At 38.3% G+C, this 144,179-nt stretch overlaps 4 protein-coding genes and 1 long non-coding RNA gene across 8 annotated transcripts; 1 reads left to right on the forward strand and 4 right to left on the reverse strand.

Annotated features, from left to right (window-relative positions):
- Nucleotides 1-4,137: 4,137 nt before the first annotated feature.
- LOC111580675 (tRNA-dihydrouridine(20a/20b) synthase [NAD(P)+]-like) lies at nucleotides 4,138-60,658 on the reverse strand. 4 transcript variants are annotated; one of them, XM_055012088.1, is made up of 13 exons: nucleotides 60,336-60,658; nucleotides 60,106-60,227; nucleotides 58,771-58,888; nucleotides 58,348-58,470; nucleotides 57,768-57,998; nucleotides 56,418-56,422; nucleotides 54,485-54,581; nucleotides 54,212-54,312; nucleotides 53,725-53,872; nucleotides 53,502-53,637; nucleotides 52,745-52,847; nucleotides 52,453-52,553; nucleotides 4,138-4,938 (listed from the first exon to the last, which is right to left on the reverse strand). In XM_055012088.1, exons 1-13 carry the CDS (start codon nucleotides 60,425-60,427, stop codon nucleotides 4,867-4,869), a joined length of 1,449 nt encoding a protein of 482 aa, XP_054868063.1. In that variant the 5' UTR covers nucleotides 60,428-60,658; the 3' UTR covers nucleotides 4,138-4,866. The 4 variants fall into 4 exon arrangements, with proteins under 4 accessions (XP_054868063.1, XP_054868062.1, XP_023144289.1 ...); XM_055012087.1 differs by lacking the exons at nucleotides 56,418-56,422; nucleotides 57,768-57,998; nucleotides 58,348-58,470; ... (1 more) ...; nucleotides 60,106-60,227; nucleotides 60,336-60,658 and adding an exon at nucleotides 55,891-56,020 and having other exon boundaries at nucleotides 54,485-54,617; XM_023288521.3 differs by lacking the exons at nucleotides 4,138-4,938; nucleotides 56,418-56,422; nucleotides 57,768-57,998; ... (2 more) ...; nucleotides 60,106-60,227; nucleotides 60,336-60,658 and adding exons at nucleotides 50,772-52,032; nucleotides 55,891-56,020 and having other exon boundaries at nucleotides 54,485-54,617.
- Nucleotides 13,807-47,571, forward strand: LOC111580672 (solute carrier organic anion transporter family member 1C1-like). The gene is made up of 15 exons (XM_023288519.3): nucleotides 13,807-14,215; nucleotides 18,705-18,877; nucleotides 25,977-26,118; nucleotides 29,339-29,471; nucleotides 29,814-29,935; nucleotides 30,018-30,164; nucleotides 31,992-32,090; nucleotides 34,238-34,486; nucleotides 36,424-36,588; nucleotides 37,427-37,622; nucleotides 40,084-40,249; nucleotides 41,280-41,452; nucleotides 44,816-44,880; nucleotides 45,094-45,211; nucleotides 46,752-47,571. The coding sequence occupies exons 2-15, from the start codon at nucleotides 18,782-18,784 to the stop codon at nucleotides 46,987-46,989; spliced, it is 2,109 nt and encodes a 702-aa protein (XP_023144287.1). The 5' UTR covers nucleotides 13,807-14,215; nucleotides 18,705-18,781; the 3' UTR covers nucleotides 46,990-47,571.
- A 586-nt stretch (nucleotides 60,659-61,244) lies between the features above and the next one.
- On the reverse strand, nucleotides 61,245-64,747 carry rflnb (refilin B). The gene is made up of 3 exons (XM_023288522.3): nucleotides 64,098-64,747; nucleotides 63,596-63,690; nucleotides 61,245-63,502 (listed from the first exon to the last, which is right to left on the reverse strand). The coding sequence occupies exons 1-3, from the start codon at nucleotides 64,293-64,295 to the stop codon at nucleotides 63,184-63,186; spliced, it is 612 nt and encodes a 203-aa protein (XP_023144290.1). The 5' UTR covers nucleotides 64,296-64,747; the 3' UTR covers nucleotides 61,245-63,183.
- A 134-nt stretch (nucleotides 64,748-64,881) lies between these two features.
- On the reverse strand, nucleotides 64,882-93,318 carry vps53 (VPS53 subunit of GARP complex). The gene is made up of 22 exons (XM_023288520.3): nucleotides 93,165-93,318; nucleotides 92,653-92,733; nucleotides 89,954-90,003; nucleotides 89,800-89,866; nucleotides 84,182-84,268; nucleotides 83,543-83,658; nucleotides 82,734-82,853; nucleotides 79,104-79,182; nucleotides 78,866-79,009; nucleotides 78,593-78,735; nucleotides 78,014-78,155; nucleotides 77,044-77,142; nucleotides 76,802-76,896; nucleotides 75,492-75,734; nucleotides 72,966-73,113; nucleotides 72,603-72,685; nucleotides 72,419-72,497; nucleotides 71,954-72,102; nucleotides 71,786-71,855; nucleotides 71,538-71,675; nucleotides 66,831-66,935; nucleotides 64,882-66,131 (listed from the first exon to the last, which is right to left on the reverse strand). The coding sequence occupies exons 1-22, from the start codon at nucleotides 93,249-93,251 to the stop codon at nucleotides 65,961-65,963; spliced, it is 2,496 nt and encodes an 831-aa protein (XP_023144288.1). The 5' UTR covers nucleotides 93,252-93,318; the 3' UTR covers nucleotides 64,882-65,960.
- An 11,789-nt stretch (nucleotides 93,319-105,107) lies between these two features.
- Nucleotides 105,108-113,080, reverse strand: LOC129349258 (uncharacterized). The gene is made up of 3 exons (XR_008602189.1): nucleotides 112,370-113,080; nucleotides 111,581-111,739; nucleotides 105,108-105,977 (listed from the first exon to the last, which is right to left on the reverse strand). It is a non-coding gene; the product is annotated as an uncharacterized LOC129349258 (long non-coding RNA).
- Between the last annotated feature and the right edge of the window lie 31,099 nt (nucleotides 113,081-144,179).

Raw genomic sequence — 144,179 nt, forward strand, 5'->3', positions numbered from 1 at the left:
TTTACATTATTTCATCATATGGCACGTTTTTACAACATGTTTGAAAAATCGCATTTTTTTTTCGACATAGTATAGTAAGGCGTTTTTTTGGCGCCAAAATTCATGATGATTTTTTTTTCAAAGAAAACCTTTCTGGAGTGTTTTTCACGGCCTCCTTTACATTATTTCATCATATGGCACGTTTTTACAACATGTTTGAAAAATCGCATTTTTTTTCGACATAGTATAGTAAGGCGTTTTTTTTGCGCCAAAATTCATGATGATTTTTTTTTCAAAGAAAACCTTTCTGGAGTGTTTTTCACGGCCTCCTTTACATTATTTCATCATATGGCACGTTTTTACAACATGTTTGAAAAATCGCATTTTTTTTCGACATAGTATAGTAAGGCGTTTTTTTTGCGCCAAAATTCATGATGATTTTTTTTTCAAAGAAAACCTTTCTGGAGTGTTTTTCACGGCCTCCTTTACATTATTTCATCATATGGCACGTTTTTACAACATGTTTGAAAAATGCCATTTTTTTTCGACATAGTATAGTAAGGCGTTTTTTTTGCGCCAAAATTCATGATGATTTTTTTTTCAAAGAAAACCTTTCTGGAGTGTTTTTCACGCCCTCCTTTACATTATTTCATCATATGGCACGTTTTTACAACATGTTTGAAAAATGGCATTTTTTTTCGACATAGTATAGTAAGGCGTTTTTTTTGCGCCAAAATTCATGATGATTTTTTTTTCAAAGAAAACCTTTCTGGAGTGTTTTTCACGGCCTCCTTTACATTATTTCATCATATGGCACGTTTTTACAACATGTTTGAAAAATCGCATTTTTTTTCGACATAGTATAGTAAGGCGTTTTTTTTGCGCCAAAATTCATGATGATTTTTTTTTCAAAGAAAACCTTTCTGGAGTGTTTTTCACGGCCTCCTTTACATTATTTCATCATATGGCACGTTTTTACAACATGTTTGAAAAATCGCATTTTTTTTCGACATAGTATAGTAAGGCGTTTTTTTTGCGCCAAAATTCATGATGATTTTTTTTTCAAAGAAAACCTTTCTGGAGTGTTTTTCACGGCCTCCTTTACATTATTTCATCATATGGCACGTTTTTACAACATGTTTGAAAAATCGCATTTTTTTTTCGACATAGTATAGTAAGGCGTTTTTTTTGCGCCAAAATTCATGATGATTTTTTTTTCAAAGAAAACCTTTCTGGAGTGTTTTTCACGGCCTCCTTTACATTATTTCATCATATGGCACGTTTTTACAACATGTTTGAAAAATCGCATTTTTTTTCGACATAGTATAGTAAGGCGTTTTTTTTGCGCCAAAATTCATGATGATTTTTTTTTCAAAGAAAACCTTTCTGGAGTGTTTTTCACGGCCTCCTTTACATTATTTCATCATATGGCACGTTTTTACAACATGTTTGAAAAATCGCATTTTTTTTTCGACATAGTATAGTAAGGCGTTTTTTTTGCGCCAAAATTCATGATGATTTTTTTTTCCAAGAAAACCTTTCTGGAGTGTTTTTCATGGCCTCCTTTACATTATTTCATCATATGGCACGTTTTTACAACATGTTTGAAAAATGGCATTTTTTTTCGACATAGTATAGTAAGGCGTTTTTTTTGCGCCAAAATTCATGATGATTTTTTTTTCAAAGAAAACCTTTCTGGAGTGTTTTTCACGGCCTCCTTTACATTATTTCATCATATGGCACGTTTTTACAACATGTTGAAAAATCGCATTTTTTTTTCGACATAGTATAGTAAGGCGTTTTTTTTGGCGCCAAAATTCATGATGATTTTTTTTTCAAAGAAAACCTTTCTGGAGTGTTTTTCACGGCCTCCTTTACATTATTTCATCATATGGCACGTTTTTACAACATGTTTGAAAAATCGCATTTTTTTTCGACATAGTATAGTAAGGCGTTTTTTTTGCGCCAAAATTCATGATGATTTTTTTTTCAAAGAAAACCTTTCTGGAGTGTTTTTCACGGCCTCCTTTACATTATTTCATCATATGGCACGTTTTTACAACATGTTTGAAAAATCGCATTTTTTTTCGACATAGTATAGTAAGGCGTTTTTTTTGGCGCCAAAATTCATGATGATTTTTTTTTCAAAGAAAACCTTTCTGGAGTGTTTTTCACGGCCTCCTTTACATTATTTCATCATATGGCACGTTTTTACAACATGTTTGAAAAATCGCATTTTTTTTCGACATAGTATAGTAAGGCGTTTTTTTTGCGCCAAAATTCATGATGATTTTTTTTTCAAAGAAAACCTTTCTGGAGTGTTTTTCACGGCCTCCTTTACATTATTTCATCATATGGCACGTTTTTACAACATGTTTGAAAAATCGCATTTTTTTTCGACATAGTATAGTAAGGCGTTTTTTTTGCGCCAAAATTCATGATGATTTTTTTTTCAAAGAAAACCTTTCTGGAGTGTTTTTCACGGCCTCCTTTACATTATTTCATCATATGGCACGTTTTTACAACATGTTTGAAAAATCGCATTTTTTTTCGACATAGTATAGTAAGGCGTTTTTTTTGCGCCAAAATTCATGATGATTTTTTTTTCAAAGAAAACCTTTCTGGAGTGTTTTTCACGGCCTCCTTTACATTATTTCATCATATGGCACGTTTTTACAACATGTTTGAAAAATCGCATTTTTTTTCGACATAGTATAGTAAGGCGTTTTTTTGCGCCAAAATTCATGATGATTTTTTTTTCAAAGAAAACCTTTCTGGAGTGTTTTTCACGCCTCCTTTACATTATTTCATCATATGGCACGTTTTTACAACATGTTGAAAAATGACATTTTTTTTTCGACATAGTATAGTAAGGCGTTTTTTTTGCGCCAAAATTCATGATGAATTTTTTTTTCAAAGAAAACCTTTCTGGAGTGTTTTTCACGGCCTCCTTTACATTATTTCATCATATGGCACGTTTTTACAACATGTTTGAAAAATCGCATTTTTTTTTCGACATAGTATAGTAAGGCGTTTTTTTTGGCGCCAAAATTCATGATGATTTTTTTTTCAAAGAAAACCTTTCTGGAGTGTTTTTCATGGCCTCCTTTACATTATTTCATCATATGGCACGTTTTTACAACTTGTTTGAAAAATGGCATTTTTTTTCGACATAGTATAGTAAGGCGTTTTTTTTGGCGCCAAAATTCATGATGATTTTTTTTTCAAAGAAAACCTTTCTGGAGTGTTTTTCACGGCCTCCTTTACATTATTTCATCATACGGCACATTTTTACAACATGTTGAAAAATCGCATTTTTTTTTCGACATAGTATAGTAAGGCGTTTTTTTGGCGCCAAAATTCATGATGATTTCTTTTTTTCCAAGAAAACCTTTCTGGGGTGTTTTTCATGGCCTCCTTTACATTATTTCATCATATGGCACGTTTTTACAACTTGTTTGAAAAATGGCATTTTTTTTTCGACATAATATAGTAAGGCGTTTTTTTGGCACCAAAATTCATGATGATTTTTTTTCCCCAGAAAACCTTTCTGGAGTGTTTTTCATGGCCTCCTTTACATTATTTCATCATATGGCACGTTTTTACAACTTGTTTGAAAAATGGCATTTTTTTTCGACATAGTATACTATGGCGTTTTTTTGGCACCAAAATTCATGATGATTTTTTTTTCAAAGAAGACCTTTCTGGAGTGTTTTTCACGGCCTCCTTTACATTATTTCATCATACGGCAGTATAGCATGTCACTTAAAAAAACGTCATAGTATAGCACGACGCTCAAAAAACGTCATAGTATAGCATGTGGCTTTAAAAATGTCATAGAATAGCATGTCGCTCTTAAAACGTCATAGTATAGCCTTTCGTCCAAAAAACGTCATAGAACACGACGGGAGACACGCTAGAGAAGTTTGTTGAAGGATTATAGCATTTTGAGACCGAAGAAAGGCCTTGTTCTGTTTTCAGCTGAGAAATTTTTGTACTTGCGGATGTAAAAAGCTAAAACAAAAATAAACGACGAGTCTTACGAGACCTATGGACTGTGAACTTTCCTGAAACCAAGGACGTTAGTCCACAAAATGTTCTTATGTCCCGGCTGTTTGAAGTAGGTGAAGAGCAACACAAAAACAGTCCAAATGCTGGTTTCCAGAGGGTTAGACGAGTATTTATTTGAAAGAGCAAGTTTACAACAACATGTGAGAGGGTTAAAAGCAATTCAATTCAATTCAATTCAATTTTATTTATATAGCGCCAATTACAGTCAAATTGTCTCGAGACGCTTTACAGAACCCATATGCCTGACCCCCAGAGCAAGCCAAAAGGCGACAGTGGCAAGGAAAACACCCTTTTAACAGGGAAAAAAACCTCGAGCAGAACCCGGCTCTAATGTGGGGGGACCCATCTGCCTGCTGGCCGGGCGGGTTGAGAGGGACAGAAGAAGTAGAGAGGTAGAGATAGAGGGGTAGAGGTATATATATTAAAGCAAATGGTTGTTAGTAAAACAAAAATAAATAAACAGAACTAAGAGTGAACTTCACGTTGACATTGATGGACATTCCAACCAGGAACAAAGTAAAAGATAATCAAGAGAAAAAAATCCTCTTCCTGTTCACCTCTTAAAACCCAAAAACACACCACAGTAGCACCCTAAACTAAAACTACCAATGGGTTCCCTGTTTTACTTTCTGAACAATTCAAAGGTCCCTCTCTATCTCCACACATCCACCAACCACTGGAACACATCTCCAAAGTTCTGCAGGGCCAGCTCAGCTTCCCCTCAGAAGAAGTGCCGCCACCTGCCAGATGAAGGAGCCTTTTGAGAGGCAGCTGGCATCGTGATTGGACTGTACTTTGGTCTGTTCCAATCCAGCTTCAGCTCCAGAGACGGCAGGCGGGACGAGTCAACGGAGGCCGGGTGGACGAAGGCATGCAGCTGAGTACAATCTAGAAAACAACAGAGGAGGAGTGCAGCAGCTCAGAGCCAGAACACAGTAGCATCGCATGTCTCTTAGAAAATATCATAGTATAGCCTTTGGTATGAAAAAACGCCATCGTATACATCGTATATTGTACATATAACAAGTCAAAGCAAAGAGACATACATTGTAGAATTGTAGTAATTGTGGGCTGACTGATTTACTGATTATCAGTATTTTATTTTTTTACTGATTTACGGTAATAAATACATTTAAAAATGGTGCTACTTTGGCTCTGAACCTTTATCTACCTGTGGTCGCTCTGTCTTCTGGAGTGATTTGATTGGTTATACGTCACGAATAAAACTCCTTTAACTTAACATCTGAAAACAAAACAAAAACGTATCACAAAGTTTTCTGTTAGAGTTTGTGTTCTTCTAAGTTTAACTCCAAGATTTTAAATACTTTCTTTTACTGCAAATGAATATCTACTCCAAATGTCTCAGTAATAATCATTATCAGCCTTAAAAACCCACAAAACACCCCTCTATACTCGACCACACTTAGTACAGTCCGGTTCCCCCTTCCATAAACCTGCTTGGAATCTTCCACTTCCTGTTTGTCAAAGTGGCCTTCTACCTGGACAGGTTTTGTTGGAGCTCATGCAACAAACATTTTGGGTAACTGCACTTTAATATGGATGGATGACACTGAATTAGAGTCTGTTTTAATGAGACTGAGTTAAGATGTGTGGCTCTGTCATTAAATAGTAAATTATTTCTCAGAATTCACACAGAAAAGTCTGAAATGTTTGCTAGGTTAGCGTCCCACATGTTCTTTGGCTCAGTTAAAGCCAACACTCTCCAACTTCTGGATCTCTTGAGTTGCTTGTTGTTAAAATATCTTGCTATAGGGGCTGAAGCTCAGAAAGTCTGAGATGTTTGTTCAAAATAAGCTCATTCTCAAGTCTTATCTGAACTGTCCTCTTTTGTTTGAACTTTCCCTAAACTTAGGAGTTAATGACAGAGCAGCACATCCAGACTCAGTCTCATTTATGTAGAGATTAAACTTCAGTGTCATTCATTGATGTTAAAGTGCAGTTTTTCAAATGTTTGTTGCACATGCTCCCGACCAAACCAGTCCAGGTGGAAGACGATGTGAAGAGAAAGCTCCAGAGGATGAATATCACACATTTACATTGGAAATAAATGTCCTTTAATTAGACATTGTCATGCAAAAGTTGGATTTCCCTTCAATGATGTTCAAATCTTTGTTTAGTGTTTTGTTGATGTCGGTTTCTAAATGTTTTTTGACACTGCTCCAAAGATTAAAACCTTTTATGGCTCACAAGCTGCAACAATTCACACATTATCAACTATCTTGCTGACTAAACTAAGATAAAAAGTGAAAAACTGCCTGATTCCTGCATCATGAAAGTAAATCCTTTTGGTTTTTTATGACAGTAAACTGAATATATTTGGGTTTGACATTTTATAAACCAAAACAAATGAATTACTGGAGAAAACGACAGATTAATGGACAAAGTAAGTGTGTTTTCTAACATATATGGCTGAATTACTCCAACATTACAAGATACATACAATTTAAATTCTATTTTATTTATATAACACCAGTTACAGGTCAAATTGTCTGAAGACACTTTATTTTTATATGTTTTTGTCATACTTAAAACATGATAAAGTAAGATATTTAAAGCTCTTGACTAACCCAATTTATTATTTGGATTATATAGATTAATCGACAATTAAAATAACTTTCTCCACTAAAACTAATAAACATGAGGTCAAATAGAAGGAACAGTTTTAAATACTGCAGTCCCATGATGACAAGAACAAAGTTTGTCAACAAAAACTAAATCTGCTTGTGGATTCCATTAAAGTCCTAATAAATGATAATAAAGTGTGATACTAAAGGTTTGTGGTGCTAAAAATGTCCAAGTAAAGATATGAAGTTGAACATGTGGATGGAGGTTGATTAAAGTTGACCTCCCTTCATTTCTCTGGAGCGACTCCATGGATTTTATGGATGGTGGTTAAAGACCTGGTCTTCTAGTGGTCTTCCTTCTAGTCGCTGTAAAAAGTCAGTCCATCCTGGCCGACTTCAACACCTCTTCATGACAACTTGTTCTGCCTCCAACCTGGTGGAAACTCCAGAAACTCGGGAAAACCCATGGAGACTCGAAGAACTCGTGGAGACTCGAAAAACTCGTCGGGCGGGGGAAGGTGTGGTGGGCGGTGGGGGAGTAGAGGGGGGAGGCCGCCACCCACCTCCCCGCCTACTCTCCGCCCTGACTCCACCCAGGCTCCGCCTTGGCTCCACCCATGTGGTCACTTCAGAAACTACGATGTCAAAGGGACGACGAATTTATTTCTTTTCATCTGATCTGTAGCTCAGTGAGTTAAGGATTTGCCTATGGAGCTGCAGGTCGCTGGTTCAAGACCAGACACTTCTTAAATTTTCTCAAAATTCTGACAAAGACAAAGAAAGAAAAAGGCCGGTGGTGGGTCTTGAACCTGCGACCCTCCAGTCCGCAGTCTCTCTTCTTATCCCCCTGAGCTACTCGCTCAGATACTAATTTGTCCTTTTTTTGCGCATTTATCATCTATTTTTCGCCATTTTCGAGTTTTTTTTTAACTCAGGTCTTGACTCGACCGTTTTTCTCAGGAGGTTGGGCTTCAGCCTTTGTGCTGGAGGGTTGACCCCTTAGTTCCAAGACTTTCCAAAGCCTCCACACCTCCCGAGTCCTCAGGACCTGAGCTTTCACACAGTCTGAGGGCTGAAATTTTCTAAGTCCCACAGTAGTTCTCTGTTAGATTTAACTTTCAGACAGCCCAAGGACTGATATCTTCTAAGTTCCTGAGTAGATCTCTGTTAGTTTGAACCTTTCCACAGTCTGAGGACTGATATCTTCTAAGTTGTTGAGTAGTTCTCTGTTAGTTCGAACCTTTCCACAGTCTGAGGACTGAAATCTTAAAAGTTCTTGAGTAGTTCTCTGTTAGTTTGAACCTTTTGACAGTCTGAGGACTGAAATTTTAAAAGTTTCTCAGTATTTCTCTGTTAGTTTGAACTTTCTGGTTAACAGAAGCCTTAAAACGTGTGACCATGAGTCTTGATTTCACATTTAGACCATCCATCTGAGTTCTTCTCAGACCTTCACCTGTGGGTTTTTTAGAAATCCTCAACAAACTTTGATTCTCTTCACTGAAGAGTAAAGTTTGTGGAGATCAGAAGGTAACATTAGTTTGATAAATGCCTTCAACTACTAGTAGACTTTATCTGGAAAGCAGTTTTCTGAAATGAGTTCTTAGTAAATCTATCCACAATCAAACCAAGAACATAGAAAGAGGAAATGTTTGAAGAAACAACTTGATGTTTTCGTTTCAGACTAGAAAACGCTTGAAGACCTTTATCAGTTTTTGCTCTTTTTGATCGTTTTATTGTCTCTTCTATTTAATTTGATCTTCTAAAGTCTAACTGGTGTCTTTTCAAATGTTTTGTCTTTAGTTTGATTCTTCTTAAACGTTTAGTTTTGCTCTTTTCTCACCTTTTATTCTTTTCTAATGTCTGATTTGATTTCCAAATGTTTTGTCTTTTTAATGTTTAATTGTTTTTTCAAATGTTTTATCGACTTCTTTGGGGTTTTCTTCCCAATATTTAATGTTTCGATTAAAATCTTTAAGGTTTTTCTTTTTAAATGTTTTACCACCTTCTAATGTTAAATTTTCTTTTTAAATGCTTCATTGTATTTTCTGTTTAATTCCTATTTGAAGTTTTATTGTCTTTAAGACGTAATTTTCTAATTAAACATTTCATTAAAAAATTAAATGTTTTGTCTTTTTAAAGGTTTAATAATCTAATTAAATGTTTTGCATTTTTTTAAATGTTTAATATTCTTCGTGTTTCATTGTATTTTTTAAATGTTTAATTGTCTTAAATATTTTATCTGTACTTTTTAATATTTGTATTTTAAAAATTTTGTTTAATTTCATAATGACATGTATTGTATCTTTTTGAATTATCTAATTCAATATTTTGTCTGTTTAATATAGTTAAACATTAAATACAATTAAATTCTATTAAACAGATATAGCAATATAGTTAAACATTAAATACAATTAAATTCTATTAAACAGACAAAATATTGAATTAGATAATTCAACAAGATACATGTCATTATGAAATTAAACAAAATTTTTAAAATACAAATATTAAAAAGTACAGATAAAATATTTAAGACAATTAAACATTTAAAAAATACAATGAAACACGACGAATATTAAACATTTTAAAAAATGCAAAACATTTAATTAGATTATTAAACCTTTAAAAAGACAAAACATTTAATTAAAAAATTAAATGTTTAATTAGAAAATTACATCTTAAATTTCTTAAATCTTTTTAAAAGTTTTATTGTATTATTATTTTTTCTTTAATTGCTTTTTGTTATGTAGTTTATTTCTTTAATCTTCTTTTTCTGTCAAGATTTTAACCCCAACCTTAACAATGAAATAAACCCTTAAATCACAATGAAAATACTTCTGTTGTCACAATCATGAGTTAGTCAATTATTCAGTTTATCAATTCAACTTTATTTGTTTAGCACCTTTTACACAGATGACAAAACTAAACAAGCAAAGAGAAAAAAAAACTATGCTAAAACTATGATTAAAACTCAAAAACATTAAAAAAAAAAAAAAAAGATTTAACATGGTAATAAAATATGTTGTGTCCAGGGGATGGAGGGAGTTTATTGAAGTCTTCTTGGGCTCACATGGTAAATCATTTAAAATATAAACTTGATATTCAGTCTAAGGAAACTGCAGAGCGACAGAAGAACCAACAATATCTCCTGTTTTCTCCTTTAATGAGTCGACTCTTCTTGTGCTTTCAGACCAAAGAACTACAGACTCTTCACAACCTGCTCAAACTCTTGGTACAGGACCTCACCACACGGGTCAAGAAGGTTTCCATCTCATTTCTACTCTGAAGCTCAGCTTCTCCTGCTCAAACTGCTGACAAATGTTTCTGCTGCTCTAAAGTCTGGTCTCCAGAACTTCCCAAAAACTCTCAAAGTCTCTTCTGCTGCAGGTTGCTTTGTAGAACTGTTCCCGAAAACCTCACTAAACCACATGGAGGGGCCTCAAGATAGTCGTCCAAATGAAACCATACAAAAACCAAACTAGCACAACCCAAAGGCTAAAGTCTCCTGCACCCTACCAGAGAACCTCTGAGAACAGAGAATCAGGACAGGAACTCTTACCTTCTGGACAACCAACGTTGGTTCTCAAACAAGTATACAGAATGTGTCTGACCAAACACCTCTAGAGACTCACTACAGCCAAGATAAAGACACAACTCAGCTGCACCAAATCCACTAATCACTGCTAAAGAACCACATTTACCAAGATAACTATCCAGTACAAAGCCCTAAAACACACCAAGAAACACATTAAAGACGATTTTACTGCTGGAAGCTGCAAGCCAACGCCTAAAGAACAAACTAAAGCCAAACCCGATTCAGTGGTGAAGAGAAGCAGAGGAAATGTTTGTCTGCAGCTAAATAAAGCAGGAAGACACTGAGCTGCTCAGGTGTTCCTGATAACACCAAGCAGCCACCTGGACAACCAATAGGAACACAGCTTACTGGAATTCCAGAGGGCTGGGTTAGCTTTTACTTCCAGAAAAATAAACGCCTCATATTTGCTATTTATTAAAAAAATCACTAAAAGCAAGACTTCCACCAAGTTTGTTAGTTTGTTGGTATTTATCAGTGGAGCAGCAGCACATTTTCCACAGACAGTTTTACTGTTGTTGTCAGTAATCAACTTTAATTTCACACTAAAACAGACTCTGAGAGTTTTAAATGACATCAGCTTCATTAATTTGTTGAAAATTGTCTCAGTTGTTGTGATGTTGCTGCTGATTCATTAAAACCAGATGATCCGTGTTGACACGTAATGTTTAATTTTCTTTTTAAATGCTTCATTGTATTTTCTGTTTAATTCCTATTTAAAGCTTTATTGTCTTTAAGATTTAATTTTCTAATTAAACATTTCATTTAAAAATTAAATGTTTTGTCTTTTTAAAGGTTTAATAATCTAATTAAATGTTTTGTATTTTTTTAAATGTTTAATATTCTTCTTGTTTAATTGTATTTTTCGACAGTATACTATGGCGTTTTTTTTGCGCCAAAATTCATGATGTTTTTTTTCAAAGAAAACCTTTCTGGAGTGTTTTTCACAGCCTCCTTTACATTATTTCATCATATGGCATGTTTTTACATGTTGAAAAATCACATTTTTTTTCGACATAGCATACTATAGCATTTTTTTGCGCCAAAAATCACATTTTGGATGACATGCTAAACTATGATGTTTTTGTGATAGTTTGGACGACATACTAAACTATGACGTTTTTATCACATTTTGGATGACATACTAAACTATGACATTTTTGTGATATTTTGGACCACATACTAAACTATGATGTTTTTGTCACATTTTGGACGACATACTAAACTATGACGTTTTTGTGATATTTTGGAAGACATACTAAACTATGACATTTTTGTCACATTTCGGACGACATACTAAACTATGACATTTTTGTCACATTTTGGACGACATACTAAACTATGACGTTTTTGTGATATTTTGGACGACATACTAAACTATGACGTTTTTGTGATATTTTGGACGACATACTAAACTATGACGTTTTGGTCACATTTTGGACGACATACTAAACTATGACGTTTTTGTCATGTTTTGGACGACATACTAAACTATGACATTTTTGTGATATTTTGGACCACATACTAAACTATGATGTTTTGGTCACATTTTGGAAGACATACTAAACTATGACATTTTGGTCACATTTTGGACGACATACTAAACTACTGGAAAAGGACTCAGAGAGCGCAGTACTCCGCCAAGGCTGCTCAGTTGACGTATCATTTCCGACTGATGAACTCTTTAATAAAAAATGACCTTGTGCTGAGCACAGGCATGTGTTATGCATGTGCATGTTATGTATGGATACCGAATTGCATGTAAATCACTCTTATAAAGGTCTGTTGATGAATTCATCAATTTTGGCAAGCCTTTGTTTTGCTAGTGTTAAAATAACCATTCCCTCCATGCTTTTATTTGGAAGTCATCAATAAACACAGAGAAGCTGAAACCCACGTTCCTATATGGGACAGGCACAGCTGACGAGCTAATGACGCTATGAGCCGCACAACAGTGTGATTAAGAGCATTGAGGTTTCATTTAAGACGCTTGGATGAGTTCACGGAAATGTCTCTGCAGCCTGAGAGAGCTAATCTTCATGGGTCAGTGAACAAGTCAACTATCATATCTGACCAAGAGGAGAGAAGTCCAGAAACTGCAAAAAACTCAGAATACTCAGTAGAGTCGACTACCTGTTGCACTGCAATCGTTAGATGTCGTCTACCCTCCAAGTTAAAGGGCCTAAATTTATTTTTCAGAGCCAAGACTCAAAGACATGAGAGTGTGTCTGTGTTTTTGTAGTATGCATAATTACACAATAGTGAGTGCCAGTGCTAACGTGCAATGTGGCATAACAGGTGCTGTAAGAGTGGAAATATGCTGCCTGTCACCTTCTGTTTTTACATCAGTCTGTCTTCCCGCATGTGAAAGGTTAGGATTTGCACTGTTGTCAAGTATTATGATCTGTTCACCTCAAAACGGGAGAGTCAAGGCACAGCTGAGCGTCACAACATGATGCAGAATCTGGAATATACTGACAGGTTTAAGCAAACAGATGGAGAGGGGAAAAAACAGTTATGGTTTTCCATTTGGACGGAAAACTTTACAAATGGTGAATATTTAAAGTCGTGTTTGTACTGAAAATGGTAACTGATGTAAGTAACACCTGTCATTTGTCATGACTCTGCTTTTTTGTTTGTTTGTTTGTTTGTTTGATTGGTGGAAAATGGAAGCAAACTGAGCCATAACGCACATAGCTTTACTCCCACAAGTCCCAAAAAGCAGCTTGGTTAAATAAATATCTGAATCCGAAAGTACCTTGATCCACCGCAACTACTGTAACAAGTGAAATCAATGTAAAAGTAAGAACAAACCCCCTTCCACAATCTGATGTTTTCCAAGAATTTAAAGGCATAATCTCATTATATGCCTTTTCTAAAACTGAACTGGGTGGATGTTTTATAACAGAAAATAAGAAGTAAACAGGACCCCCACCCCCACCCCCCCCCACCCCACCCCACCCCACACACACCACCCCACACACACCACCCCACACACACACACACACACACACACACACACACACACACACACACACACACACACACACACACACACACAGAGCTAATATTCTCTTAGTTATCCAAATCATAACGCGGCTCATTACAGTATGCTGAGCATGACTCAGAGACAAAGGAGGGGATTCCACAGCAGAGGCAATTTTGTAAACCAAATCAAAGATGAGAGCACAGCTATGACACAAATACCTCTTTCAATGTCAAATTTCTGTCTGTTTTGATGTGATTAATCTTATTTTACTCTGGGAGCTATGACTTACATTATGCTTCATTTGATCCTGGAAGCACTTGGCAACTTTGTTTCAATGAATGCTGCGCTAATAAAGATGGTACTATTAGTATGCTTTCGAATAACTGTGTTGGTGGCTGATATATAACATCATATCCTGTTACAGCTTGTTGACGAAGCCACGACACGGTAAATGCTGCGTGATTCCAATAAAGCTCAGTTGAATTGTGCTGAAATTGAGGAGGAGGAGGGAAAGGCGAACGGGAGAGAAAGAAATGGAGAGAGAGAGAGAAAGAGAGGGGAGGAGAAAGAGGGGGAGAGAGAGAGGGGGAGGCAGGGAGACAGAAAGGAAGAGAGGATCTGCAGATTCACACACCCTCCCTTCTGTGAGAGCACGTTGTACCGAAAGTCTGTCCGAGAAGAAGGGAGGCTGCGGGGTCATTGCCGGAGCGCATCTAACGCGCCGCATCTCCAAGCCGCGACGCACGGAGCCGCCGAGGACATGTGTCACAAGACCAGAAATCCCTCTTTGATCCGGACCAGTCTGCCTGAGAGTAAGCGTGCAGCCGACTGGAAATGAACTCACGTCGGTCTCACAGCCTTCACGATAAACGCTTCTCCTCGTTTCCAATCCACATGAGAAGTTTGGCCGGAGCTGGCTGAAGGGAGGCTGCCTGCGCTTCCGATTGGCTGTTAAATCTCTGTAGCTCGAGCAACTTGACGACTGTTTGGCAGGACACTGAGGTAAAGTGGCTTCATCCTTCCTCCCCTTAACGTTCGTGTTGTAGGACATCCGAGCTGGATGAGACAAAGTGTTCAGGAGCGTCTGGCTTCGAAATGGCAACAGCATTTTTTTTTTCCTCCTTTGGTCTGACTGCAGCATTACGTCGTCACAATCTGACCTTGTCGGATCTATTTACATCCCAGTGATCACAAATAACACCTAATGAATACCTGCGTTCAACTAAGAAATATCTAATCAAACATTTTAAATCTTTAAACAAAATTTTAATCCAGTTTTTCTCAGCAAAAAATGTAGACTTATCTATAGTGTTGAGGTGAAAACTTGTCAAGTACTTATGTATTGAGCAGCAATAGTGAATTGTAAACTGACTATAGGATGTAAAAGAGATTTTTTTTCCTCTCTACAAGGCACCTGCAGTGGCTGCAGGGCATCCTGCATGAGGAGAGCATCGGCAGCATCCTAAGTTTCAACCTCACAGGGGTGTTTCCTGCATGTCAGGTTCTTGAAAAATGATTCTTTGATGGAGATTTCTTGACCTGCTTCATAAAGATGTCCCCCACTGTGCACAATGCACAGTTAGTGAACAAAAGGATAAAATGCAAGATTTAATTAGCTGTATTGTAGCAAAAGTGCTTATTTATGCCCGGCAGGTCAATACTATTAATATTCTAAACAAAAGCAGTAACAGTATACATATAAAGAAACAGACATTTGCTTAAGCCGTTGTTGAAAAAGTCTTTAAGGTTTCTATATGTTGAACTCCCCCTTATTGCAAGTGGTCGGCTACTCCAGTATTGATCTCCCTGTACAGACGGTACAGTTTGTCCAAATGTCCTATACGGAACCTCACAATCCCCTCTAGTGGCTCATGAGTCACGATTCCTTCATTCTCAGCTCAATGTACTAACAGATGCTGGAATGATTAACCTCTTACACCACTGCACCTCATCATCTTATTAAGTCGTCCAAACAGTTATGAAGGGGTCATTAAAGCTGGCGTCAGGAAGGTCTGACTGATCATTAGAGTGGTGAGGTGATTGAAACAAACCTTCTCCTCACCCCAAGCAGAAAACTTCAGCTAAATATAGTCATTTTTGATCGTCAGTCAAAGGCCACGTCCCTGTTTAGTGGTTGGTGTCAGCATGTGTTTGTGTTTGACCTTGTTGGTTAGATTTGATTACAAGTAGACGGGCTTTAACTAGTTAAGCCTGGTTAGATGCTTTTCTGTTTCCACCAATATTTATCACTGGAAAGTGAAGGAAATATTCCCTGGTCAGAGTGAGTACCTTGACCTTTGAGTAGCTTGTGGAAATTTGGTTTTGATTTTAAATGAAAAAACAATGAATGTTTTTCTTGAGACAAGCTAGTATATTAATCTAGTTAGTTTTTGCTGGGCATACATGTGTCTGTGTTGACTGATAATTTTGTGCAGCTTCATGGACAGCTGTAGAGTTGGTGTTGCCTGTGGCTTCTAAAGTACTTTCTTTTTACGGCTCTGCTTTAAAAAACTGTGATCCTAGGTAAATCAATTGGTAATGCTGACATCATGACTGTGTAATCATAGCTTCCTCTTTTTAGGATGCTGCTTTTTTAGCAGCTTGCTAAAGATTCAATAGAGAGTGATTATCACCCCCAGGGTGTCACGGAACAGAAACCTATGGGGACATACTGTACGGAGATGGAACGTAGAGAACATAAGAGAACACAAATGCCATTTAATGTATGTTAAATAATAAGCAAGACAAATAAGAGAAGGACGGGACAGTCACTGCTTGTGGCAGGTGAGCTAACAAATTTTTTTTTTCTTTTCAAGCTTATGTTGTTTTAATGTTGTTTTTGTTTATGGAAATATCTATTATGATCTGAGGACTGTGGGCATCGGTTTATTTTGGGTCCACTGCCTCACATCGAGTGAAATAAACTGTTATATTTGTTACAGAACATTAGGCCAGAAAAATCTATTGTAAAAAGAAAGACCATTAAAACAATGTATATCATCTGTGTGAAACGGTCTGGACTTGGGAACAATAAGGATGTATTAGGTACAAACTAGCTTCAGAACTTGAGCGCTGCTGCACTTCTAAGCTCTGAAGCTGGTTATTGGACTTTAGAGTTTAGTTTATTATCAACATACAGATTCACATTCATATATTGTCTCAGCTGAATATTCCAGTATCTAATTTGAATGTATAGTAACCTGTTTAACTTGACTGTCTAGAAGGTGAAATTCTCCACTTCCATACCTGCCTGGCTTGTTGTATGAGACATGACATAGTCACAGATTAGTGACAGATGAAATGCTGCTTTACACAGTACTGTGTTGACTACAGCACTAAAAAGTGGCGCTTTGGTGGTACATAAGAAGAAATTGCCCGAGCGTCTGCGTTTTTGTTTTTCCAAACCTGTTGCTTCTGTGGAATTCTGCTTTATAGTGGTCTACTTAAAGCTGCTGTTGGTCTAATTCTCTGAAAGTAGGGCAAAGCTGTTGCAATTCGCCTGCTGCTTTAGCCTGTTCTGCTCCTAAAGACAGAGCAATCATTCAGGGGAACATGTAAACGTGTAGCACCGGTGGCAGCCTTGCTGACACAAATGGTGGCGGTATTGTGTTCTTCCCTGCATAGCAATCACCAACTCGGTCCCCTGGAGCAATTACATCAGTCCTTCACATGACTACTGAAATGGACTGAATGGACTGCAGTACGTGAAATAAGCAGGACAAATTAGAGAATTTAGAGAGAAGGAATCAATAAACAGGGAGAGAAAAGGGTCAGAATAGAAGAATAGAAGGAATTTGTGGAGGGGGATGGAAAGAGGGGTAGTTCAGCTCCATTTATCCTTTTCATCTCCATTTAGACACAATAGATTTGGATAAATTAATACCTATTTTCCATAATATATAAGTCACTGTTGTTTAGGCTTTCATGTTTGCTCATAGTTGTTAATGTTTCTTTGAAATACCTCATTTTTTAATACACTATTCCATTCCTGCTGTGTTCAAGCACATCATCCACAATCTAAAAAATCTGTCTTGCAGCCAACAGTGATTTACTGCACAGTGACTTGTTTACACCAAATTTCTAATACATAAAACTCAAACACATCTGACAAACGATATTAATTTAAAAATAATTTAGAAAACACTAAATAGCTTTTACAGTGAGGCAATTGCTACCACAAACTGCAGATTTTCAATCAGCCTTTGAGACAAATGAGGCAAATAATAACTAAGTAAGTCAGATCATAAAACACTGAGGTGTCTTTCTGTTTAGATGAACTGCAAGAATAGAAATGGAAAAGTCCTTCTACGTTCAACAGGAGCTACAAAATCAGTAAATGTTTAGAATATGGGTGTTTTACATGATGCCCCTTTTCATTGTTTGATGTGCACAGTTGATGTTGATGATGTAGCTCTATTCAGGGCAACACAATCGTGTTTTGACCTGGCTTTAAGGCACTGCATGGATCCTGCACTGGGTGGTTCAGGAAGGTCCTGCTATAAATGCGTGTTTAAACAGACTGGCACAACATGGTACATCTAAAGTGGGTCATAGGCTAAAAGTACATGTACATCATCCTGCCATTGTTTTCACATTTTCCCACAATACTGCCCCCAGTATAAGCAATTCATCCTCCTTCTCGTATGCATATATTCCTTTACATTCAATATTTATACATAGCATACACATGTCCAATAGTTAATTCCATTCTTTAGTCAAAAAATAGATGTGGGATGGTGGTGGAGGCTGCAAAAAAATCTGTAAAAGACAAACCCATCTCAGTTAAACATCACCATGTTGGATCTGGTGCTTTTCTTATACCTCAGTAGGGGTCTCCGGGGTAATAAAAAAGCACCAGAGTCTTGCATTCCTCTGCCTTCATTAGCACATGTTGTAGATAACTTGACAGCACAGTGAATGTGAGCAGCAGTGCCGTGACACAGTATATATTATTAATTTTAGTGTTTTCACATAACAACAAAATTCAAACATATTTTCACTGTGTTCAAGTGGCCTCGAAAGCAATTGAAGTTCACCTTATAGGAAATCAAATGTCCCCTGAATTGGTATATATATATATGATTACAGTCCACTGAGGCTCTTAAGCTTAAGATTATGGTTTTAACACACTTCACAGCCCGGGTTTATGCCTCACTGAATCTGGTCACATGATACCAGTTACTGCCTGAACAATACAGGAAGGTATGTATTTTGATATGTGGGAATGTTTAGCTCAGACTATTTGATATTGTGGCTTAAAATAGTTAACTGGAAACAAAAAACCTTTTGTTCTGAGAAAATGCACACGTCACCTCTGTTATTACAGTATTGAAGTTTTATCGGGACATAAGTTTTAAGATTTTTAGATCAAAATACAGAGATCAGTGTTTATTTGTGTGTCAGTCACCTCTTTGACGGTTGCTGTAGACATGTTTGTGTTTGTGTGCTGAGGATGGGAAGTGGGTCACATGCTTGAATTATCCATTTGCAGGGTTGCATGCCTCAGTGCCAAGAAATTGCATTACGTGGGAGACTTCTGCTAAGGAGACGCAACGACATTTGTGGAGGATGGAGGAAAGAGGCGAGCGAGGACGCACACAGGAGAACGGACGCAGTGATGGCTCGGCCAGAGAACCCCGATCCTCCGCCTGCACCAGTCTGAAGGTACACAAACAAGCATGTCTCGTGTCTTTATGAATGCTAGGATTAAGGTGCACCTCTTGGAGATGCAGTATGTTTGTATTATGTGTGTGTGCATGTGCGTGTTGGAGTCACATGCTCTTTTAGAGTACACAGTGCCTATAAACAGTGCTCACCCACCTTGCAAGATTCCCCTTTCTATTGCTTTCCAGCATGAAATTATGGTCAAGATAACTAGTTTTATTGTTTGTTTGTTTAGACCAGAACTTACAAAAGACGTCTTTCATGTCAAAGTGAAAACTGATTTCTACAAAGTATTGTCAATTAATTAAAAATATCAAATGTAATATGTTGTTTAAAGTGAGTCGCCTAATTCAACAGGTGCATCCAGGTGGTGCTAGATGTCACACAATTAGTGAAATGGAGATAATCAGAGTGCACTTAAAATGTCTCAAGTCACTGTAGTATAAAGACACCTGTATCTGGAAGGTCCAGTCACTGGTGAAGCCTTACTCCTGGTTATAGTTACACCATGAAGACAAAACAACACTCCAAACAACTCCCTGAAAAAATTCTTCAAAAGCAGGTGGACCCAAGAAACTTTTTTAAATCATGAATGTCCCTCAGAGCGCAGTTAAAGCCCATTAGTAAGAAATTGAAGGAATGTGGCATATATCTACAAATAATAATAAGTCAAATGTAATAATAGTGATTGCACGACTATTCATCCTCTTCAGGTCAGTATTTATTAGGTGCACCTTTGGTGACAGTTATAGCGTTGTGCCTGTGTGAATAGCACTCAATCAGCCTGGCACATCTAGACAATATAATTTTAGGTAAAAGTACTCTAACTCTGTTGTTCTGCACAGGGATCATCACTAAACAGCCATTTTCAAGTCCAGCAACTCATTCTTAATTGGATTGAGGTCTGAGATCTGAATCGCCTCTGCTTTTGATGGACAGAGTGCTATTTCAGTCAGTAAGAAAAGCGTGTGTTGTATGTTCCTGTTCCCCACCCTCGTCGTCTCCCATCCCTCTACCTCTATCCCTCTATCTCTACCTCTCTACCTCTTCTGTCCCTCTCAACCCGCCCGGCCAGCAGGCAGATGGGTCCCCCCACATAAAGAGCCGGGTTCTGCTCAAGGTTTCTTCCTTGTTAAAAGGGTGTTTTCCTTGCCACTGTCGCCTTAGGGCTGCTCTGGGGGTTTAGGCATATGGGTTCTGTAAAGCGTCTCGAGACAATTTGACCTGTAATTGGCGCTATATAAATAGAATAGGATAGAATAGAATTGAATTGAATTGAATCGGCCACTCCACAACATTCACCTTGTTGTCTTGAAACCATTTCTGTGTAGATTTCACTGTATCCTTTGTCTCAATGTCTTGCTGGAAAACAAGTCTTCTCCCAAGTCACAGCTCTCTTGCAGACAACATCAGATTGTTTGTCTGGATTTCCCTTTACTTTGCTGCATTCATTTTACCCTCTACCTTTACAAGCTTTCCAGGGCTGCTGCTGAGAAGCATCCCCACATTATGATGCTGCCACCCCCAGGGTTCATGGTGGAGATGTTGGGTTTCTGATGAAGTGCGGTGTTTGGTGTCTGCCAAACAAAGAATGTAGTCTGATGGCCAAAAAGCTCCATTTTGATCTCATCAGACCAAATAATCTTCCAGTTGACTTCAGAGCCTCCCACGTGCCTTCGGGCAGACTCTAGTCAAGATTTAATGTGAGCCTTTTTTAACAATGGCTTTCTCTTTGCCACTGTCCCATAAAGCTTTGACTGGTGAAGAACAGACAACAGTTACATGCTATGTTTCCCATCTCTGCAGCTGAAGCTTATAACTCTATCAAAGGAGTCATAGGTGTCTTGGTGGCCTCCCTCAGTAGTTTCTATCTGGTACAGTCACTCAGTTTTTGAGGACGGCCTGCTCCGTGTAGATTCACACATGTGCCATATTCCTTCTATTTCTTAATGATTGATTTAACTGTATTCAAAAAGATATTTATTTACTTGAAAATTTTCTTCAAACCATCCTCTGACTTATGCTTTGCAATAACTTTTTCAGGGAGTTGCTTGGAATGTCCTTTCTTATTCACGGTGTAGTTATAGCCAGGAGTACTAAATACAAGAGTACTTCACCCATGACCGAGCCTTTCTGTTACAGGTGTCTTTATACCACAGTCACAATTACCTACACAATGTTAGGCAGCAGGTTTCAATATTCTGACTGACTGGTGTATCATTTATAAGAAAATCTTTCTGTTCAGGATCCAACACCTCAAAATTAAATTAAATTAATCATTTGAATACTTCAGGCTAAAAAACAGAAGTCTGATTTCTTTGTGTTGCTGAAAGTAAAAATCACATAATGACCCTCAAATCAAGCACACCAAGGCTTTTTACTTTAGCAACCACCTGTTTTTACAGTAATGCTACACTTGTGTTCGGTTGCCATAGTGAAAATGTCATGAGGGTTATCGACATTTCTTTCTGAAGCAAGATTGATGAAAATAATGCAGGACATGATGTGAATATCACATTGTTAAAAATAGACCATCTCAGGCTTATTTGTCTTTTCAGTCTCTCGCCTCAAACAACCGTTTCAAAAAAAAAAAAAAAAAAAGGGAAAAATAACACAATGTCCGATTGGTTGAAAGTATGACTTCTGCTACCAACATGAAAGTTAATACAGGCCTAAATGAGATCAGACACTCTCTTGTTGCTTTTTCCCTACATGAAAGTGTTGTGAGACAATGGTGTTCAAGCAGCTTATCATAATACAGACTGCAGTGTCAGGACGGACTTATTTCTTCTCAGAATTGTTTGGGTCCGGCTGGGTGGAGCATGGCACAGCCCGTTTCCACTCTAATCTGCTGCTCCGTGTTACTCTGCTTTTTGTTAATTCCACCAATAAGATGAGAACTTTGGTGCCACAATGTCTCCGTGTTCCTTCATTTCTCGTTCATATTCTTTGCTTCAAACGCCATCTCAGAACCCCATAAACCCCATAAACCCTTTAGAATAATGACATGTAACATGTATAATTCATTATTTTCTACTTTGACCCACTGCTCTCACAAACAATTGAAAATCGTGTGTGTGGGTCAGATGCCTGTGTTAGTCTAAGCGTATTAGGTGGGTGACATCAAATGAGCTGAGAACAAAAGGGGGTCGCAGGCCACGAGGAGGCTTTGTCTAGATTTTCACACAGTTTTGTTGTGAATCTCTTTCTAGTCATTTTTACTCACAATGGGGCTACTGATTATTTGGCATTTGATAGAACACGAATTAAAAGGATAAAACAGGATAAAAATGGCACAATGGATGCCATTGTTGCAAAATCCCAAAACAAGTAGCATGTTATTCAGAAAAGTTAGTGCTTTTCTTCAGTTGCTTGTACAGATGATTCACTCAGTGAGGAAAAAAAGAGTCACTGATGACGCTACTTTTACAGTAATGTCTTTATTGCGCTTTATTCTTCAAGCCATAGCCTCCACTATCACTGTTCTCTGTAACAGTGGTTAAACAAGGTTTATTAAGGTGAACTCTTATTAGGAGCTTTGATAGATTATGTATTGGGTTTGCTGCTGACATGATTCTAACCTGGACATATTTACAGGGTAAATGTTACCTTGGCATAGTTTTGCAGCTTGAGATTCTTCTGACAATGTGGAATGTAAATAAATGGTTGTTTTTTTTCAATATTTTTTTTACTCTAGATAATCTGAAATGGTTACAGTTATAGTCTATGCTAGTTAAAGGCTGTTTTTTGTGCAACAATAATTTGAACAAATAATGATTTGGACCTCAGCCAGTTAACTTTGTCACCGGTAATGTGGATGTCATGTTTTTCACTCTCATTCCTAGACTGCAAATAACTTACAAAAAAATATAAATTATAGTAGTGTAATGGGCTGGAGTGCATCAGCCATCTAAATCAGATTTCCAATTATTATTTCCTGTAGCCCTCTTAACCCCAAGCATTCTCTGTGCATTTTCTGCTCCTGTCATATTATTGCTCACTATACGCTTATTTTTCACTGCAATATGAAGCCCTGCACCAAAAATCTTTTGAGCAGCTCAACAAAATTATAATGTCATTATTTATAAAAAGGAAAAAGAAGTAAAGTTGAATTTCTTTCTTATCACTTGTTTTACAAAAAACATCCAGGTGTCTACAGGTTTTACCAATACTGGAAAAAAAATGAGAACACTACATACTATTGCTAATTAACTGCTTAGATATTTAATTTATTTTCATACTCCTATTTGCTGTTCAGCATCAGCACATTTCAATTAAGTAGTCCTTGAATTTTTGTCACATAACTTCTGGTTGAAGCTGAGTTACTAATGGCTGTTTGCCTCAGTTTTGCTGAGGTTGGTGACAGAATCTGGTTAAAACAACTTGTTTATTTTAGGCAATTTTTTCAAACGATATATGTGGAATAAAGGCATTTTGTTGAAATGTCATGATTTTAACCTTGGATTTGAATTTTCAACATGAAGGGTACATCACAGATGAATCCTTTAAGTGACTTTTCATTTTTAAAATTTTTTATTTTTTTTTTACAGTCTCTGGCTCTGATAAATACAACATAACTTTCAAAGCAGCAGGTTTTTAGGTTTAGAGGGTTAAAAGCAGTGTGGTGCTGTAGTGTCATGCATAAGAAACATAAAGTCCAAAAATAAACAATTTTTTAAAGCATATGCCTTCAAGAGACACCGTTACTCACTCTGGTGAAAAGAAATCATTTTAAGGTGCAACTGAACAGAACTGAATAGCTGAACTGACTCCAGCAGAATTCATCAACTTGTGTGAGTTAAGTTTCACTGCCTCACTGAATAAAATGAATCAAATAAACAATTAGTTTGCCTGTCTCTTTGAATTTGACTCCATTTTGATTGATTAACAAAGTGAGTGAGGATGGGCTGGAAATATTTTTTTGGGAAACAAATGTGTGCACATGCTTGCTTGTAATTCAGGCGATGCACATGTGATGAGTTACTGTTGTTAATGCCCTGCAGCCAGCCCTGGTGGGCAGCATGATCTCAGCAGAGATATGTTTGGATTGATCTCTCATTCACTCTTAACAGTAACACAAACTCCTTATTATCTTACATGCTGTTGAATATGCTAAAGAGACTTCCCTTCAGACTTACTGTTTCCCTCTTTAACTTTGCTAATGTGATTTTACCTGACAAAGACAATAGAATAGTAGAGTCAGCTGTTTCCAATTCAACTAGCACTAAATGACCAAAAGGTCAAACTGTGTGCTGATTATTTGCACTTTCTATCTGATTTGGGTGGTCTGTAGGCTGTATGTTGGTATGTATAGTTGTATAGTAATCACAGACATTGTTTTATCTATGCTGATCACATGTCTGTAAGCTGTAAGGGTGATGGGCTGCAGTACAAGAACCCTGACTGAAGCCACAAACCATTACTTATTTAAAAGCACTCAGAGAGACAGACAGAGATTACAGATACTTACAGGAGGGCTGCATTCTTCTTCTGTCTAAACTCTGCTCTAAGAAATCATTGTAGTGAAACCACGGTCAATTTTCATTTTTTAAAGGAAAAAAATGGTCCAAAAGGGACAGAATCCTTTTTTTGTCCCTTGTGCATGAACAGCTTTTATGTAATTTGCAATTCTTTTGAAAGATATTTACATCTTTTAAGTTTCCCCCTGTTCCTAGAAGAGGCTGGAGAATTTAAAAATGTTGGGGGTGGGGGGGCTTTATTTAATAAAAGCCAATATACTATTTACCAGGTCATTGTGTAATTGATCTCCATTTGTCTCATTGATGTCTAGCTGCAGTTTGTTAGCTAACGTAACTGAGTAATTGGAGTTAGCATGTCCTGATTCTTATGCTGTTACTGCATTCCAGGGCTGTTGTGGTGGCTCCTGTGTGTCTGTAAGAATTATCGGAGCACCTTGCTCCATAAACAGGCATTATATAAGTAGTTTACCTAACATTATGACTTTCATTCATGCATATTTGTGCATAATATACACTCCCCTCCAAAAGTATTGGAACAGTGAGGCCAACATCATTCAACTTTTCTTACCTGGAAAAATCTCTTTGTGTCATATTCATCATTTGATATCAAACCCAGATGTTTTCAGTCTACAGCAAAAATAAAGGAATTGGCCTCACTGTTCCAATACTTTTGGAGGGAAATGTATGCATGTCTTTGTGCTTTCTCTGAAATATTTTGTAAAAGGAAATAAATTGATCCTGGACACCATTGTTTGACGACACAGATAACTATGTGTGGTGTACACATACCATCATTTTAACCACTTCAAGAAACAAAAAACAATAATAAAAGAGTTGTTTATATTATGTTACATTATTTGTATTATTATGTGATCTGACACAATGCAATTATCAAATTGCAAAAGTTGCAGTTTGGGTTATATTTAATGCAGTGTATCTATACCTTCATACTGCTCTGTAAAGGTTCGACTGTATTCAGTGTTACCTGAATAATTACATTGTTTCCCAGAATGATTGGGCACTGCCTTTTTGTCTTTTTCTAGCTTGTGTTTATTCACACTCAATCTCTTTTGGATTTGGTCTTGGAGCTGCTTAGCCTACATGATCTTGATTACAGTACCAGTCCTACCTGTGTGAGAATTGCTGATCTGGAGCCAGTTACCGTCAGATTATTGCACAACTTCTTTGTTACTTGTGAGAAACTTACATGTCACCATGTGCCGTCCTGTATGATATTAATGTTCTGTTTGCCAATGACACTCAAATGTTATTGTCTCATTGTTGTTGAGTTCATGCTCTCTGACACTCCACACTCCTTCCCTCATCTGAACCACATTCATTTCTGTGATGCTGGCACTTGCTAATTAGTGAATGTTGGATGAGTTCACATAGATTAATGATGGACGTCCATGTATTATAGCTGTAGCTGCACAGCAGTACCATATAAGTGCTTTTTTTCCCTCAGTGGACAAAAAAAATGAACATCACATAATCAAGTAGATTACCAAAAGGAATAATTAGGTTAAAACACCACATTTGCTCCTTTTGAAGTTTTGTGCTTCTGTGCATATCGGTATAAAATCCTTTCTCTTTCCCTTTTCTCATTTCCTTTCCTCCAGATGTTTCTGGTGGCTTTGTCCTTTGCCTATTTTGCAAAGGCTCTGTCAGGGAGCTACATGAAGAGCACAATAACTCAGCTGGAGAGGCGCTTTGACATCCCCAGTTACCTAATAGGTGTCATTGACGGGAGCTTCGAGATAGGTGAGTCGGCCTGCCAATCACTGCTCTTATGTTGTTGTTCTGTTTGCAGCCTGTGTGTCATGGGCTCCCCTCCCTTCTCTCTTTCTGTCTTTGGGGCAAAAACATGAATGGGGCATCGAGATATTCAAGCTGCAGATAAAGGATTCATCTGGCTTCCGAGAAGAGGAAAGAGGGGTGTGTTTGTGTGTGTGTGTGTGTGTGTGTGTGTGTGTGTGTGTGTGTGTGTGTGTGTGTTTGTGCGCGTGGTGAGTCATAATGTTGAGCAAGGACACAAAGACACAAGCCCTGAGCTTCCTTTGAGCTGTGCACAATCAGACCCCATGAATTTGTAAAATTTGGTTATGCAATAGCTTCTCTATATTATCAATTTAACATCTGCTTTCTTCCAGTAGTATATACGGAGATTAGCTGGCATTTACTAATTAAGCGCAGGTTCTGGTTGCCGGTGTTTTTGCTCACTGTCCTGGTTGGTTTGTGTTATTATGCAGCCCTTGTAAGTGGCCCTCTGGGATAAATAAAGTTTTTTCCTGATTCTGATTTACTAGCTTTTATCTAACATGTGAATCAATAACAATCAAACTGACCCTTCAGGCAATACCAGAATAAGTGTGTTGTGTAAGTGCAACACATTCTATCGAACTCTGTGTTGATATTTAATGACAAATTCACTTTTTTTTCCTCCTAACTTCACTAGAAATATAGCTGAACTTAGGGACACAGAATTGTTTCAATACAAAATAAAAAACAAAACACAATGAAAAAACAGAAAAAATGGCAAGACTGGGATTTTAGTTTTATCAGCTCATTCAGAGTTTTGTCTGTGCATAATTACCAAGTCAAAGGTAACTACAAATTGCAGCTCAAAAACTAAAGATATGTGCCTTTTATCGATTCACTTTTTTTTATGTTTTGTTTTGGTGAACTTACTCAGTGGAGAGAGCTTCAAGCTATGAGTAGATTCTGTAACACTTTAATTTGTCTGGTGTTTTGGATCTCTGTCATCATTTGATCTGTTAAATTGGTTACCTTCAGTCATAATAAGAAATGTTCTGAATTGTTTTGGCACACACCATACTGAGTCCAAGTGGTTCCTCTCTTTGTTTGTGCTACTGTTTATGAGTGTGATCTGCTGCTACCCTGTAGGGCTTAATGATTCGTCCAACTGGCTGAAATTTATGAATAAACTGTCTTTAAAGAAAAATTCAATTAACATTACAAAGTAAAGTCAGTGTCTAAGTGTTGGTAGATGGTACTGCATATGTGTAAACAGTTGTATTAAGCATTTCAGAGTTCCAAGTAGAGAAATCTGATTAAGTCTGAGAATGAAAAAAATCCATGGAGTTCATTGGGTTGAATTATTTCGCCAAGACACAGTAAATTTGTAAAAATGTGCAGCTGTTTAGTATATTCTTCTTGCAGCACTACTGTACATATACTACAGCCACAGTATGTACTGTATGTAATCTATGGTTCCTCTGCACAGCAGGGAGTTTTTGATGCCATTTTGCAAAATGTGTTCCTGATTGTCCCCTGACCATTTTCTAGGACAGTTATATAAGTCTACTCCATTCAACTTAAACGTCTCCTGTGCGTTATAAATCATACATAGCTTTCAAAATGAGATCAGACCCAAAGAAACACGAGTCTTACAGGATAAAAGTCAACATCTACTGTAAGCCGTTCTACTTTTGTTCTTGTGCTGTCAGACAGGGAGTTTGGATCCACTGTGACACAATAGTTAAGAATATTTTACATTTTCCTTCAGTAACATCATGAGTTGTGTGTGTGACCTGCTGGTAGTGTATCTGCCACATGGAAAAGGTGACGATGACACCTGAGGTGCAGCCAAAGCTGAATACCTTGATTCTCTCTACCTCCATCTCTCCATCTCTTGTGAAAGCTGCTTCATTCATGTGGCCTTGGCAACAAGCCTTTTCTATAGGACTGTTGCTAGGGTAACATAGAGGCAGAGCAGGGCAGCGTGAAGAGGAAAGAAAAAAGGAAGAGGAAAGTGCAAGAAACAAGAGAGGAGAAACAGAATGGAAGAGAAGACAAAAGGGGGAGAAATTAAGAATAATGACAAGAAAAGAGTGTAGAGAGTGACACTGACAGATGCTGATCTTTATAGAGGTCACGTCTTGCAAGATAAAACCAGAAGACTGGCCTTGTGTATACTGTGCAAGACTTATTCTTTGCGTGTGATTTGCACATAGTGTATATCAAAATTTTTTTAAAAAGTGAAAGAAACAAAACCGAAGTTATTTCAAAAGCATAATGTATTAAAATTAGCTTAAAGGAAGCACACAGCCCCTGTACTAGCAGTCACTAGCACTGTCATTACCTTGTAGAATACTGCATCAAATATATGGACTTCCAAGATTTTACTGAAGCCATACATAAAGGTTACAAACACACATTTACCAATAATTACTGACATTTCTCTCTGTTTGTCGCACACACTCCCATTCATGGGATGACAGGTGTATGGCTGCTTAATGTCATCCCATCAAAAGAACCTGTACAATAGTAAAAGGTCAGATAGCATGACTTATCTTTCTAGGCCAACGTTCCACCTCATTTAAAGCAGAGTTTCCATGTGTCACTAATGACAGATGAAATGAATTAAAGAGGTGCTGGTAGAGGAATTCCACCTGGCATTGTTTCATTTTTACATTACCTACCACGTGCTGAAGATAGTAATAGTCAAGGAAAAGCACCTGTTCTTCTTTTCAAACTATGAACATTGACAACAGTGTGCAGTAGCTGTCAGTTTTATCTTTTCAAAATTGAATGCATATGTCATTCTACAGTGGCACACAATAATAATGGGAATGCTATTATAATATGTATCTGCAGAATATAATAAATATTTTGCTGGCTAAGGTATATAGGGATCCTAAAGGATTTGTTTTCACTTGTCCATTGCAATTCTGTGCCCTGTTCAGGTACAAAAGGTAAAATTGAAGCTCCTACTTTTCATATTTCACAACAAGCAAATCCACCTTTAATCTACTGGCATGATTTAAAACAAAACTGTCAGAAAAAAAAAAATACTTGGCCAGCATGCAGAACCAGGGCTCAATCAGGCTCTGCACAAGAAAGCTGTGAAAATCAAATGTGACGGCTCAACTGGCTATTTGCTCTACCTCCGGCATTTGTTCATTGTAGTATAGTTCAGTGGCTTTCTAAGTCAATGGTATTTCTGGCTCCATCCTCCCAGGTAACCTGTTGGTGATAGCTTTCGTCAGTTACTTTGGGGCGAAGCTCCACAGGCCAAAGATCATTGCGGTGGGTTGTATATTGATGTCCATTGGCACCTTTATCATCGCTCTGCCTCACTTCATCATCGGACGGTGAGTAAAAAGAGCCAAAGGGGTGTTTGTTGTTTGGCTTTAGCCATGGAATCAATCTCAGATGTTAAAATATTTACTGCATAATTACACTGAAAAACTTGATGTCAAATAAAGAGTTCATGTTTTCCATATTTTGTGTATACAGGGTGAAAATATGACTCCTTTCTGCCATTCATTTCTTGTATATACTGTATTACTTCACCTCTTATACTTGAACGCACAGTTAGTGGCCCATTACTTTCATAAAAGCTCCTTCCAGCACAGTGTGAAGCCTATAACTAAGTGAAATGAGGATTTTCTCTCTGTCCCTCAGGGTTTGAACTATTTGTATTTTATGCGCAGCTATGAATACGAAACCTCGGTGCGTTGGGTAGTGAACTCAACCCTTAACCCGTCCCCATGTCCGGTGGGTTCACCAGCAGACCAGACACAAGCTGGTAAACTCCCTCAAGTGCCAGCCACAGGTGAGTGTCAACACACATAAAAAACACTAGTGTAAACAAGTAAAGGTGTCCGACTAGACTCTTTCTGCATCTTTCCCTCCAGGTTGTGAAAGTGAGTCCAACCTGTCTATGTGGATCTACGTGCTCCTGGGAAATGTCTTGCGGGGGATTGGAGAAACACCGGTTCAACCTCTGGGGATCTCGTATATCGATGATTTTGCTACTGAGGAGAATGCTGCACTATATGTTGGTAAGAAAACATCACCCAGTGGTTGATACAGATCCAAAAACTTTATGACTTTATCATTAATATTCTATGGATATGGCCAAGAAAATGACTGTCAAAAGTAGATTTCACAGTAGTTGTAGGAAAAGCACATTTTTTGTGTATTTTGTATGTTTTAAATGTTTATCTTTTTCCATAGGCTTTATTTTATTTATTAAAACATTAATGATTCTTATATGCAAGTTTGCTTGACACGCTTAATAATAATATCATGGTCTAAGGGCAGGCCAGGGAAATTTACAGCTATTAAAAATGCCAAGCAGCAATTACTCTCTGAATATCCTATAATAGCGGTTTCTATGTCAACCACGGAAGCATGTGCGTCAGATGTTGAAACCCAGCGATCAGACCAGAACACTGTGTAGTTTCATAAAGCCACAGTTTGGTTTGCTTTGGTATCATGACATGGCACTGAGCCAGGGCCAGCAGGCAGCTCAGCCAACTCGTGGCTCTCGCCATTGATGAATCCAGACCAGAGCGCAGATCAGTACTGTATTAAAGAGACCATATTATACTTTTTTGGGTTTTTCTCTTTCCTCTTGTATTGTATAGCTTTTCTGTGCATCTAACAGTTCTGAAAATTTTTAAAGTACAAAGCCCACACCAAAGGGAGTTATTCCCCCCATAGAAAACACAGCTCCTTGCCTGCCTGAAATGCCATGTTTGAAGTCCAGGCTTTTCTTCTGTTACTTAATTGCATCACCAAGTAATATTTGTATAACGCCTGCCTAGTTGTTGGTTTGCTTTAACAAAGAACAAGCAGCATCCTTGCAGTCTGCTGCAACTTCCTCGCTAGAGCCACTTCTGCTAGGGGTAGATCTCCACCATCTGGGGTTACAGTACAGAACCAATGTTTGCTTGCCTTTTCAAGTCATCTGACCAATCAGAAGATGAGTTTTTTTGGGAGGGAGCCCCTAAAGAGACAGGGCCTAACACAGAGTGCTTCAGATAGAGGTGAGAAGAGGTGCTGCAAGTGCTGTCTTTTGTGAGCATTAAAACATTTAAAAATATTCTAGTGACTCTACAAGTAAGATTACAAACCTCTAAATGTGCATAATACGGGCTCTTTAAAGTCCACAGCAGATGTCACAATACTAAATACCACAGAACAACTGAATTCCATCATGGACACAACTTGGACAATATCTTCTATTCATCATCGTAATCAGCGTCCTCATCCAACTTAATCATTTCATAAACTGAAGGACCATGTAGCTCCATCTTTTCATCCTTTTTATGCCATGAAATGAACACTGACAACGAGGCTGTTGACGGTGATTATGTACTAACAAAAATGAGTTTCATGTTATGTGAAGCAGAAACATCTCTCACATGCTTTGAAGTCCCAAAACATCTGTGGTGGCAAATCCCCAATTTTCAGCATTCTCCAAACTAAACAGTCAAATGATTGTGCTTTTTAGGGTAGCTTAAAATTTATTTTAAAAAAAAATAACCATTTGGCATGCTCACATGTAACAGTGAACACAGACATCTTCAGTTGCTCAGAGTAACGCCTTGCTTACATGAAGCTCTGCCATGTGGTGTTTTTCTCAAGCATGAGCAAGGCCATAAATCTTTGTGTGAAAAGAACATTCTTACTCAGTAAGCCTTTTCCAAACAAATTAGGGTTTAAAATAAGCTTTGTATGTTTGTAATGCATGTACCAATATGTACGTAACATCTATCAAACAACATCTGTGTAGGGCTTTGTACGGTCTACTGCGTCTCAGTAGAGTTGCAAAAGTGCTAACCAGTTTGTGTGTCTCTCTGGTTTTGTTTACCAAATCCTAGGCTGTGTGCAGACCATTTCAGTGGTTGGTCCTGTGTTTGGTTACCTGTTAGGCTCCCTTTGTGCCAAAATCTACGTGGACATTGGATTTGTAAAAATGGGTGAGTTTAAACACAAGTGGATTTCTATGTATTGCAGGACAAGGCCATCAGGTACATTTACAAACTGTCTGGATACATTTGTTATCATTAACCCCCTCACTCATTTGGTCATGCATAAACTTACAACATATGGCAACCTATCCATCTTCAAAAGTTAATATACAGTTGCTCCATGGAATAACAACTTGCCCACAATATATTGGAAATACACATTCATTTGTACATTAAGGGTTTCCATATTTATTTTTGGTCAGATTCAACCTTGAGGAATTTTAGTCATCATTTAATTTGTATAGTGCAGCAGTAGTGCAACCATGGCAACTGATAGGAGATAATAAATATGTAGTTATTTGTGACCCTTAGGTAACAACTGAGCCATCAGTAAGAGGGTCTTGACTCAGACAACGATATACAATGATTTTTCCGAGCACAACATTTCAATACCAAAACTCTAAAGTGAGCATTTTTTTTGCAGAAGACATTTATCTGGGCTGAATATGGTTTTAGGTTGTAGGGGCCAGGTGCACAACATTATGTGTACATTCACGACTAAACTGTGTGTACAGCCCAGAAAGACAGACCTGCTTCTGTAAAATGAATCTAAGCCAAATATGTCTGACTTCCAATTTCACAGTTAAATTGTTGCATAAATGGAACCTTTCAGTGAGAAGAAAGGATAGAAGTGCAGTTTAACCAAATATCCAGCAGCAGAACAGTTGCCTTTATGTACAACTTTGACATGTGACATGTGACTACCAATTTATCACACATATTTGTAAATCCTCACTGTAGTGATCGCTCAAACATCATTAGTAAACATCACAAAGATGATCAATCAGTGCCTTAAAGTGCAGAGATCATGTTTCACAAACAAGTCTCAAAAATTGAGCCTGTGATTGGACAAAATGTTGTGTAGATTTCAGGAATTAAAACACAATCAAGGAAATTGGCTAACTGCAAAATGAAACTAAACAAGGCTGACGTTAGGATAAGTTTCCCATTTCACATTTAATCTCTGTTTCACCTGCAGCTTTCCTAGAAAACTATATATACACCTGGTATGAAGTGTGCACAGATTGTGCACAGTCTCACCATACATTATTCTTTTAGACTAAACATGAGTAAATGTGTGTAAAATGGCACATGAACAGTTTTTCTGCATATGCATCATTTATACATCTGGTCCCAGGCATTGTGCAAGTTGAATACAACAGAGCCATTGTTCATGCTATTAGTAATACCTGGACTCTTCCTGCCGTTACTGGTCAACATGTCTGCTTTTCATTCATAAAACTGAGGCAGGATGTTATCAGATGCAGAACCGGATTGCAGTCAGAGTGTGCACAATTCAAGACTCAGAGCAGGTGTGCAGCATTAGCATCAATTAGCTAATTAATGAGACCAGTGGAGATAGAAGAAGGACAAAGGCCTCTGACAGACACCAATCAAATAGAGTGCAATAGGAAGAATTTGATGAAAAAAGACAGGTAAAGGTTGCATGACAAATCACAGAGGAGAGAGAAAACAACATAAAAATGACAGAACAGTGATGGCAAAGAAGGTGACCAGAAATAGGAAAAGAGGAAACAAATGTCCTTCTGCACTTGATTTCAGTTCATGCTCAGTCTAGGAAAGAACTTGAGTTTGTTTGTTTTTAATATTTTTTATACCAAATGTAGTTCTCTCCTTCTGTTCATAATAATAGACAAATCTATCAGTATGCTTGAAGGGCCATTTAATAAAACCAAAGGAATAAACGAGAAAACTATTACAAAAATTCTTGGAAAAACCTATCTTGATTAAGAATACCTACTAGCGTAAATGATCAGCTTTGGAGGAACAGGTGGAACAGATGAGTTTCTACTACAAAGCTCGTTCACATGACAAGGGTGAGACTTAGAATTCAGAGAGTGAGGCACAGCCAAGACTGACTACACTGTTTTTTGGTCTGTTCTGCTCATCTGTTGTGCCTTCATGACAAGATGTATATGTGCTTTAGAAAGCCTGTTGACTAAAATATTCAAAACCAGCATGTATATCTCACTATTAAACTATTCAGCTAAACCATGCAGCATGCGTTAGACATTAGGCTACTAATATTAGCATCATTACTTACTGTACCTTTCGCCCTCTGTACCCCAACATAGAAACCATCACCATTACCCCAGCAGACGCCCGCTGGGTGGGGGCCTGGTGGCTGGGCTACCTCATAGCTGGGGTCATCACTCTGCTCTCTGCAATCCCGTTCTGGTTCCTGCCCCGCTCTATACCCATATCCGGGCCCCGGGTCCCAGAGAAGTGCACGCCAGAGCAGACGAGTTTCATTAAAGAGTCTCCGCTCCTGAAGCACAAGTACCCAGCAGACGATCACACTAGTTTTATAGAGATGGCCAAAGGTAAGGATGGATAGATTTTCAACTTCAGTCGCTGAACTAATCTGTGTGATTTCATTGAGAAACTTCACCAAAACTAAGCTTCAAATTGTGATATTTTATCAAAATCACTTTATTCTACTTGTCTTATTAAAAAAATTGCCAAAATAAACTGTTTGCACCAAGCAGAGTCTGTGAAAAGCAAACAATTGAATGCTTCTCGACACATCCTGGAAACTATGAAATACCCAGCTGCACAAAAATTTGACAAAACTTTGGGATCTTTTCAGCTGAACTGCAGGCAGTGTTTACACAGAGCAGATAGGAGACATATGGAAACCAATTAAAAATGTAAATGGAAAAAAAATTATCTTTAGTATGTAGAGCACACTTTTCATAGTACTAGATAAACCTCTTTACTTTTAGAAAATGGTTGGTTCCAGGTTTGCTCAATTTTTGTAAAATAAATTATTTTTCATGATTTATGGAATTATGGTGGTCTGATACTGAAGAGGAGACTTTTTTTTTAGTTTTCTCTACTTCTAGCCCTGGTTGTGTTGTTTTTATAGAGGTGTAGAACTTTCAGTTGCAGTGAAAAATGAGCCCAGAGTGACTAAAATTGTGACAAGAACAAAACACACCCATAAACTGCTTCAGGTTCAGAGGGTTAAATAAGGACAGGACATCCAGATACGAGAGGCTAATCCGTTACGACAGGTACAGACGCTAAATGATTCATGATCTTGATTTTAAATTGTTCGAGGGTTACTGAGGAATTAATTTAACTTTGTAAAGAGTTCCAGGTGGTTGACTCATGAAAACTAAAAGCAGATCTACCAAACTCAGAACAGAGCTGAGTTACATGGAGTGAAAGGCTGTCATTAGACACAGCATGATATAGGCTGGAGAACTAGCTCAGTATAGAATTAAGGGCCTTATAGATAAACAACAACATATGGCTGTCACATCTTTCAGATAGAGAAGATTACCAAACTCCTTCATACAACAAGCAATGCTGAGTGCTATGAACAGAAATAAACTGAAGGGCAGAATGATCAACAACATCTAAGCGCTTTAGAGTGGAGGCAGAGGCGGGCCTATAAATCACCATAATCCAAAACAGAGAGGAAAACAACTTCAACTCTTTGTCCTATAAAACACAGGACAGTTAGTCCTATTTCTGTACAAACAAAAAATGTTGCTTTTCTTAAATATTGCTGGACTGAGTACTTAATAATTTTAAACCCTTACATGTAGAAATGAAGAGGCTATAGAATGAAATGCAACAACACATGGATGGCTAGATTTTTTTTTTTTTAAATAGACCACAACAATAATTCTGTCTTGCTATAATAGTATTGAAATTTTACACATCAGATCTTTAAAACAGAGACTTTCTTTTTGATCAGTGCGACTGTTGGAACTTCAGTCTTTTGACATGGTTCACATTTTAACAACTAAAAGGTGTCCTGTGCAATTTCCTTGGAACAAACCATTTTTTCGCCAAAATGCACTGTGAATATGTTGTAAAACATGTTTAAGTTGAAGGTTTGATTTTTAAATCAACATTTTAAATCATGAATTGTTCATATCCCTTATATCGCTGCCTTTATTTGTGAATTGAAATGTTTGTTAATGTGTTACAAACATGTGTGCATGTGCAAAACAAACAACGGTGGTTTGAGATAAAATATCGCTTCACAGCATTTCCAGTAAGCAAAACTTTACAGCCTATCTTTAAAATAAAAGTAACTACTATTGGGATAGTTTGTGTTAATCCTTGAGGGCACCGAGGTCGGTGTCAAACATCCAACCACACAGTGGCTGGAATTTTTCACAATAAGGTGATTTATTCCCACTATTCCATATAGACAGAAATGCAAGCTTTAATGCAAAGTAGTAATTAGGAATCATTATAGTCAGCAGTCTCTCTTACTGTTACTATTTCTGTCCCTCCACAGACTTTTTCCCAACCCTGCGAACTCTGCTGGCACACCCGGTGTACCTGATTTACCTGTGTGTGACAATCATCCAGCTGAACTCCCTCATTGGCATGGTCACCTACAAGCCTAAGTACATTGAGCAACACTTCAGGCAGTCTGCATCAAAGGCCAACTTCCTGATGGGTATGGGACATGATTCATGAATATTGCACTGTGTTATATAAATTATTCGCATATTACAGCTGGGAAAATCATCACAAAACAGAATCGGGGAAGGCTTTTCTGCTTGGTTCATGTTTTATAGTAAAAAGATCTCTTGGATGTGCCTACTTTGCTCGAATTAACTCTAACTGTATGTACATAACATCACACTGTAATGTTTACTCATTTGGAGTGTTTATAACTACAGTTTTATAGGGTTTCCTTTGCATTCAGCATTCCCCCCTTTGTTTTTGCATTTGTTGAGTGAAACAGATACAGACCTACAGAAAGAAGATGTTACAGAAAGGAAAACTGGGTTAGCTATGTTCTCATTCAACCCACTCACTGCCACAGCCATAGAGACAGAAGCTTTGTGAATGTTCTGCTCTGCACATGAAGTAAAATATCTAATGAAGTTTGTAGCATAAAATGAAAATATCTAGGTTCATGTAGTCACATCTAGGGAAATGGTTGTGCTGACCAGACTGGCTGCATATGAAAGAGAATGCAACAATAGGGACCAGAGCTAAGCACATTGGTATAGATAAAAGAATATGTCTTCATACTGATGTTAAATGAAGGTAATTTTTAAAAAAAAATGTCTAAAGCAGTGCTGTTGTTTGATCATGGCAACTTGGAACTTGTTTAGTCTTATTTTTCCTCTGAAAGTCTTTCAGTAGTTAACTTCAATGCAGTATTAACAACCATGAAGACGATTTCGAGCTCTGATACAATATGAGAGTGTATTGTTCAACTTTGATCATGCTGTTCAAGCAATATGAGTAAATTCTGATCATGTATTTTGTTCCCTTTATTTCAGGTGTGATCAATATCCCTGCTGTGGCACTGGGGATGTTCTCAGGAGGTCTGCTGATGAAGAGGTTGAAACTGAACATCATGGGAGCTGCCAGGTTTGCCTTTGGCACCTCTTTAATTGGTTACATCCTGTCACTGTTCTTCTTCGCAATGAGCTGCGAGAACGCCAAGGTGGCCGGGGTGACGCTTTCGTACAACAGGTGAGTCACAAAGGATGGTGTGTTTGGGGACCACACGCCACGTAGATCACTGTCTGTTGTCTTGAATGCAGATATTTCTTATTCTGAATCCACCAAACCCAGTACAGTTGGTAATCTACCAGCCAAACGAGTATGCTATGCTATGCTGTTAGTGCACGTCATGAGGTTATACTTGGATAAATTCAAGTACATGTGGTTCGGAGATAACAACAAATTGCATTTTTTACAACATGAATCAAGCCCAGAATTGAGAGGCCTTGATGTGTAGCAGTAAACTGAGATAGATCTAAGGTATGTAACTAATATCAAAGTTTGAGGATTTTATAATTTTAAAAAGTATAACAAAGGCCGTACATTTAGATTCTTGGTAAACCAGAACATGGTATTCTTGAAAGCTTAAGGCAGCTGTTCTTCTCTTTTTGGTACCAAGAGACTTCTTAAAGTTCTGACTAATGACGAGTCTCAGATTTATATTGTCAACCCCAACTCACATGGCTAATGGTCTATTAACAACCCATGACTTACATGCTTCAAGGTGTGAATGGCTGTGCAACTGCTAGTCAGGGATGACTTAAGATGTTAATGGTGGTGAAATTTTTTGGAGAGACATCGAGAGCGCATTACAACCACCTGATAATTGGTGTCAAAGACCCCCTCCATTGTTTAGAGATGGCTGTTCTAGGTTAACAGAGATGGCTTTCTTCAGTCGTCTCTCAAATCATGCGTCCAAAATCAGTGTCCTCAAATGATTATCCCTCATCTTCGAGATGCAGGTGAACTGTTGAGTCTTGTTCTGTGGGGCTGGTTTCCCCCATGTTGACTCATGTGTTGTGGATCTGTTGTTTAGTCTAAGCTATATATAGGTCTGTGCACTACTTGCTGCATTTTAGTGCATTTACAGTGTTAGAATGTCAGCTTGTGCATGGATGTTTTATCCTGAGGGTGAACCAGTATTTCAGTGTTTCTGGATCTGAACTGCACTCCTATGTTTTGTTTGGAGAAAATTCTTCTAAATTACCCAGATACACCAGCTGTTTATGGATCTTGGATGGGTAATAGACCATTAGCCATGTGAGTTGAGGGTGACAGTGTAGATCTGGGTCTCCCCATTAATCAGTTAGGATTGAAGAAGCCCCTTGATTGAGATTTGAAACATCTTCAAGAGCCAAAATGAAATGTCCACTTGCTTTTTACTGAAGCTCTTAGGATTAACATGATCTGGATTACTGAGAAACTACATGGACCATTTCTGACAAAAGTCAATTCAAGAGTGAGAAAAGTGAGTTCGTAGACTTTTCTCCAGGCAGAACTGGGACCAAATGGGTTTACATTTCTATGGTTACTGAACATGAAAGAACAGCATGAGAAATGCCAACAAAACAAGCCAGAACATGCAGGCTGGTGCTACACATAGTCCACAACAGGTAGGTCATCACAACTGATACAGAAAAAAATATTACAGACCAGCAAAAAAAAAAAAATTGTTCTTTGGGTGTGCCCAGTGCACCGCAGTCTTAAAACTGAGCAGCAGCAGATGCTGAAGTGACGCTGCAGACGAAGAAATTAAGAGCGTTTCCCAGTCTGCTAATTAACACGTGAATGTGCTGAAGCTTGCACACACATTCAAAATCCAACACCACATGTAGAAAATAAAATGTTCAGTTTTAGTGAGTGAACACTGTCCTGGCACCAACATTTTCTAAAAAATAAAATCCTGTCAAATACAATCAGAGTTTTCCTGCATCGCTTCTTCAGAGCAGTTATATTTGATATTCTAACAATAGTGTATCAAATGACTGTAGCAACACATTCACAGAGAACAAGCGCCTGCATCTGCAGTTCCCCTCTGCTTTATGAAGCTTGACAGTGCATTTCAGCTCATTGTATAGCTGTCTGGCCTGTAAATGTGCAATTCTGGTTCCCTCTTGCCACTCTTATAGCGCCGCTTTCAGATGGTGTTAGTACAGTTAGCAACTAGCTGAGGAACATTAACAGGTGCAGAGCCACACACTTCCACAAGGAGTTAGTAAAGACCAAAAAGTGGCCAAAAAGAGAGTGACTTAAATTTCCCTGCTGTTCAAGAACACGGCTCCAGATTAATGATGCTGTTTGCGCCCAAAAAAGTCCCAAACAATCAGTTACGGCAGGTTTAACTTGTTAAAAATAGTAATATAAACATTAAAAGAGCACATTACCTCTAAAGGTTAATTGTCTTTGTTGTCCACCAAATGGCTTAAAATATATGAAGTATCTACTGTTTATGCCTCATCAGTGTAAAATAATCTTGTCCCTAAAGAATTAGATGCACGCTAAGGATTTAAAGTTAATACTAATTTTGTAATGAGGGATGTTGCTAATTTATATTTTAAAAAAATCAAATTTTAGTTAATATCAATATATAATGGCAGTAAGGAATATGGATCTCTCAGATGCACTTCTTCGTCTGCTCTCTTTCCTCCAGCTTGGATGCAATATCTTATGATAAACACTCAGTGTTCACAGCCTGCAACTCAGACTGTTTTTGTTCATCGAGCGACTGGGACCCCGTCTGCGGAGAGAATGGCATCACATATGTTTCTCCTTGTCTTGCTGGCTGCACCACCTCTGTCGGCTCAGGGAAAAACACGGTGCGTTGACAAAGGACTCAACCTATACAAAATACTACACATAGGAATTAAATGGAAACTATAGCGGTACAGACCTCAGTAGTGCGTTGGCTGCGGCAGAACTTAAAACAGTTTCGCTTGCCAAGTATATATAGCGCAGCTTTGGCCGGCTCTGAGAAATAACACATGACTACAGCTGAGCTTATGTTAAACATATGCTTAGTTTGAACCGCACACTGTTGTTACCTTGTAGGTCTGTGGTTGGTTGGTTTACTGCAAGGTCCATGGCTCATCTCTGAGAAGAGACGATACAGAGCCACCTGCACAAGTCTGTGCAGTCATTTATACTGTGTTGTGAGAGGGAATTAAGTTTCTACCACTTTTGCAGTCGAAGCATAACAATCCCTCTGTCTTTGTTGGAATTTTTGTAACATGCAATGAATGCTTTAGCTCAGTTAACCTTGCTACACCTTCTAAGCGGTTTAAGCTCGTGTTATTTTGTAAATGTATGTCAGTGGCATTCTTGTCGGACTTAGCTTAGAAAAAAGTGCTTTTTGTGTCACTTCATCATGACTCTCTAAAATGTTGGAAATATCTCAGATTTAGGCAGTAAATCGGAGGTCTGGGACCAGACTGGGTGGGGCTTTACTGTACATGATTGGTCTCTATTTTTGAAATCATTATCGCTGATGGAAACCCATAGCAGATCCTGCAACAATAGATTCATTAGATTTTAGTGGTACTCTCTTGCCACAATTTTTGTAGAATTATAAGGAAGGAATATAAAGGTAATGTAGTGCCAATAAGTCAGAAAGTTGCTTGTTAGTGCTTTATAAAAGAGCAAAAAAAATCACCAACAATTGCTAAATCTTTCGGTACCTTTCTGACTGACTGAAAACAAAGCTAATAAACACTACAAACTACTGCACCACACATTTCCACTTGTATATTCGTAAATAGTCTGTATTATTGTGTATATACATATATATGTGTGTGTGTCTATGTCCTGCTATACGTGGTCATGTGTGTGCGACTATGCATATCTCTCCAGGTCTTCTCTAACTGTAGCTGTGTCGGTGTGGCCGGTAACTTTACGGCCAGTACAGGTCAATGCCCTCAAAAGGACGACTGTGACAGGATGTTCCCGTACTTCTTGGCTCTCTCTGTCATCACCTCCTTTATCATCTCTCTTGGGGGGACACCAGGCTACATGCTTCTCATCAGGTTAGATTTAAGCTTAAAGTAACTAAATTGCCATTGCTTCCACAGATATAAAGGGTCATTTTAGCAGTCATGTCCTGATGCCCATTATATCAGTATAGCACAGCTTTTTGGTGGGAAATATAGCGTATTTGAAAAACAAACAAACTTGAAAGTAGATGAAAGCAGGCAGCAGCAATAGTGTGAAATAATTGCTGTTTTAATGTTTTTTGTTCTGTATGGCAGACTAACTCATTAAAATGCTATATAGGCGACTTTATCATCATGACATTTGTAGTTTAATCCTCTAAACCCCAAACAGTTTCTGGGCATTTTCTGCTCACATTTTTAATAACTGGACTCATTTTTTACTGTAATATGAAGTCCTACTGCTCTATGTAAACAGCACAATCATGGCTAGAAGTCAAAATGCTTTTTGTGCAGTATAACAAAGTTACAATGCCATAAATCACAACAAAAGGCGTAAAATACAAAAATAGATTTTTTTTCATTATTAATTGTACAAAAACTTGTAAAAAAAAATGCAATCAACAAGTGCAACACTTTATCAAGTGGCCACAGGTGTTAATAGCATTGGAAAATGGTAACTCTACAAACTATATATATTTTACTACAGTCATTTTAAATCTGTTTTTATACTTGTCTCCTTATTTGTCCTCTGTAAACAAAGTTGGCAGTTCAGCACAGTTCAGCTGAAAAGTCCCTGAGTTTTTGTCACATGACTGTTCCCAACTGACACATTAATAGCTTCACAGTTGTGCCAAGAAGCAAAGAAATCTTTGTTTTGTTTTTACAGAATCTGGTTACAACCAGTGGTTTGTATTTGAATAAGTTCTAAATGAGACATGTAGAATTAAATTATTTTAATGTAATACTAGTTTTCAGTTCGGGTTTAGATAGTTTTCCAGATGGAATGGCACATCATTTTCTTTCTTTTCTTTTTTTTTATTGCAGCTTTTGAGCTCTGATAAATTATGTTTTATTTGATTTTATTTAATTTCTTTTTTTTAAAGATAGACACACAGAGCACTGTCTTTTAGCCATTTATAGACGACTTGGCAATATTTCCGTACTTGTATTTGCCTTTGTCTGTGATCCATGTACAAACAGTGTCTTTGTCAAAAAAAAAAAAAAAAAAAACTGTTGAAAAATAGCTTGTTGGGATGGTCAGTTGAGGATCATGGAAATTCTCAAAGACAAATCTCTGATGTGTTGCCCAGAAATGAGTTTAAGAAGACTGTTGAGAGCAAAGTGAAAAAGAGCTGCTGCTGCTACCTTGTCGACCCGGCTGGTCTTGCAGTGGGAGCACATCTCCTGACAGTAATTGACAACTACCTTATGTTTGTGAGAACACTGGTAATTACCTGTGATAACAGGTAGTTTCCACAAAGCACATCTTGCTGAGCTAAACAAAACCTGAAATTCAACGTGCTTAGTGTCAGGTATTTTACAGATCTGTTCTTTAGAACTATATGATGACTTTTAGTTAAGTTATAAAGTCTGTGAGAAGCTGCCATGGAATGATAACTTTGCTGAAACTGAATCAGTGAGTTTCAACCCCAAATATCAACGAATGATGTTTGGGGTTGAAATAGTGAACTCATCCTTCATTCACTTCTGATGATTATTAGCTCTTCTCATACAAAAGAAGTAGGTCATGACACTCTGCTGCATCCCTCCCACTCATTTTTCTCAAAGGAGACCGTGAGGCACTTCTGTATGCTGCTGTCCCTGCACTGGTGATGGGTAGTGAAATAAAGTGTCAAATTAGTATGACAGGGATACGGCTTCCTGAGTGCAGTCTGTGGGTGCTCAGGCTTCACAAGTCCTGACACTTCTGCAATCAGCAAAAGTAATGGAGGAACATTTTGGCTTGCTGACAAGAGACTGGCTGTTCTGTGTTCTGATTCAATTTAAAACAATTTTTAGAAATTATTGTCATTCGGGGCATTAAGTTCTCAGTAGGAACAGTCAGACTGAAAGGTAATAGTATAAATCTAATAATCCTTGTGACTGTAGTCTGAAGCACCTCTGTGTGGCTAATCATCTGAATTAACTCCAGGCATTTCATCTTGGATTCAGTCTTTTCTGACAGCTGGATTAGAATTAGAATTAGAATTAGAGTTAAAATGGCTTTATTGTCATCATACATGGCATGACAAAACTATAAATAGCTTCCACTGGACGGTGCACAACAAGAAATAAGTAATAAAATATCAACATTAAATAATAAAATCAAATGTACATATATAACAGAACAATATTAAAAATGACAACATCTGCAAAGGAGGCCAGATATATACAATATGGGAGGTAAATGAAATGGAATAAGAACCAGGATTCATTTGATAACACAGAGGATCTTTCTGCAACCTGCTATATTTAAGTTTTCTACGTAGCCGCTAGGTACTGATGAGCCTGTGAACTGAAACACAACCAACCTGACTCATGTACACACAAAATTATTGTGTGTACATGAGTCAGCTTGTACACATAATCATAATTATGTTGTGAAGGAAAAATGACACAATCTAGTTAATAAAATACAGGCATTTTAGGGTTTTACTGTAGGTATTGCATTGGTATATATGCAGTAGGGGCTGCATGGTGCTTCTGTGGTTAGCACTGTTGCCTAAGTCAGCTGGGATAGACTCCAGCCCCCCCATGGCCCTACAGAGGATTAAATGGTGTATACATAATGGATGGATGGATGGATATATACAGTATACATGTGGCCCTGCCCAAAATCATGTACAGAGTACTAGTTATAGAATATTCTGAACCACAGCAGCCTCTGCTGGCTGTTTTTGCACTTTACATCGGTACTGTTGCATTTTTTGTCCTCTGTTTTGCTCTCTCTCTATCTCCATACATATTCAGATACCGTTGTTTTTCAATCAAAAAGACTGAATAAAGAGAATCTTTTACATCTACTCACAGCATGTGAACCCAAAGACACACACATACAAGATCTCCTAAGGCCATGTCAGCTGACCTTGTTGGAATGTTACGGCCTGGCAGCAGTGGAACTACTCTGTGTACTGTGTTCTCTTTGTTTTACTGTACTGTTCATTTAATGCCTTTTCTTCATCTCTCTGTTGATTTACTGATTGATGTAATTCTGAGATGGTTATAGCTGGCTTTAGGAGATAATAGCATGCCCCATAAAACATTTCTTTATCTTCTGGGGCATCAATTGTTTACAGTTTGTGTGTACAATGGTGTCTCTTTGTCTATGGAGCAAGAAAACAACTTGGTTTACTGAACTTGAACATGTTCTGTTCTGTGCTTTGGACATAGCTGACATTGTCTAACCTTTTCCTGATGATACTCCCTGAAAAATGTCTGCAATTTCTCTCCATGCAGGTGCATTAAGCCCCAGCTGAAATCTTTGGCCCTGGGTTTTCATGCTTTGGCAACACGCACCCTTGGTAAGTCCCCTTCTAAGCCCATCCTGTACTTGGCATGTCCTAGTCACTTAGTGTTAAGGTAAAATTGCAATGTTTTTTTTCTAAAATGCATCTTTGCCAAACTGTCAGTGCTTGAGCCAGGTGTTCATTCTGACTGCTCTGAGCAGTGCTGCCAGAAGTTGTAGTGTGTCAGTTCTAGGAGATGAGACTGTGAAAATGACTGTGTTCTTGCAGCAGGGATCCCTGCACCCATCTACTTTGGAGCAATCATAGACACCACATGTCTCAAATGGGGTCAGAAGAGGTGTGGAGGTATAGGAGCCTGTAGAATCTACAACACCACTGCCTACAGGTAGTACTCACATGCAGTAATATTCAGTCTGCTATATCTTTCAACTGTTATTAGTCATAACATTCAGAGTTTGATGCATCTGTCGTTGTTAGTCGTCATAACATTTAGTTAATATTGCATTCTTGGAATGGTGTACTTAAGATTTTTTAACCTTTTATGTGGTCGCTTTATATTTCTACACGCAAAACCTGAAACAAATATGAAGCAGAATTCCTTAATGTTGATATACGTTTGACATTTTTGTCTAAATCTGTTAAATATGAAAGCAATGCAAAGAATCCATATTTTATAAAAACTACTCATCAAGCTGCAAATTATCACTTTGTTTTTCAAATGTTACATATAGGCCTATACTATGTCATGTTTGCAACAATGATACACAGTATTTAAATTCAAAGTTTGGTCCAGTAAGTTTCAATATATACTGCACAGGTTCCCGTCCGTGTGGGCGGCAGCAGTGGTTGTAAAATAGCAGTTAAGGCAGCTATAAAAACACCTACTGCCCAAATGCCATAATTTCCTCAAATCACAGGACACATAACCCTGTAAAATCTGAACACACATTTGACACAAACATATTTTTAGATTCAGACTTTGTGAGAATGTTACAGAACTACAAATGGGATCAATCTATGTCAATTCAGGCAGAATTCATTAGATATGTTGCTGCACTGACTCAGATTTTATTCAGTCTTCATACATGTGTTCTCTTGAATGTGTTTTTTGAGATAGAAGACAATCCACTTCTCTCCAATTAAGCTGTGTATTTTCTAATATCAGTGTCCCAAAAGAATCTTGTACAAGGACCTTTTCTGTGTGAAACAGCCTCCCAGAAAAGGGTAAAATCAAAAGTGAACACAACATTTTATTCAGTCTAGTATTGTGTGATAGGTCATAGATATAAACATCTAATTCAAATATTGAAATGTGATTGGCTAAAGGTGGGGATAAACCGTGCTTTAGACTTAGTTCTCCCATTAGTTGGTGCACAGATATGTCCATATGTCTTGGCACATAATTTATCCAATCCCCTGGAGCTGCGCCCTGTAAGAAGAGCCCTCCTGCAAACTTCTTCCCGCTTTCTACTAGTTAGTATTATTCCATTGTTAGCTGAGATGTGATGCAGCCATTATCTTTGGTCGACATTTCACTAAGTTAGAGGAAGGTACAAAGTCATACGTGGTAACTATGGCAAGCCATTGTTACAGTTTTCTGCTCTTTCGACATGTCAAAACATTTTTATCGAACTAAATTTTGTCTTCCTAATAGCAAATAAGTGAAGATTATTTCTGAAGCAATGGAGTGAAATAACAGACTGAATCAGTAGCTAATAGGGCATACTTCAACAGTGCTACTTTGCTGAAATATGAGCAAATATTTTCCATAAAAATGGGACTTTTTAATTACTGTTTAACAGTCCACAATTTACTACTGAAGCATGTTTAGCCATATTCTGAATGCAGCAACAATTGCAGTATCCACCAGTGAAAATAAGTCAAATTTTCATCAAATCATTTATTTCTACTTCCTTGCTCCTCAGGATAGCATATCTGGGCCTGACTCTGAGCCTGCGGACTATCTCGTTTATTATATGCATCCCAGGCTTCATCCTGCTCAGTCGACAGCTGAAGAAGGAGGAAAGAAGCGGCATCCACGGAGCCCTGACTAACGGCGGAACGGAACTGGAGGCACTCAGGAAGGAAGAGTTTGTGATTTCTAACTCTGAGCAAACACAACATACGTCAGACAACAGCACAGACAGACAGACACGGCTGTGACGGATCCGGCAGAACTGACCCCCTCTTGTCTCTTTCACTCATACATATACAGCCACAGTATGTACAGAGTGATACTGCACACGCACACACACTCACATGAATGAGATTTGCAGGGAATCACATGTATCTAATCATCTCATCTAAAGCATAGAAATTTTATATTTGTACTACTGGACCTGTGAAGGCTTTGCGAATTTAACACAAATTTGATATAACTGAAATAGTTCTTGAATGTACATGCTGTTGTTTTTTTTTTTCCTTTTCCTTAAGAAAACCGTACTGATATTTTTCAGTTTCAACGCTGGCACAAGAGATCAGACAGGAAATGTGACTCGTACAGACTACTGCAAAACTATTTCTGAACACCAGCATTAATTAAGCTGCCTCTTAAGTTTTTCTTCCTGACGCCAGTGTTACTGAACAGAAGAGGTAAAGTGGCCTTAGAAACCAGAGCAGAGGCACAACACACACACGCACGCACGCACGCACGCACGCACGCACGCACGCACGCACGCACGCACGCACGCACGCACGCACGCACGCACGCACACACACACACACACACACACACACACACACACACACACACACAAATAATAAAGAAGGGCCTTCAAAAAATGAGAGGGGATACTTTTTCTGAATTTTAAATAAAATATACACAGGTTAATGTAGAAATACGTGCTTGGACGTGTATTTCAGCCACTTAAACAAGACTTTGCAGTTGTCGATTTGACGCATGTGCCTCATTCCCTCAACAGTTACCTCTAAATGTGTGTGTCATCTGTCTTGCTGATAGTAGAAAGCAATTTTGTTACATTTTGAACGGAGGTATTTGAGTACTATTTAATACTACCTACAGGTCTTTATACTCATTTAGCAACACAGGTTTCATTTCTGACTGTCTAAAACTTTTTTGCCTTTTACTTAAAACCCACAGTTAGGTTTCATTGTAATGCAGTTTGTGTTGTGCGCTTTCTGGATGTGAACTTGTTCCTTTGGTATTCAAATTCGCTAAAAATGGAAATTGTGTTTTGTTTGTTTAGTGGAGGCAGTTCTGGTTTTAATATCAATGACGACTACAAGGAGTCAATCGTATTTACTTTCAGCAAACAGCGGCCAAATCAGTCCCTAGTTTTACATAAAATAATTGGGGGAAAAAATATTGTATTGAGAGCACACAGCACAGTAAACGTGTTTAAACACTGAAAATTAGTATTTATTTAAAATTGCCCAAAATGATCTCTGTTGGGCTTATATGGCTCCATAGAGAGACTAACCATTGTTGTGCCTTGGCTGAGGCATTGTTTATACCGTTGCAACACTTATAAATGACATAGTGTTTATTGTCCTAGTCTTTGGGCAGAATCCCTCTACTGTGTGTAAAGTGTTACCACTCTGTATTTGGTGCCGATGTGTCAAAGCTCTGCTTCCTCTTCTCCAGCCATTGATATATATGTGTCACTGGTTCGTGTTTTTACCCTGTATCGTTTTTTTTGTGCATATTTTTGTATGTGAAAGAAGTCAGCTGTGCCATATTCCAGAAACATCAAGGTCTCCGCTCAGGTTTTTCCTATCGGTTTTGTTCTCATAAAACTCAAAATCCCTTTTTGTGAAACCAGACAATAATCTCTCAAAATAACATCAATCAACAAGTAACTGTAATACAGAAATAGGTGTATATTTTCTTAGACTTTTTAACTTTAAGACCAATTTTTGGGTCTTTCAAAATGAGAAATGAAAAACAAGCTGGATATTTTCAGCACGTCTGAGAGCAAACTGTCAAATATTCGGAAGAACTGACAGAATTGGAGCTGTGTTCTGGGAATAGGTTAAGTTTGAATAGCAGAGTGAGAGTAAATGGACTTCTAGTCATGTTTTAAAACACTCTCAATACCTCACAAGGTTTTGCTTTTTTTTTTTTTTTTGAATGCACCCAAATTGATGGCCAAAGTACTGATATCAAATATCAAAATAATTGCTCCATCACAACATTCTTCTTTAGTACAATAGTATTTGGATTGCTGCTGTCGCACAATACTGGTGCTTAACCACCACTCACATTCAGTGTTTACAGAGACTGTAAACCTGTTGAAAGTAAATACCGGACAACCTCTCTCAGTACCAATCTGTAATATCATACAGAGATCATTTAGAATGTGTTTGATTTGAAATTAGTTCCTCAGATCTTTTCATTATCTCAGCCCATGATAGAGTATGACTTAATCACTACTTCCACCTTTTGTCTTTTGTCACTGCAGTCCTTTGATTAAGTCATCAACAGAGAATAGGACAAAAAATACCCCATGCTTGGCAATGATTATAGAAGTACATTGAGAAATATTAATGATGCACTCACCTCAGAAATTATGACAGTCTCCCTTACATATCACTAAATTAGCTGCTTTTAATAAACAGTATCTGTATCCATGTCCTGGTATTACTGGTAACCAAAGTGTGGATTAAAACCAAACGTAGTGGTATTGCCCAACCTTAACAGCAGCTTTACGTGTTCATGTCTGAGTGTGAGCACCTTTTTAAAGTAATGTGTAGCCTTTGCTATAATAATAATAGTAGCACTTTTGAGTCCTTAATGAAAATAAAAATGCTCACAATGTAGCACATGTATTGTTCATCTGCGGTAGGATATGGATGTCTCAACACAGAGGACGTAAGCAGCTTCTTCTGACAGTGCTGAAGCTGCCCTCTGGTTTCATAATTAAGGGGAACTTAAATAACAGTATTAAACTACTGATTCTCAGTTGTTTTATTGTTGTGAAATGGTGTTAGATGGCCTTAATGTTATTTAACACTGCATCAGACAATATTCTCTAGATTAAAGGAATTTGGATTTAAACTTTCACAAACATGAAACTGTGGTCTAAACTCTTAAACTATTATAGCACTAATTTGGGAAAGTCCAAGTATAGTTTGTGTTGCTCAGCTTTTACGGGCATAATAAATAGGGAGATTTTTAAGACAGATCTAGATTGTTTCTGTCTTTATGGAGATATTAAACTTTTTTTTTTTCAGTAAAGGTTGTCCTAAACCTGAAAGCAGGTCATAAATAGCTTTTAACTTGGATAGTCAATACTCATCCTGACACTCAAAAGGATAAAAAAAAGAGGATCTGTTAAAACTGCTGGTGAAGTTTCCCTTAACCTTCCCCTTAACTGGTGAACAGGAAGTAAACTACAGTGTTGTTTGTCTGGGTTATTTGCATTTTTTCCATATCAGGCTACTACAGTTGTTCATCAAACTGAATAGTAAGTTTGACTTGAATTCAGGTCAGTCCTAGAGTCAGTGGTTGTTGTCCTCTAATTACCATGGATTTACACTTAAAGGAGAATTCAGTAGAGAGGAACTTGGAATACGGAATGATCCCCAAACATAGCGTGCGTACGTCAAAGAAAATTTCCTGATGATGTATTTCTTGAAAAGAATGGGAGCCCACCTCATTTCTAAAATGGACGCATACCATTTTTTAGCTTGCAGTATGTGGTGACTGTATAATCTTTTGAATTCAGGTTCATATTCAGGCACAGACAGACTCAGAGAGAAGCAATGAGAGGTATAGAGGAAGAAACTCATTTTCTCAATAATGTAAGGCATTTACTTGCATTAAAGAAATCAGAATGTAAATAATTTTCTTGGATTATTTTTGTAAAATTTCAAGGAATATCTTAAATGTAACACTAAAATAAAACTTTTAATATGCAATCAAATTATGCTGTTGGTGTCATTTATTGATTATTTTAAAAAAAAAGGCAAAACAAAGCACAGGATCAAGATTTCATTTTTTTTTTTTTATTAAGGTCCTATATCTGCTTAAAAGGCACTTCAATCTGATTTCTGTGTACAAAAGAAATATAACGGAAGCATTTATCTAATTTCATGACCAAAAAAAAATGAATTGTGGTGAACCCCTATAATACCTACTTTAGCATAAAGAACCAGCAAACCTTGGTACATGGTAATTACAACCTAAGCTCCTCTTTCACAGTCACATAGCTCTGTCTAGACAACAGAAACACAGCAAGCATACAGTCCTGTTTCATGGCACACACTGAAGGTAAAAATCCTAGCATGCCCTAATAAGTGTGTGGAATTCAGTGCAGCACATGTAAATGAATTTAGACCTTCTGTGAATCAGAAACATACTGAAGACATTCTTTTACCCACTTTAACTCTACTTTATTTCAAGGCTACAATATGATCCTAAGTGCCTGTTTTTATTTATGCTTATATGTATGTTTCAGCAGATGAGTTTTTATAGCTTTAAATTGAGGGAGGAAACTTCAAGGGAAACGAAGATATGTACTAAATGTCTTCCAACCATTATCATCCACATACAACCAAAACATGTCAGGATGATTTATCCAAGTGCAAGTGTACATGCAAACTCTACCTAGACAAGTCATGAAGGCACGCACTGACTTTACATACTTCTCTCAAGTGCAAAGTGGGTGCAGCAGAAGTCTCTACAACATATAGTAATAAAGAAGAAAAATACATTTAAAGACATTTAACGCAGGAATAGGTTGCTCTAGCTCTTGACACATCTTGCACTCCACGCTATGCAAATGGCTGAAACAAACAACACAAACCAGAAAACAACCATCTTTGTTGCATATTTAACATACTAAGTGCTCTGTGATTGTACCTGAGTCAATTACTCACTGAATTCTCTCCAATCACCTTGTATAATTCATTTGCCAGATAGCATACACTTGAAAAAGCAATCCTCTCAGTCACACTGCACCAGGCAGAAACGGGAAACCATCTAATATTACTCACTCAATTTAAGCCAGTCTGGAGCCCAAATAGAAATTCACCTCCTTTAAAACCGTTACTGATACCAGTCAAAAGTCTGTTCTTTAGCCCATCCTGGTTTTGGGATATGCACTATGACACACAGTATTATATGAAGGTAAAGCATATGCAATGGCTCTCTTGTGATTGGTCTAAGTAGCTGTGTAAACACACCAACCGTGATACATTTTAAGAAAGCTAGTCGTCCTTTTTATTTCCACTATCTTGAAGATTCTGGAAGGAAAAGAATATGAAAAAAGGCATCAGTTAATATGTTATATTTTATAAAGCTACATAAATGTATTAGATGTTTTAAGATTTGACAAACCCTTAAAAAATGGATATTTAAAAGAAATAATGTAGTGAAATCTTCTGCTTTTGTGTTATATTAGTTGAGAGTCTGTATATTAATGTGATTTGCAGTCATTTAGTAGTAATAAACCTTCACACAGCACAGGCCTCAGTACTTTTTCAACTGACTTTTGTTTGATGATAAAAGGAAAACTTCTTAAAATTTGAAACACCGAGGAACCCTGCCTCCAATCTGTGGCTGCCTGACGCTAATGGATTTGAATGCCACTCTGACATTGTTATTTCTAAGTGGTGAATGACCCAACAAGTCATTATCCTGCTGTGTTTGGAGCTTAGTCTTACCTGGAGCTCCTGATGTTCTTTCAACAATCTGTCATACTCTCTGGCGAGGCCCTCCGTCTGCTTCTTCATTACATCTGCCTCTGACTGGGATTTCTTCAGGGCTAGAAAAGAAACAATCACACATCAACAAAAGCTGCCTTCTGTTTTAAGATATAGGAAATGTCAAGCTGTAAAGGCTACAATTGTTATATCAGCATTTCTGACAATATAACGACTATAGAACATAACACTAAGTTTGTAAAAGCAACACAAGTATTCAAGTGGGTGTGTGCACAGATATATGGATACTAACCATCTCCTGAGGTCTTCAGTTCTTCCTTCAGTTTCTCTACTTCTTTCCTCAGCAGTTCCATGCCCTCCGCAGTAGCTTTATCACCCTTCCCTTCCATCAGAGTCTGAAATACATGAAATTACATGAATTCGAGGTATACAAAATTAAATAGCTCTTTGCTATGCGTCACTCTAATATAAAATGTTGTGTATTTACATCTAGAGCAGCCTCATGAGGGGACTCAAACTGTGCTATATAGACAAATAAAATAGATGATCTGTGTCTGGTTAAGTGTACTGTAAAGTCAATTTTATGTTGGAAAATCTGCATCACACAGATCCCCAGGATGAAACAAACATAACCCTCAGACCCAATATCATAGGCTACACATAGAGACACAGTACAGGTGTGGATTAAAGGTTGAGGCTGAGTTGCATTGTGGGTAATGTAATCACCAGGATCTGACAAGAAAGAAGATGTGCAGAGATAAACATTACAAAAACATCAGGAGTCAGATAACTTTATGGGATTGCAATGCTTAATTAGTAGAGTACATTTTGAACTTGAGGACTGAGGTCTAACTGAGGACTAGAGGGTACAACAAACTAATATATACGATTAAAAATTTGGAAAATCTGCCTTCTTTTAATAGCACAGAATGACTTAATATCTGGGTAATGCATTTTATGTAGTTGCAGTTCTAGAGTGGGTTATCTACAGCATGCAATAATAGTGGAGGGATACCTTTGAGTAATTATCCACTCGGTGTGGAGCCTACCTGTTTCAGCAGCTCATTGTCTTTCAAGTATTTCTCAGCAGTCTGGTTCGCACTCTGAGCCTGTGCCTGAAGAGCAGCTGTATTTCCAGACACAGATGCCAGTTGGTTAATTAAGGTGACCAGTCGCTTCATAACCCTGACAAAAAAAAAAAAAAACTGTTTAGAAGAAGGTCTGGCTCAAGGTATAGATTTGGGGTTGCATTATATAACAGTAGAGACTCACAGCCAGAGGAAGACAGCAAAGCCAGAGATGTAGAGGTTCCTCTGGGCCCTAAAGAGTTTCATGTGCAGATGGTCAAACATATTTGGTTGCAGCTTTGCATCTGTGCCAATTTCTTTGCCAGAATACTTCCTCACTTCACGGACAGCATCTAAGAAAAGACCCGCACACAACAGGTTACAAACCACATATTTCAGAATTACACCTGTTCTGCATACTATTTTCACAGAGAAATTTTACTAACAGCAAACAATCTCTTCATGGACAAGATTTAATTAGCTAAACATGACTTTCCCATTCGAGTGTTCAAAGCTACATTCCTCATTTTCATTGTAGTATCCAGTAACTGCACCAACTCCCCAAAACTCTGCACAGGTAATGTTTTAAAACTCAGTTCACACTATTTCAGGTAGCTACAACTTCAGTTTAGAGTTATGACCCAATGACAAAGCAGATTAAACAATATGGAGATGGCTGAAGTTATGCTTACCAAGGAAGAGAACAATAAGTATTATGATCATGGTGAGAAACACTTTGTTCCAAAACCTCGCCATAAAATTCCAGATCCTCAGCTTGAAAATGCTCTGCCATCTGCAAAAACACATGCACACATGAGCACAAAACAGATCACTGCACCACTTAGCATTTGGCCAGTTGTCTGCAGGATCAATACAATGTCACAGTATATGTGTCCCTGCAAAACACACAGGTTGCTCCATTTGTGGAGTGCAAACCTTACACACATACAGTGATTGTTACTTACCTCCTGGCAGAGATGAAGGGTAAGCAGAGGATGACAATGACTGCAATCTCTGCATACAGAAAGATTGCCACAGCTGTCCATTGCAAACCCATCTTTACTGAGGGCTTCTGAAGCTAACTGGTTAAAGATAGACCTGTAACATTGGAGAATAACTGGTAAAACCTGAGTCTGACTCATCTCTTGGACAAACTACACAATAAAGAACACACACCTTAGTATAGTTGGGAGGCTACGCTAAAGAGTGTGCAGGATTTCTGTTGTTAAACAACAATACCAGCAGTGTTGGGACAGAAAAACTTAAGCTGCTCAGCCACTCTGTTCACAGTTCACATACCTTAACATAAATTCACAGAGGCTACAGTTAATACCGTCAAAGTCCTGTTCATTCAACTGTTTAATCTTTATTTAAACACTGAGAACATTAAGATATGAATAAGAAAAAAGTAAGAAAATAAATTATGGAGGCACACAGAAGATTGAAAACAAAAGTAAAATATTAAAAGGAGAAGTCAGGAAAATTAAAACATTAAATGGACCATTTAAATTTAAAATACAATGAAAGGTAAAACATTAATTGACATATGGATAAAAATGACTCAAGCTTTAGATCGTCCTACAGGTTATACTAGATTGCAGGTGAACAGTGGGTGAAACTGGGTTACTAAAGCTCAGTAAAATCTGTCTGAACTGCAGTGTGATCCAATCACTTGGTTGTGCATAGCAAAGGTTCACATTAAAACAGTCATGAGGTAACGTAAGGGGGCATAAACAAGTAAAAGCCTTATAAATAACTAAAATCCAGTGTTATCAGGCCGTACAGAGAGGCAGTGCACCTTAGCATACAGCTTACAGGGATGAGTATTATCGCCAGTAAAAAAATTTAAGGTTGAATGATAAACAGTGTCAACAACTTGAGATGATATAAAGTGTCACCATCATCAAATACTGATAGTAAAGTCACATTAGCAAGAGGTACATTTTTTTTAAAACCTACTCTTAAAAGAAGCCATATATTCGGCATATTTTAGGCGCTATTGTGGACTCATGATACTTAAGAGTCACCTAACCAAATTCCCAGATATTTGTTCTATTGAGAATAGAAAACCAGGTTGTTAAAAGCAACGTCATTGTTTCCTGTCTTAATGGCGCCAACACAAACAGTAGACAGCAACAATGTGCGTGTTAATATGCGCATTAGAGGCAAATATAGACATTATTTCACCTTTTTCATCTTCCCTTCACGTTCAAAATCATAAACTCAATGCTGCGTTAGCATACTAGCCAAAGCTAGCGTTGGACTAACGCGGATGATGCGGATAGAGCGAAGCAGTTTAACGTTTAAAAGTGTCATTAAGGTAAATATCTAAATTCACGTAATAATTCGGGTGGGAACATAAATAACTTACCAACAAAACGCCAAACGACTGGTTAAAAGGGAGTTAACTCGTAGTTAACTTGTGAAATCAGCCACAGCAAACTTTCTCTTCCTGGTCCAGCGTCTTTGGCTCCAGCCAACCGTCTGGAGGATCAGTCCCGTTTTTCAAAATAAAACCAATATGAAGCTATTTCATGATTTTGCACTGTCACGTTATTAGTCCTCGGAAATACGTGTGTTTGTTAGCATTAATTACTATTTTTTTCACAGATTTTAAATTTCAGTTTATGTCCGCGTTTTTGTCTTCTCACTTTCCTCCTTTTTTAAACGTATTCGTGACTTTTACTTTGAAGGCACATTAACATTACTTGCGTGTACTACTAAGTCAAGCAAAACCAAATTACGTTAAGTATGCTGGTATTCTCACTGATTATTTATATTCTTTCTGTTGTTACTGTACTAATCGTTAGTAAAAATAAAACAAATAACAATGGCTTCAAATGGCAGAAAATAAATCACTGTATTAGAATTGTATTGTGGTGTTTGTAACTTTTCTACACTTTCTAAGCCAGTGTTGTTTATTTGCTGCATTGCCTTTCACATTGATGATTTTTAAAATGAAAACATTCTTTTGCTCTTTGTAGGACCTCCAGTAGTATATGATATACGTGCTGTTGAAGTAAAATCAATTGTCAGCTCTTAAGATGATAGTCTAAGATGATAATCTATCATCTGTTTATATGTTAATCATCTATTCGGAAATAATTGCTTTTATTTATATATATATATATATATTTTTATAATTAATTTTACAGATATATATATATATTTATTTATATATATATATATATATTTTTTTTTTTTATTTTACAGAATTGCTTACATTTAGGGTTATAATTTTCAGTTTTGGCACAAATGTGTGTAGCATGATTTAGACTGATAACAGACATCTCAGGTCTTCTCAGGTATAGAGTTTCAGAGACTTCTTGGTCAGCTTTTTTTAATGTAGACTAGACTCCAGGTCTTTCTAAGGGGATACCTTAACATCTCCATGAAGCTGTTTTCTTTCTTAGGAATACAGGACTTAAAAGTTGTATTACATGGTATGGAAACCGTACAATGGGTCAAACCACACAGTGCCTTTTGCAACGATTCAGTGAGAATAGTTTTGCATTCACGGTCATAAATTTTGTTCCATTGGTGAGAGAAGGTTGCTGGACAACTTTTGTGTCCCTCCTCATTACAATGGAATAAATTTATTGACAACCCAGTAAAATGTTTGTTTGTTTTTTAGCTGGTTTAGGTAATAAGATTCATGGTAGAATATTCCCAAATGATGCAGTGGGTAGTCCATACTGTTTAAGACCAGTATTAATTACAACTACATATTGTGTTTAATTTCCTTCATGAACACTGTTTCAACTTGAAGAAAATATAGGAATAAAGAGAGACATCAATGACTCCATTACAGCTTTGCAATTTTATTTGGCATAAAAACAAAATTAAAATGCTAAAATGGAAACCATCACATTTCAATATGTTCATGTTCTGAGATCATGAACTGACCCGTATGTGTTCTGGAGGTAATCTATCACAGCTGAGGTACTTGACAGAGAATTGAACACTCTTCTCTCAGGCTGGGAGCTAACCCTCTCCAGCATGTAGATAAGATGGTGGTGGAAGCATGTGAATGGAGTTCCCTGTTCTATAGAGATGTCCACCCAGTCCCATATACACTCTAATGGAGTGTCCTCGTAGCCGGCGAACATGGCTGGGTTAGCGAGCAAACCCCGAGCTGCCATCACACCTAATAAGCACATCCAAACAAACAAGAGAGGGAATATTGTCACTTATGCATCTGTGATAAATGGAGACGTGGTCAATAGTGAAATTGTGTGGAAAACAAACATACCATCAACACCGGTAAGCTGATGAGTAGACTCCACATCACGGAGGTACTTTATGTCCCCATTGGCAATGACAGGGACGGAAACACTGTCTTTGATCGTCTTTATGGCATCATAATGAACCGGCTGGTGGCGCTCTTCTGCTGTACGGCCGTGGACTGTTATCCAAGACACACCAGCTGATTCAGCCTTCTGACACAGATCCACTGTCCGCTTCAAGTCCTTGTGAATTCTGTGGTGGAAGTAATTTAGTTTTTTTTTAAAAAAAGTACAATAACTATTATTATTAGAATTATTATTAATTGTCCTGGATTTCCAAATAAGAGGTTATTTGGGTTCATTTCATTAACTTAATTAAGTTAAATTGTAAGAGGAGCACTGAGCAAGACATTTTCAGTTGAAAAATAAACTTTTAAGGATCACACGGTTTCAAAATTACCTTAAACTTAGTTTCCAAATTCACTTTGTAGTTACTGTTACAAGCCAGCATTTACATACAGACTGGCTTATCTGCAGTAAGCTAATATCAGTCAATATGTCAAGTATAATGTCAAACTGTAATTTTATATTTTATTTTTTACCTGATTTTGATGGATGCTGTGTAGTTTGGATTGTCCACTTGGTTTCTGACATGTCTGACCATGTCTTTCACAAGTTCAGGCTTGTTGATCAGGCATGCACCATACCCAGCTGACATAGCCCACCTGAAAATACAGCAACAAAACTAATCAAATAACTTTTGCAAGATCTGCAGCCATTTTCTGAAGCTCCATGGTATGAAAGACTTGTACCTAACATTCCATCCTGTTAACTCTTAATAAGTATTTGATAGAAAATGGAAATAATAAGGATCAAAGCAGAAACATACAAGTTTCCACTAAAATGAATAAGTTGAAATCAATTGTTTGATCCTCTGTAAAATCTGCTGCTAAAAATCGGTTTGCATGACAGTGGAATAAAAAATGGAGGCCAAATGCATTATGGCCTAATGCCAGTATCTGCACCTCTGGGGACAGCCACAGTTGAGATCAACTCCGTCTGAGAAAGGTGCTACCACACAGGCTGCGTCAGCCAGAGTCTGGGCATCATGGGCAGCAAACTGTACTATCAGGGGCCGGTCACCTGAGGAGGAAAAGGAAAAACAAACAGTGATAAACACTTCTCCATGTCTTGTCATTTCTCAGGGTTATGACACAATGGCAGCATGTATACTGAACAAAAATACCCATTCAAGTATTTGTTGCTTGAACACACAGCATCCCTACAACAGGACATCATAAAACAACCAAGCAGTAGTAATAGAGGCAGTTCTAGAGCAGGGTCACTAATCAGAACTCTAACGTCAATAGCAAGTCACACATCTGCAATGCATAGAGCTAATAAGGTCGCTGATGCAGACTTGCATAATGTTCATCCAGAGCATCGTGTGGCAGAATGTCTGTTGTACCATGTTGTCTGAAATGATTTCTGAGATGACAAATGGTTCTGTTGTGGACAGGCATGTGCCTGGTTATGGCTCTAACTGACATACTGGCACCCAGCATGCAAACAGCCTGTTCTGGTCCTTATCTCGTCATCTGTGGCTCTGTGTAATGTAAATAAAGCAGCACGATTACAGTGGCCTTTTATAGTTACTGGTCAAATGAGTATCTGTCCGCTGGTCACACAATCTGATTATCCTTTAAAGCCACACCTCACTAGTGTCGTTTAACTCGATAGTTGAGAATTTGTGACCACTTAAACAGCCTAAAAACCCATTTCTATCCATAACAGTAGCACTGAGATTTTTTTTTAACTTTCTCTCTAAGTCAGAAAAAGACATTTAGGTTGGACAAGCTGGTCCGGAGGTGTGTGTCGGTGATGGGGAGGGGGGTGGACTTTGTTGGAGAACTGGTGGACAACAGAATGAGGAGTACGATGAAGTCCATCCTCAGTAACAGCAGGCGCCCGCTGCAGGAAACTGTGGCCGCTCAGCAAAGCTATGAGCTGCAGGACTGAGAGGTTCAGGAAGTCATTTGTACTGACCATGATAAGACTATAGAATGGATCTTGCTAACATGCACTTTATTACTACTGATAGTAGCTTTTAACCTATTATTTATCTTTTTTACTGTGTATGGACAAATCTGAATGTATGTCACACACTGTGGGCTGCTGGACACCTGAATTTCCCCTCTGGAGATTAATAAAGTATCTTTATCTTATCTTTAATTAGCGTGCTGTGTTTACACTTTTGTTCAGTGCACAATACATACTAATTTATTAATCATTTGACAGGAAATCTAACAAAACAGAATGACATGGATGCACCCAGCTCTTATTACAGTGTCACTACTCACGTTCATTAGTAGTGAACTCGCTGTCTCTGGCTTTCACAGATCGCATGAAGTCGGCAGCTACTATCATGGGTGTGAAACAGATATCACAATTGTACTTCCTAACCAAGGACCTGAACGCAAGTCTGTGGGACAACAGACACAAAAAAATGTACATATGCTTCATATGGTTCAGTATTACAAGCAGCTGAATTATCAGAAACAATTTCTAAAAGAAAACAAATTCCTCTTACTTAGAGTATCGAACCATCGGTGCACATATTTTCAGTACTTTTCCCTTTTCAAACATGTCCATGATACTTGTGCTGCTGCTGGAAGTCTTCATTCTTCGCAACGTAGCGCTGTTAGCATAACAAGCTAACTACCCCAGCATCCAAGAGAAGGCTTTGGCTTAACAATAAGTTCAGTCGTCTGACATTTATATCATTGTTTCAAGAGTAGAAACAGGCTTGATATACACCGTAAAGCACAATTCTGCCGCACACAAACACTACAACGACGTTTACCTCTCCAAACCACCAACCAACAACGATGCTCCAGAGGAACATGCGAGGAAAAAAAGTGGGCGTGTTTACGAACGCTGAACTTTGACGTCACATAATTCACTGTGTTTTTTATTTTATTTTTTTAAAATCATTTTTGACATTATAAAAATCAGTTGTTTATTCTAAATAGCTTAATTCGAAATTATTTTTATTTTTATTTAGTTTTAAAACATTGATATTTACCGTAGAAAATGTAATCCCATGTAATTACGAAACAACTACGGTCATGCAATGCTGCCTTCAGGTGCTGTGGGGGAAAGTAGCTTTCGAGTTTTCAGATAATTAAGCCACAGTACTGCATTCAGATACTGGAATACGAATTACTTGATGAAAGATAAGATAAAACTTTATTAATCTTGAAGGAAATTCTTGAACAGGGTTTATTACATGCATGTGAGTATGTGCAAAAAGTTGAACGTCCTCATAAAGTTTGATTTTAACGGTAAATGTATTATACATTTATTAAAACTAAAATTTTAACATTTTTCGCTGTGAATTACTTATCTCCATCATGTTCTGGACAACAAGGATGGTGTGAGGTATGCATGTGTAGATAAATTAACAAAAATATGTATTATTAACATAAATGACGAAAGCTCAATATGCAAGCTTCGTTTTAATTGATCAGCTCACTGCTTGTGACATGTCACGGATGGGATGAGTCACGGTAAAAAGACAAAAAATAAATAATTAAATAAATAAATAGTGGGTCGTGCAAGAGGTCACCCAAATTCTATTCCTCACTTCTCATCAGGGCAGGACTTACTAAAGGTGGAAGCATGTTTTGAAGAATCCCCTCTGGCACTGATCTGATAAAGATACATTTAACTAATGGAATAAGCTTCAGCACTGCTGTGATTTATTCACATCCTAAAGCCAATTGGTGGAGAAAACGCACACACACACACACACACACACAATACAGGGTAAACCTTGCTCTGAATGAAAGCAAATAATCTCTTGCACTTCCCCTCTGTAGCCATAAGAGGGCATTGCAGTAACACAATTCCAAAAATTAAAAAAAAACACATATCCATGTCGTTTTAAAGGGACAATTTACCCTAGAATCAAAGTATGCATTATTGTGATACCTCAACAAATCAATAGCACATCCATCACTCCTGATTATTTTAGCAGTTGAAGCATGAACACCTAAACCCAACTGGTCAGCTACTCAGTGGCAGATATGTGATGTCCAAAGCTTCGAAAAATGTTAAAAACTCTTAAAAAGTTCTTTTTGATCAGACACCAAAGACCTTCTCTTGTGCAGACATAGTTGGTTTTTCCAATGTTGAGAAGGATCACCTATTTTGAGAATTTATACATGTAATTCATGTTATTGTTAGTGTGTTCATCATTTTGCAGGCCAAAATAGTAACCATCAGTTGTCATCCTATATGAAGGATGAGCCCCACATTCTCATAAAACACACAATTGTTAAACTGAAGATCACTTTATTTCAAACTGGCACCAAATAAGTGACTAATATCAAAAAGAAGCATCAACAGATACATTAAAATAGTACAAAAAGCATCACAAAAATATCTCTTGCCACAACAGTGGAGAGACCCGTTATTCAGGTGATAAAATCTCAGATCTTAAAACTTCAACAGAATAAATACAATTTCAATCCAAGTCACAGCAAAGAAAGAAAGTTCTAGCAGTGGAATGCAGCTTGTTACTTTCACTAGTTAAGCAAGTGAGTGATATCAACATACTCTCCGCACTTCAGTAAACTCCACACTCATGATCCATCTTTACTACCTACTTAGTTTTAGCTTACACGTCTCAATAAACAGGAAAGTTCCCTTAATCTCAACATTTTAAACTGCAGCTGTAAACAGTGGTGAGGATTCAGGCCTGCGAAGAGCTTAGTTTGTGTTATGCTGTGCACAAATACACAATACCCTGTGAAAAAAAAACACGTGAAAAGTATCAACACATCCGTTGTACAGTGTGGATATGTTAGTGATTCATCATCAATCTAAACCCCAGAAACACAGCTAAATGCTCTTGCACTCTTTAAGTGATTACTAAACTAGCAGTTTTAAGATTCTCCTCTCTTTGATTACAACAAATTATATGCACTGAAGCAGGCTTTGTTGCTTTAAAAATGTAAAACCGCATCACTTGACCAACTTGATGTAACAAAAGGAGAGTGATTTTGCTGAAGGCAACTAAGCATTCTCTTCATCTTGGTCCATATTAGTCTGTACGACATCCAATAAAATCTAAATAAAATATGATCATGCCTCTGAAAACTTTTCAACGAGCTACAAATTGGCAGGGATAAAAACATATCAAGACACGGCCTGAATAAATGCTTAATCAATTCAACTTGTGTCTTTACCAATTTTTGCCGTCTGTAACATCACAGCACAGATGCCTCCAGTCCACAGCTTGTGATGGGTACTTATAGGACAGCGGGCTACACAACTGTAAGAAGACAACACAGCAGGTCAGTGGGAGCCAGCTCTAGAGGAGTATCGAGGGCATGGGAATGACTGTCATTCCATGTCCCCAGCCACCTCTGCTCTCACTGAGATAACTTTCTGTGGCCCGCTGCCTGCAGCTCCACACTCGAGAGGAACCGTCTGGATAGCCGGTGGCAGTCGTAGCTCAGCTCTGTGGTGTAGACGGTGCTGGTTTTCTTGGGGTAGACGATGGTGGTGCTCTTGAAGCGTTGGGGACGATGGCGGGGTTCGAAGTCCAGCTGCGTCTTGTAGTGGCGCCAGGTGTTGTCGGACACGGCCATGATGGTCTGCCTGCAGTGTTCCAGGCCCTGACCCCAAGGCTGCAGGGCCACGTTCTGGATGAAGTGGCGGTCCGAGTCATAGTGCACGGAAGAGGTGTATCTGTGGATAAAGGAGAGTATATAATGATTTTATTTGGTGAAAAACAATGCAACAAAGTCTACTGTTGCAGCTGTCATTCCAGCTCCAACCCACCTCACTTCCTTTGGCGGTAATGGATCGAGTGCGATGCCTTCCCCAAAGGACAGCGGGTGCAGCTGTGGGAAAGATCGAGCAGGTATAACTGGAACCTGCAACACAGAAAAATGAATCAGGTCCACAGTCAACTCATGAGGAGCTGCAGGTTCTCATTGACCCAGTTCAGTGCTGAATTGACCCACTTTCTCCAGTTGGCCAGAGCATGGAGCAAATTTTCCCCTTTAATCAAGTAACTCCCACAAAAATTACATTATTTCACTATAAAAACAACAAAACAATGGTGTGACTGGCAAAAAGCAGCAGTGTTTGAGCCAACTTCCTGCGTGCGGTGGCAACATCTACTCAAATGCAAGACAGCTTGGATTGAAGCGGATAAATATAAGCATTTGTGGAAGGCATTGGAGAGCAATATTCCAAATGCTGCGTTTGCGGCCTTGCTGTAAAAAACAAAGTCTTTAAATCAGAGAAGTATTGAGAAAGTAGGAGGGGTGTTACCTACCAGGGAACCCCGTCCTTCGTCTTCAGACACCGGGCTCACACCTCCAGGTTTATCCGCACACACAGGCAGCAGCCAGGCGCTGGGGCTCGGACTGGGGGGCAACCCAGAGTCCGGGCTATCAAGTCCTCTATCAGCCCTGCAGCTCATATCCAGAGGATCTCCTTCACACACATTCGGCAAGTTCAACCTGCCGACCATTTCTAGTGAAAAGTTGCAAAACTCCAACGAGTAAGACGCAGGTTGCGAAAGAGAAACGCGTCCCGTTTGCAGTTCCTCCTCTTCTTCTTACTTTGTCGGAAAGTCCGTCGGTGCTGCTGCTGAGCTTCTTCCCGGACAGAACGCACGGCTGCACGCTGAAAAGATCATCAACCAGGCGGATCCACAAACGCCTCCAACCTGGATGTCCTTCACCTTCACATTAAAACGCAGGTACCAGCTCCACAGTGAATGTGCGCAAAGAGAGCTGAGAAAGTTGATTTACTCCTGTGAATGGTGGAGAAAGAGTGAGTATCTCCTGCTGCCCGCGGCTCTTCTTCAAACTTATTGCCTCTCAAACGGGGCTTTCAGATCCGCAGACACGGAGAAGGAAACGCCCTTCGGAGCCTTTTCCTGGCTGCTAATTGGTTGGAAGATAATTGGCACCCAAACACGAAGCCAGCAATGGGAACTTTTCCAGATCCTCATTTAAATTAGTAAAAAATCAGGTTGATGTGTCTTCCTGGTATTGTGCAGAATGCGTAACGTGGAACAGCATACACCCATTTGATGAAACATAAGGGGAAAATCTGTGGCAATGTTTTAATAGTGTTGCCAGTGGAGCATACAATCCAGACAATAGAAACGAGTAACATTTAGAACCCGAAGGCAGGACTTGGTACACTAATGCAGTTGTTTATCTGATCTACAAGGACTCGAGGCACTGGTATCAAAACAAATAAACGCAGCCAAATAAGTTTTCTTTCCTCTCTGGAGAGCGTGATGCATTGTGTTTGATATCATCGAGAGAGCAGTTGGAAAAAAGCATGGGACAAACCTAATCCTGTGCACATTTTTATGACAAAAGATATTATTTCTATGTGAAATTTTGCAATTTGCCCTTCGGTACTGATTAAATGAAGCATAAATGAACACACATACTCAAACAAACCTTTGATTCTTCTAAGGAGACAGAAAAAAGAATATTCTGGACTTTAAAAACTGATGTTTACTATGTAGTTAAAAAGATGATCTTGTGTCATCCTGAAAATGCACGGAATCCAAAAATCGTCTTTGTCCCAGGCATGTGAAGCTATATTAGTTCATTTTAGTCCACTGTCCCCTTTATTGAATGGCTGAGAGCCACACCAATTTCAACTCATTACTCCCCATATTAAATTAAAACAGCTGAGGAAAAACCATAGCTACCCTTGAATTAATTATATTCAGAAAACATCAACTTTAATTAGGATCAGGCTTCCTAATAATCACTGTATATTAGATATGTCACAAAGAAGCAGCCAGAGGCTCTCTGAGCTGAATTTAGTTACCAACACTACATTCGGTCTTCTGAGTGCAAATACACTGTGCAACAATGAAGTAATGTTACAAAGCTCAGAGGTTAGTGTTGCAAAAAAAAAAGTGGAAAATTACAGAAGTACATGACATATAACAACAGCAAGTAACAGTTGAGGAAGTTTCTTCACAATCCAGCATCAGCTTGGGTTCATGACTGTCAGTCAGAAAACTCAACTTTTGCTCTTTCTGTAATTCTCCACGAAAACCGAAAGGAGCGTAATGAAGTCTTTGAGATGAATAACTTCAAGAAAGTTGAAGGCCATCCCAGCCTACACCCTCTTTCACTGTTAAGATGTGATTTCAGTGTGTTCACAGTCTCTTCTTGATTAGTTTCTCTAGTTTGCGGATACGAGAGGACTCCTGCTCAGGGGTGGGGGCACTGAAGGACAGAGAGGGTCCACCGTCGGCCCCAGAGGGTGGAGTGGGTAACCTCTGCCTGAAGAGCTCCAGCATGCTGCTCTGTTCACTGCGCTTCAGACCCTACATCCCAGTATTAAACACACAAAACAATATGAAGACATAAAAATGAGAGCATGTTGGGTCACAATAAAAGATCAGACAACACGGGCAATACAACATTTGTGGAAAACAGGTAAGATGGGAAAAATTACAAAGATGTGACTTTGAAGGAATAGTTTGATATTTTGGAAATGAGTTTATTTGTAGTCCTTTGGAGAAATGGATGAGAAGTATAGTCTCCAAGCTGTAGTTCAGTTTTTGTTTTTTGTTTTTTTACTGTATTTTTGTGTGGAAAAACAAACAAGATATGTAACGTGGAACTTTAGAGGTTCTGGTAGGTACATTTTGTTGCCATTGCATTGGAGATGGGTATGGACTTGGACTAGAAAGCAGGCAATAGAAAATCTGGGATGCAAGAAAATGCAAAGATATGATTATAAAGGAGTAGTTTAACATTTTGGGAGATGCATATAATTGCTTTTGTGTTGAAAATCCACCATCTTATCTGTATGTTTAGCTTTATCCAACAGCTACAAAATAAACCTACCAGAACCTCCAAAAATCACGTTATATACCTTGTTTATTTAAATAAAAAAAAAACAACTACAGCTTGTTGTTTAACAGGAGGGTATGACTCTAATTCTCAACAGACGTGCAAATAAACATATTCCATAAAACAAACTATCAATGCACATGACCGATAGAATCAAAGTATGTCACCTTCATATCCAGGATCTTCTGGAAGGTCTCAGGATTGCCATCAGCCAGGAGCTTGATGTAGTTATCAACAAATACCACTGGTGGTTCATGTGGGGCCATCACCACCTGCGGAAAAACAGAGCTTAATGTTGGCTTCACCGCCCACCACACACACACATGTACACACATCCCTGTGAACCATCATGCGACGACCCAAGAGATCTTTAAATGATCCCACATGGGCCAGCTATGGCCCAAATGAGGGAAAGGGGGGGCAACAACTGACAGAACCGAGTAGTTCTAGCTGCAAACAAAGTGGAGGCTATGATTCTATATTTAGGTGCCCAATCCTCGGACTTTTTCTCCTTTTACACACCAATTATTCCACGCACGAGTGGACAAGAATTAGCTTCACCGGTAATTATTTTGGGGGTATAATGAGTCTGGGCAAAAATTAGCATTAGTCAAGAGCAGGCAAAAAAAGTTTAATGGGGCACAAGTCTTTCTGGATTGAATTCTCTTGGTTGATTTTTTTTTCCAACAATAGAGACTGGGTGGAAAACATGGATCGGATAGCATTTGTTGAAGCCGCAACAAAGAAGGCAGACCAACACATGGCTGACAGACCCCCACCAACCATCTCATAGGGACCAGCTCACAAACCGTTTCTCCTGTCCTTCACTTCAAAAGTGACTTAATGTCTCCTCTCAAGCTTTACTTCTCTTTTAACTTGAGGTAAAATACATGAGAACATGAGCTGCAGAGGGAGTGAGTGGAGGAATCACAAGCAGGACAGACAGAGAGGGAAGAGCTGGCATGAAAGGCTCAGGATTGTGTGGAATTCTTTGCTTTCTTACTAACGTTGCTGACTGAGTGATTTACTTAGCAACTGTCCTGGAGCCAGGCCAAAGGAAAGGCCTGTAGGGACCTTGTAAAAAAGGAAAAGAAGGGGGGCAGAGGGAGTTAAGAATGAAAACGGGTATAAAAAAGGGAGAGAGAGAGAGAGAGAAACAGAGTGAGGCGGGGGGGGCACTCAGGCTGAACAAGGGTGGGGATGGGGTTACCTTTTAAATACTCCCCAGAAGAGAACTTCAGAGGAGGGAGAGAGAGCTGGGCTATGGTGGGCTGGGCTGGGATAGTGTGGAAAACAGCCACGTCTCACAGGCATTATACCGGCCAAGAGTCGCTGTCTCAGACAGACAGAAAGAATCCTATGTACTTTGAACATAACAGAGCGCTGGTTCACAAACCAGACAGTCCAGAAAAATTTATCTCTAACAATCAAAGCAGATACTTTGACAGCTACACAAAGATTTAGGAGATGGGATCTTCACTGGGAACGAAACATCACAGTAATTACTCTCCTTTGAGAACTGATATCTAAGTCAATATTGTATCTGTTTAAATCTACACTCATTGAGATATTTCGTTTTTAACAGTAGATCAAATGATTGTGTGTAATGTCAAAGGGGCCTCTGGAGTAATTATCAACCAACAAGTAGTCTCACTGAGCTTTATGGACTGTTTTTGCATCTTTCAGCTCATTGTTTTGGTTGTATGACAGAACCTTATTGATATGATTCAGTCTTATCACTGGGTACTTCAGACAGCAGCTTTTTATTAAACAAGAGTTAATATTTCCACCGTACACTACCTACACAGCAGAGAAGCAAAGCAAGCAACCAACAGGTGAACACGGAAGTCGGTGGAGATGAAACCGAGCTAAAGTGTATGAATATTGGGTGCACATTAACCATGAAGCCAGAAATACAACTCAATTTTTTTTTAATATTGTTCCATATTTCCAAAATGTGCAAAGTTTGCTAACCCACGAACTATAACTTTATAAAGCGATACTGCATCACTGTTGTGTTTACAGCTTCTTCTGCTGCTTCCAAGCGGCAGGCAATGACAATTTATGCCAATCTAAGTTACATCAATTCACAACATCAACAGCATAGTTTTGATTAGTGTAAGAGCTTCAAATAAATAAAAAAAACAAGATCAAATATGTGCAGCTTTCTAAAGAAAAAAAACTATCTTAACCTAAATGTAGTCAATAATTATTCTTTTTTTCTAAATTGTGGCACAATAACATTATGGCAAGCCTATGTATTAGATAATTCTCAGAGGGGCTCATTTTAATATTAACAATACAAAAACAAGCTTTTTTTTCACTTCAGTTTATCCTTCTGAATTATTTATACAAGTTCTATATAAATCAAAATTTGGAAAACAATACTGTTTAAGTTTAAAGAGTATAGACTGCAGTTAATTAATTCACTAATTAATATGAGGTATGCTGCAGTGGGCTATCTGCCAAAATCTCAGAGTGAGCTTTAAATACTTAAAGTGCTGCTCTCTCCAAATGAATTGCAGTTTCTCAGTGGGGGGAAGCCAGATTTAATTTCAAACCACAGCATCACTGAGTGTAATTTAAAACTATCGTTGAGTCCAGCCAGAGGAATTCTTGCATTGACCTTCTTTCAATGGGTTTGTTTTTCAGAAGCTTCAGTCTTAGCCAAAGGTGGAAGCAATTACCTGTGAGGAACCTTGATGTTACACAAAGTCGATGGCTAAAATGTTGGCCACAGTACAAAAGCTTCTCTCTTTCCAAAGTCACAGAAGAAATCACTGAGTCGCTCTTTACAAATAGTTTCTTTTAGACTTACACAATACAGAGAGCTCATATCTTTCCCTTTTTTCTACCAGCGGCAAAAGTTGATTAGATTTTTTCTGCATATTTATATTATTGTGCAGCATTTCTATTCCATTTAAATGTCAACAAATTGGATTGTATCATTTGTCTGTCATTACAATATTATTGAGAATTTTCTTCTTTTGTGTTTTTGGTGTCAGGGTTTTTCTTTTCCAGGTGCCAGATTTCTAGCCTTCACAATGTTTATTTTGTGCCATGCTGTCATAGTAATGCACGTGGATCAATCAAAGGCCTCCATGCAGTGTCAGCTACGTCTGTGAGAGTTCTTCAGAAGCCTTATAGATCACATTCCAGCTGTAGGGGCCCATAGGCAGGCGAATTCAGAAAAAGCAGACAGTAGAGGGCTGATGAGAATGTACTCATATAATTCTATATAGTGAAAGCCTCTTTAATGTATGGCAGATGACTGGAAATTCGTGTATTTACATTCAGAGCATTTTTCCAGGGGACAAAGACAAGCTTTACACAGGCCACATGGAGCAGTGTGCATCCCAGGAGAAAACAGACAGAGCAGACAATCAAATATGAAATGGTGAGATGGTTTGCTTGACTGTCGGTGACAGAGACAAAACAACATGAGAGTGAATATAAGACAGGGTGTAAAAGTGGTCAGCTATAAACCCTAAACTATTTCGTACACAGTCTGCCGATCACCGATCCACTGATTTTTATTTTGAAAGCAGGGCTGGCACAGCATGATTACAGGAGGTCACACTCGTTGATATAAACATCAAGACAGGCCGACTGTAGGAAGGAAACAAAGCCCCCTGGGAGTTGAAGGGAAATCAAGCGACAGACAGGCGTGCACTCCGTGTGTGTGTGCATTTCTCTACACTCTTGGGACAGTTAATTAGGGTGGGGTTAATCTATGGCAGCCACATACCAGTGTCCTCTAGAGGCTCATAAGGTAATTCTGAGGCGAGGCTAACTATCTGAATCCTGTGATTGCTCTCCTCACTAAAAACAACATCCTATATACAGCATGGTAGTCTGCATGTGTTGGGGGGTGTTTTCGTGAGTAGACGCATGGTTGCAAATATTTATTTATTTATTCACTCACACCTTTTGACTGGCTCAAAATCAACCACATACTGAGCTGAAGAATATGCGTGTGTGTGTTTGGTGTTGGACGACTTCTTGCTCATTAAACCAGCAGTACATTAGTTCCATTCCTATATCTCTCCGTATTTCATGTGAGATGGGTGATTTTGTGGAAACATGCTCATAAAGTGCTATTGTGAGTGGGGTTAAAGACACAATTAAGAGGTTATTCTGCCGAAAATAAACTCTAAGTAGGTAATCTGCGCAAGTGACTCAAGACAAACATTTAAAGCTGGCTCGCCAGTTCAACCACAAACACTCACAGGAGTAATGTTTGTTCGGTCTATTGCTTCTTACGATGAAACCTCAATCAGTGGAAAAGCAGTTAGATGCAGGCTGTGCCAGAATATTCTCGGTCAAGTGTTAACGTCAGCACCACGGCTCATGTTTAACTGGATATGTCAGAGTTTCAAAATCAAATCTGTTCAACGGCAAACAAGAGATAAAGAAATCCCACTTAGGCCGCACTCACACAAAAGGGTTTGTCCAAAGATCCAAGCCTTTAAAGGTCAGAAACTGCAGCTTTGGTTGTAAAAATGGACAGCATGAATTTAACCACCCAGTGTTAAATACCATAAAATCCGAAGTGTCCCATAAAGATTGAGTTTCACCGATACTGTGTTTAACTTGAATTGTCTAGTATTTAGAGTTAAACTCAGGTTCTCATTCAAATCCATCAATTAAAGGTGCAAGCTCTTTCTGAGTTTATATGTGAAAGGTAAACTGTTTAACTGAATCTCTAGTGGCCTAGGTTGAATGTTTTTCCAGCATTTATCTAACAAAGGTTAGGCTGGCTTCTTTTAAATACTGACAAATTTACGCACGAAAGCTACACACATGTTAGTGTCTGAATAGAGCTGCTGCACTGAAGTGTAGTTCTGGTAAAAGACCCCCCATGCACTCCTCACCTTAAGTATCATCTCTGCACGCGTCATGCCTTTCACCACTATCTTAGTGTAGCTGGCAGGTGCTTTGCGGAGCACCTGGGAACCTATGGACGGCAGATCCAACAGGACTGTCTTCAGGGAGTGTGTGTCAAGGAGGAGCTGGTGGAGTAGTTTACAAGACAGAAATGTAGGCATATAAAATCCTTCATTTGGGATCAAACCAATGCACATAATGCACAATCAGACCGATTAGAGTAAATTAAACTTACCTGTTCAGCTCCCACCATGCTGATAGGCTTACATCTAAACAGGTGGTTGATGAATTTGGGAATGAAAGAGCTAAGGAAAGAAAGAAACGACAAATACATCAACTTTAGGAACCTTAAGCTATTGTTTACAGAAGACTGTGTGAGTTTGTGTGTAATTATGTGTCATACTTTGTGAACTTGATGCAGAACTGCGTGAAGTATTTGCGTGTCGAGGCAAGATTGTCTCTGATGATTGGCACATTTTGTTTAATGTGCATGATAATTGATGTCACATAAGGACTCTGGTCACCCACATGTTCCACACTCTGCCACGGCATCTGAAGCGGAAAGATAAATGTCAGAGAGAGAACTTCAGCACAAGGAATTACACACAAGTAAGATACTATTTGAAATATTTTTTATCATCTGGCTTATGTGATAATCCCTTTAAATACACTACACATTAAAACAAAGACAAATGTTTGATGACTGGCAGCACAGAGACATTCATTAAAAAGCATCTTCTTACATTATCTCTTGAGGGCAAAAAATATAATTTTCATTTAACTTTTGTTAAACAACAATTGTATTAGATTCCAATCGTATATATCATATAGTATAAGCTGAATGCGTGCATGTGTGACTATGCTCAACCTTGCTCATAGCCGTTAGAGCAGGATCGCAGGCTGCATCGAGATCTTGAACAAGCAGCTGGATGCTGTTTGAGATCACACTGTAAAAATATAAAAAGGGACACCAATAAAACATCCTCCTCACATAACAGAAGGTAGCCTCATTCTTATAAGGAAAAAAAGGCTGGTCTGTAGTTGTCACTTACGTGCTGAATGTATCCATCTCTCCAGTCAAATTAATTCTTTCCACCAAGACTTTATCTACTTTCTCCTTTAGCTTCTCTTCCAACTGGAACATGCACAAACCATAACATGAATGCTTACATACACACATAAAAAAGCTCCTTGACTTAGAGTGCATCTGTTTAAACTTAACTTTTAAATTCATATATTTCACAGTTTCAAAAAAGAACAGATAAAACCTGTGAGTTTTTTGAAACATAATTTAACACATGCCGACCTCTTAACTGCTACCATGATAGGCTTTCTATGTATTTCCTAGCAATTAGTCATTGCAGATAAATATCTATTTCAAATCAATTAAAGGCACAAATAATTTATATACATGCCTGTTGTGTGGTAGCCAGACAGTACTCTGCAGTACTAAGAATGCTACAGATCAGGCAGAGCTCATCTACAGTGAACTTTGCTGCTTCAGAACCTTCTTTTTCCTTAAGCAGACTGCTGATGGTGAGACCCCCACTGTTACTGCTGGATCTGGATAGAGATTGAAAAAATAGCAGAAGGAAAAAAGAAACAGTAAAGATAGTAAGAACAGAAAGACAAAATGAAATGATGTTTAATATAAAGATAAGAAAACATTTCTGGCAATATACAGTATGTTTTATGCACATGGTGGTAAGAATTTTGTTGTCATAAGACGATCGCTCTCCCGACGTGCTCTGTCTATATCTCTATAGATTTAAATCTAAGTAGTTAAAAAAAATCTATATATTTTCAAGTGATAGCTATAGTCAGTTTCAGGCATTTTAATCGTTTGTGGCAGGACTTCAGATTGTTTACATCTCAATCATAGATTAGTTTATTTTGTTTAGTTATAGGGTGAAATTGAGAGATCAATGGTTGAGATTAACCTCAAGATCCTGTGTATTGTTCTTCCTAAGACTGGCTGCTGCAGACCCCCTTTGCTACAGAGTTTTAAGAAAAACACTTTGCGGTAGACATATTTTTGAACCACAGGTAAAGAGGACCATTTTTAGTAACAGAGGCACAATGGGTAAAACTACACACAGATGCAAACGTGGGGATGTTGGACCAATTGGGCTCCACTGGCAACCCTGCCATTAATAAACGTCATAACAGAGACATGTGGGTAAAACCACAACATAGTTCAAGCTCCTTTCGAGGGCCCCTTTCAAGACCTCGCAAAACTAATTCACAGCACACCACGCTGGACGGGTGTCTGCATGTGTCTGTAAGCGTATGCACTTGCATACAGACTAAGTGCATCTATGACAGTGCATGTAGACGGCTCAGAATATGGTACACATTAGTCAGCGAACATAAGTGTGTAATTATCCTGCACGCACATCTAAGAGAGAAACAGAACACGCCCCTTGTGTTTGTGTGTACACAACAGCCGGTGATTAGTTTGAATATGGCCAATAAGCCAGAGATGTTTAACTGGTATCATATTAGGCTTTGCCTCAACATAACCAACTCCAGATCTCTCATAGCATGCCATCCTAATCCGTCAAATACAGCGAAGACTGAACATGTTGGTCCCAAACTAAACTCCTAAACAGCCCCAGCACCATACCAAAAGGATGAACAAGCATGGGCGTGACATTCTTGTGTGAAAAATTGATCCCCCAGAAATTTGTGCTTGTGTTTCTGCCTAGAAAAAATCAGATACTTATGGATGGAAGTTGTCAAAATAATACAAATACTACTATTTACTTTGTATTGTATTTCTATTGAAATTTGATGCTTTTTGTGGCATTATAAGCAATTCAAATGTATTTTTATTATCAATATTTCTCTTTTACCAATTTTGGTTTTCAATCAAGTATATGTGAATGTCAAATAATCAATAAGTTGCTTAAGGGACATTTTGAATCTTTGAGTTACGTTCTGGCTGCTAAATCACTATCATGCTTGTGAGTTCACTGAAGCTGAATATTCAAACTTGAGCAAAGAACAAGCAGTGTGACTAAACTTGAGAATGTTCAAACTAACTGCAGTCACTATGGCCCTGTGTGAAAGACCAATATATCTTTCAACAAAGCATATGTATGCCCAACGCAAACATCTCTGGAGGCTTCAGGGTAAGGGTACCATTACTGTGTACTTAATTTGGTGTCAACATATTCCACAACGTTAAAAATGAACATTGTTTAAGTACATTTCTCACTACTTTTTAAATTTGTTACCTCGCTCATTTAACCCTACTGAAGAAGTAAACCTTAAAATACTCTAAGTAAAAAGGCAAAGTTATTTCCTAAATGATCAATTCATTGACAGTTTTGACTTTTTAACAGATTAAAGGGAGTCAGAATTTCTACTGAGACTCTCCCCGTCACCTTACAACAGCCAGTCTGTCTTACAGTGAGCACATTCTGAGCAACTTCAATACTACCTTCAGCAAATGACTGTGGCTGTATGTTGAAGCAAATTCAGAAGCAGCTAAATGATCATGTTTGTGATTTGACAATGCCAATAAAAAGTAATGATGTCATGTGAATGCTGATTTTTACAGTGAATCTCTCTTTGTTACCAGCTGTGATGTGAAGCTGGTATTGTTTCACCACAAACTGTGGTCCTGGTGACACAAACTGTAGAGGAACTACCACAAAGATGGTTTTGAATATTTTGGTAGGTGTATATTTGTCTGTCTGAATGCCTGTCTGTGGATTTTAGTAGATTAGATTTTGTCAAAATAATACCATCACAACTGAAAAAGATTCAGTGAGGAAACTCAAAATGATCAAAATGAAAGGGGATTAATACCACTATGGGGCAAAGGTTACTTACTGAAAATCACCTTTAGCTCCATGCTAATAGCATATCTTAGAGAAATTGCATTTTTAATATAATACTTGTGTTGTAAATGACCAAACCTGAACCAGTCTTACTTGGGCAGGTTGCCAGAGAGAATTTTCCAAGCATACTCTCTGAGGAATTTCTGGAAGATGGTGGTGAGGGCGATCATTGGTTCTCCTGTGCTCAGTTGGGAGCACTGCACCATACACTTCTTGTAATAAACAAAGAGATCAGCACAGCTGGGCAGTACTGCTCCACCCTCCCCGGTGCCTGCCTTGGGGGGTCCTTGTGCTCGGAAATCAGCCACAAATCGGTCAATCAGTTCACCCAGGTTCCTGCAGTGAATCAAACCCACAGAAGTTCACACACATATGGGTGGTTGAATTAGGGGCACATGAAAGGCATTAAATGAATCAAACACAAACATTAAAAACATATGATCGTTCCCTGACCCCACTAAATAAATACAAGGATAAAACAGCAAGCAAAAGGGCAGAGAGCCAGATGGATAAAACTGCAAGAATATTCCAAGCATCAAAATCCTCAGTGCTACAGTCAACAGGTCCACAGCCAGTTGGTGTGGCCCAGTCCTACTGAATCTAGGAACTAAAGCCAAGGACAAAACAAGCAGGCCACTGTTCTCTTCTGTTATGTCCCACTAGGGACAAGCTGATTTGGCCCTTGCCTGTTTAAGGCCTTTGGACTGAACTGAAATGAGGCTGTAGTTGTAGAGTGGGTCAATCCTGTCTCCTTGGACAGACAAACTACATTTAACACTCCAAAGAGCCAAGAGCCAGGCCCTGCATGCAAACTTTGTAGTCCCAGAAATATGTTCAGTTTGAGGATCCATCACCAACACTGAGGGAAGAGAAGGACTGTCAGAGAACTGAAGGGTGGTGGTAAAATAAGAGGAAGGGGAGGTGAAAAACAGGCAGGAAGAGGATAAATAAAGAGAAAACCAGACTGGAAGACAAAGGGATAGAGCTAAAAAAAAATCAAGAACAAGACTGAAAAGAAAGAAAGAATGAAACATAAATTACACAAAAGGAGACTGAAGAAAGGCTACTAAAAAGAAAAAAAATAAAGAGGTGGGAAAGAAAATAGGCAGATCTGCTGTGGCAGCACTTATCCAACCTCCCTCTCTCTTTCTCTCAGTGTCTGTGGTTGTGCAGCTAATGGGAAACATTTCTGCCACAGTGGAGACTAAGGCATGTACAGGAACAAGGGATGGAAAGACAGAAGAGGCAATGAAGTAGAATAGGAGGAGGGGGATCTGATTGATGAGTGGGCAGTGGAAAAACCACACATGTGCCAGCTTTACACACAACCTGCTCCCAATTCTGGGTTTGTGTACCACGACCCAGTGTGATCTTTTCTGCTTCAATGAGTGTGTGTTGCTCACTTGTCTTGGGATTCTATGTAGACATATAGATGAGGTTCAAAGCACTTTGAGACAATGCCATGGAAAGGGTTGTCCGGAGCTTTGGGTTTCCTGGGCTGAAAATGTGAAGAAAAATGTGCTGTCAGTGAGACAAACAACAAGACAATTTATTCAGCCTCAAGAAAACTGTACATCATAGGAACTTCTGACGGTGTCTTTATGTTGCACAAATTATCAGAGGAAGTCAATCCAAGTCAACTCACTTTAGCAAGATCCTCATCTTTGTCTGTGCCCACATCCTCTCCTGGCTCATCCTCCAGAAAGGGGTTAGTTGGGTCTAATGGGCTTTCTGGCCTTTTTTGCTGTACAAATAGAGATATAGCATAACTTCAGTACTAATCACTATCACCCCATTAATAAAGCATTGTCATTAAGACATTCCAAGCGTATGTGTTACATATTTTTGCAATATTATACAATGTCATTTAAAATGAATTCCAGATTTCATCACCTTCTTTCATGTGCGGTTGTAATGAAACTGTACCTCCAATTATAAAATTCCACTCAGCCAAATCCCTGATCAAATTACAGAACTTAACAGGCATGGGTGTAAATTGAACTGAAGACAAAAGGGCCTCTGTGTAGCCTAAACATTATCAGTTCTGAGCAAGGTTGGCCTAGTTGGCTGTAACAGAACTAATCGCATCTCCTATGATCTGTCCGCTCTGTGTGTATCATTTTCATCTCCACATGCCACCATGACCTGGATGAAAAGGTTTATTCAGTCTGTCCCACTTCAAAAGCACTCAATATGTGCAGAAGTGTAGGAAACAATAAGCTATAAATCCGTAGTTTTTATGTAAATGCTACTGTACAAATAAAAACAAAGAATATCAAAGAAACGTTTTGATGCAGTGGGTTTAATCCACATCTGACCAGTTTGCTTAGACTACCGCAAAACTTGCATGAAACTATTTCATCAAGCTGTCACTGAAGAACAGTGTACACATACAGAACATTTTACATGAACTTGCTATATGACAGATCTGGACAAGACATCATGAACCAACAAAGGTGTCAGAGACGGATGTATTTATGTTGCACTTATCATCTATTTTCTTTTCTCAATTTCAATTGTGTTTCTACATTTCAGCTTGAGAAATTTCAAGTACCCGAAGTTAAGAGATTTGTACTGTTAGACATGTATTATGCGTCTGTGTGTGTTTTTCTCACTCCAGGTGTGTCCGTCAAGGTGCATCCCGTGAAGCGTTTGGCCAGTAAACCCTCGAAGTTTGTGGTCCTCTGAATGGCAAACAGAAGCAGTTTCACCTCAATCTCTTTAGCACGTGTTCGCATCACTTTAGCCAGCTCCACCCTATAGGTACGAACACACAAAAACACACAAAACAAACAATTGTGCACAAAGTGTCAATTGTGCATATTACAACAGTCTTTTTAGCAAAATCGTGCTTTGTCAGGAATTTCAGAAATGACACAAAGACTGAGAAGTGTTGGCACTAGGTCACTGCTCATGTAGGCCACTTATGTCAACTGTGCAGAAAATTGTACCAACTTCCACAGTCACACCAGACACGCCATAAGAGCTTAAAGTCCTAACGAGCAAATGCTCAATGTGTACGTGGTTAATCGAATTCAGTTCCTCGTCTTTTTTCCCTTCCCTCCTCTTGTTTTGCACAGACACAGTATTCCATAATTATCATTTATTAGACCAATAATGTACCACAAGAATCCTAGCTTAAGCTTTGTGTCAACACGTCTCTTGCTCATATCATATGTTTTGTGTTTCTGTACCTCGTGATGTGGCAGAACTCCACAGCAATACGCTCTGTCATGCACCACTCCTCAGGAAACATGCGACCGTATTTTTCTTCATAGTCTAACAGTTGCCGTTTGATCCAGGCATAGCGGCGATCGATCTTGTCCAGCCAAGCAACCTGAGAAACAGAGCAGGATATTTCTTAATTAATACTTCCTGTCCCCAATTTCATTTAGGTTATGAGAATAGATTTGGAACCTGCAGTAAGCAAAAAAATCAGTGATATTTTTCTTGCAGCTCTTACTCACATCTTGATTTTCCTGGAAGAGGACCAGATACTCCGAGAGATGCTGCCTGATGAACTTTTTGATGATCTCCTGTTTGATGCGCGGGTCGAGAACATTTGCCACCAGACAGGCATCTCTCAGAACATTACTGGGTCCACCTGGTCTCTGTGTGAATGGATTAGATCATGAATGTAGGCATTTTTTTTTACAGAGTGAAAGAGGAACATCAAAACAGAGATTTTTATATAACACGATTTACCTTTGTTCCCTGAGAGGGGAATGCTTCTTCAAAATCTGCCAGGATCTGAGTCCCCAGCTCGCTCTGTGCTGCCTTTACTCTGGAGATGACAAAAAAAAATATTGTCACTGAACAATTAATTTTTTCAATCAGTCCAGCATGTTACTGTATTGGAATAACATGCGGCAGTTTCTACAAAAGACTGAAGCTTCCTCCAGGGCTTGAGTGTTCTGACACACTGGCCATTGTGGCTGAGATGTTTAATGGCGAATGGCCAGCTAAAAGATTCCTAATCTAATTATTGTCCAAGAACTGAATAGAAAAACACATCAAACATTTAAAGATATCAGCTTTGTATTTACAATTTACTTGCTGGAAACCATAAAGACCAGTGATTTTTTTTGAAGTGTCACAGCACCCACTACTAAATTGCTATGTTATAAAATATTGTGAAAACTCCAAATATGGCCTGAGTGAGTCCAGTCCTTGGGGAGTTTGTGCTCGCACAAAGGTTTCCAGGCCAGGTTAACCAAGGACAGCATCCAAAGCCGTGACAATCATCCAGAATAAACAGGAGAGGGTGGAGAGATATTATCACAGCTAGATTCCAGTCTTCATTTCAATACTAACTAAACATACAAGATCTTTTCAGGTGACTACCTCATGAAGCTCATCGAGAGAATGTCAAGAGTGTGCAAAGCAGAAATCAAAGCAAAGGGTGACTATTTTGAGGAATCTAAAATACAAAATATGTTTTGACTTATTTCACACTTTTTTGTTTATTACGTAATTCCATATGTGTTCATTCATAGTTTTGATGCCTTCAGTAAGAATCTACAATGTAAATAGTCATGAAAATAAAAAAAACTAATTAAATGAGAAGGCGTGTCCAAACTTTTGACTGGTAATGTATATAGTCATGGACAAAATTATTAGACCACTCCTGTTTACTTCAATTTCTTGTTCATTTTAGTGCCTGGTACAACTAAAGGTACATTTGTTTGGACAAATATAATGACAACAACAAAAATAGCTCATGACAGTTTAATTTAACAGCTAATCTCTAGCCATTTTCCATTGTCTCGTTGGAAAATCCAGTCATTGGAGGCAGGAAAGCGTTTTACAGCTGATGGAAGAAGACTGTTTTCAAGAGTAGCCCTGTAGATGACCTGGTACATTTGCCCTTCACACAATTGTATTTGCCCTGTTTCACCCAGACTGAAACAAACCCAGATCATCACTGATCCACCTCCATGTTTTACTGTAGGGGCAGGACATTCTGGTTTGTAGCTTCTCCAGGCTTCCTCCTAACCAGTAAGTTGGCTGGAGTGGGCATCAACTGAAAACTGGATTCATCACTGAAGAGAACCTTAGCCCAATCATCAACAGTCCAATCCTTGTGATCCCCAGCAAAGAGTAACCGGCTTTCCTCTGCCTTTCCTTGATGAAGGGCTTCTTCTGTGCCCTGTGTGATTTCATACCAGTTTCAAGAAGTCACTTTTGAACTGTTCTTGCCAAACAAGTCACATTTTTCCACAGTGCCCACTCATTTTTAAGGTCCCTGGAGGTCTGACGACGATTCCTGACGCAGGAACTGATGAGTGCGCAGTTATCTTGTGGGGTAGAAAGACGTTTCCTGCCGCAACCAGCTAGCAATTTGGCAGTAATGTGCTCGGCTTGTTTTTTCTTGGTGTAATGAGCGGCTGTCTTGCAGATCTTCAGGAGTTTTTTACTACCTGTCTCTCACTCATGTCAATTTCCAGCAATGCCGAGATGGATGCCTTTGTGGCTTCACATAATTCTTTTGTTTTAGGCATTATGTGAGAGCTGACAACCTCTGAGTTGTGGTACGACTTGAATGTCAGCAGGAAACCACTCTAGGCCTTTGCATGTGCAGTGCTGCTGATGACATGAAACGGCCTCTTATATACCCTGAGAATACAATTAAGCTTCAGCATGTCAAATAGGACATAAAGTATTATGGAATCAGCTGCATTTTTTGTTGTGTTCATTGTATTCTTCAGGTAATATACCTTTAGTAGTACCAGGCATTAAAATTAACAAGAAACTGAAGAAAACAAGGGTGGTCTAATAATTTTTTCCTTGACTGTATATATATATATATATATATATATATATATATATATATATATATATATATATATATATATATATATATATATATATATATATATATATATATATACACACACACACACACACACACACAAAAATAAGATGCACACAGTGCAGCTAAGCACAGTCAATCACTGCTTCTCTGTGCTGCAGCTGAGTACTGTGTTTTTTTACATGCAGCAAAGCATTAAGTGATGAGGAGGAAAGGGCTCATTAAAATATAATCAAAGTTGAACTTGTTCAAAGGTGACAGCTGCACTGGCTCCATTTAGTCATGGTTCAAAGTACCTTCTGGACAAAAGATTAATTTCTCAGTGAATTAAATAGAGAGATGTCAAGGAGAGGCTGTTATAAAGCTCTAATGTGAATATTAGCCTGTAACCCGCTTAAAAGTTTTACACTTAGGCAAAGCTTTGCTTGTACAAAAACTAGACATATCATCTTTAGTCCTAATATAATTTAGTAAATCTGTAGATTCTCTGTATCTTTCTATAGTCTATGTCTGCTGTCTGTAACGGTATGGTGGCCGATGTTTAAGTCTGCCCATGTTCCTGAAAGACAGGCTTTGATATTTTCTATTAACCGTTTGCATCCAGCTGTCAGCCCTGCCTTCATATCTTTCCCTTCCCTGTTTCTCCTCTCATCCTTTTCTCCAACAGTCACTTCTTCCACGCAGCTGTTATTTGGTATGAGCACCATCTACCACACCTCAGTCATAACAGAACAGAAGGTCATCCCTTTTTGTTTTTAGGGATCGGCACTGCTTTGAACCTGAATATTAAGCTGGCCAATGTGTCCCAAACTGATTCTGGCATTTTTGGAAAATATTAGTGAAGATGGGAATTTAGTCAGAGCTGTGTGCAACAACAGCGTAACAAAGAACTTCTGTGTGTGTGCGTGTTGTTGTAAATCCTCCTGTGAATTCTTGTGTGTTCAAACAAGACAACATTTAGATATTGGGATGACTGACTCAAGAGTGAACAAACATCAACAAGTGAGCAAATAACTAAAAGTTACATGACTGACAGACATGGTGCAATGTGATAAACCTTACACACACACACACACACACAAGAGGAAGCACATACATAGAAACACAAACACACCCTTAGAAGAGTGTGCCCCTGCTATCTCACAATGCAAGAAATGCAGGCATAATGGGACCCTGTTCAGCAAGTTTCCTTCCTCTGTTTTCCTGTATCTGTGGAATTGTGCATGCATGTAAACAGGACGTGATATGCAAAACACCTCACCAAATACTGTGACCACTTTCCCACAGAAGCTGATGAGCTGTGGAGTATTTCAGCCATAAGGAGGGATGAACCTCTGGCTTTGGGAAATGTGCTTTAGAATTATAGCGCTCACCAAACAACCTACATGAGTTTGAGCAAGGCATTCTCCTTAATGCCCAAGAGTTGTTGCAATGGAGGCACCTTACAGCAGCTTGTATATCACTGGTGAGAGGGTATATATGTGCGTTGTGTTTATGTGTGTCAGAGTGAGTATATTAGTTACCTCTCAGAAAGCTGTCTAATCTGGGGTATGCCCATGTACTTGTGGAAATGTTCAAGTACATTCACCACTCCCTGCAGCAGGTTGGCCACCTCACCATACTGCCTCTTTCTGGTCATGGCTCTGGAGCAAAAAAAAACAAAACACATTCAAGATTTCTAGTATTATATTAATAGTATATTTTTAATAAATATCCATCTTTACATTCCCTACAGATGTAAAGCCAACCACCTCTGTAAATATGTGTATCAACACTAGTCTAGCACCATTCTAGCTGTATCTAACAAACATATTTTACCCACAGAGATTAAGATGCTTAAGCCCCATTTGGGAACAATGTTTCAATCTATCTTTTGTTTCTATCTGAAACAAGATTAAATTCTATAGGACTTTGTCCTTGTTCTGCAAATAAATCACATGCTCCTGCATGCAGTGGAAGCTTTAAAACCTTTTTAGTTTATGATAATATGTATATATTTTGCTCAAAGAGAATCCAACAATTAGCGATGAGCAAGCACTTGGAAACAGTTTATTCTTCCCACTGTTGCTAAATGCTTGCTCAAACGGAATCATTGGAGTTGTTGGGTTTCTCCCTATAATATAATATTGTAAGATCTTCCTTTCACTATATGAAGCATCCCAAGATGACTAATGTTGTGAAATGGTGCTATATAAATAAAATATACTTGAATTGACTACCAGATCCATATTGTGCCAGCATCAACTAATCCCTAATTCCTTAAATTTTGGTCAAATAAGCTTAACAGAAATCTGGAGAAGGTGGTGTTGGTGTTGGATGCGATTGTACCCACTCTAAAGAGTCAACGCCTCCTGCTAGCATGTGTAGGTGGTTCAGGGTGGTGATGGAAGTTGTGAGGTGGCGTTTGGCATGGTCCAACTGCTTTATGTCCCTCGTAATCTCCTTGACCTGTACAAGAACAAGTCAGAGAATTTGTGTAAGCTGCCCAGATGGAGAAAGAAAGAGAAAACAGCATGGAAGGAAGGAGGAGGTGAAGGTACACAGATGGACAACCAAGATGTTCAAAAAGGTAAACAAATATAAGAGAGTGGTGCACTTGATAAAGCAACAGAACAAAGAAATAGAGCAAAATGAACGGTGCAGCTGCTGCTTCTAGAAACAATTTCTCCTACATGCCTCCTAAGGGAGGGTCTACTTGCCAATCCCCCCTCACCACCCAAACCCCATCCTTTCTGTACTCACCCAGCCTACTGACCTTCCTAAGACTCTCACTGACACACGCACAGTGCTCCTCGTAACAGAAACACATGGAAGGTACATTACCTTGACTTTAAATAACTCGCCCCACTGCCTGCTGTTGTAACAGAAGGAGGATAAAGGCTGTATCTTTCCTTGCTGAGGTCATGTTCCTGATGAGCTTCAACTAGGGACTTTTGTGTATACGATTGTGTGTATATGAATGTGTGTGTACCATTTGTTCAGACTTCTCTGCCTTGTCCTTAATGTCTTTGATTTTGCCAAAGAGCTGCTGGATGGCTATCTGAGCCTCCTCCAAAGCCTGCACAAAACCAAACAAAACAAACAGAACAACATTAAATATACAAATATGACATATTTCAGCTACTGTATCAGAAATACCAAAAATGGATACTGTGTTTGAAGAATGTTACGATGTCAAAGCTTGACTGAGTGGACATCAACACAGTTTTCTACCTGTTAGGTGGTCAACCAGTAGATCAATGTAAAATGCAAAATTCTTCACAGTTTAGTGCTTTTGCATGAGGCGCAATACATGTGCATTTGCAGCCATAAATTTTAACATCATCATGCCTTATTCATTACAAATTGTATTTTTACTATACATTCTATGTAGTGTACATTCATAAACTGAGCTGACAGACTCTGTGGATGAAAAAATGTGAATGAGCCAAGCTGACAGATGGACATCAAACTGTATTTGTCTGTATGTACAATAATAAACTTTTGTTTTACAGCTCAGTGTAAGAGATGATCTGGATTTTATGTTAAATATACATGTATTCAAATGCCAGATGCTTTTTTCTTTCAGGCCACAATATAAACAACCCCCAAAAAATCATGAGCATAAAACACACAAAACCTGTCAACAGCAGATGGTGAAAATGGATGTGTTTTTCTTTTAAAAACTGCAGTTGAAATATGAAATCTTCTTGACAGATTTTCGTAAGCAAAAGTAAGCTGTTCCTCCAATAATGTTTTGCGGTTGGGAAGCAGGTGTTGGGTAGAATATCTGTGAGTTATTTGTGGTTGTGGTTGTCTGGGTCAAATTTTTAAGGAATATCTTTTTATCCAGTCTCACAACTGGCTTTGCAACATGTGAAAAATTCTCTTGCTAATGCCCATTCCAAGCTTGAGAATAAGGGGAATGCCAAACGTACTAATTGTGCCTCTAATTGACAAGCTATCTAGATATCTGACACTGATAGATCTTAAGTTGACACACAGGCCATAAGGCTAAGCTCTGAATAGAGGCTGTCACTATAAAGGCTAAAGAGATCATTAGCAGTTTTAACAGCCTATAAAGCCAGGCCAGATTAGATAACATTAGACAGCTACAATTGTAAGATAGCTTTGGTACTATTCTAATATTTCCCCATCATCTGACAGAGCAGCTGTTCTTTGATGGGCCTAAACAGAGACTTTGCTCCGACATCTGATGCCAAGGTAATTGGCTTCATTTGGCTCGATGCTGTGGTGGTAATGCAGACACAACTCTTGACTCTCCACAGACTCTCTCGCACACACTCACACACATATGCACACAAGGAATGCTAACAGCTGGCACCAGCTGTGCAAGGAATTTACCGCTTTTACAAGCACCTCTAAGAAACAAGTGGACAGTGGGTTAGCGAATGCACAGAACTGTGCATGTGCATACACACAAGCGTTAATACAGCTTGCACTGACAGCAGAAGATTAATTTCCCTTCCTGACTGGTGTCAAACAGCAATGATTGGTGACAGTGTCATGAAAACAAGGTCAAGATGGCACCATATGACCAAATTATAAAATGTCAACAAAATCATTTTGGGATTTACCCTACAGAGGGTGTTTGAATCAGAATATTTCAAACTCAGCTACAAGTTCAGCTACTCTATGTAAAATATGATTTTCCATCAAAACAGATTTCCATGGAGGCCAGACGGAGACTCTGGTAGTGACTACCCTTCAGTCAAGATCAGCAAAACTTGCCTCTGTCTTACATGCCTCTTTCTTTCTTTTAATGCTTCATACCACTCTTTGATTGATAAGTGATTGAGTGAATTAACTGAAAAAATGAAGCCAGGTTCAGTGATTATTCTTTGATCTGAAGGTATGGGAGGAAGGGAGTGCTACTGAATCTTTAAAGAGGTTCCCTGGAGGAGTTCTTGAGCAAACAAAGTGCATGCAGAAGAGACCAGGACTTCCAAAGCTGCAATTGCCGCTCATGCAGGCTCAGCTGAGTGAATCTGGCTCACTTCCTAGTGCTCATTTCCGGTATTTAGCCTTGAGGAAAGCTGAGAGAGACCACTGCCCAGCAGGCGCCTCCATGCCAGAGATGTTATCTGCACTAACACAAACACGCACATGCAAACCAGTGTATTCCTAACATGCAACAAGCAGCACATGTTCCATGGCACACATAGGTAGTATTATGGAATTTAGGCAACAAGCACAATCTTTTCAATGTTTGAACATGCTTGGGATGAACTTCACTATTCCTTCTGGCAGATTTCAATATGACTTTTTAAAGCAGAAGGCATATTGAATTGTAGTTCTCAGTTTTAGGCCAAATAAAATAAATCAGATCAACCTAACAGTGCTATTTTAACAGCCGGAACGATGCCCGAGCACAAACCTTCATGTAAACATTTTAAGGGAGACAATTTAGAGAGAAGAGACTAGCTCAGGAAATCACTCCTCTAGTTTAATTTTTTTTTTTTTTTTTTTTTTTACAGCTAAGCCTGACAGAATATAATATCAAAGGCAACACTTTTTTGAAAGAGTAACAGGCTACTATGGTGTTGCTACTATTTTGCTTGATAGTTTAATTTTCCCCTCAGTTCTGGAAAATATAAAATACTGGCACAGTTGGTTTTTGCAGATGATGAAAAAGTCAGATTTAATAGGTTATACCAAAAAAAAAAAAAAATCGCTGAACATAATAGAATCTGCAGAGTGACCCAGATTTTTTTGAAGAGATACAAATATAGAAAAGAGAAAGTTATAAACACTGTAAAACTGTAAATTATGAGACCAAAAAAGACAGTTTAAGGAGCGCAAAAGACAGAGTATAATAGGACTGAGCTTAAAGAAGATGAAAGCATAGAAACTAAAACAAGCTGCAAACAGTCTTGTCTGAGTTAACATTAAATATTTACATTAGGCCATTTCTATAGGAAGACCTCCTGACACTGTGGACATACAGTATAATGGTGTCCACACATGGACACGACACACACTGAAAGAAAACACAGATGTCAGGTTGCCAACCATGCGAGGAGCTCAGCCTCACTACAAGGGTGGAAGAGGGTGTGATTATATACATGTAATGGTTGTACACCGCTGTGCACAGCAGCTTTCTCTGCAGGGTTCTTCCTGCATACAGTAATCTTTAGCACCCCCCCAAACAGGTTTTAGCCAGCACTGACAGAAAATCACCATAGCCAAAATGATAGGAATTAAACATCTAAAAAAAGAAACATGATTAGATTTTTTTTAAAGAGTTTTGTCGATCTCATTTTATTCTAGCATTAGAGACATTTTTGTTCATCAAATGGTCAGAAATAACAGGAAAAATCAATAGATTCTATCAAATAAGGCAATGCAAACACACTGCCTTTACTGTATACAAACTAATCATGCTTGGCTTCGATTTACAGCAGGCAGTAACTGATAACAAATGTTTGGTCTGGTCTGCTAAGTCCATAAATAGGTTCAAGTCAAAATGATATTTTATGCTTCGTTTTCATGACAAAACATGAATGAATCTAAAATAACCTCTTCGATATTGGGCTCAACTGACTGGAGCAGGTGCCTTATTGACATTACCATGACAACGGGCAGGCGAGAAGACACACTGGCAGCTGTCTGTGGCAGAAAACTTGCAGACCACAAGCAGATACAGATATTTTCCGTGTCTATGTTCTGTTGTGTACACAAAGCCAGATTAGGAAGGAAATTCTAACAACATGCCCTCATCATCTTCAGCACATTCGGTAATAGCATCTATAATATTTTGGCCGTATGAAATCATTTGGGTTAGTAGGTTCCTAATAAGCCACAAATGAACACTATCATCATTTCTGCTTAATGCCACAGTTCTTGTCATTATAACTTAATTTGTCTTTTTGTCACTGAACACCGTCTATAACAGTCATTCATACTGTCACCAATTTGGCTTGATTTGACTTGTGGGTGCCTCAGTGTGTTCAGTCTTTCCAGGGTTTTACTGCTGATAGAAAAACTACATGAACTTCATAATGAATCAAGGTTGTTTTTTTAAAAAAAATCTACCAAATACTGATGTTATATATCACTAATATCCTTATGAAACTACATCACCTCTCCAACATTCTCATCAGCATTTTTAAGAGTTGGTATTACCACTCGTGCTGCATGCTGGGGATCAATTCCATGTTTTACGACAGAGCTTTAATGACATTCCCAAGTGTTAGAATAAATTTAGGGACAAGCAATGCAGTAAATTCAATACAGTGTGGGCAAAAAAACAATAGCATGTTAAAGTAACACAGCCATCGCCACACTAAATATCATCTCCAGTAGTCGCCAGACTGTGACCACTAAGACAGTCACATTTCCACATTCTCAGTCAGCAACAATATTACTGTCTGACTCCCTACAGGAAAAAAAACCCAAGGGAAGTTATTCCCCAGAACTCAACATTCTCTCTCTTCCTTACTTGTTCCCTCCATCCTCCTCCATAAATGTTACCATCTTGGGTTTCAACTTGGGGACAGCATTCAGCTCAGTGAGTGAGTTCAGTCAAGAGCAGAAATGAACTAAATTGCTGATCTTGTTATTCTATTGGTGTCTTTATGTTTCAGTCGCCTACTTGAAATGAACACCTCTCCGTCTTTCCGTCTGCCGAAAAGATTTTCCCCCTGGAAATGTTGGAATGGCTCTCAGGGGTTGGAAAAACAAACTAAAATTATTGTGTATGACTGTTTAATGTTATTAGTCTGGAGAGGATTAGAGTGTTTCCGCTACCAAACAGTAGCTAACAAAGAAAGACAGGGCCAGATGCCCCGACGACAATGAACACCTAATCATGTCAGCTGGTCAGAACATACATTTCTCACCCATCAGGTGTCACGTTCCATTTAAACCACAACTCCTTGACAGAGCAAGGACCTGGATTAAATCAGCAGGAGCTGCTCTTTTCCGTCACGCTCCCACAAGAAACGGCAAGGATTCAAAAGCGAGGGTTTTAAAGAAATCTAAGTATTTACATCCAAGAATCTATTTCACAGACGTGTTTTCCGTAAAGAGGGGCAGTTTGAGCTGCGGGAATGGATCTGAGTCATATTGTCCTTTTCCATGGAAGTAATATGGAGAGAGGAAAGAGCAGGAGAGGGGGAGGAGCACAGCTTTCTGGGTTAGCTATAACCAATAGCACCATTCTAAGTTTGGGAGAAGGACGCAAGTTCTAACAACAACTGATGATTACATATATGTTATTAATCTCCCTTGTCTCTCCCACTACAGTATGAGACGTCTACAAGGCCTCCACAATACCGTATAATAAAGCAAGCTGATTTTCTCTCTTAGACCAACACACAAATCAGTCCACCTACGGGGACAATTCCCCTGTCCAGTGTAAATATTCTGCTATTGTAGTCGATCACTATCACTATGACAAAATAATATTATTCAAGGACTTCTTTAAAATGTAAATCTGATACCCAACTAAAACAAAAGCAATGTGTTTTTATTCCAGTCATATTGCCAGAAAGATTATCAAATCATTTTAAGAAAAACAAATTCAAATTCAATCAATTTTATCTAACCAGTACAGTATGTTCCTTTGTGACCTGCAGCTCAACTTACCTGTCGGCCATCCTGACCCACATTGGTTTGGCCTCTCACCACCGTCCTGATGTTGTCATCCAGACGTCTGGCAAATGTGACACAAAAGAGCATTCAAGACAAATTGGGGGTAAAGTACAAGCAAAAAAAAGGGCAAGATTTAACATGAACTCACCGAATCTTCAGACGTATCTTATTCACCACATCATCGATGTTAGCCAAAGACTGAAGGGAAATACAAACGTAGGAAATCAGGGAAACATAAGTTTTTCATGAGTAACACCTTTTACTCAACTATTTTGGCACTTTTTTTGATGGTTTATGTGCGGTTCTGTTTATCCTATATTCTACACAAAACAAACAGCATCTAAATAGAAATACAGATTTTGTTTTATTCCATACATTTGTGCTTAAACAAGCAGATGACTTTGCTTCAGATTTCTGTAAATTTCCTGCAATATATCTACATGTTATATCTGTGGCATGTGTTACCTCTCATCTGCTTTAAGTATTATGCACAATATACAATTAAGTGAAAAGGCATGCACAGCTATGAGCCCTTGTAGAGAATAAAAGCACAAACTATAAGGTTACAGTGACCTCTCATGGAGATTTAATATACATACACAAGTACAATATACAAAGAACTCTGTTGTTGTAGAAAATTAGTAAATAAAATATAAAAATTCTTGACATTTAAATACAATTATACTTTTTTAAGCCAAAGCCCAAGAGGAATGCAGCCAGTTAATTTGAAACACATACTATCTAATTCAACTTTTTGTATGTCTGATTTAATCTTCCAGGGCATGAATGAACATGAATGAATGTTGTTCTACCAGTCTTCTATTAGATTGAAATTGTGACATACTTAACTAAGTCAGACTTTCCACTTTTTTAAAAACTTAAAGCATAACTGTATGATTATCAAGGTGTATTAGGGATCCTTGTCATGTTGCAAAATTCCTCTTCTGCCAAGCTCCTTGAGACTAGTAGTAACCTTTTCATTTAGTGTTTGCTTTCATAGTGCAATCAGTATGAATGTCCCTCAAATACAGCCATTTCTCTCATATTGCCCTCATATCAGCACAATCTCACCTCCAAATTTCACAGAAAACATGATACAGCCCTTGTGTTGGTCCTGGCCAGGCTCACACCAAACATGCTGGACCCCATCTGAGCCAAGCAAATTTGTTTTGGTTTCATCCAACCAAAGACTGTCATGCCAATTTTCATCAGGCTTCTTTTCTTTGGCAATGTTTAATCTGACAGTTTTGAGCCATTTTGTGAGCAGTGGTTTTGTTCTTGGACACCATCGTCATGTACTGTCCTTCACACTGTCATTAACATCAATTTTCCCAGATAATTGTTGCACCAAGTCTGTTATTGTATAGTATAGTTCTTCCTATATCTCCTAAACATTGGTTTTGTGTTTAAGTGTATATGCAGTAGCCTACTGATGTGTTTGCATCCTTTCCCAGTCTGGTTTCTTACTTGTTCAGGCAAGTGGAGCCATGATGCATTAGACACAATCCAGGGCAAAACTGAGACAGTTGTTGTGTTCACATGTTCATTTATACCGTATTCATGCAATTAGCCTTCAGCGGAAATTGACTATTTTTACAATTGTTGCATTGAGATTTAATATAATGCAATCGGTATAGGATGATCCAATTTAGAATTAATTAACATTTTAATGACATTACACTTGGGCGTACTCAGTTTCATCCACATGCCGAATAGAATGTATACAGAATCTATGTATCCCTACATTCACTGGCATGTGCAGTACATTCATACCAAATGAAAACAATCATACATACATTTAATCTATACAAACCATTTCCCCTATGCTATAATGGCTACCTATATTGCTCCTGTTGAATAAAACATACATTCAAATTCAATGTACATGCTGTATAAGGACTTAAAAATTTACGCAATGTCTTTGGAAATTTTGTAAAGTAAGTATTTCGTTAATCAGTGGTAATCAGTCCTTTTACATGACACAGTTAAAAAAAAAACAAAGGCGTTAATATTAAAATTAAAGAAAGCTTCATTTAGCCACTCCAAATTCTGTGGCATTAGATTTCAAGGCTCATGAATACGTGGTCGTACCCAAGCTGCTGTGGCACAGTGTCCTGGGTATGTGAAAGGCCTAAAGTGTAACTCTAAACCAAACACAAATGAAGACATGAACCTGCTCCCGAACCCTGGAATCTAATGTTTCCTACTCTAGGTCCTATTATCATGCATGCTGGTTCATTTTCACACTGCCATCATGTATTGGGACATCTTAGAAGACGTTACATTACAAATCAAAATGTCTGATAGGAAAACGGGCTATTATTTCCTTGCAAGCCACAAGTAACTCCATCCATCCATTATCTATACACCGCTTAATCCTCACTAGGGTCGCGGGGGGGGCTGGAGCCTATCCCAGCTGACTCGGGCGAAGGCAGGGGACACCCTAGACAGGTCGCCAGTCTGTCGCAGGGCCACATACAAAGACGAACAAGCACTCTCACATTCACACCTACGGGCAATTTAGAATAATCAATTAACCTCAGCATATTTTTGGACTGTGGGAGGAAGCCGGAGTACCCGGAGAGAACCCACGCATGCACAGGGAGAACATGCAAACTCCATGCAGAAAGATCCCGGGAAAGCCGGGACGCGAACCAGGGATCTTCTTGCTGCAAGGCGAAAGTGCTAACCACTACGCCACTGTGCAGCCTCGCCACAAGTAACTCTCAAGACAAAACCCGCCAGTTCATTAATCATACTACAACCTATTGCTGGGTCACACTAATAAGGTTATCAGTGTGCATATGTCAGTGTGAGCCTGGCTGTTTGTTTATCACTTCACTGTACCTGCTCGGTGGGGAAAAGTGTGTTGATGTACTCCACAGCATTGAAGTCTGCTCTGTCCAGTGGATCCTGGCTGGGGAAAACCTTATACACAACAGACAAACGACATTTAGTCTGGAAGTCTTTGTTAAGTGGATATTTGATAGTTTACCGTCATGACTATAACAACCCTGTCATGTTGGCCGTTGACCGATTACTAACTTGTACATACGTGTTGCAAAATGAGTCGTGAGTAGCTGATAACACATAAGCTACCCTGACATTCACAACAATGCCTCAGAGGAAGAAGTAAAGACAGCTAGCGTTGCGGTTAACAGATGTACTAACTATGTGCTACGTATTTCGAAGCCAAACACTGTAAATATTGTAGGAAATCCATTGTTTTCTAGCTAGCAGTGTCACATCCAGTGAGTCTCCCCGGTTAGCCTGCTAGCAGCTGTCTGTGCGCTAGCAAGACACTAAAACAATAACGGTTATTTCCTAAAAAGGCAGAAAGAATAAAGTCAAGCGGCTACCTGTTCAATGGCTAGTTGCACCTCTGGTGTTAGGTGCAAAATAGCCTCCAGGTCCTCAGCAAATTCAAATTCTTCTTCCTCCACCATTGTCAAAACAAAACCAAAGCAAACTGCTCTCCGGCATACTACTTCCTGGTGAGAGGGATTCTGGGATTACTCGATGACGTAAAGAAACGTTGCATTTCAGGACGGTCGAAAATCAGTATTTTCCGTTCGGAGGTTGATTACAATATGTTACAGGATAAACCCGTTCAGTCTGGGTAAACTGGGGTAAGATGCTCCTCGAGGTAAGAACACCCCCTCCCTTTGCTAACAGTGGCTTTGCTCATCTGTAAACAGCATTGGAATTTTACTGGTGGGAAGAATTAAGAAGAAATGGATTTGAGGTATGTTCATGTAAAATGTTAACACCACAAAGTCAGCCTCCATTTTTAAAAAATCTAACACAATTTTTTACTGTTTACATGAGAGTCATATGGAGGGTGAGTTTGCATGTTCTCCCTGTGCATGCGTGGGTTTTCTCCGGGTACTCCGGCTTCCTCCCACAGTCCAAAAATATGCTGAGGTTAATTGATCATTCTAAATTGCCCGTAGGTGTGAATGCGAGAGTGATTGTTTGTCTCTGTATGTGGCCCTGCGACAGACTGGCGACCTGTCTAGGGTGTCCCCTGCCTTCACCCTAGTCAGATGGGATAGACTCCAGCCCCCCTGCGACCCTAATGAGGATTAAGGGGTGTATAGATAATGGATGGATGGAGGGTTAGCCTTTAGTTTAAGCAACAATACAACAACAAGCAAATAAATTAAATTTGAAAAAAAAAAATTATTTATTTAGTTTTTAATTTGTCAAAGTGTCAGAGTAAGATTTTTGAGGGAAGCTGACATCTGACATGGGGTAGGAAGCAAACTTTGAAAATCCACTATTTTCAATACTCCAGCCTTGCTAATGTAAGATTTCTGAAAAGTTATCAGTTATTTTAAATTTGTTTTAATTACTTTTAGTTTTATTACTCCACCAAGGAACACGGCAAAGTTATGTGATGATTGGCGTTGGTTTGTCTGTCTGTTACTGACATTACTCAAAAACTAAGAAATGGATTTTCATGAAATTTTCAGGCAAGGTCAGAAATGACACAAGGACTAATTGATTAGATTTTGGTAGTGATGTGGCTTATAGTCTGGATCCATGGATTTGTTCAAGATTTCTGTATTGCGAGATAGAAGCATGGAGTTATTGTAATTATGACTACAATAAACACTACATCAGCTGCCTGCTGACGATCACATGATTGCTATCTTACTACAAATCGACCGCTGCAGACTTCTCTGGACTTATCTGTCAGAAATTATACAAGGAATGAACAGCCTTGGCGGAGTTCTGTGCACTCTGAGAGCTTTTCTAGTTTCAGTAAAGTTAATCTAATGCATAATTAACAAGTTTGCATTGATCAAAAATGACTTATGCGAAAGATTCCCTCCTATATTGGCCCCAGGTCACAGGGGAAGATGCTTCTTTTCAAATAGCAAAGTTGTAGTCATTTATGTTTTGATGACCCTCAAATTTTTTTTTTTACTTAAGCATACTTCTTGTGTACATATGTATTGATATTTAAAATGCATATATTTTATTCTATTCTATTTTGTTCTGTTTGACAGTCAGACAAGTCAGATCCTTCCCCCCCCCGAACAATGCTCATGAATGTTCCAACAAAGCACTGGGCACAACAGATGCTGTAAGCATATGATACTGAAATTATTAGGAGCCAAAATGTGACATTTAGGAGAAGGGAGTCAACAAGTAAGACAAAATGTAAGCTAAGTATTAGGCTACCATTGTTTTAAAATGAAAAACACATCACTGATATGGGCTGACATCATAAATACAATTCTCTATAACAAAAAGAAAAGTAATCTTCATTTTTAGGGCACTTTACGAAATCCACAATACAAAGTGCTTGACATTGGCAACCCAACAACTATATTACATTAGATTCTTAATTGTCACTGTATAGACATGCAATGAAATTTAAGTGCATCATGCTCAATGAATTTATTAAAAGTAGAAAAATCTTAAAAAGTGGAAAATATAAAGTAGAAATATATTAAAAGAAGTATGAAATAGCACAAATACTCTCACACAGACACTATACACAACCACTGTTCACTACACTCACTCTGCTAACAAAGAGAAGTCATAAAATCTTCAGGTTTAATAAGAAGAATGATAAAAAATAAACTATTTAGGGTTCAAATCCAACTTATCATTCAGAACAAGACAAAGAAAGATGTTGTTAGGGAATTAAATTATGTGTTAAAAACATTTTATGATCTTCACAGCTGTATTTCTTCTCGTAATGACATTTTCATACACCAAAACTGCCTCTGCCGTACTTGGAAGAATCTGGCTCATACTACAGAAACATACTGTGGTCGTCTGTAGCACACGCTGTCATTTAAAGAGCAGCAGTGCCTCCTGCTGTTCCAAAAAGATGCAACACACAAACACACATACAGACATGCTCCCATAAGCCCCAGCTTCAAGGCATTGCATTTTTTTTCTTAATTCATAAGAGAGCTTTTTGTACATCTAAGCTGGGCAAGACAGACGAAAGACAAGGAAAGAGGGAAAGCAGCAGAGACGCAATAAAGCAGAAGATGAGAGAAGAGTGAGGGGAAAAGAAGACCAAGTATCAAAAAGCAGAGGGGGATTAAGGAGAAAGAAGAGGACAAAAAGAGAGAAGACAGGCATGGTGGTATAAGGTTTAACTAGAAATTATTGTAAGGATGAAAATCAATCTGGTAGGAAGTAGGTGAAAAAGGAGAGAAAGAGGTAAGGAGATCAGGTGTAATATAGGTCTTCACTGTACCTCTAAGAACAAACAGTCTCCACAATGGTTCATTTTTATAGGTGAAATGTAAGACATGTAATTTAGAGAGTGTGAAATTTATGACTCATAGCATGGAGATGCAAAAATTAATTAACAAATAAGTATTGTCTGACATTTTTAAAGGATGCAGGGATGCAGTGAAATTGCAAAGAAGTGTGAAAGTGGAACAAGACGAGCAATGAGGGCAAGAAGACTGAAGACGTGGCTGTAGAGGAGTGTTAGTGTGGGACAGAGCAGCTGTCATATAAATCTCTGAAGAAACACATCATATTGTGCAACTCACAGAGGTCACAACTAGCACTGCAGACAATCAGTGTGTGGGTGTGAGTCTGTACATGTGAGCATATATTCTATGATAACTGAGATGTGAAAATGTAATGTATTATCAAATCACAGTTTGGTTAAAAGGACAGAAGAAAATGGCTTCTGGGTAATCCAGCTACATGAAAGTGTGTGTGTTTGACAGAGATTGTTGAAAAGCTGAAACTTATTTTAAAAATGTGGAACTGTAGTATCCAACTATATAAGTCAGCAGTTGAAAAAAACAATAAAACATTTCACATAAGTAAATGTGCAAGTACAAGACTGTAAAAATACTGCACTACAAGTAACCGTATTGAAGGAAGAGCTTTTTGGAAAATATTTGTTTTATTGGTGAGCATTCGATAAGAAATTCAATACAATCAATCAATTTAGTTCAGTTGCATCTTATTTATATGGTGTCAAATGACAACATCACTCACCTTAAGGTACTTCTTATAATATTATGAGAGAAATCCACCAATTTCTCATTAAGTGCACATTTGACAACAGCGGAGAGGAAAAACTCCCTTTTTACAAAAGAAAACCACCAACAGAACCAGACCCAGGCTATGTAGTCGTCTGCATCGAACAGTTAGGTGAGAAAAGACCGGAGAGAGAAAAGATGAGAGATTCAACAAACAGTATAAGAATAAACACTGAGCAGGTTGGCGAGTCCAGTATGTCCAGATCAGAAATGTGCAGCTCCAGAGCCAGACGTATCTGCAGGACGGTAGATGCATAGAGAGGACAGAGAGGAGAAAGCACAAACTGCAGGAGAGAGTAGACACAAGGTTAATGACATGCACCAGTGGCATATAAATGCATGGTGAGTAAAACAGAGGAGAGGCATGGGAGCTCCCCAGGCAGCATGGGCCTCCAGCAGCATAACGAAGGGATGGTTCAGGGTCACCTGAGCCTGTCCTAACTATAAGCTTTATCAAAAAGGAAAGTGTTAAGCCTAACCTTAAAAGCAGAGAGGGCATCTACCTCCTGAACCCAAACTGGGAGCTGGTTCCACAGAAGAGGAGCCTGATAGCTGAAGGTTTTACTCTCAGAGTGAGGAGTTATATTTGGATGATATTGTACTAGGATACCTTTAAGATATGATGGAGCTTCTTCATTAAAGGCTTCATATGTGAGGAAAAGGGTTTTAAATTCTGTTCTGTAGGCACTAATGGAGATAATATGACAGAAATATGACCTCTTTTGCCGGTTCTTGACAATATTCTTACTGCAGCATTTTAGAGATGTTGCAGAGAGTTATTGCGACATCTGATGGTAAAGAATCACAGTAATCTTACCAAGAAGTAACAAATGCATGGACTCGTTTTTCAGCATCACTCTGAGACAGGATGTTCCTCATTTTGACAATATTGCACAGGTGAACAAAAGCTGTCCAAGAGACTTACTTTAAATGTTAAAATGAAGGATATATCTTGGTTAAAATTAATACCATGTGTCTTTACCGTAATATGGAGGCAGAAATATGTCTTCCAGACTAACTATATGGTTGGATAATCTGCTTCTTTTTTGTCAAAAAACACTAAACTTTTCCTTTAAAAGAAACAGGACTGACTTTAAACGGCCCCTGTGAATGATAGAGTCCAGTTTTAATATCAGTGCATCCATAAGCAGCATTTTATTGCTGTAGCTGGATGAGGAGGAGCTCATTTTAATTACTTCATATAGGGTGTTTAATTCAGTGCTTTCCAACCTAGAGGTCGAGCCTTCACTAAAGGGTCACAAGATAAATCAGAGATGGCATAAAGCACGTCTGAGTCTGAGACTGTGGGCATCCCCTCAGACAAAGCTTAGAAAAAGATGCCCCCTCTTTCTTCTTCTTTGTTTACTCTCTTAGTTTTGCTCATTTCCTGGATGCCTGCAGGATTATGATTATGTTGTTTGATCCCATAGGCACTCAACAGCTGAGCCAAGATACCCTAATATTGCTGTTTGATATAACTTCAGACTGCACAAATACTTTAAAAAAGGTCCATCCTGAGGCAATCATTAGTTTCTGACTCACAGAAAGTAGGAAAAACAGTAAAACCTCGCAAAACTACTGTATCACTGAGCTCTCTTTAACCAAATAACATTTAGGTGATTCTATGTGATCTCCTTTTGATAACTAATTTTATTTTTTGACTTCCATTCACTGAGCCTCCCCTCAAGCTCTTGGTAGGCCCTCTAGGGAGGCCCAGCTCTCATTTTAAAACCCACTTATAACATGATTAGGATACAAAAGGACAAAAAACAGCCAGAGAAAACTCCATTCTGTCACATATGTTTTTGTTTTAACATTTTGGAGTTTTTCTGTAATCTTCTAATTTTTATTGCTGTTGGATCATGTCATTGCTTTGGTTCTTGAAAGATTTTGTTTCCATGTGGTACTGGACACAAAATGTATTAATTAAAATGAATTTTAAAAGCGCGCCATGCATTTTTAAATGCAAAATGTTAATATGCAAGTAACTGTAGCTGTGCAGTAATTGTAGTTCAGTGAAATATACAGTGTGTCTCTTTGAACTGTTGTGGAGTAGAAATATAAAGTAGCAGAAAATGAAAACACAGCAGAATGAGTAGATAACCACAATCATGATAGAACTTAATTAGCTGGACGGTTTTTGATAGCTTGCGGAAAGTCATTTGCTGCTAATGCCTGAGCTGAATATGCTGAACTGTTGTCACTAACAGCCTTTTCTGTCCTGCTGGCTGGGCAGCTTTCACCAGAAACAAGAGAATTCAGGTCAAGCAAAAACAAGTGGTTCAGCAAACCAAACCATACCTGAACTCCTGGAGTAGAAAAGCAAGGCAAATGAGATAGCTGCATGTCAGGATGGAGTCGTCACAAGGTCTTGGAGTTATTCATGGAGAGGGAGTTGATGTCTTTCATGGTCATGAAGAGGTCAAGATCTAGAGCAGCTGATTCAAGGTTGTGAAAAACAGATGCTTAATATACACCTCTATGTTGAGGCTGAGGTACAAATCAGTTTTCTGTATCTGAACATGTGTTTTCAATCACAGTTTTTTTTGCAACATGGAAGTCTACAGTATTACCTGAGTGTCCACCTATCAGTCATATGAAACCTCAGTGAGAAACTTCCCTGAGAAACAGCTGTGATCGTCACTATTCATCACAGCTTCCAAAATATAGACTCAGCTGAGATTCTTTTCTCCAAAATCAGCTACTTTGGGCATAATTTGCTGCTGGAAAAGCACTGAGGATTTGCAAAGCGGATAGAGAAGCTGGAGTTTGCAGTGTGGTCCAGGGATTTAACTCCTCCTGAAAGAAAAGGAGTGAACTGTCAAAGATCTTAGCAGAACCAAATTTCCCTCAACATCCAATCATGGTGGTTGCATCTGTCCAGTGGACTGCTTATTAAATATTTAGTCTTATTAAAAACAGTGTGAAAGGATGCTGAATACTGTATAATGTGCAAACAATGTAAAAATGCTTTAAATGCTGTACAAAGGAGATCAGTCTTGTCAGTTTCAGAGAATATGCACTTGTCTTAAATGTCACAGAGCTTCTGAAAGCAGCTAAAATCTTTACCCTGAATCCAGCCTGACTAAAGTGGACTACAACCACTTTTAAGATTAAGTTACTAGCAAGTGCAATACAACGATTTTAGCTACATTCATCTGCTACATCATCCTAACCAAATGTGCCAACTAATACAACAAAGAAACATCTGACTCTAGTGAACCTCAGAGATTAAATCTCTCAAGCTCTTTGTGCTTTGCAGCACCAGGCCAAATTCAACAAGTAAACAAAATGTTGTGTCACACTAACACTCTGGGACACAGCATCAGCTCTAAACGATGTCTTGAAGAAACAAAGAAACAAAAGGAACCAGTGGTAAAAAACAAAAAACAAAAAACAAAACAAAAAATTTGACTAAGAGCTCTGATCAGGTTGTAGAAGAAGAGGAGAAAGAACACGAACAAGGAGAAAAATATAAGAGAGAGATAAAGAAGAAGAATTTACATGAAGAGCTACAGGAAAACAGCAAGAAGGGGCCTACAAGAAGAAGAATGACTGTAAGAAGAAGAAAAACTACACAAAGAACTGCAGCAAAAACAAAAATAAGAAGCAACTAAAAGAAGACAAACTACAAGAAGAGTAGCTACAGGAAAAAGAACATCTACAAAAAGAAGAAGAAAGCAAAGAAGAAGAGAAACTGCAATCAGAAAAACTGCAAGAAGAAGAGAACGATCTACAAGAAGAAAAAGAAGCCAGACTACAAGAAGAGGAACTACAGGAAGAATAAGATCTACAAGAAGAACTACTAGGTGACCTTTAAAAGGAAGAAGAAAGTGAAGAAGAACTACAAGAAGAGAAACTACAGGAAGAAGAGGAAGCTCTACAATAAGAAAAAAGTGACAAAGCAGAAGAAGAAGAAAAGGAACCACAGAAACAAGAGGAAGATCTAAAAAAACAAGAAGGTAAAAAAGAAGAAAAACTACCAAAGAACTACAAGAGGCACTACAAGAACTAAACGAGAAGAAGAAAATGACAGACATGGAGGCAGCATTACATGTTCAAAAAGCACTGACTGTATCTTTTCTTTGTACACTCACTTGCCACTGGTGAGAAACAAGTAGCATCTACACAGACCTTGTGACCTTCAAGCCTACACGTGATAAACATGCATCTTCAACTCTTATTTCTGTTACCGCTAATAATCTTCATAGACTTAGACCTGCTGAATGTCAGATGACACGCTTTTAGCTCTCAGGGTCTAAACCGTTCGTCTGGCCTTTTAAAGATGACCTCAGTGCATAAATCACAATGCATGTGGGACATGAAAACAGCATGAAACAAACAATCCACAGTCTATCCACACCAAATATCAGTGTAAGGGAAAAGCTGCTGCAGAGGAGAGAAACTTGCAGAGGCAGAGATCCAAAGCTGGCAGCGCTCGATGCTTGGCACTCCAGCCAGTCTTCAAGCAGCAGCCAGACAGCTTTCTGATCAAGCTTGAAAACTGATCAACTGAACATGCAGATCCTGCCATATGAGCACTCCCTTTTTTCCCTTGGTCTCCACCACTCATGCAGGAATTAAAATCATTTTAAATGAGATATGGTTGTAACAAAATGTGGATTGAACATGCTGCCATTAAAGAAACTGCAAGAGGTAAATTGAGGTGACGTTCAGGGGGAAATAAAAAGTGTTTCTGTTCTGTCTTGTAAATGTGTTGCCATGAGGTACAAACAGACATAAAAGAGAATAAAGGCTAAGAGTTGTGTTACTTTATTACTTTGATGATAATCATAAAAGTGTGCATCCTGCTTAAGCTTGATTGGGCAAAGTTAAATATCATCTTGAAACCTCATTCGTCAACCATCAGTCCTTTGTGGTGCAGTGCGTACCTGCGCCATGTGACACTGAGCAAAATAGGAGCACACGGTTTTAACCCTCCCTTTAGCATTTAAAATTAACATGCAGATTTAAATGTCAAGGTTAAATTTGATGTGAAGATTTAAAGAGCACTGGAATCATCATATTTTGCCAAGATTATCTGTCACGGTGGATTTAGGGTCTTATTTGTCTTGAAGTCGACTGAAAAAAGAGGAGAGGGAATCAAAATGACGGTTAATTTTAACTCTTAAATGAATTCAGTCGTATTGATTTTGTTCGTAATTGTCACAGCGGCATGTAAATTCAAAATGATTGCATTCATTTATTTGCAGATATACGTGCAAGAGGATAACTCCCTCTGTGAAACAAATTATTTAATTATGTAAATTGTGGGTTCGCATGAGCAATTACGTAAACCTGACAAAGTTTGTTCTCTCAGTTGCAGATGTGTTGAGCAATTTTTTCATTAACTTTCACTGACACAGTGCACTTTTTCACAAAGAGATTTCTAATGGAGATTTTAGACTCTCTTAACGCTATGCTAACAACATCCTGGAGATACTGAAGGAAAGGTTAGCATGCTGGATTTGGATGCTATTAGCAAGTTGGCTGAAAGCAGGAATCTTTTAATTTGTGCTTAGTGTTCAAGTCCAACACTCTCCTGTATCATTCACGGATTGTTATTAAAGCACTTTGTCAAAAGTCTCATTTTCAGCTGAGTACAGTTCATTGTACACTCTGTTGCACATCTCTCCAACATATGATTGCATAAACAATCATTTATACATAGAGTATTCCCTTTTTTCATGCAGTTTAGTCCATGTATGTATGTGTGTGAGAGCTGATCGCCTGGCAGTGTTGTACACAACTGGCTTAACCTTGCATCTGCCTGCACAGATATCTTTCTGCACTGCTAAATCACAGGAGACACAGAATATAAAATCCCCTGAACCCTGAAGACCCAAATAAACACCTTCCCCTGGTGTGCACTAATTTAAGTGTGTCCATGTAAAATACGAGTGAAAACATTTGTGTTTATGCACATGTATGCTCATTGTGTGAGTTGTGCTAGGTGTGTGTGTGTATGTGTGCGTGTGAGTGTGTAACTGTGGTGACAGATGGTCCGTTTAATAAACTTGCTAGGATGGCTGCCTGTGGCGTTGGCATGCCCAAGATGTGGGAAGCGACCTTGTTTTTTATGACCTATTACACCAGGGAGTGTGTATTGTGTGTGTGTGTGTGTGTGTGTGTGTGTGTGTGTGTGTGCGTATAACATCATCAAAAACTGAAGGTCAAAGTTTAATACCTCTTAAACTTTTCAAGCTTTTATATATAAACCACTTACACACTTGGATACTTTTACAAAACGTTGCCTGAATGCCCCAGTAGTGGGATGAGTTCATTCAGGCTAAATGTCCAGGAAACAAAGGTAAACATTAAAAAGCATTAAAAAATTTGCATGCTCTCACTAGCTTTCTTGATGAGAGTAAATTAAGATCATTTTAAGTTTAATATAAGTTAATTCAACAGAACAACATACCAAAAGCATCCACAAATCCAAGAAAAATCATCTCATCACTTGACATACCCTCTCAGCTTGGTCGTCAATTTAAGGTGCAAAAAAGTTCCCAGCTCTCTGTGGAGCATGACAAGTAGCATCTTAATGCTTCTGCTGCCCTGCATTAACAGCCAGCTCTTTTAGCCCCTCCACCACCCCAATATCCACCTGCACGGGGAGATATTTTCTCATCACTCTCCGATGTATATATATATATGTAAACATATCTGTGAGGAGTGATGAGCTCGGAGCGTAGATGCCTAACTTAAACTGCAGCCTTGATAAACCATTTTAACGTGAGTTGCCTGCCTGAAATGTGCAGCAGAGGTACTGCTGGGTGGATTTAGTTATTTTTGGAGAGAATCTGATGAGCTGTTTATTTCTCTGTATGCAGTCTGTGAGCCAATTTTTAATTGTCTCCTGGCTATAATAGATCGTTTAACATAGAGACTTCACAGTATTGTTATTTTTTCTTGCAATTCTTGGCAAGAAACCAAATAAGTATATTTTGTAAAATGTCAAACTAAAGAATTAAAAAAAAGACATTAATAACACTGCATCCAATGTTCCCTGTAATTTTTCCTGAGTGTGAGCAAACACACAAACTGCCTGAGCGTCCCTTGGACCACTGTGAGCAACATCAGACGTGTGCACTGTGGTCACACCAGCATCGCATCCATTCAAGTTACATGGTTCATTAAAAGAATCAAATTACAGCATTTACATTTCTGTTAAAACACTTTGTCAACAGGAGCCAGTTGAAGGCTGCAGTGATTTTAGTGACACTACAATGTATAAGAGTGAAGTTATTGAATATTTGTCTCTCTTTACTGTTGCAGTGGTTTTGCAAATTGCAGACGGACCCTGTTCACTCCATAGACACCAATGTTATTCCTGTAGCTTGAAAGACAGCTACTTTTGATAAAACTGGGCTTGTAGCACATTGTCTGCCTTGCAACAATGGGAAAGAGGCACCGTTTATGTTTTGACAACCTATATCTAACGAGTTATTGATGCTGGAAGTCTGAATCTGTGAATATCTTTCCAACTTTACTGAACTTGGGGCCACTACCACCTAAGGAGTGATATATTTAATTTTGAAAAAAGTATTTAGCCACACTTAAAGCTTTAAGTGCTTTATTAACACGGAACTAAAAATTTTGTATTGTTTTATTATCACAGGTTCTGTCTGAAAAGAGGTGGCATCATTTTAAACAGTGAAATCAAACTAACAAAATGTAATGACCACCCAGTGAGCAATACTGGATTCTGCAAAAACATAAACAACTTTTTTTAAAAATCTAAATCTTATCTTAACACAGTTAATGTATTAACTTATTTTTGTGTGTATGCATGTATTTATTGATTTATTTAGTACTGTTAACATAGAGTTCTGAGTGAATTTTTCTTAAGATAGGCAAAGGCTATTTATTGATTACATATAGGCTGTTAAATGTTTATCAAAAACTAAAAAGCATTTAAAAAAAAAAAAAAACTTAGGCATTTATTGAGTCACTAAAATACTGTAGAGTACAGACCACATCAGCATGATTATAAGCATCCTCTGGTAAATTAACAACCAGATACTGATGTCTCTCACCATATGGACTTCAGGAGATGACTGGGGGATGATAAACTGTGACCTACTGGTTGGGTTCTCTCTGTTCTCATGTTTCTTACATGTTTGTCCCCTGACAGCCGGGTCCTAATGTTTTTTGAGCAACACACCATACTATGACATTTTTACAATGATGGTTCTACTATGAAACCAGTTTGACATGTTCAGGTGTTCTTTGTGTGGAAACTCAGAGATTTCAGGTATCAGAAGGTGGTTTTCAACTTTCTTTATTAACTTTCTGCTTCAACTTTAAACTAAATTTCCTTCACTAACCCAGCCCTCTGGACTTCCAGGAAGCTGTGTTCCTATTGGCTGTCCAGGTGGCTGCTTGGTGTTATCAGGAACACCTGAGCAGCTCAGTGTCTTCCTGCTTTATTTAGCTGCAGACAAACATTTCCTCTGCTTCTCTTCACCACAGAATCGGGTTTGGCTTCGTTGATTTAGTTTGTTCTTTAGGCGTTGGCTTGCAGCTTCCAGCAGTAAAATCGTCTTTAATGTGTTTCTTGGTGTGTTTTAGGGCTTTGTACTGGATAGTTGTCTTGGTAAATGTGGTTCTTTAGCCACAGTTAGCACATGGTGTTAATGTGTGCAGTGATTAGTGGATTTGGTCCAGCTGAGTTGTGTCTTTATCTTGGATGTAGTGAGTCTCTAGAGGTTTCTGGTCAGACACATTCTGTATACTTGTTTGTGAACCAAGGTTGGTTGTCCAGAAGGTAAGAGTTCCTGTCCTGATTCTCTGTTCTCAGAGGTTCTCTGGTAGGCTGCAGGAGACTTTAGCCTTTGGGTTGTGCTAGTTTGGTTTTTGTATGGTTTCATTTGGACGACTATCTTGAGGCCCCTCCATGTGGTTTAGTGAGGTTTTCTGGAACAGTTCTACAAAGCAACCTGCAGCAGAAGAGACTTTGAGTTTTTTAGGAAGTTCTGGAGACCAGACTTTAGAGCAGCAGAAACATTTGTCAGCAGTTTGAGCAGGAGAAGGTGAGCTTCAGAGTAGAAATGAGATGGAAACCTTCTTGACCCGTGTGGTGAGGTCCTGTACCAAGAGTTTGAGCAGGTTGTGAAGAGTCTGTAGTTCTTTGGTCTGAAAGCACAAGAAGAGTCGACTCATTAAAGGAGAAAACAGGAGATATTGTTGGTTCTTCTGTCGCTCTGCAGTTCCTTTAGACTGAATATCAAGTTTATGTATTAAATGATTTCCCATGTGAGCCCAAGCAGACTTCAATAAACTCCCTCCATCCCCTGGACACAACATATTTTATTACCATGTTAAATCTTTTTTTTTAAATATGTTTTTGAGTTTTAATCATAGTTTTAGCGTAGTTTTTTTCTCTTTGCTTGTTTAGCTTTGTCATGTGTGTGAAAGGTGCTAAACAAATAAAGTTGAATTGATAAAGTGAATAATTGACTAACTCATGATTGTGACAACAGAAGTATTTTTGTTGCGATTTAAGGGTTTATTTTATTTTTAAGGTTGGGGTTAAAATCTTGACAAAAAAAGATTGAAGAAATAAATTGCATTTAAAAAAGCAATTAAATCAAAGGAAAAAACATTAAATACAATAAAACTTTTAACAAGAAAATTAAACATTAAATACAATTAAATTATATTAAAGAGACAAAATATTTAATTAGATAATTAAATGGAAGATACAAAACATGTAATTATGAAATTAAACAAATGTTTTTAAACAATAATATTAAACATTGAAGATTAAATATTTTAGATCATTAAACAATACAATTAAACAAGAAGAATATTAAACATTTTTTTAAAAATACAAAACATTTAATTAGATTTTTAAACCTTTAAAAAGACAAAACATTTAATTAAAAAATTAAATGTTTAATTCAAAAATTAAATCTTAAAGACAATAAAACTTTAAATAGGAATTAAACAGAAAATACAATGAAGCATTTAAAAAGAAAATGAAACATTAAAAGGTGGTAAAACATTTAAAAAGAAAAACCTTAACAAAGATTTAATCAAAAAATTTAACATTGGGAAAGAAAAAGGAATTTTTCAAACAAGCTAATAAAACATTTGAAAAAACAACAATTAAACATTAAAAAGACAAAACATTTCAAAATCAAATCACATTAGAAAAGAATAAAAGGTGAGAAAAAAGAGCAAAACTAAACATTTAAGAAGAATCAAACTAAAGACAAAACAGTTGAGACACCAGTTAAACTTTAGAAGATCAAATTAAACAGAAGAGACAATAAAAGGATGAAAAAGAGCAAAAAAGATAAAAGTCTTAAAGCGTTTTCTAGTCTGAAATGAAAACATCAAGTTGTTTCTTCAAACATTTCCTCTTTCTATGTTCTTGGTTTGATTGTGGACAGATTTACTAAGAACTCATTTAAGAAAACTGCTTTCCAGATAAAGTCTACTAGAAGTTGAAGGCATTTATCAAACTAATGTTACCTTCTGATCTCCACAAACTTTACTGTTCAGTGAAGAGAATCAAAGTTTGTTAAGGATTTCTAAAAAACCCACAGGTGAAGGTCTGAGAAGAACTCAGATGGATGATCTAAATGTGAAATCAAGACTCATGGTCACAAGTTTTAAGGCTTCTGGTAACCAGAAAGTTCAAACTAACAGAGAAGTACTGAGAAACTTTTAAAACTTCAGTCCTCAGAGTGTCTGAAGATTCAAACTAACAGAGAACTACTCAAGAACTTTTAAGATTTCAGTCCTCAGACTGTGGAAAGGTTCAAACTAACAGAGAACTACTCAGGAACTTAGAGGATTTCAGTCCTTGGACTGTCTGAAGGTTCAAACTAACAGAGAACTACTGTGGAACTTAGAAGATATCAGTCCTTGGGCTGTCTGAAAGTTAAATCTAACAGAGAACTACTGTGGGACTTAGAAAATTTCAGCCCTCAGACTGTGTGAAAGCTCAGGTCCTGAGGACTCGGGAGGTGTGGAGGCTTTGGAAAGTCTTGGAACTGAGGGTTCCACCCTCCAGCACAAAGGCTGAAGCCCAACCTCCTGAAAAAAACGGTCGAGTCGAGACTCGAGTAAAAAAAAAAAAACTCGAAAACGACAAAAAATAGATGATAAATGCGCAAAAAAAAGAAGAATTAGTATCTGAGCGAGTAGCTCAGGGGAATAAGAAGAGCGACTACCAACTGGAAGGTCGCAGGTTCAAGACCCACCACCGGCCTTTTTCTTTCTTTGTCTTTGTCAGAATTTTGAGAAAATTTAAGAAGTGTCTGGTCTTGAACCAGCGACCTGCAGCTCCATAGGCAAATCCTTAACTCACTGAGCTACAGATCAGATAAAAAGAAATAATTTCGTCCGCCCTTTGGCATCGTAGTTCCTGAAGTGACCACATGGGTGGAGCCAAGGCGGAGTTTGGGTGGAGTCAGGGCGGAGAGTAGGCGGGGAGGTGGGTGGCGGCCTCCCCCCTCTACTCCCCCACCGCCCACCACACTTTCCCCCGCCCGATGAGTTTTTCGAGTCTCGACGAGTTCTTCGAGTCTCCACCTGTTTTCCCGAGTTTCTGGAGTTTCCACCAGGTCGGAGGCAGAACAAGTTGTCATGAAGAGGGGTTGAAGTCGGCCAGGATGGACTGACTTTTTACAGCGACTAGAAGGAAGACCACTAGAAGAGCAGGTCTTTAACCACCATCCATAAAATCCATGGAGTCGCTCCAGAGAAATGAAGGGAGGTCAACTTTTATCAACCTCCATCCAGATGTTCAACTTGATATCTTTACTTTGACATTTTTAGCACCACAAACCTTTAGTATCACACTTTAATATCATTTATTAGGACTTTAATGGAATCCACCAGCAGATTTAGTTTTTGTTGACAAACTTTGTTTTGTCATCGTGGGACTGCAGTATTTAAAAAAATATCTTACTTTGTCATATTTTAAGTATGACAAAAACATATAAAAATAAAGCGTCTTGAGACAATTTGACCTGTAACTGGCGTTATATAAATAAAATAGAATTTAAATTGTATGTATCTTGTAATGTTGGAGTAATTCAGACATATATGTTAGAAAACACATTTACTTTGTCCATTAATCTGTCATTTTCTCCAGTAATTCATTTGTTTTGGTTTATAAAATGTCAAACCCAAATATATTCAGTTTACTGTCATTAAAAACCAAAAAGATTGACATTCATGATGCAGGAATCAGGCAGTTTTTCACTTTGTATCTTAGTTTAGTCAGAAAGATAGTTGATAATGTGTGAATTGTTGCAGCTTGTGAGCCGTAGAAGGTTTTAATCTTCAAAGCACTCAAAGATTTGAACATCATTAAAGGGAAATCCAACTTTTGCATGACAATGTCTAGTTAAAGGACATTTATTTCCAATGTAAATGTGTGATATTCATCCTCTGGAGCTTTCTCCTCACATCTTCTTCCACCTGGACTGGTTTGGTCGGGAGCATGTGCAACAAACATTTGAAAAACTGCACTTTAACATCAATGAATGACACTGAAGTTTAATCTCTACATAAGTGAGACTGAGTCTGGATGTGCTGCTCTGTCATTAACTGCTAAGTTTAGGGAAAGTTCAAATAAAAGAGGACAGTTCAGATAAGACTTGAGAATGAGCTTATTTTGAACAAACATCTCAGACTTTCTGAGCTTCAGCATCTCTAGCAAGATATTTTAACAACAAGCAACTCAAGAGATCCAGAAGTTGGAGAGAGTTAGCTTTAGCTGAGCCAAAGAACATGTGGGACGCTAACCTAGCAAACATTTCAGACTTTTCTCTGTGAATTCTGAGAAATAATTTACTATTTAATGACAGAGCCACACATCTTAACTCAGTCTCATTAAAACAGACTCTAATTCAATGTCATCCATCCATATTAAAGTGCAGTTACCCAAAATGTTTGTTGCATGAGCTCCAACAAAACCTGTCCAGGTAGAAGGCCACTTTGACAAACAGGAAGTGGAAGATTCCAAGCAGATTTATGGAAAGGGGAACCGGACTGTACTAAGTGTGGTCCAGTATAGAGGGGTGTTTTGTGGGTTTTAAGGCTGATAATGATTATTAGTGAGACATTTGGAGTAGATATTCATTTGCAGTAAATGAAAGTATTTAAAATCTTGAGTTAAACTTAGAAGAACACAAACTCTAACAGAAAACTTTGTTGATATGTTTTTGTTTTGTTTACAGATGTTAAGTTAAAGGAGTTTTATTTGTGACGTATAACCAATCAAATCACTCCAGAAGACAGAGTGACCACAGGTAGATAAAGGTTCAGAGCCAAAGTAGCGCCATTTTTAAATGTATTTATTACCGTAAATCAGTAAAAAATAAAATACTGATAATCAGTAAATCAGTCAGCCCACAATTACTACAATTCTACAATGTATGTCTCTTTCCTTTGACTTGTTATTTGTACAATATACGATGTATATGATGGCGTTTTTTCATACCAAAGGCTATACTATGATGTTTTCTAAGAGACATACGATGCTACTCTGGTTGTTCTGGCCCTGGGCTGCTGCACTTCTCCTCTGTTGTTTTCTGGATTGTACTCAGCTGCATGCCTTCGTCCACCCGGCCTCCGTTGACTCGTCCCACCTGCCGTCTCTGGAGCTGAAGCTGGATTGGAACAGACCAAAGTACAGTCCAATCACGATGCCAGCTGCCTCTCAAAAGGCTCCTTCATCTGGCAGGTGGCAGGCACTTCTTCTGAGGGGAAGCTGAGCTGGCCCTGCAGAACTTTGGAGATGTGTTCCAGTGGTTGGTGGATGTGTGGGGAGACAGAGAGGGACCTTTGAATTGTTCAGAAAGGAAAACAGGAAACCCATTGGTAGCTTTAGTTTAGGGTGCTACTGTGGTGTGTTTTTGGGCTTTAAGAGGTGAACAGGAAGAGGTTTTTTTGTATTGATTATCTTTTACTTTGTTCCTGGTTGGAATGCCCATCAATGTCAACCTGAAGTTCACTTTTAGTTCTGTTTATTTATTTTATTTTACTAACACCCATTTGTTTTTAACCCTCTCACATGTGTTGTTGTAAACTTGCTCTTTCAAATAAATTCTCGTCTAACCCTCTGGAAACCAGCGTTTGGACTGTTTTTGTGTTGCTCCTCACCTACTGACAGCTGTGGACTAAAGGCTATACTGTGACATTTTTAGAGCGACATGCTATTCTATGATGTTTGTTTTGGCAACACGCTATACTATAGGCTTTTTTAATTGACATATTACTGTGACATTTTTTTTGTTTTATTTATTTTTTTTTTTAGCAACATATAAGGATTCGAACAGTTTTAAAAGTTACTATACTTTTACTTGTGCAATGAAATTATTATTCTATGGCATTTTTTAGATGACATATTATACTCTGATGTTTTCTTGAATTACATACTATTTTGACAATATACTGCACTATGACATTTTTTGAACCACATATCATACATGACAATTTTAGGCAACATCCTATCATTTTGCGCTTTTTGAACCACATAATAATCTATGTTTTGTTTTGTTTTTTTTGCCAACATGCTGTACTATGAACTACAGGCCATACTATGTTATTCTTGAGTAAAGTATACTATATTTTGACATTTTCTGAACTACATCCTATACTATGGCGTTATACACAGAGTGCTTTGGCTACATGTTTATTTATAATCTAGATTTTTTTCTGTTTTGTTTTTTGATGGGATTACCACAGACCTGACTGTGAACACCGTTGACACCCACCTGAGGGAGACGCTGTCTAAGATCTCAAGGCTACTTGGTCGTGGTCTTTCTGGCACGTACTCTTCCAAGATGAGCCGGGAAGTTTAACACTGATGGAATGACACCAGGTCTAAGCCGACAGACTTCCAATTCCTCCTCAACCCATAGTCTCTGGGAAACCTACATGGAGTAAGAAAAGTAGACAGAGAAGTAATTAAGTCTGTACACAACATATTAAAAAGAAATCATGCTAATAAATTAAGCACAAATAACCAAATTCAGCAATATACTGGAGACCAGAGCTATTTAATTTGATAAGTATAACCTTGTTTAGTAACATTTCAATTATTTGAGAGCAGTCCTAAAGAACTGCCTGTAATCCCAATCATAAAATGGGTTTGGAGGAAGAACATAGACGGTAATCTGGATATACATGAGTTAGGCTTTATAACTACTATTGGTAGTATTGGTGGTAGTAATAGCAATGTGACTACTACTAGTAGTAGTGGTAGTACACTAACTACTGCTGCTGATACTGGCACTGCTACTACAACTTGTAATATTCTTACAAATGCTGATACTACTTCTACGACTCTAACAGCTGTTTCTACTACTACTGCTGCTTGTACTTTTAGTATTACTACTACTGCTTGTACAACTATACTACAGCTACTATTAATCATCTGATATTTGGTTGTCAAGCTGCTAGCTCGCCTTAGCGTTTTGCTCGTGGCTAACTAGTTAGTGCTCATAGACTGGAAGCTCTCAACAAGATTTCATAATGAAAAAAGAGCCAAAAACTATTCTTACCTATGAAAAGTCATTCCAAGTTTCCTTGTCTCAATCGTACGACGTAGTGTGTAATTGTATGCAGCATAGTGAGCCGGCATACTTCTTGTTTCCATTTTCACGCCGTCTACATCAACGGAATGCACTGAAACTTTGCCCCCACTAGCTTAGCCTCGCTGTAGCCGCAGCTCAAAGGGGCGTGTCCTATCTACTCATTCATATCTATGAGAACAACGGTGGCTGCACGTAAGGACGCTTGACGTTGATTAGCTGCGTAAATACCGTTATATACAGTCTATGGTAAATACGTATGTGAATCGCATCATTGGCTGCAGCAGCCAGTCACCGGTCACTCACTGACTCACATTGAAAAATAGCACAGAATGAATTGTTACGTGTTTATTTTATTTACAATTTAGGTTGAATTTTTTTTTTTTTTGTGCGCAGCGCAGATTTTCTGTGAGCGGAGACCGTGTCAGCAGTGCGCAATTGCGCACCCGCGCAGCTTAGAGGGAACAGTGACTGCATCCAAATTCACGAGGTACAATAAAGTCAAGTCAGAAAACAAATTGAGCAGGGATTTAAATCAGCACAAAGGAGGACTTACTACACATAATGTGTAGTTTTAACAGTGAAAGCCTGGTGTGACATACAGTTGAGCAGGAATGAAATCTGTTTCCTTTAATGCAGCATGGTGCAGAATGAGCATCAGAGTCAAAGAGAAAAAGATGAGTCATAAACACACAGTGTATCGCATTCAGGATAGATACAAATCCTCCTTCTGCTAACATAAGAAATAAAACAATTTCTATTTCATTAAAATAAATCCTTTTACGGTTTCACCTCTCTCCGATTTCCCTCCATCTGCCTGTACTTGTGTGCAAATTTGCATTTCTTTCGTGTTTCATTTCCCACCTCATTGTCTGCCCTGCACCTAAATTGCCTTTTCTTTCTCTTTTGTGTAACTTAGCTCAGCAGTGCTTTGACAAATGACAGTGCTACCTACCGTGTGTGGGGGTGTTTGTGTGCATGTTTTGAGGTGTACTTGCAAACGGTGTGTGTCTGTGTGTGTGTGATTGAGTAGGGTTTGCTTGCTTGCATGTTCCCTTGAGCATGTGAGTATGAAGAGTGTCGACCTGTGTATCTTTTGTGCCAGGAAGTGAAGGGCTAATCAGAGCACGGAAGATCCTGGAGTGGCAATAATAGTAGCAGAACACAAGATGATAGAGCAATGTCTCTTTCTAACTCCTTCTCTCTTTTCCTTCCTCTCCCGATCATGATTTCAGTGTCAGTCAGAGAAATCAACCGGGTAATTACAAGCATGATTATGTTGCTCGCTTTTACTCTGTCTGTCTGGATGGTTCCTTCTGTTCCGTTGCTATTTTCTTTCAACTTTTTTCGAAAAATATTCCAACTGTTTTTCCTTCTTGCCTCTCTCCCGGGGTATTTTTGAGCGAAAGTGAGGCTTTGTGCCGATGTTCAATCGAGACAGAGAATGTGAAAAATAAGACGATGATATGGAGGAGAGAGGGGAACATGAGACAATAAATCATATGTGCAGGAAGAGAGGCCAAGAAAAGATGAAAACAAGGAGGAAATCAAAGATGGAGACTCAAAGAAAAATGAAACACGAGCGATTTTGTCATTTGAACTTAAAAAAAATCTTAACATTGAGAGATGGACTTGACATGTCATATATACACTGTACTTGAAGGCTGCTCAGTCTATTTAGGCCTTTTATCCTTTTAAAATGAACAAAATCTATGTATATTTTAGAAACAAAATGGATTCTAGATTCCACACTTGGATTTTTGGCTTTGAGAGGCATTTTCTTTGATGCTCAAACACTTTTAGGACTTTTCTCAAACTAAATCAAAATCATTTGGCTTTTCTATAAGAGCGACTCAGAAGCCTGACTAAATGTGCTCTCCTAAGGGCTTATTGTTAAACTATACAATCCCTATACAGTACACAGCTTTGTTTCAAGCACTTGAGCTACGCTTGTCTCTTCTCGGGTGTAATCAGTACCTGTTAAGTCTGTGATTACCCCTAAATATTGATGAGTACATTACAGCTGTGTAATTAGTTCACTGAACTCATCTATTTCCATTGCCGGATAAATCTGCCCTCAAGCTGTTGCAATGCACACAGGGATACGGACACGCAGGCAAACACACACTTCATCAGACCAGATTTCTGGGATCTTGAGGAAAATCCACTTGTGAAATGAATGGCAAATGAGCCAAATGGGAATTCTAATAAATTTAAATCATTTACAATGTATGTCTGAAATGTTATTACCATTAAGCCACTGAACTGTGTCCTACACTGTGTATCGTCCGTGTCACTTTCCTGATTTATCTGCTATGTTATGCTGTTTGATTGAATTACACTCAAAATTCAATGAAAAGCTCAACTCATTTTGCCAGTTTTTCTGTCCCTTATATGGACTTTGTGCTCTCTATGTGCATATACACTACCAGTCAAAAGTTTAGACACACCTTCTCATTCAGTGGTTTTTATTTAATTATTTTCTACATTGTAGATTAATACTGAAGACATCAAAACTATAAAAGAATATGTATGGAATTATGTTGTAAACAAAAAGCGTTTATCTTCAGTATTAATCTACAGTGTTGAAAATAAAATAAATAAAAACCATTGAATGAGAAGGTGTGTCCAAACTGTTGACTGGTAGTATAAGAAGCACCTGGTTTACAAAGATCACTCGTACAATCAGTTCAAGTGTTTTTAAATATTAGTTAACAATATTAATTAGTTAGCCATAGCCTGAATATTTTTAAAGAAGGGAAAACTTTAGCTAATGAACATCAGTTTGCTGAATGAAATGATAACCACTGGTGTAAGATCTACTCATCTGTAACACACTGGAAAAAATGCCCCTCTCAAAACAAGAAAAAAAAACTTACTTCAATTAACTTTTACCTTGAAATAAGTGAAAAAATCTGCCAATAGAACAAGTCAAAAATGGCTTGGTAAGATTTCTTGAAATAAGATATGATATTTAGAATCTTGAAATCTCAAAATTAGCTGGAAAACTTATTTTGAGGTATATTTTTACCAGGATTGTCAAGCTTAGGTGTCTTAAATTAAGCCAGATATGCTATTTAAAAAAAAGCAGTTTTTCACACAAAATAGATTTTCGCTTTCATGTAACCTCCTAATTTGAGATGTATGAGCCCTCCTGTTGTCTTCATTTACGGGCACCAAAAATTATTGTTTCTATTATATCCTATAATATTGTCTGAAAAAAATCCAAAAAATCAGCAAAAAAATTCCTCAAATTTCTGAAAATTTGCAAAACCTTCACATGTATCTCAGTTCAGTTTTAAACTTTATATTGATCTGATCTCAGGTCAGTTTTAAACTTTATATGACCTCAAGTCAGTTTTAAACTTTAGATTTAACATTATATTTATCTGACGTCAGGCCAGTTTTAATCTATAAATTTAACTTTATATTGTTCTGATCTCAGGTCAGTTTTATTCTTTATATTTAACTTTATATTGATCTGATCTCAGGTCAGTTTTAATATTTATATTTAGCTTTATATCGATCTGATCTCAGGTCAGTTTTAATCTTTTTAAAACGGGTCAATTTTGACCCACAGGATGACACGAGGGTTAAACTTATTTTGAGTTTTCTTGTAAAATTCAAGTCAAAACAAGATAATTTCAAGATTATTTGACTTAAAAAGATATTTAAGATGTGTTGTTTTAAAAAAAAGTCCTTCTATCTTGCTGAAATGTCACTTGTTAAGTGAATTTATCTTAAATCAAGTAGGATAAGACATTTTGACTAAAAATAAGACAAACAGACTTTGTAAGATTATGAGTTTTTGCAGTGCATGTACGATTGATCAACGGAAAAATTTTTACAATTGGCTGACTTGACCATGCTGAGTCTTCCTTGCAGGAGGACTGGCACCCACTGATTCCACTGAAAGACTAGTGGGTAAAAATTGTACCTAAAGGGTAACAAAATACATCAGTTATTGATGGGCAAATGTTAAATAATGTCCAGTGTTGCATTCTTTTTTACCATCAGGGTAATGTGAATACAGCAAACAGTCATGCCACTTAAAGAAAAAAGTTCAGATACCACTCGAAGTTCACGCTTTTCTTTAGGAACAGTGCCGGAAACTAATGCAAGTCAAGGCTCAGAAGTGCCACGGAGAGGCATGATGAAAAACATATATAAATGATGTGTGTACACTTCATGTATTTGCAAAACTGGGTACTTGAAATGAGGAATTACACATACACATCCTACAAACAGCTGTGAGTGAATATCGGTCATTAATCTACCCAGACTTCCCAGATAGCCTTGTAAGTAATTTAACGCAGATTCTCCTCAGGATTCAAATAAATAACAGGCACAAAAACTTACCACAATATTTTCCTCTATAGTTGTAACACTAGGAGAAACTTAACAGGAAATAAGGAGAAAAGCTGTAAGGAAAGACATGCAGCAAAGGTTTGCAGCTAGATGTTAACCTCTTGGCCTTCTGGGTGCCCCATAAATGTACTGTTGACTCTTCCTTCCTTGTTCTCTCTGATAAAAGTATTTGAACCCCTTTCAAGGTTTTCAGTTTGTTTGCTTTTCAACATTGAATCATGATCAATTTAATTACTTTTTGTACAAGAAATTAAAAAAGTGAAAAACTTCTTCAAAGTAATGTCAGAGAATTAAGCATATAGAATATAAAATATAAAATAAGTGACTGTGACTGAAGTGATTGAAGTATTCACCCTCTTCATGTCAGAATTTTGTAAATGCACATTTGGCCAGAATTACAGCATTGAGCCTGTGTGGACAGATCTCAGTCAGCCTTGCACATCTGGACACTGTGATTGTACCCCATTCATCTTTGTAGAATTGCTTGAGCTCTGTATGGCATTCTTGAGTGAACAGCCTTTTTCAGGTCCAAATACCAATTTTCTATTGGATAAAAGTCTGAGTTCTGACTCAGCCACTCCAAAACATTCACCTTGTTCTCCTTAAACCATCTCTGTGTTGTTTTGGCTGTATGCTTCGGATCATTGTCTTGGTAGAAAACTAATTTTCTCCCAAGTCGCAGTTCTCTTGCAGACTACACCAGGTTGTCCTCCACGATGTCTCTATACTTTTTTATAGACACTGTATATTTCTGGCCATTCTGACCCACAGTCCTCTGTGCAGCGGATGATAGGTCACATCTGTCATAGTCTCTGAATGTGTGCGTATAAACATGTTTGAACCGCTGAGAGCACAGGCAGACAGCAGCTCATTTGACAGATGACAAAAGCCGTGATGACAGATGACATTGCATTCAGACGTCACTGCTTACATGTCACTGTGCTGAGTTTGGACCTACAGGTGGGTCAGGAGGAGATGAAATTCTTTCCAAAAAATGACTAAACTACTAGGGAAGTGTTTGCTTTCAAAATCCTACAGACAACCCAAGTAATACCAAGAACTATAATATGGTCACTAATACACTGTGTTGGCTTTTATACTGCAGAAAGCGATCGGACGCAGTGGGATGCCCTGGTACTTATGCCAGACTGTATTTAACATACTATGTACTGGGACATGCTAAAACTTTCTTCTGGCACTCTAAATAGTAATGTAGTATGGGTATTGGAAAGCACCCGTATTTGCTGAAGTCCAACCCTTGATTCTTTTTGCCTCCTCCTCTCTCTGACCATTTCTCACTGTTACCGCGCCTTGTCTCAGTTGCACAAAGCAAAAATACCTTCAAAACAACGTAACACAAAGAAAGACATTAATGTTTTGTTCTTTAATGCGCTGCGTTGTTGCAGCTTTCGAGGGCAAGTCTCTTGCTAGTTGGTGTTAATCTTGTCTTCATAAAATGTGTTAATGCCCAGTGTTAATCAAGGCTTCTACTGCATGTGACTGTGTGAACAACAGGCTGCTAAATGTCAGCTGTTACTGGATTATCTGCAGCCTGGAAACCCGTGATAATGATATATGGAATTTGCGTTTCTGTGTGGGTGCTTTGGAAAAACGGCACATGCATGCGTGATCATGAGTGTGCATGTGGTGATTAAGACAGGCTATTTCTATTTTCCTGGCTCCCTGAATGACTCCCTTTTTGAGTGTAAACCTTTTATTCTGCCGCTTTTATTAATCAGAGGAGGACAGACAGAAATCACGACAGAGGGAAGAAAGGGAGTGTGAAAGAGAAAAAAGATATGAAGCCAGGGAAAAGGAAATGCTGAACAAAAAGACAGAAAGCCAGAAGGAGAGGGAGAGACAGAGATACATGAAGGCAGAGAGGAAGAGTTTTAGAGGGGTTTATAATCCCTGTAGTGTTTGTTGTCACTCCTGTCTGCAGGGTGGTACAATCTGAATGCTCCATAAAAGCCTGGCTTGGTTTCAGCCATCCCAAATCACACAGCAGTCTTCAACATAAATGCCTCATTTATTGTTCTGTCAACCTGGTCACAAAACCAAGAAAAAAGGATGACATAAAATTCAGTGAAACAAAAATGATTAAACCCTGATTAAGCACAACTACAACAATCTCATGCAAGAAAACTCCAGGTTGTGTATTACATACAACTCTACTCATCTTATAATCAGTATGCATGATGGTACGAATTAATTTTGTGGTCTAATAACCTGACTTAATTGAGTCATTCTGCTAAATGATGAGGTCACTTTAAATCGCTTGGATCTGTGGGACTCAATTTCAGTGTTTAGTAAGCTTAAGAAAAAAATGGTTTAATTAAGCACTTTTTTCAACCTGAGACTTTCTGTGAAGAACATGTTAAAAGACATGTTTTAAATCTGTAAATACTACATAAACATCCACATACACACACACATTTATATCCCGTGTGTCGTATGTAAGTGTGGAAACTGTAAGTAATAGCAGGTTAAAATATACAATAAACAGTTTGTAGAAAACTTCTGTATTATTTCGAGGATTATCTCCTTCTGTAACTGGGCCATCAGACCAGCTTGGCAGGAGAGAAACAGGCTATCCCCTGAAAACAGACAAAAACGCTCCACCCAGTTGTACTACAGTGACCTTATTGCAGCTTCTGATATGGAGGCTAATCTGAGGGTGCTGACATCATGTAAGGAGAATCCCTGTTGGCACCAACAATGTGGGGATTAAGCAATCAGCTCATAAACAAATGCCAGGATGCTTGAGTTTGCCAGAAAGATGCATCCCCGTTGATTAATTGTCTCTGTTCCATTACAACAAGGCGTAATGATGAGATATGCAACAGGCTTACTTCACTGAACTGCTGCAGAAGAAGGCTGGCAGTCTACTTTCTGGGGGAGCTGCAACCTGCTGAAAGACCTTCGTCCTACAGGAATAAGTTCCACAATTTTATTTAGAAATATAGACAGGCTTTTACATCATATAGGGCATTTGGGACTTCATTCTTGGTAAGCTGCAGGTGAGAATTCCTAGGTTTATAGATAGTGCAGATGTGGGGTAAGCTATCTTATGCAATTTGACCAGCCAGGGATATCTTCACACTGAAGACGATAAAACTGATAAGACGGTCTACAACAGTGAGACTGTGTTCTTATCCCCTGGATTATTCACAAGTTCTCTTTTCCTAAACATGTGTGTAGATATAAATCACTTAAAATCTCAATGTTATTTGGGTCTTTTCACCAACACCAGAGCCACAAACAGGCAACAATCTAACAGATCTAAGGTAAACACAACTCTATTCCCAAAAATGATCTATTTAACTTGTCTACTGGACTATTTATTTGTTATTGAGCTTCTTAAAGCATGAGTTCATTCTTCAGCACAGTCTGGACATGACATGCCCTGGATCTAATCCACTGTGTCAAAATGCTTCAACTTGAATTTCATTCTGAGGAAGTGGAAGAAGTTGCGAGGAGCCAAATCTGGTAAGTAGTGGGGAGCGACAACTGTGTTAGTGCAGCCAAAGACCCATGCATTTTTAATGCGCTGTGAGCTGGTACAGATTGGCATGGTGGCATGTGCCACAGTTCATTTGCTCAGAATGTTCTCCCTCAGACGGACTTCACATCCGAATTCCCCTTTGAAAGGCTCAACTTGGGAATTGAATTTAAGGTGCAAAACCTTGTAAATGTTGTAAAAAAACACTAGTCATTGTTTTGCTGGAATGTTGGTGCTAAAGACTGCTGTTTGGTCTCCAGGTCACAGTTGGAGACTAAACCTCTGTTACCAGTGATGGTTCCTGACATGAAGGTTGGCTCAGTTTGATGCAGAATTGATGTTTGCTATCTCCTTCAAAGACTGCTTCAAAGTGCTTAGCAGTCAGATGTAAATCAGGGAAGATTTTTTCTTTTTTTTTCTTTTGCAGTCTTGGAACTTTTTGATTGCACCTTGTACACAGTACCAGTACCAATTTAATCTCTAAACTCATTTGAAGACACTAACTATTAATTGCAACTGACTCTAGCCATCACTGAGGTTGGAGTCTGTTGCAACCACAGTGGATGTGGATGAATTAGTAAATTTTTTCTGAGACTTTGTAATTCATTTTGATGAGGTTTTAATTAGTGGTAGCTTTCAATATTTACCTGAGTAAAGCCTTAATGACGCAATTCTTTGCAACACACAAAAACTGCTCATCCAGTCTTTGTATGAACCTATTGTAATCACTGCAGTGGTAACACCCTTAACTTGATTCTATCTCTGGGGTTAATGGTTTCTGCTCAAATTCCAGTGTCACATCTGTGATTTCAGTTCCCCTATTTAAAATTAAATTTAAAGTGGCAATAGCCTGTCCTTGTAAAATAGTTCCTGACACATTCACCACTTAGAGGCACATTCCACAGTACACAGGATGGAAATGATCCACTGCCAACATCCCGGTGCCAGAAACCACAGGCCACCTTCAGAGGTCCCAATTCTAGCTGAGAATTTACTGATTGTTTCCTCTCAGATCTTCAGTTTTATGTCTTGACAGGTAATTGCTGGTTGCAGCACAGTTCATTCTAACAGAACATGAACATATTTCTCACAGCTGTTTTGACACTGCAATACTACACAATATTAGGCTGGTGGCTTTAATGTGGTGGCCTCTGCTGTAGACAGGAATCAAACCTGAAATCATTAATTGAAATCAACAAGTCATCCCGTGAATGCTCACATCTCTGCCCTTCAATAAAAATGTCCAAAAAGCATTTTCCTGCAAAATGTGACTAAATCCAGAACTGCCTCACTGCAATAACAGTTCATTGATCTGACCTCTGATTCAACAATGAAACCGGTATTTCTTTCAAAGACCTTGGCTGCATATTTGATTGAAAATTTGAAAAAGGACTACCCACTGCTAGGTCAAAGTCCTGGCCACATTCCTACCTGTGTGAAATAGATTTTTCTACAGCTGCCTCAATCACGACAAAGTACCCATCAAAGCTGGACATTGAAAATGAGCTAAGAGTAGCTGTCTCACGGCTGCTGCTCAGCTCTGAGAGGATCTGCAGCACAAAGCAAATCCACACCAGACACTGAAAAGACTGCAGGGCTAGAGATGTAATTCTTGCAGAGAGAATGTTTTTTTTGTTTGTTTATTCTCTGTTAGTTTGTAAACACAGCACTCTTCTGCAGAGGGAATATTTTTTTTAAAAAAAGGATAAATGTTTTTACACATTAAAATTGTTGAATTGTTGTTGTGGTTGTGAGCTAATGAGTGAATCTGAATTAAATGTGAACACAAATTTGAATAGGTATAGTGCAGAGCTGTAATTATTCCAAATTTAATTACAGTGTTTCAAAGAGTTCTGTATGTGGTTTTAAAAGCAAATGACATCTGAGAGTGTGTGTGAATGTGGGTGTATACTTTTCTGTCTCTTATTTCACCTCTTCAGAGATTAAACACTGTCATGTAATTATTTTCCATGGTGAGGATCATCATCTTTTTTTGCCGGTGAAGCCAGATGATCATTGTCAAATTATTAAATTACAGGCCTGCTGGGAAAAATGTGATTTTCAGCTCCTACTGATCACTGACCCCATTTAACATTAACACTAGTTAGATCAAGTAACTCTTAATAGCTGTATGATTCTTGGTGGTACATTCATTTGTTTGTCCTTGTTCTCTCTTTCAATCAGCATCATCAGTCAACATAGCTTTTGCTCTAGTCTGCAGTGGTTGACTGTAATTCACACTTTTGTTTCATCCGACTTGATTATTTGGCATTTTATCTTCATACCTGCAGTGTGCTAAGGGTTGACAAATGGTTGAGAATGCTGCTGCAGGAAATGTAACTAAAATGTACACAAATTTTTAGCTTCCCTTCATTGGTTCATGATGCATGTCCGATAAGATTTTAAGGTGCTTCTGATGTCTTATAAAATTCTAAATGGACATATCCCTTCATAGCTGTCTGATCCCCTCAAACTTCTGATCTGCTTACAATGCAGGACTTCTGTCTGTCCTCAGAGTTTAAAAGGATTCAGTTTGCTGCAGGCCTTTTCTTATGGCCTCTCCCTGTGAAATAGCCTCCCTGCTGACATCCGACAGTCCAACTCTGTAAAGGCCTTTAAATCCAAACTTAATGCTCATCTTTATTTCTTGACTTTCAGTTAATTGCTATTGTGTAATTACTTCAGGCCTTGTAACTGTTACCGCTAGCCTTCCCGCAGCCCAGTTTCAGTTTGAATAATTACATACATGTACAACTACACTGTTTTCCCAATAGGGCAGCCTGGTGGTGTCTCACAGCAAGAAGGTTCTGGGTTTGAACTTGCTTGTTAGCTGAGCTTTTCTGTGTTTTGCATGTGTGGATTTTCTCTGGGTGCTCAAGCTTCCTCCTACAGACAAAATCTGTACATGGTAGGTTAATTAGTGATTCAAAATTGGCTGTAGGTGTGAATTTGAGCAAACATTGTCGTCTGTCTGGGCTGCACAGTGGCGTAGTGGTTAGCACTTTCGCCTTGCAGCAAGAAGGTCCCTGGTTCGCGTCCCGGCTTTCCCGGGATCTTTCTGCATGGAGTTTGCATGTTCTCCCTGTGCATGCGTGGGTTCTCTCCGGGTACTCCGGCTTCCTCCCACAGTCCAAAAATATGCTGAGGTTAATTGATTATTCTAAATTGCCCGTAGGTGTGAATGTGAGAGTGATTGTTTGTCTTTGTATGTGGCCCTGCGACAGACTGGCGACCTGTCCAGGGTGTCCCCTGCCTTCGCCCGAGTCAGCTGGGATAGGCTCCAGCCCCCCCCCGCGACCATAGTGAGGATTAAGCGGTGTATAGATAATGGATGGATGGATGTCGTCTGTCTCTTGGCATTAGCTGAAAGGAACTGGCGACCTCTACAGGGTGTACACTGTCTCTGATTATCTAGCTGGAATAGGCTCCAGCCACCCATGAACTTCTATGGATAAAGCCTGTACAACTAATGGATGGATATTTTCTCAATTATGTCAAGAGGTTACTTTGTAAAGTCTCACATCTATCAGCTGCACTGCATCAGGCAGGAGGTGGTTGGAGTAGACAGTGTGCAAAAAACACACAACCACAATCAAACAACCAATCAACCAATCACACCAGAGACTTAGGTTATATAGAGGTTTTATATCCACAGTCCTGTCAAAAAAGCACTTTGGGTTAGGTAAGGTGAGGGAAATTTTGTTGTTTCAATAGCAGCTGGGATTGAATAGGGAGTTGGTTAGGACCACTTTATTGGACAACTTGGGCATGAAGAAGATTTGGCACCCAAACTGCCCTCTGAGGACCAAAAGATTCACCATATGGATGTGTCTTGGGGCAGTTTGGAGCAGCTAGAGGGCAACCCAGAGTTTCTGGACAATGCTATCACTGGGGATGAGACCTGGGTCCTCCAGTGTGACCCCGAGACCCCAAGTGTCAGAGCCTCCACTGGGAGATGCTGGCGTCACCCAGACTACATAAATCCTGCATGCCCAAATCGTCCCATATCCTTCCTGACTGACTCCCTATTCAATCCCAGCTGTTCAGTCTGCGATCACTGTACTACAGTTCCTTGACCTTCTACATGTTGGCCTCTGTACCTGTTGTTGAGGGACAGCCCAGTTTTGGATCATCCTGCTCCATTCTGAACCTCTTGTGCCACTCACAGACACATGTAATGGACAATGTTTGCTCCTCATACTCATTATTCAGCATGGCAAGGATTTCTGCTGGAGCTTTTCCACAAGTAAGCCAAGAGTCTGATGTTAATCCTTTGCTCAAAGTTCATTCTGCGACAGAGAGCGCTTGACTGGAGCTAGAAACCCACATGTGAAACAGAAGAAGGTCAACTGAGGTGCTGCTTTTCTCATACAGTGTTTCCATGTTGGGCAACAATATGGGGTATGTCATGACTGTGCTGCTGCTGAATCGTGTGATCAGCAATCAGTGTCTCAGATTCTTCCTGCTGTGAGTGCTTATTTATCTATGTAAAAAAAAAAAAAGTTAAATAGTGCACTACTTAGTGCAGTTGGATATTGTTTGTATAATGGTCTATTTTGGTGGAAAGAATAGTTTGACAGAGAAATATATATGTTCCGTATCACCGCATTTGCCACTTGCTACTGCAGTTTAATTGAATATAAGTATAAATTACAGAGGACAATGTTAGTCTGTATTCATTGCATAAGCTCTTTTTTTACTCTCCTTTCAAATACCCAAAGTTAAACAGTCAGGATCTCTGACCTGTGAGTCTGCAGAGGCAGCTGGAGTCTGCGCTGAAACAGGGAAGGTACGCTTGAATTCATCAGTCACACGGACTTTAATAGAAGTGGATTGAACGAGGAGTGAATATTACAGAGGTGTAATGTGGCCACACATTTATTCATCCTCAGCATGTAACACTGCCTGTCATTATTTTATCAGCTGACTGAGATTCGACATGACACATGCCACCTCATGTGCTGCCTGCAGTCATTGTAAATGGGTTTCTTGAGACATGTGGCACAATAGGGAGCAGCCATTTAAAAAGTGCTTCTCCATTATTAGTTAATACCAATGCAATGTTAGACTACATAGGCCTACTTTACATTTTTTTTTCATACCATGAGGGTATTTTCTTGCTAGGGGATGGAGAGAGAACTATGAAGAAGTCAAAGTCTCAGTCTCCAATGTGGTTTGAGGAAACTGTAAAAGGAGCACAGGTGCAACTATGAGAAATAACTACTCTGCAAAAGCAGACTTGAGACGAGTCTTTTGAAACTAACTGCAGTTACTTGTATGAGGTCCTTCATTAGCCACTTTTAAGAAGCCAAACTGCTCACTTAGAAATGACTCTATAAAAACTTTTGCTGTTACAGCGTTGAACAGTATGTTCTGTTCATGACCTCAAAAGATTTTGCTGCAATAACTGAATGTTTCACAGAGTTTCTCCATATATTTTCAGTGTAGAAAGTAACAAATTTGTCCATTTTCATTTGTGAAATAGCACTTTTTTCTCTTGCCATCAAATTTGATATGCAGAGTCACCCACATGACGGTCTTGCCATACATTCAAAGCTCAAAGCCTCACAGTCACAAATTCCACCTGTCGCCTTATCAAGAAAATCAGCTTTCTTCTTGGATTAAAAAAAAAAAAAAAAAAAAAATCAGTCGGGTGGTGGATGTTGAACTTTAAATGTCATTGCTGAATCTGCCATTCTGTCTTTTACACTGAGTGCTAGACAACCGACCTCGTCCCTGATCACCACTGCGATAAGGTCTTTGTATTTTCCCCTGAGAGTCATACAAGGAGATTCCATCACAGTTTGCACAGTCTCTTCAGCAACTCCACGATCTCAAGTCCAAGGGTTCGGTCGAGTGTTTTCTTTCCACACAGTTTTCATGGGCATGGATTTTAGTATGTTTCATCATCATTATCAACTGACGTTTTTACTCTTAAATCGTCTTAAGTTCGGAATTGAAATACATCTTTTTCCATTCTGATACACAGGGTTATGAAGTGTGTCTGTTCAGGTAATGTTAATTGTAGTTTCTCCTAAAAAGGCTTGAAATTTTATAGGATATTAACAAATTACATTTTGCACCACTATTTATCTACTATTTAACAACAGAATGGTTGTCTGTCTTTTGATCACAGAGTATGTTTTGCAGTGTGTGGATCAGATTTAGCTCCACATCTACCAACTACACTGTTTTTTGTAAAATCAGAAAACAAATTGTGTGTGCAAAGATTCTCTAAAGCATTGTGGTAATAAAAGGATAACATTGCGTCGTTTCAAAACAGGCTGATTCCCCCACTGGTACTAACTGATGTTGCTGATGTAACAAATGATCTTTGCACTGTTAAGATCTCAGTGCAGACAGAAACAATGCAGTGCTCTTATAGGCTGCATGGCTCCACTTTGAACCACACTGCTGTTTATCTGATCCATAAAGATGACAAAAAAAGAATAATGTCAGCCGCTTTACGACCCAGGCGGTGTATTTATGTGCGTTTCTAAGCTAAAGATGCAGCGGCTGCTTTCACTGAGTGTAGCATACATAGCTGCATTCACATTTGATCCACACAGAGGGTTATTTAATTCGGCATCAAGGCCACTTGAACAGTAAACATTTTTGAGCTGGTTACTTGTACACCTACAAAATAAAACGCACACAAAACTCACACAAACATAAAGTCTGAGAGGAGTGAATCATGAATCATGAAGCAGGATTTAAGGTGTCTGTGGTAACTTCAGGTTTAACCCACGTTTTTCGGGGTTAAGAGTGTGGTTCACTTCTTATTGCCATACATCGCCATGGTAACTTGCACTGCAAACGTAACCTGCTCCACAGCAGGTTATGTTTGAGATAACAGATCAATGCATATAAAAACACAGACTACTGACCAATCAATTCTCCTTAAAGCTTGGGTCTCGTAAGAGGGTAAGCGCCTTGAATGACTGTTGAAAATCTTTTTCTTTCCCTGTTAAGAAAATATATGAGAAATATGGATTCTCAGTGAAGGAAACTCCAGTCTTTCTTGCTTTAGTTTTCCATGTTGACTGTAAACAATTCCAAAGCAATTTATTTTATTGTACTGACTTTGTATCGTATATTTTTTTAATTGTCTCTTTGCTATTGGAATAGGCTACATCTAAGCAACATCAGCTCTATTCATGCCTGGAGCAGTGATAATTATAAGTATATTAAATTACAGCATTCACCAGCTTTCCTTTCTGACTTTGGCTCCAGCAGCGGTGTTGCTTTTAGTCTGTATTATATTTTTGAATTCCTCATACTTTTTTTACAATTATAGTTTGTTCTTCTTGTAAGAAATATGCAGTTCTAGATCTGACTGCAATTGGTCCCTTGGTGACATCACTGCTCCTTTTATATGAATATGCTCGTTGCAATAAAGATTCATTCAAATTTGGAAACTTTGAGTTAACTAAGTCGATAACCACCTTTATCTGAACACTTAGTGTGACTGCACCTTTGTCAAGCCAGATAACAAAAACATATCCTGGATATGTTGAACTTGCTTCCTATTACAGGCCACAGCTATTGACAAAAGTTCCAACCTGTGATTTACCTTCCAGCTCTGCAACAGATAAATACAATGTCCTCTGTTGTGTGTCCTTGTATTTTATTCTGGTCTGGTTTGGTCTTTGCCTGCCTTGGTCCCCTCTGTCTGTCTTTTTGTTGTTGTTCTTCCTGCAAGTGAAAGCAAAGTTTTTTTTCACAGTGGTTAAGTGCCTGGACTTCTTGGATTTCTCTATTTAAAAAAATGCTATTCTCAAATTACTATGTGAAATACCTTGAGATGCCATATGTTGTGAATTGTTACTACATAAATAAACTGAGTTGACCTGAACTGAATTGTATTGTACTGAACCAATATGTTCTACTTTTTTTGCTATGTTTCTTTTTATGTCTTTTACTATTTTGTTGTTTGCACTGCTCTGGTTTTTCTAGATGTTTTGCTTCTTTATTCTCTCTTCTGTGCTTCACAATGGATTGTATTGTGTAATAATGTTGTGTACAGTCATTTAAAACTATGATAGTTATTAAACTGTTCTGTATTTGGGATCACAACATTCCTTTAGGGAGTCATTTTGTGTGTTGTTTCGAACAGAATCCTTTGCGACACTATTGTTGTGTCTAGTGAGTGTAAGGATGTGTAGCACAGGATTTAAAAGCTTCAACCAGGTACGACATGCTGCTGTGCTGTAAGCCGATACAAGAGAAGGAGGCCCAATAAACAGACTGGTGGATCTTTAAGAAGTGGCAACAGCTTGATGTAAATTATCCTGATCACATTTTTTCTACTGATTTCTGGTACAGTTAATTCAGAAGATAATCCCAGTAAAGTGTTTCTTGAATTGCAAACGTATAAATATACATTTGATCCACAGTCACCTACTGGAAATGTGTATCAGTGCATGTTTTACAATCCACAGCTCCTCTGCAAAGTTCCTTGGATTACTTTTGTAGATTGCTTTCATTGTTGTAATTCTACTATTTACCTCGCAGTGGTCACATCAAATATGAAACAGTTGTGATAGCCTTTCTGATTGATAAGATCCTGAGTACAACACGGAGCCATAAAACACATGAATCTGTCACCACAACTGGACGTCCCTTGACCATATTTCATTGTTTTATTGCTACATTAAACAACATGCCAAAACAATGGCAGCCTCATCCACTTTTTAAAGACTGGGCTGCTTTTTGTCTGTCTTCCAATACTTATGTCATCCAATAGGTCAACACAGGATAAGTTGAGGCGTAGCGACTCAGCCAGACTTTTTTTTTCTTCTGTAAAGTTCTAAAAATGTTTTAGCAGAATGTTTCCAGTGTGATGTTCTCAAGGCAGGATACAGTTCTCCAAAGAGCTTCTATAAATGTTCTTCTTAACTTGTGTTAATATTTTAAGGAAGAATGTTCTATAATGTGTTGCTCACAACATCCCTAAAGCACCCTCAGAATATTGCAGGCAAAATGCTCTATGTGAATATGTAACATTATCAGAACATTTAAAACAAACTTTGTCATCTGAGGCCTGGAAAACTAAAAGCCAGGATACCTGGACCTCTGCTGATGTAATTGTGACCATTATTTCTTTAACCTGTCTCTTGTGAGTCCTTTAACTTTATGGAATTGCTATGCTAAATTGCTGAAGTGCCCCTTAAACAGAAAATATGCTGAGATTATATTGTAAATAATGTAACATTGGAACTCGAATTATTCAAACTTTCCCAACATTTCACACCTAAATACACCCATGTGCATCTCAGCGCCAATGAACTGCGTTTTGAATAAATATGGAGACCAATTTAGGGAAAGAAAGTGCACAGAGAATCGTCTCACCTCCTCATCTGTCTATCTCTAACTCTTTTACATTGTTTTTCTTCTCACTCCTCCTCCTTTCTCCACATCCTCCTTCCTGCTAATGCTGATTTCTCCATCTTGTTCTCCTGTCAGTTGTCCCCCTTCACCACTTCCCGTCTCCCTCCCTGGCTGTCAGTTGGTCCTTTCCCTCGAGGCACAGTGGGTTCCTAAAGAAACTATTTCCGACAACAGACAACAATGCCCTGAAATCATTCTAAAGGCAGCAAGAGAGCGAGCGAGCCGGAGAGACAGCGACACTGTTTCTCCTGGGAGTGGAAAAGAAAGAGAGAAAAATAGAGATTAGACATGCTGACAGAAAAAGGGGTAAATGAGGAAAAAGAGGATCAAAGGGTGGAGGAAAGATGACATAAAGAGGTCTGTGAGGTAAGGAAATAATAAGGGAAAAGTAAACGATAATAAAAGGATGCCGCTGAATCTGTTTCAAAGAGAATATTTTACACACATCTTACAAGCACTACCCTGACATTTGTGCCAGATTTTTACAAAGTCAATAACTGACCTCTCTGATTGTTCTGAGCTGCTCTGATTATATCAGACCCAGCTGACATTTAGAGTCTGGAGGATTTGAGAGTGGAATATTTATTCCACACTAGAAACTGAAGCCAATAAAGTTCACAGTGAGATAAGTTGCAAATATATTTTTACAAATATATGCCTTTTTTTCCCAGTACATTTATTTATTTTTAGATTTTTTTGTGTGGACATTTTCACCTTTATGAAATTGTGACAAAGAGAGAGACAAGAAATGTGGGATAAGAGAGCAGGAGAATAGCATGCAGTTAGAGTCCATGCCGGCCAGGAATTGAACCGGCAACTTACTGCTGACAGAATCTGCTTTTAGACTGTAGATCTGAATCATTCAGCTATCAGGTCGCTCATCTTGCCCATTATATATTAATTCCCTTTAGACTGAACTACATAAAACCTGCTGAAACCTTGAGTGAAGAAGTTTCAGAAGTCATTAGATAATCTTCATAAATATCTGATAGCCATTCCTTCACAAATAGTTTTTAATGTTTCTGGTTATGATTAAAAGCTACAGAATTCAGAGAAATATGCAATCTTGTTTTTTTTTTTTTTTTTTTTTTTAAATAAATTTTACTGTAGTTCAGTAGTTCAGGGCACATGCTTCACTGTCACGATTAATAATTTATGAAATATGTGTTTTAGAATTTAAAACCTTAGTTTTTTTTACACTACATTGGCTTATTGGCTTATTTATAACTTCAAATGGTTGGCAAGTTACTGCTATCAGTGTGGTGTTAAATCCGTTTGCCTTTTTTGCATAAGCCTATTACTGTAAAATATTCTCCTTACATTTTACCTCCTTCACTCGTTTATTCAAATATACTTATGTACAATATACTTCATTTAACAGTTTTTAGGTTCAAACTTTGTACTAAACACATTGAGGTCAGAGAAAACTCTGTAGAAACTCAAAGAAGTGAGTAGACATTACTGCTGCAGATGTGACTGTATTTAACATTAAACCTGTTTCTATTCAAAAAATGTTCCGTTGAAGAAATATGCATAATCCAAGCTGTTTCTTTTATTATTTCTTAGAAACTCATCATGGTATAGAAGTAATCTCTGCAGCTGGTAGTAGTGCTCGCTCAAAGGGAATCACTGGACTTGTTGGGTTTCTCTGTCTAATACAATATATTAAAGTATTGACTTTATATGTGAAGTGCCCTTAGATGATTTATGTTGTGAATTGGCGCTATAAAAGAATGAAACTGAACTGAACGGTATTGAATTGGTAATATAAAAAAAATCTATATTCAGGTTCTAATGTATGTATGTGCATGTAGTGTGACATTGACTGTGTACTTGGATCAGTCAAGTGTGTCTTATAGCTTGGGTTGCAGGTTAAAGAATGCAGCTCATAGACTCAACACACAAACTGGATTGTTTCTTTCACAAGCTGCACGACCCCTTACCTCCCTCCATGATGGAATTTTCTATTATTGGTGGCTTCTACCTGTCTGTTTGTGACACTCCTGTCATGAAGGTTAAAAGTTTTGCCACTGGGTAGATAAATTCCACAAGAGTTGAAGTTGTTTAATTGCAGAAATAGATGAAAGTCGTCTGTCATGCATCTATTAAACATGGTGTCATCATATGTCTCGCCGACAGTCAGACAGTATTTGGTCAAAAAAAATCTTTCCATAGTTCAAAAAGCTTCTAAGAGGTGCAAAGGTGTGTAAACACTTGACTAAAAAAGCTACTGAAGAGATACCGATTATCAGCAGGAATGCAGAGATTCCATTTTTTTCTCAAATGATACCACTTCTGTGATCTAAACTGGAAGATGCCAAGAACCTATGGAGCCAACTTGCTCTCATTCACAGGGTGGTTTGTCAAAGCTACTGGCATCTCAGAGATACGCACAAGGTGTTCTTTGGCACTGGTGCCACCTGAGCCAGTCTTCAAAAGCGACAGGTGTATAGGATTTTACAGTTTAAAAGAGCTTCCTGAGGCCGTTGGAAAGCTGTTGGCAGAACATGTCACAGCACTTTCACCTACACTGAGTTTCATGTCCAAAGTTTTGTGACCTATACTTAACCATTATTTTTTCATTTTAGTTTCATTTTATTTTGTGACATAAGTCTAAATTTCATTCACTGCTTGCTTTGTTTTCATTCACTGTTTCTGGAACCAAACAACCTAGTTTAGCAAAAAAAAAATAATACCTGGCCTGGGTTAAAATACACCCTTTCACAACATTGAGCACAAGTAAACACCAGCAAAGACATTTGGCAACAGACTCATGGTGTCTATTTCTGATGTTCTTAGATTTTCATAATTCTAGGAACACTCCTGCACATTGAAAAATGGCTATAAAGGTACCCAGTGCAGACAAAGCGGCCATATGTAACATGTTAGAAGTGACACCAGACTCATGCAACACCAATTCACGTATTCATTTTCAATTTAATGAATTAATGACATTTTTCAGTGGTATAGGGTAACATCTGGCAGTAATTCCATGTCACATAACCAAGTGGAAACATTCAAACACCATTCTTTTTAGACTTTTGCGACTTTTGTTGGCTAATATTTGGGCTAATTGTGTCAGCATTCTGTGCTGGAGCTCCACACCTCATAATGTCAATCTGCTGAACAGCCTTCTCACCAACCCAAGGAAAGCTCGTAAATAAGGTCTTATAAATCTAATAATATTTGCCATGAAAACAAGCCATTTATCAGTTGAAAGTTACAAGACTTATATAACTGTTATTATTACAAAGAGCGAGGGAAACAAAAAGAAAAGGACTAGAAAGAAACAGGATGACAAATTTCATCCATGTACAGAACATCCATCATCTGTATACTGAATTTTCAGCAGACAGCAGGGATTGAATAAAGGTGCACATGTATTTAGAGACCAAATGAAAATGTCATTGAATTTTGCTATTACGGCCGGGATGATTAGCACCTGAGAGCATGTGTTTGTGTGTTCTCGCCCCTGTGTGTGTGTGTGTGTGTGTGTGTGTGTGTGTGTGTGTGTGTGTGTGTGTGTGTGAGACACTGTGTGGGGAATATCTGAGTGCAGGCTGTGCAGCTGAAGGTCATTCTGAATGGAGCCAGATAAATGAACTGGAGACACCAACAAGCTTATTACTGTAGAGAGTATAGCGCGCACACACACACACACACACACACACACACACACACACACACACACACACACACACACATGCACAGACATGCACGCAAGCACACACTGGGCCACACTGCAGACTTATTATAGCTACTGTAGTGACATGAATTGCTCCTCCTCTGATTCCCTCTCCCTGCCTCTCTCTATATCTCACTGTGATAACCTCAGTTGCTGAGACTTAGGGCCACTGATACAGAAAAGCTGGAAGCGAAAGTAGGAAGACCTGTACAATATAAAGCGATCTGGCCTGCAAAGATAGTGCTCTTTCTGAAGCTTACAATGAAGCCATCCTCATGTTTTTGACTCAGGACCTCCATAAACTAAACACTTTACAATAAACGGTAATAGTTTAACCAAATGATTTCACATTTGAGTCCAATTTCCAATAGAATTGTTGAGGCTTACTGTGCCATCCATCCTCACCGTGTGTTTAGGGTTAAAAGCCTAAACTGCTGTCTCTCCATTGCAGAGTTGTTCCAACTTTTTCACTTTGTCATTTTATTTTTCTGCTCGACTCTGCATCATTTTGACAGACTGCCAGGATGACTGACAGTAACCAGAGAGAAATGGCTCTGTTTGACAAGAGATGGTCACCACATACTAAAGTGCTCTGAAAAACACCAACATCCAGCAGTCATTTTGATATTAACCTGTATTTAACTGAGCATCAACAATACTTAATGACAGATGGACTCATTATGTGATACTTGAAACTGTTTTTCTTTGTACCGGTGAAATCTTTTTCTAAGATTTCTGTCTACTTCACGACAAATTGACCCGTGTAACCCTGTAACCTCGTCTGTTCACTGAGAGATTATGGGGATGGGTCTTTGCTGTCAGTTTGACAGTTCTGAAGCAGATGCAAAGATGAAGTCTAAGATAGTTTTGTGTGTTCTATAAAGGCGACACACAGCGAGTGACAAGACAAAAAGTGACTATCTGGATTCAGAGTGTGAAATGTCTGGCTCATTTGAAGTTTTTCCCCATTTGTATTCACACTGGTAATTGACAGACTGTTGGCTGAGCTGGACTGAAATACAGCTCAACATAACAAAAGTGTTCAAGGGAGGTTTAGTATTTGAACAAACATTCTTCAGGTGTTGAAGCTATCTACACATTGGGATATTGAAGCTGCAGAGGAATTCAAGGACATACAAAAAAGAATGAAATATGGCTCAAGAGAGGGTTAAACCATGCTTACTTTCCCATTTCCACACAACTGATAAAGGGTCTTAGATACAGGTTGACCATTTGATTGCTTCTATTAGAACATGAATGGTTACTGAAAAGTTCTGAGACTGTTGGTGGTATGTTAGCATGGAGGATGTCCATGCTCAACATGTGTGAGCAGTAACCTTCACGAGTCAATAGGTCGCATGATAATGCTGCTGAACATCACAACCTTGTTTTTGTGAGAAGTGGTAGGTGTACATTTGCAGTTTCTCCATGGACTACACTGCAACTTCAATTGTTTATTTGTTCATTAACATGCATAATTTCTTATTAAAAACTGGGAAAATTGGGTGCTCTAAAACTTTTGACCAGCAGTGTAAATACAATTGAATTGGATTAACCTGTATTGAATATGGTGCAAAAAATGGCAGCTCTGGTCTGGTCATTCTGTGGTAATTATACACGGTTAACAAAAAAACAAATGTTTCTTTTCACCTGCTCTGCTCACCAGATTAGATTTTTTTAAGGTACAGTCTCTCACTGTTTCATGCTGGCACCTTGAGACCCCCTGTTAATTAAGATACCTTGATTTGAATCCTTGACTTTGTTCACCCAGTAATCTCTCCCACTGGTAGGGCTTCGTGAGAATAGTACATTATAAATAACAGTGCACAGAGAAGTGAAAAATAGAATGCTGCAAATAGCTTTTCACAAATCTGAAAGCAACAGTTAAACTGCTACAAGATTTACTTACACTTACATATTTCTTGAACCTTTATCACACACAGCGCAGAGGAAATAATAACAGTGTACTGTATTCGGGGTATGATGTGTCTCTCAACTTTACACCGCTGTTCACTTACTCTATCAGCATTTGAAAGGCCCATTTCAAAGTATTGAAATGCCACTCAGCATGGAAGCAGAGACCTGGCAAGCTGACATCAGGGAAAATTTCTTAAACCACCACTGCAACCTTTAGAGTCATGAACTGCCTCTTTTCACTGAGGCAGAACGCATGTGAAGGTTTACAACATGTCCTTGATCTCAGTGCCCTTCACAGGAATAGACCAAAAAAAAGTGGTCATTATGACTGCAGATTAAACAGTTTAAACAAGCAAGTGAACAAAACATTCATTCAGAATATATAGTAATAATAATAAATATATTTTCACCTCTTACAATAGATACAACTGCACATATTGTGTTCACTCACATAGACATAGATTTGGCTTATGCATAGTGCCCTTTGAAGAACCGCTCTTTAAACTCTCCTTTCGTAGTTCTAAATCTGGTTCACAGATTCCAAAAGAGGCCTCAGTTTTTTGGGAACATGAAGATCTGGATTCTCTTGTCTTTTTGCTCAGTCTCATTGTATTACATCTTGGCTTTCACACAACCCTTCATGGCCATGTCCCAACAACCAGATTATGAAAAAGATTAAGCAACATTTTTGACAGTTTTAATGAAATCTGATAAGTGGATGTCATGCTTATTTTCTGTTCTGTCTTGTTTTGGGAAATAGGAGCAGAAATGGAAACAAACAAAACATTTTGTTGGGGAAAAAAATGCTTTTGTAATGAAGGTAAAATCTGTTCATGTAAATCAGCATAAACAACATTTTTGCATGTATTTGTGAATCCATGCTGTGTATACAGGACATCTATGGAAACAGTATATTAGGTGTTAAAGAGGCAGCATGGTGGGAGGTGATTGAAGCTAGTTTTCTGAAATGACAGAAGATGGATGTGTTTTATTTTCTGTGTTCTTGTGTGTGTGTCACCGTGTGTGTGTGTGTGTGTGTGTGTCAGAAAACAAGTAAATGAAGGTAGCCAGACATGCGTCACTCCATCCTGAGCGCCTGGAGGAAATAACAGACTACTGAGTGTAGGAGGATTCCTCTCACTTTTTTTCTCTTTTCCCCTCTCAGTGTTTTTCTTTCTTACTTTCTCCGTCTTTCGTTCTGACCACAGGCCCTCCTCTCATTTCCTCCCACTTGCATTTAAGAGAGAAAGCATCTTAAGAGAAGCTGTCTTCCTTTTTCAGACCCCTAATCCCTTGTCTATTCATCTCCTTTTCTCCCATCCTCTCTCTTTCACCAGACACCGAAATGTCAAACACATGATTATCTGCCTTTCTCTCCTTTATCCCTCCCAGCTGCCCTTCTCACCCATCTTTCACTTCTCTCTACCCTCTTTCCCACTTTCTGGTTAGTGTGTTTCTGATGGCCTCTAAATCTAAGCCACAAAAAACCTGCAATTTTGTCACCTCAAATATCCTCACATTAATAAGTGTTTACTTTTGTCTTGACATGTGTTAATTGGAGTTTGTCCAGTGAAAAAAAGCGGATATGACTGTGAAGTGGGTGTTGAAAAGTAGGTCAGACAAATATAAACGTAGCATAGCATTTGATTGAAGACATTTTTACACTCCTAGAGTTAAACTACATGGTTTCTTCAAGAAATCTACGCATGCTTTATGTAAGTGGTCTAAATAGTAATGAACTCCCTCAATAACCTCTCCTGGTTAAGCACGAATACCAAACTGTTTTGTCATGCAGAAGTGAACTTGAGTCATTCAAATCTGGTAGGAATTATGAATTTGATTACTTCTGATCAACATAAAGTCCCCAAGGAAAACTTTAAGCTGTATTTATGATGAGCTACTGATATCACACAGTCACAGTACGAGACATATATGTACAACTTAAGTGCCATGTCATGCTTTCGTTAGACTCTTCATGGTAACTGTGCTACATTCTTTCATTCACTTTGTAATATAAAGCAATATTGAGCGAAGATAAAGCTTGAGTTATATTCTGGTAATTGTAATTTTGCTGTGTGTCATTAATAGATAGGAGACTGCTGCTTTGCAAGTACATTGTTTCTGTTATGTCATTTACTGTAGAAACTGAAGATTAGTAGTGGCCTATCACTTATATATATATGTGTTTCTGGAGAGGATTCTCTACCTGATTTAGAACCTTGTATCTACTCTCAGATGTACGTCCCTTTGGATAAAAGCGTCTGCTAAAGATCTGCTTTAGATTAAATCTTTATTCAGGCTTCTGCACTCCAAAACCTAATGTCTGGGCTCAACAACAACAAAATAATGCAACAGTTTGCATCAATGTTTTTTTAATTTAATATAATTTCTAATGAAATTATGTTTAACCAACCAACTAACTTGAATTAGAGGAATTAGTTTTTCATTACAATCAAATGAACTTTTATTTACCTGCTTATTTAATGAGCACACACACGTTTTTAAGTTGACAACTCATAAAAATTAAGTAGTTTCAACTAGTATTTCCACATTATTCTAAATATTTTTGGAAGTTTTATGTACTTAATCACCGCAATTATAAACACAAGCCTACAAAAATGGCAAATCAAACCATTTCGGTTGCTCCAGTGTTAAGCAAGTAGAAGCAGGACTTGAAATCCTCACCTCAAGGTAAAGAAAAGTTAAAGTTTACTTATCAAGCCAATTTCATTAATTTCCCTCAACTTAAATTTAGTTTCAAATCAACTCATGAAAAAAACTGAGTTTAAGTTACACACAATATGAAGTAGATGCAATAACCAACATTCTCATGCCAGTCCAACTAATCATAGCTAAGTTTTAAACACAAAAGTTTTACCTAAATCATTCAATTAGAAATTTTATCTTGCAACCAAGCATTCAGTTAAGTAGCGGAAATATGTCCCTGTGTAGAGTGCAGCCACTTGCATCACTAAATAGTACTATACAGTGGTGTATGAAGTAAAGTTCTTGTTTAATGTGAAGCTATAAAGCCCTGTTTCAATGCCATTTTTAGGTATTCGAGTGAGCCAGACTTAGTGAAAGGTTCTACATCAAACCAGAGAGCCCTTGTACTTTCTGACAATCAGTGAAAGACCTGCATGAACTTGAAAATGTCACCAATGATAGAATACGGTACCAATCAATTTCCTCTCAACTCAGACCTGCATTTCTGTAACACATCTTCTTGATTGGGTCACAGCCACATTCTCTCAGCTGAGTATTAGATAGTAAAGGTTCCAATGTATCTAAACACACAGAGAAAGCAGATGGCAATGGCACAAACACAATAGATGAATATACACTATAGTGGCAGAAAGAATGGAAACTACAAGACCGACCAAAATAGGTTAACCTTCTGTGAATGATGCATCTTTTCACGATTCACCTTCTGTGAATCGTGCATCTTTTCTCCTGTAATGTACAATATACTGACATTTGTGAGGCTAACTACATGGGTTAAGTATCACTCACACAATGGCAGTGCAGGCAGCATACTAAAAATGCCAGAAAATATCAAAAGATGTATACAAGTTAGTCCACAGAGTGGCCTGTCAGAATGCAGTCAGAACAACAGTGCATCTTATAGCAACAAACAGAACAAACTCCACTCCTGAATTCAGTATCTTATCTCAAACACAGGATGTGCTCACCACAGTTAAGCCAGCTTCCAAAGATGAGATGCAGAGAGCGTAACAACATGCCCCTGCGACCACCAGCAAAATATCTGACAACTGACTGAGAAATAAGACACGTGCTGCACACACACAGAAAGATGACACTTCCAAGTTTGAGATTATAGCGAGGAAACTGGGCGGCGACAGAGTGATTAGCACAGATGGAACCGCAATGCGCAGGAGGAAACAAACCAAGTGCGAACCTCTGCTTCCAGAAGTGTAGCGTTCCCTTATTCTAAATGAGCTACATATTGGAAATGGGTCACTTGAGCATAGAATAACCATTACAGTTGATTAGACTCTGTTTCTTTAGGTCCAAAATGCAAAGACACATAAATCATTTTGTCACAAATGTGTGCAAGAGTCAGCGCAGTGAACAGAATGGAAACAGTCACAAGCGTCCGTGATAGGGATTCAAACCCCTTTCAGTTGGTTTTACTTGACAGTGTCCTTAAAAAATGCATTTGAGGCTAAAAGAAATCCCCTTTAATGAACCATTTACTCAATTTGTCTGAGCAAATGCAACTGCCTACTAATAAGCAAAGTTTGTAAGAGTTGCTGCACCACAACTTGGAAAGAGATTTAACGCACTTTTTATTATCTTTGGATCTCAGAGCCGCCCATGTCATTCTCAGAGGAATGGACAAAGAGCGAGGTCTAATGCAATTGCTCTGTTAATGATAAGAACACTTACCGATGAGCAGAAATGGGATTTAACAAACACTAAATCCATCCATCCATCCATCCATTAACTACACACCGCTTAATCCTCATTTGGGTCACAAAGGGGGAGCTGTCTGATCCACTCCATGCCCAGGCCGGGATGCGAACCGGAGATCCTTTAGCTGCAAGGCGATGGTGCTAACCACCGAGCCACTGGTCAGCCACACTACAAACAAACAAATTAACTTCAAAGCTGATTTGCAATTATAAATTTAAACTATAATGTCGGTGGCCATAAACACTGCCAACCTTCAGGGCATATCACAACACATTAAACCAATATGGCATCTTACGTGGACAGAACTAGCCTACGGTGTCTCAGATAGGACAAAAACCTGCTTGTATCCCCGAAGGCAGACTGTGCAACAGCATCACATAGTGGGATAACCAGCTAACTCCCTTACACACATTTATTTGCTTTCAGTACCTGTCTCCTATGCGTTGTGTGTAAACACAGCCTGCAGTTCAACCGAAAAGTCCATGGCTCTTTGTCACATGACTGCCATTTATTGCAAACTTACGTTTCTTTTTTTGTTGAAGTTTTACACGAGACACATGCAGACTCAAGTGATAAAATATCACGATTGTATGCTCAAATTTGGTTATTTTTCCTGATGGAACTTCGTGTCTCACATGATCACATCAATGACTGTGAAATTCTGACTGTTCTTTTAGTTTTTACCATTTCAGGATTTGATAAATGATTTAATTTTGGTGTTTTTTGTTTGTTTGTTTGTTTTCAAAGATAGCATGCCCTTAGAACCCAATGGTCAGTTTTGAGTCTCAGAGGGTCCCATTAGTAAAAACACATGAATGAATGTTAATGTTTTCTTAATTTGTATGAAAATAAGAAAACAATCAAATCCATTAACTTCATTTCACAGTTGGTGCACATATATGAGGCCTTATTATTAAAATTAGGAATGCTTTCTTCATTACAGTAAAATCAGTTTGTACAGGATAGAACATAGAGAGAAATTTTTGGAAAAAAGTTCTCCCAGAAATGCTTCCTGGTGCAGTTGACTTGTTACCAGTTGTTGCAAGCATCAAAACGGTGCAGCTCATGTATTAGAATATATTCATGTTTTAATGCTAATTATCAGTTAGTGTTAATGGTAAAGTAACAATAGTGTTTGAAAAACATGCGTTTGAACCTGTTTGATTCATTAAGTTTTTTTTCTGTTGCATCAACTTTCGAACAACCATTTTTTTCATTCAATAGAAAGAATATTTTCCAGCTGAATGGTTAGCAGAGGTTTTGAGGATTTAAGAACCACACTCACAACAGCCGTAAGTGATTTGAAAACAATGTCAAGGTATTTTCAATTTGTTTTTTTTTGCGATTCTGATTCTAAAATTTGTTTGTTTTTTTTAACAATGGATAAACACATGTACAAACACATTGTTATTTATATAAAATAACAAATTCATTACCATTTGTCATATCTGTCATATCTCCACACACACACACACACACACACACACACACACACACACACACACACACACACACACACACACACATTTTCCGATTTCCGATGTTTAGTTGTAGTTCTTGGTATTTCTTGGTGTTGTAAATAAAAGCATTCTAAAACTGTACCAGTGTCTGTCATCTCTATCCTGCACTTGAGCCTCTGTACCGACCGTAACAAATAGCCTACAAATAAGACCATCTTAAAATAAGGACAATTGTGGACTCCAATTAACTCCACGTAAACATGCAACCCACAGTACATTACGAATGGAAATGTAGTTCCCCGCGCTTTCACTGTAACGAAGGAAATGAAAAAACGTCGACCTAGCATACAACTAGCTGGCCAACATTTCAGTTTACTCGTAAAAGCAATATAAACAAAAGCACTGCCTGCTCTAAGTACACCATTTTACAATTAAGCCTCTTAAAAACACACCCCGCCCACTTCAGGTCATAGGGGACTGTAATTGCACAGCTAATGAAACCATAGGCTACTCTCAATGCCTTTTCACTATGGCAGGGCACCCATATTCCCAGTAGACCTTCTGTTCAGGATTGTCAAGGACAACTACCCTGGCTCCTGTAGCAAGACTATGTAGAGAGCAGTGAGAGGAAACTGAAACTGACAGCATAACACCATGTTCCATGGCCTAGGGAAAAAAGGAGCAGGTAAAATCTGTTCATAATGCAAGGACAATCCAAGTTAATATTGATGACATCTGTGCCACTGAGAGTCAAATAGGTAAAGACAGGACAATATTTGAGGTAGACAGTGAAAGGCGGAGAGCATCAAAATAAACTTTCTGACTGATTACTTCTGTTACCCTTCGTGGTATGGTGAAAGACGTTCTGTGACTCCTGACCCACACCAAACAAGGGGTTAAAAATCTAAATCTGATTGCAGCTCATCAAGGAATTCTGAGACGAGAAATAAGACAGAATTAGTGATATATGAGGAAACTTCAAGAAATTCTCAGCCTCACCAGTAAATGCCATCAGAGAAAGACTGTTGTCTGTATGTGAAAACATTTATTGTACGATACGCAAAACTTTTCCCTGAATAAATATTCAGGTCCATCCCAGATCCTGTGAGTATGTGGAGAATGGAGAATGCTGTGGACAGGAGTCGAGCCTCAGACTAACCCTGGCAATCTAAAGCGACATTCTTAAAATGAACGAGATAGAGCAATTGTCTCTTCACTCCCTTCTCGCACAGTGTCACTACACTGTGACACCACATATGGCCACTTCTTAAATGCACAACACAGAGCCACAAGTTCATGTCTCAAAGGCAGTCTTTACTTGAGAAAAAAGGTTTGGTACATATGTAGGTAAACAAACCTGACAAGGATTTGACAAAGGCAGGGTCCAAGGGAAAAGGCAAAAGTCAAAACATGCAAGGAGACAAGGAGAGCAAAAGGCTGGGACACTTGACACAAGCTACAAAGATGATCTGACACACAGAGGAGGGAAGACATAGACTACATAAACTGAGAGGGGGGGCAGTGAGACACATCATGGTGGAGCAGGTGATCACAAAAGCAGGAAACATACAAGGGCAACAAGTGAAGCGTCTGAAGTAAGACGAAAGGTGAGTTTAACAAAATAAAACACAAAAACATGCCGTATGACAAGAAAACAAAAACTGTAACCCAAGAAACTGGATGAGACCTAACTGTTAGGTGATACTGGTTCCAGTACTCTAAAGGGATAAGCAGGCTCAGATATTGGACAATTATAAGTCCATGAAAGCATGCAGGTCAAAACGCCCACATGACACTGAATGAGGAAAGGTCAAATAATTTCAGGAATCCAAATCAAAAGAAACCGGTACACGTGCAATATAATAAAAGGGTTTAAGGCAAAATGCACAGGTCAGGGTTGCAGGGGTCTAGTGGTTTTGCAAGTTTTTGGCCACAAATGTATCAGCGTATTCATGACAGCAAGCCACAGCCGTCTGGAAATTTGAAACAAGGTTTAGTCTAAATGTCACCATACTGTTTATTGAATATCATTATATTCTCTGTATTAACGTTGAAGGCATAAGGAGGTTTAATGGAATGTTGACAGACAAAAGCGTAGGAGACAGGCTTAATTTACATTGCAAAGGTCATTTTCCAAAACATAAGTGTCACCTGATTGAATGTGAATTGAATTAATTTTGCTCTGCAGTGTTTATGTATATATATGTATTCCTTTAAATGCTGTGTAATTTTTCTAATTTTGAGTGGCTAAACAAGGATTTATCCACTCATGACGTGGCTTACAACCAGTCTGTGTGGCAGGTATTTAGCACATTAAATAAAAGCAAGTGTGTGTCTTTACTTTGTGTCATACATACTTGACAACATTCTGCATTGGGGATTATGGGATAATCATATGGCTTATGGCATAGAGTTGACACAATGCTAAAAATACAGCCAAAGCTATGGGTGACAAAGAAAACTCATTATACCCTCCACCTCAAAACAATTCCTCCATTCTGAACAGCTTGAGGGAAGAGAAATCCATCAGTGAAGGCCATTTCAGATGCTACAGTTCTAGTGTTACTGGTAGGAGTTGGCTCTTCAGGTCATCATGCCCCATAAATATGTCATTTCTTCATCTTAGCACCCACTCTAGTGATGATTAGTATAATGCAGCAGCAGTTTCTATATTTCTCTATAATGAATTTCAACTATTTCTCCCAGTTTTTTCCTGAAATGCTTAATGGCATTTGAATCTTTGTGGATGCGCTCAAATTTGACCTCCAGGTCAAGTTGCCAGCTTTACAGAGACATTTTAGTGATGGTGCTAAAGTGCTGCTGGAAAGGTGAAAGGATTGCTGTGCTCCTCGTGGTCTCATATTCCAGTGATTGTTATGCCAAAGCCTTTTTCTTAACTCCAGTCCTTGGCAGCGACTAATAGAGGGCATTCAAAGGCATTGCACATGCATCCAACTCTGCACAAGCATGATTGCTTAAAATCAAATTAATGATGAAACTCGTGCACATTCTTATTTTAGA

Source organism: Amphiprion ocellaris, chromosome 7 (assembly GCF_022539595.1).
Source record: "Amphiprion ocellaris isolate individual 3 ecotype Okinawa chromosome 7, ASM2253959v1, whole genome shotgun sequence".
NCBI classification, from domain to species: Eukaryota; Metazoa; Chordata; class Actinopteri; family Pomacentridae; genus Amphiprion; species Amphiprion ocellaris.

Coding starts and splice junctions, on each gene's coding strand:
- LOC111580672 (XM_023288519.3), top strand. CDS start 18,782: ATGGAGGAAAGAGGCGAGCGAGGACGCACACAGGAGAACGGACGCAGT. Junction 34,487..36,423: donor TTTTATAGAGATGGCCAAAG/GTAAGGATGGAT, acceptor GTCCCTCCACAG/ACTTTTTCCCAACCCTGCGA. Junction 44,881..45,093: donor TTTGGCAACACGCACCCTTG/GTAAGTCCCCTT, acceptor GTGTTCTTGCAG/CAGGGATCCCTGCACCCATC.
- vps53 (XM_023288520.3), bottom strand. CDS start 93,251: ATGGTGGAGGAAGAAGAATTTGAATTTGCTGAGGACCTGGAGGCTATT. Junction 79,183..82,733: donor ATTAGACAGCTTTCTGAGAG/GTAACTAATATA, acceptor TGTCATCTCCAG/AGTAAAGGCAGCACAGAGCG. Junction 76,897..77,043: donor AAGATGAGGATCTTGCTAAA/GTGAGTTGACTT, acceptor TCACATTTTCAG/CCCAGGAAACCCAAAGCTCC.
- rflnb (XM_023288522.3), bottom strand. CDS start 64,295: ATGGTCGGCAGGTTGAACTTGCCGAATGTGTGTGAAGGAGATCCTCTG. Junction 63,691..64,097: donor ACGAAGGACGGGGTTCCCTG/GTAGGTAACACC, acceptor TCTGTGTTGCAG/GTTCCAGTTATACCTGCTCG. Junction 63,503..63,595: donor TTACCGCCAAAGGAAGTGAG/GTGGGTTGGAGC, acceptor CTTTATCCACAG/ATACACCTCTTCCGTGCACT.
- LOC111580675 (XM_055012088.1), bottom strand. CDS start 60,427: ATGAAGACTTCCAGCAGCAGCACAAGTATCATGGACATGTTTGAAAAG. Junction 58,889..60,105: donor CGAGTTCACTACTAATGAAC/GTGAGTAGTGAC, acceptor TTTCCTCCTCAG/GTGACCGGCCCCTGATAGTA. Junction 53,638..53,724: donor TTTGCTGTCTTCCTCTGGCT/GTGAGTCTCTAC, acceptor TTTTTTTGTCAG/GGTTATGAAGCGACTGGTCA.